The sequence below is a fragment of the Podarcis muralis genome, chromosome 2, assembly GCF_964188315.1.
Source record: "Podarcis muralis chromosome 2, rPodMur119.hap1.1, whole genome shotgun sequence".
In the NCBI taxonomy this organism is placed as follows: Eukaryota; Metazoa; Chordata; class Lepidosauria; order Squamata; family Lacertidae; genus Podarcis; species Podarcis muralis.
The window spans coordinates 82,033,685-82,160,617 of NC_135656.1; the positions used below are offsets into that span (position 1 = coordinate 82,033,685).

A 126,933-nucleotide genomic window follows, 5' to 3' on the forward strand; every position below is an offset into this window, starting at 1 on the left:
GAAGAGAAACAAGAAGGAAGCATTTTTGCCACAAAAGGCAAACGTTAAGATGCTGCATATACAGAAGATCAGTCGAACCAAAGGGACAAGCGCAGCAGCAATAGCGCTTCCTCGCCGCACGAGATGCTGGCATCCGCTTCCCTCCTACAACGCGGGGGCGGTATAGACGGCTTTCATCAGGGGCGGAAAAAGAGAACTTCGCCGAAGTAAGCGCCCCCCAGCCAGCCTACCCTGCAGGAGGGATGATGCTCCTCTCTCCTCTGCTGCAGAGCGCGCAAAGTCGGCGAGCCATTTTCCCGCGCGCCCTTCCAGAGAACCATCTTCTCCGAGAGCTGGCGCGGATGATGCCCACACTTGGCCTACATACACCCGCCCCCCCGCCAAAAAAAACCACCACACCCGTATCCAACCTGTTCTAAAGCAGCCATCTCAAAACAAAACGGGTTGGGGGTTTTTTTTGGGGGGGGGTGTTTGTTTTCCAAACGCCTCTCTCTCTCTCTCCCCACCCCACCCCCCAGCTTCGGAAAGGGAGAATAAGGTTCTCTCATCCGTACCAACCACCTTAAGCGCGGCTGCGAGAGGCTCCTCGCATTCAGCTGTGTCGCGAATGTGGCTACGTGTAGCGAGAAGCGGGAGAAGGGAGGAATTGGGGCTGGAGGGAGGGTTGGGGGGGGAGGGATGCGAGGGAACCACCTTTCTTTTCTTTGCTCTTCCTGGGGATCTGAAAGTTTTTCTTAAGGGGCATGTTGTCTTCGGGGGCTCTGGGGAGCCCATCGCTATACTGAGGCTGCTGCTCGGAGGCCTCGGGGCCGCTGCCCTTGCGGTGGTCCCCGCGCGGGGATCCCCTGCCCTCGCCGGCGGCCCCGAACGGCGGCTCCTCGTCGCTCCTGCTCCTCTCAGGGCGGCCGCCATTTTGTGTGGAGTTCTCCGCGTCGGCGGCTGCAGCTCGGTTCTCCCCGCCGGAGAGGCCGCTGCTGTTCTCCGCCCGCTGAGGCTGCTCTGGCACTCGCTCGCCGCGGCCGCTCATGGCCGCGGCCTCCGCCATGAAGCCGCCCGCACCGCTACACCGCGCTGGCGATCTTTGTCCCGCCAATGAGCCGCCCCTTCCTCAAAGCCATGCACGACTCCGCCGCCCCCTCCCATACAAAGCACAGACACTCCTCCTTCCTCTCTCCCTCCCCTTCGTTCTAACATGGCGGTGGGGCGTCAGGAAAGAGGAGGAGCTTGTTCCCCTTCACTTGCAGCCAACCGGTGCACAGCGCCGCCGCTTATAAATGCGCGAAGGCCCGCCCTTGGGCTTGCTGCGAAAATGGCCGAAGGGCCTCGAGGAGTGTGTTGAGAGGGAGCGCTCAGGCCTCTTTCGAGACGCCCTTGCGTCAGCGTTAAATTCTGTACGGGGCCCAAGCAAAAACATGTAATCAGTTTCTTCCCTTTCCTTCCTCTTACCAGCCGGAATATGGTGGCCCGGCCTTCCTTGGTGAGGAAGAACGGCGCCTTTTCCGGGTCTCCACGCTTTTAAAAGCAAGACTACACGCGCACAAAGTTGCCTTCCTCGCTACCCTGCCATAGTTGTCAACTTTTCCCTTTTCTTGCGAGGAATCCTATTCGGAATAAGGGAATTTCCCTTTAAAAAAAGGGAAACGTTGACAGCTATGTACCCTGCACAGGAGGGACCTGAAGGACACCCGCCGTCTTGCCCACTATGAAGCAGCTTTCAATGAAGTTTTGCTTTTCTGTGCTTATTATTAAGAACTGTAACAGGAAATGTTGGTGGCATTTAGGTTTTTCCTTCCACACAGCCCTTTTGCTGCAGAAGGGAAAAGGAAACACAAGGGATGTGTTCTTGCTTCCTGTTCAGCTCCCTAGCCTAGGGTAAAACATGTTTTCTCTTCAAGCAAATTGCTACAAACCTAAAGCTTATCAAAATGCTCAGGAAGATCTGCATTGCATACAAAATATCTCAAAGTAGTTATCCTCACACTTTTAGAATATGCCTCCCTTTTTATTTTTTTCCCCCAAGTAAAACTCAGTATTTCTTGAAATAATTATGGTAGGAGAATGGAATCAAAACATCCTAAAAACATAGCTTAAAATTTATATTTTTACAAATCAAGATGCACTGTTGAAAATATTTTAAAGAATTTTTTTTAATGTTTTGAGCTCTAATATCTGTCCCAGCGGGCTTTTAGATACTACATCTCTTACTTAGCAAAACATTCATTCAGAGTGCATTTTTTGTTCATTTCCAATTACTGGATTTCTAGTTCACAAAATGCCTAAAGGTAATTATAATTCCACTGCTCCTTCAGCACCTCTCCTGGCCCCAAACCAACCGTTAGGCTGGATGGTTGAAGGCAGGAGTCTTGTCCTTAGTTGACTTGTAATGAAATCCCTTGCACTTTTTACCCTAGTGAAGCTTTGTGTAACTTTATCCAAATCAGCTCAAGATTTCAAAGGGATTAGATTGTGCCTGCACCTTTGGACAATCAAAACATAGTTGAACTGGTTATCATGCAAGACCTAAATCAAGAAGAAACAGCAATAGTATGGGTCTCTGTGGGATCTCATTCCCTAACTCTTCAGAGAGGAAAATATCTTTCTATGAACTTGCAGTTTGATGGCCACACAACTACCTTCCCCTTGCATTGCTTATCTGCCTTGGATAAAGGAATTAGTGCAGCTACTGTAGCCAAAAGTTGTTTCCAATAGATTTAATTGTATATCATTCAGTTACTAAAAGTACAAAAGCCCTGCCAGGAAAAAAAAAAAAAAAAGACTGCTCTTCTGACACTAGCATGACATGTCATGGGAGAAAGGAAAACATGTACTGTACACAGAAAATTATAAGAGCAACAGGGTAGAGTGACATGAACCTGCTTTGGAATGTTTTGTTTTATTTGCTAGCAGAATAAAGGTAAAGGTAAAGGTACCCCTGCCCATACGGGCCAGTCTTGCCAGACTCTAGAGTTGTGCGCTCATCTCACTCTATAGGCCGGGAGCCAGCGCTGTACGCAGACACTTCCAGGTCACGTGGCCAGTGTGACAAGCTGCATCTGGCGAGCCAGCGCAGCACATGGAACGCCATTTACCTTCCCGCTGGTAAGCGGTCCCTATTTATCTACTTCCACCCGGGGGTGCTTTCGAACTGCTAGGTTGGCAGGCGCTGGGACCAAACGACGGGAGCGCACCCCGCCGCGGGGATTCGAACCGCCGACCATGCGATCGGCAAGTCCTAGGCACTGAGGTTTTACCCACAGCGCCACCCGCGTCCCCGCTAGCAGAATACCCTACTATAAAAATGCACAAATTATACTGCAGACTCCTAACTGAGAAGATATACAGCAAAAGTATGTTTGACCCAGCATAATTGATGGGATATGGTGGAAAGTTCAACCGTCCTCTGCATTTGTACTCATGAGAAGCTCATCTTCAGAGATACCTGACAGCTTTCAGATAGCATTCACATGTTACTATGCTGGTACTGTTTCGCAGAACCAGTTCAGAGATGAAAGGAAGGAGGTTGGCTTGATTGATTGATTGATTGATTGATTGATTGATTGATTTAATTTATATACCACCCTATACCCAGAGGTCTCAGAGTGGTTCACAGGCTTGGCAAGGAAGAGTAGCCTGCTGCCTCCAATTCCTATCAGCCCTTTACAGCATAGTCAGTGGTCAGGATGATAGGAGTTAGAATTCAGCAACTGAAAGGCCACAGGTTAGCAAGCCTTCTTGTAACAGGAAAAGGCCAACATTCAGACCTACCTGAATACCACTGCAGCTCATATAGAAAATCAGCTCCCAACTTCCAGATCTGTGGTATGCTGTTGACATTGCCAAATAGTTTTGCACATGTTCTGCAGTGCTGTACTAATTGTTATCATTTTCTTGGGCCATTTCCACAATCTTATGTGAAGCAGAAACGGTTCTGTGATGGGTTTGAATGTTGTACCTTCCCAGCACCTAAAGATGACTAAACTCTATACTAGCAGACCTAAGAATTGAGAATTTCCTATCTCTCCTTTTCTCTCTGTTATTTGCTAAAACTCCACATATGATATTGGCAGTGTTGCTTATCAATCCGTGTATAAACTCTCACCAACCCCTCAGTAGAAAAAAATAATTGTTTCACGTACATCTTGTATTCTAATGTGAAGGAATGAACAGCTGAGAATACATGAAAGGAGTTTGGCTAGGCAGAGCAGTATCGTTGAATTTAACTTAGGGTTATATATTAATAATGGCTGATTAAGAATATATTTTTGTTGTAGACAGCTAAAGAACAGAATAATTAATCAGAAATTAATTAAATCAGGCATTGAAGGATGGCAATGCCTGATCACATATTATAATGAGAAGGTTGGGGTGGTCTAGTCAAAAGAGCAGGGGGTTAGTCTGATTGTTGTAATTTTTATGGGAAAGTTGTTGGTTGTTTAAATATCATGTATGTCATCTTTGAAATGTATAAGAAACATTGCTTTGGAAGTGGTTCTTTGCAGCCTCCTCCTTATTTTTTTCTTTATTTGTCAATTATTTTTATTGCTTTTCCATAATGTTTAACAAATTGTCACCAAATTAATGCAAATTCAATACAAATGTAAAAGCTGACTTCCCACCCACCCCAGATGTCCCTTCTATTTTCCTCCCTCCCTTGTTGCTCCCAATGAAATAACTTTTCCAACTATCATTTCAAAATACAGTCGTCCCTTCTCCCTACACATCACCTGTTCAACTACCAATTTCTGCTATGGCTTTTATACATTGTTATAACCTGTCCTCAAAATAGTTGAGTAGAGTAAATCCTCTTTTATCTATAATAGTCATTCATCAAATTTCAAACATTTCCTTCTGATACGTCTTGAGTAATACTTTGCCTAAGAAAAACAGATCTTGCTTCCTCCCAGACAACATACACACATTCCTCCCTAACATTGCCTTGAGCATTGCTGTCTGACATCTGGCCTCTGTAATCAACAACTCAGCCACACTGGTGCATGCAGAGGGTGAAAATGAAACCCCTAGAATTTATTGTAAAAATATATAATATACCCCCAAAAAACACTACCAATCTCCCACCCTTCACATTTTGCCAAATTTAACCCTCAACATTACATACAACCATCTTATTAATAAAAAAACACAATCCATATCTATTCTTTTCTGTATGAAAGTCTCAGAAGCCTTCAAGATTGTGTGCACTGTGGTCCATCCCGTCCCTTTCACTGTTCTTATTTCCAGCTTCAGGGGGGTAGGCTGATGTAATCTCAACAAAATCCATATCTCCTCTCCTTCCTCCCCCCTACACTAATAAATCTTCCTGCAGTCCATCCTGCCAATCCTCAGTTCCATTACATCCAGCTCCACAGACTATTCTCTTCCGAGTGCTTAACATACAGTCAATCCAGTTCTTACCAATCTTTTCTTCTTTACTATTTTTATTTCACAATATGAAGTTCCAAGGGGTGGTCAAAATCCCTCAAAAGTCCCTCAAGCTTGTTACTCTCCATCTTCCTTCAGGCAAAGTCCTTAGTTATAAAATAAATCCATTGTGAAGAGGTATCTTTAAAGTTCGCTGTTCCTGAAAACTTTGCATTCCATTGCTTAGGGGAGGGTAGATAACACAGATTCCGGGGGGAAACATGACTTAAAATATTGCTTCCCCTCCACTCCTTCCACCATTCAAGCAAAGCAGAAATTAGCACCTTTCATTCTTTCCAAACCTTTCCACACATATGATTTTCTCCTTCAGCATAAATCAGGATCTTTTCAGGGGGTGCCTTTCCACTTGTGAATTATGTCCGAATTCAAAGGTATTCCACAGCTTACCACAGGCTGTCCTTGGACGCAGCCATTGAGCCCAGCGCCCCACTCACAAACCAAAAAAAGGCATTAATAGATGATCACGGGTTGTGCCCTTTCGATACTGCTGAAATGTATGGGGAGACATGCCCCTTACCCCCCCCCCCCATTAATCTCCATCTGGAACCCCTCAGGCGCTGAAGCATCCGAGAGGATGACTTGCCAGGTTTGCTGCAAAACAGGAAGTTTTATTTTTGAGGCTGTTCCTCTGTGTATTTGTATTTCAATAAAGGCCTACCTTTCTACTTGGATACTGCATCCTTTTCTTTTTGGGTTTCTGGGAGGGATACCTCCAGTCTTTTAAATTTCTCTAGCAAAAACATAGCATGCTCAGTCTCTCTCCTTGTAGCCACTGTTCTGATCCTACCCATATGGATGTGAAGAGAACCACCTGTCTTGTCAAAGGCATGGGAGTTCTTTTTCTGGGATTCACAAACAGTAGAAGACACACAAGTGGTTGAGAAGTCTTAGGATTTATTAGACAGCAGGCAGATTATACATAAGAATATACCATACCAAGCTAGCAACACCTCTGTACAGCTGCTGGGAGCTCCAAAAATACAGAAGCGGGGTGGACCCCTCTGTAGCCACCAAGTGACAAGGCCTGCAAATCTGTGCCCTTGTGTCTGAACCCTGGGGGCTTTTATAGGCTTAATTGCCTGTTGCACAATGTGAAATTTTACTATATTGCCTATATCTGGGGTGGACCATGTGATTGGGGCTAGAGCTGCCAACAATAAGCCTCCATGGTCATTAATCATAGGATCCTTCTCATGTAGTTGTTGTCTCTTGCAGGTGTTTAGGCTGGGTTCCTCCCAAGATGGTATAGCCATACACTATCTCTTGTAGATACATAGGTGGGCAAGTGAACAAGGTACACGATTTTGCAAAATTAAGCTCTTCAACAAAAAACATAAGCTAACTGCTGCCCAAAAGAGCAGTGAAGGCCTTATATGGGTGGCATGGAGGACCAATTGTGACAGGCCACTAGGCCTCCTCGATATACAGTGGTACCTCAAGTTACATATGCTTCAGGTTACATACGCTTCAGGTTACACACTCCGCTAACCCAGAAATAGTGCTTCAGGTTAAGAACTTTGCTTCAGGATGAGAACAGAAATCGTGCTCCGGCAGCGCAACAGCAGCAGGAGGCCCCATTAGCTAAAGTGGTGCTTCAGGTTAAGAACGGTTTCAGGTTAAGAACGGACCTCTGGAACGAATTAAGTACTTAACCCGAGGTACCACTGTACAATATGTCTTCCAGTGTGTTTCCCACACACCACCAAAACTCCAAAACATGGTTAGAAAACAACCCAGAGTTTGGGCTGCTGTGACATTAACTCAGGCTCTTGTTTTGTTTCCATCAAATCATGTGTAGTAAACCCAAAACCAACTTTTGCTTCGGCTTGTAGGCTGTAGAGAAACAAACCAGAAGCCTGACTTATTGTTTCACAATAATCCAGACTCTGACTTTTTTCTTCTCCCACCTGACATATGAGTGGGGAAGCAGCGAAGCAAATGCCCACATTAAACCATAGTTTATTTTAAACTGTGGTTTAATGTTGTGTCCAGGAAAAGGCCAGGTGTGGATTCCCTCCTGCATTACTGTTTGCAAGAATTGAACTGAAGATGGCAATGGTTCTAAATTAAAATGACATTTAATCTTGTGGATGTGGTAGCATGGCAACAATTTTAAATCAACAGGGCAGGGAAGAAACTGATCAAACATTTCTAAAACAAACTCATCGGTACATGTATTGACCCAAATCTGCACACCATTAGTTGCTCAGAATGCATCCAAAATGAAGAACCATAATATTTAAATTATAGTAATGTGAGTACATTAAATGGGAAATAGAACAATATTAGAGATACACCTCCAACCCATTTGTTGCTTGCTGATTACTTGTATATACTCCCATGTGCTTTAGTCTGCATTTTCTGTAAGTAGGAAGATGATATTACAGCAGAGAAATCATTTGGCTTTGCAGCTTTGAGAGACAAGCTAATAATTATTATTACTTACTAGTTAGAAATCTGAGGGGAGCCAATAATGCTTAAGTAGGATAATCAGAGTTTATAGCACTAATCGACATAAAAAGCCATCTCTAGGCATATTAATTACAGAAAGTGTGGTTCAATTATCTAGGACTGTGGCAATTTATGTTTTGGCTAATTAAGCTTTCTCCATGAGAATTCGACTCCAGCTTTCTTGGGAAGGTAGTCTAGAAATTACCTCTGAGGACTAAAGTAGATATAATGCCAGCAGTTCCATGTGCTGGATCTGTCCCAGTCACTTAGAAAGCAGGGGGTGTTAAGCAAAGGGTACCCACAGATGAGGAGTGCAGAACCAGCTTACTGCCATGCAGCTTCTCTCCCAGCTAAACCTTTTTCTGTTTCTGGAAATTGAGGATAAGATGTTCTGCGTTCCTCATCTGCATACCCCTTTTTTGCTGTCACATAATTGGCATTACTTTCTGTGGTGTAATAATCATCAAGATCAAGTGCTTCATAAATAAATGGTTTTATTTTTGCCTGGAAGCTTGCAAGTTGCCAGACATTGGCAAACTACATAAGGGTGCTACTGCTGCTGCTGCTGCTGCTGATTATTATTATTATTATTATTATTATTATTATTATTATTATTATTATTATTCCCTGTACATTTGACTGGGTTGCCCCAGTTATTATTATACCCTGTACATCATATATGCCTGGGATATATGATGTAGGGCTCATCTCGTTAGTACTGTAAGGTCTTGTGGCAAGACAGTATAAAATGTAGCCACAGTACCTTTCAGAAGGAATCTTACCACCTTACATTTCTGGAGTCCAGCCATCAACTGACACTAATGGACCAGCTTAAAATAATTGTAAAGTTTATTTTACAAAAGAAAAGCAGCATATGCAAATATGTTGGTTCTTACACATAATTACAGTCATACCTCATGTTACGTTTGCTTCAGGTTGAGCGTTTTCAGGTTGCGTCCCGTGATGACCCGGAAGTACCAGAAAGGGTTACTTCCAGGTTTTGCCACTTGCGCATGCGCAGATGCGCAAAATGACATCACGCGCACACGCAGAAGTGGCAAATCGCGACCCACACAGATGTGGGTTGCATTCTGCTCATGTTGCGAACGGGCCTCCAGAACGGATCGCATTCGCAACCAAAGGTACCACTGTATATCTTAGCTTGCTAAAAAGGGTCAACCCCAACAGTACCTCAAAGTGTCCAGATAGTCTGGGTCCAGCTCTAACACCATCTTCAGTTCTTCCTTCTCCCCTCAAAGTGGCTTGCTGGTCCATTTAGAACCACAGCTTATTATCTACAGTACTTTGACCCTGCCTGTCTCCAGTAGGGGGAAGTCATCCCTAACAAGAATGTCATCCACCCCACTGGGCAAATACTTCTTCACACTGCACATAGTTAAACTACGGATATTCACAATCACAAGATACAGTGATGGTCACCAACTTGGGTGGCTTAAAAAAGTGATTAGCATTTTTCCCATGGATTACTCTGTACATGGTTATTAGTCACAAATTGTATGTCTTCTAACTGCTTACCTTCCCAAATGAGACAAAGTATGCATCTGCATACCAGTTGATAGGGATCACGTGTTAGAGAGTGTGGTTTCACATGTCCTGCTTGTGGTCTACTTTCATAGGCATCTGGCTGGCCACTGTGAGAACAGAATGTTGGACACGATAGGCTTTTCAATGTATTCTAATAACATTTTCTTCATAGTTACATTTTACTTTTTCCTAGTTACATATTTCACTGTAAAATGGATACTTAAAATATCTGGGTGGGTGTGTTAGAAAATCAATGTAAAATGGCTCTTTAGATTTTAATCATTGTGTATAGCTCAATTTGAACAGTAGTAGAATAAGCTACTAGATTACATTAATATGTAACCCTGAAATTTTTGATCCCCTCCAGATTGATAGCAAAGTTTTGTACTTGTTTTGTGCCATTAAAAATTCAGGGTAACATGTTAACGAAACTTAGTTGTAGTACAGTGGTACATTGGGTTACAAACACCTCGGGTTACAAACACTTTGGGTTACAGACTCTGTTAACCCGGAAGTAGTACCTCGGGTTAAGAACTTTGCCCCAGGATGAGAACAGAAATTGTGTGCTGGCGGCGCAGCAGCAGGAGGCCCCATTAGCTAAAGTGGTACCTCAAGTTAAGAATGGTTTCAGGTTAAGAACGGACCTCTGGGATGAATTAAGTTTGTAACCCGAGGCACCACTGTACCGGAGATCACTTACATTTTACCCAGCAGATGGCAGCAACAGTCTAACAACATCACTGTGTGCTACTTTTAACAAAAAAACCCACATCATCTAAATTGTGATCTGTGGCTCAAATCTTGCCAGCTACTGAGGCTTATGCCAACAGACTTTCCTAGCACCATTCTTATACCCCATACTTTAACAGCTATTCTCCATGCCATGGAAGAAAGTGCTTGTGAAAGGTTCTCTCAGTTTGCAAGTGAGTTTACTATTGTGTACAGGTGGCTACTGCTTAAGGAAAAAATGTTTTAACAGGCCCATGCCCCTCCAGCTCATGAAACTAGTGCCATGGTTCTTTGGGTCCTGGCATGTGTGATTTAAGGCCCCAGTTTATGATGTCTTCATAGACTTTTGCTCTTCACCTTCTGCTTCAGGTATAGGCTGTGTTTCAAAGTGCCCTTTAAGGTATTTAATTACTGTTTTTATACCCTATTTTTTATAATTGCTACACCCTGGAGCTGAAAATAAGGAAGCAGGCAAGGAGATGGCTTGAGCACAAGTGGAGGAAAAACTCACAGTGAATGCAATCGGACATTGCTGTGTGCTGATGTTCAAGCCTATGCAATGGCGATGGAGGCCATTGTGTCCTGAGTTTGCTGTAAAGCAGACTTGTCCCAGGTAGCCAGTGGCTTATTACATGCTGGTCCTAGAGAGGGAATAGACCCATACAGTGGTACCTCGGGTTACATACGCTTCAGGTTACATACACTTCAGGTTACAGACTCGGCTAACCCAGAAATAGTGCCTCAGGTTAAGAACTTTGCTTCAGGATGAGAACAGAAATCGTGCTGTGGCAGCGCGGCAGCGGCAGGAGGCCCCATTAGCTAAAGTGGTGCTTCAGGTTAATAACAGTTTCAGGTTAAGAATGGACCTCCGGAACGAATTAAGTACTTAACCCGAGGTACCATTGTAAAGGGCCCCTGTGACACATTTGCAAGGCATGTATCTACCAAGATTTAGACTCTACCCTTGAAGCAGGAGATTTCTGATTTGATCCCACGTTTCCTTAAAATGTCCCAATTGTCATTGGAGAAATGTTGGAGGGTATGGAGTTATCCAACCCCCAAGCTGTCTGAAGGCAATCCTGTATAGGGAAGTTGTTTTAAATGCTTATTGTTTTATTATGCTTTTGTATATGTTGTAAACTGCTTAGGCTGCTGGGGCAACCCAATAAGATGTGTATAAATATGGGTATAAATGGTATAGATGGGTATAAATAGTCAGATTATCATTATAGAATGAGACGTCCCTATTTTCATTGGAGAAATGTTGGAGAGTACGATGAGGTCCACATTATATGGAGTAGATGGAATAAAGGGGCTTCACCAAGACCACAAACAATATAAGTTAAGGGTGTGGTCTCAGCCCCAAGCTGTTAAATTAGCTGGTTGATTCCACATTCCCTAATGCAACCAAACACTCATTGTAGGGTAAGGTGAGTTAAGTTAAATTCCTTCACAGATTCCACTCAAATAAATTCCAGTTCAACTGAATTATTCCCCAAATACTTTCCCCCCACACAATGTTCTTATCCCTCGAAAAAGCACTTTAAACAGTTCTGATACCCTCTTTTATAAGTTGGTGGAGCCTAGTATTTTAACAGATTTCTCTTTGTAGGCTTTGAACAGCATGTATATGATACTGTAATAAAAGCACTTTTAAAAATGTATGCTATTCATGGCATCACCAATGTGGTGGCCATGGGCACCACAGCAATCTCAGGTACATCCTTGGCACCCACTAAGTTACCCTGCTTCACCCATTTTAATTTTTCAGGTTTTTGTTGTTATTTGCCTGTGGTTTTCTTTGTGGGTTTGTCTAGTTTTTAGCCTTTTTTGGGGGGGTACATGGGTTTTTTGGGGGGAGGGGTTCTTGGAATCACCAATTTTTCTGCAGTGGTCCCCATGGCACTTTCTTAGATTTTTCAAACTGCACCGAGATCCAAAACGGTTGGGGAACCAGGCTGTGCTGCTACACTGAAAACTAAAAGGAAAGTGTTATAAATTAACCCAGAGGAGCACATTTAGGGTGTTTGTCATAAGTCTTAAAATCCGTATTTCTGGTCTATCTAATTAAAGAGCAAGACCTTGCCGTGAACTAAAGCTGAAGAATACCGCACAAAATATTTCTAATAGGAATACAAGATGCATTGCTTTCTACTGGTAACTTTTCACATTACATCTGATACAGATAACTTATATTTTTAAAAAAAATATATATAGTTGGAAAAAGTCTATTCAATTTATTTGCATCTTAGTAACTTGTTATATTAGTTTTGATTACTAAAAGTATCCTCAGTTTAGCTATAAATGAATGTAAATATTACTGTAAACAGATGTCAGAAATCACAGAAAGTTTGTAAAGTGAGGTTATCTGGCTTTGCATATTAAGCAACAATATATTTAAAAAATAGACAGTTCAGTGTAATTTATTTGAAATGCTTTGAGAACAGTGTAAGGCTATTATGCAAAAAAAAAAAAAAAGATTTAATCAATACATCAATTATTTTTAAGAAATGAAGACATTACACAGTATCTCCAACATTTTGGCAAGTATTTGTCATTTCAGTAGTTCACATCCTAATATACTTTCTACTTCCTTCTATTTTGAAAAATACTTCCACTTACTCTGGATTGGCTAATACTCAACTTCCAAAATGAAGCAATTAAAATAAATTACAAGCCTGAAATAGAAAACAACCATATTTAAAACCTATACATACAGAAATATGTTCTATAGAGTAAAATTGACCATAATTTTGTTTGAAAAAATATAGGTAACCTGCTTTCTTATCAATTATATCAGCATGATTCTTCTAACACAGCAGAACATATTTACAAATTAAAATTGACATCTTATTTACTCTTACAGTTTTTCTGTAAACATGTAAAATGTATGAAGTATGTATTTTGGCAATATCAATGCTTCTGCAGTGCTGACGTTAGACTCTACACTGTGCAGAAAATGGAAATAGTGGTATCAGATAACATTTCAGTGCACTAGGTTGCAAATTTCAGGACCCTTCTTTAGAAAGGGTCAAATTCAGCATTACAGTACTGTTTAACCTTACATTTGAAATTAGAGTTTGATTCATAAATACAAATTTTATTGACATTTTACCTACTTTAAGGGTGCCAAGCTAGTCAAATGTAATTTTCAGACCAATAGGTCGAAAGAGTGGGTCAAACACTTTTTGAGGTGTGAGTTTCTAGAGATGCAGCAATAGTGAATGCTGTGTGCATATGTCTTTAGAAACAAATATGCAGTGTGTGTGTGTGTGTGTGTGTGTGTGTGTGTGTGTGTTTGTAGCTGACTCCTGAATAAGCAAAATTCCTTTGGTGGGTTGCATTAGAAAAATGATTGCAAACCATAGTTATAAAATTTAGAGTCACCCCTTACTTTAATCATAATTAAGCCAGAACACACCCAAATAACATGGAGGTTAATTCTCTGAACAGAGCCAATAAGAAATCAACATTTTTATTAGCATGTGGTGTAGTCCCAGTCCTAACTTTCTGTAAGCCTGTTACAGAAGTCTGGGGAGCCCACCTGGGCTTTGTTCTCAATTGTGGCCTTGAGGATGACACTGAACAGGTTCCCCATACAGGTCTTTTAATAGAAGTGTCTGTATCTGTGAATCACACATAAGAGAGCAGGCAGCGGACACTGGGATGACAGAAGAAAGGCTTATTTTTGTAGACATCACAAAATGGCTATCCTGAGGGCAGTATAACATTAGATACAGCTAAAATGTTAATATTTTAGAAGCACCATTTTGCATACAAACTGTCTGGCTGTGCACACAGAAAGGGCTACATAAAACAAAACACAGCAATTTAAACGAAGTATTTTGATGTTTCAGCTTCTTTACTCTTTTAATGCTTTATTCTAAATGGGACAGTAGGTAAACTACCATCCAATTATCAGAAAACACCATAATATAAACTGGAATTTTCATAACAAAAAATTCCTTCCAGTAGCACCTTAAAGACCAACTAAGTTAGTTCTTGGTATGAGCTTTCGTGTGCATGCACACGAAAGCTCATACCAAGAACTAACTTAGTTGGTCTTTAAGGTGCTACTGGAAGGAATTTTTTGTTTTGACTATGGCAGACCAACACGGCTACCTATCTGTAACTGGAATTTTCATCTGAAGATTCAGTACTGGCCCCTACTTACTTTCAAATGACCTTTTAGCTTGCATCTGTGAACTGAGAAACTACATATTCTGCACTGGCCATAACTGTTAAATTAAGATGATGAAAGTCACCAATCAATGAGACTCTTAGTTTTAGTCTTTCAAGCTTTTTTGAAACCTACACACATCATTCACAATTTCTGGATGTGATAGCTTTAAAATGCTTTGTTCATGTCCTTGTGTGTGGTTGCCTTGTGAGAGGTCAAAATAGGGCACTTTATAAAACAGAGATTCTTGGTATGTAATATGCATAAAAACAGTAGCTTAGAGGTCATATCTACCAGCAAGACATTGGAAATAATTGGTCAAGTAACCTCTCTCAGCCACAGAGACGTTTACAGAATTATCACAGGATTATAGTTGCCATATCAAATTACGCACACCAGCAGTTACAGTACTATGGTTTAAAGGTACAAATATAATAGAGACTGAGTTGACATTGTGACAAAAATATTAAAAAGTGCTTCTTGTTCCATATGTGGAATGCAAATACTGTACAGGTAAGACACAGAAGACCACTATGCGGTTGTTGTCAGACATTGCTTTCTATCTCTTTGTCAGTCTGCCAAGGGCATGTCTGCTCCATGTGGTCACAGTCAATGCTGATTTCACTGATGTCCATACTACAGTCAGACCCACTGTCTGATTGGTCCATTTGCTCAAGCTTAGATTCCTGCCGGGGTATTCTGTTCCTACTTGATGATGTACTTGATGATGTTAGTAAGGGGTCTTCGGAATCAAGTGTCCGGACTTCACTTGATGCACAAGAGACTGATTCTTTGGCTTGACGGATACAGTTGAGCCACTGCTGTTTGTTGAAGGTGTCATTTGCTTGCAGTGAGTGAGACTGGCTTTGAGATCCCTTTCTGAAGCTGACTCTAAAGAAGTTTTTAACTGAAATAAATGAGCCACATTAGTATATTCAATGCTTCTTGGAAGAGGACAGTGTGTGTGTGTGTGTGTGTGTGTGTGTGTGTGGTTTTTTTTTAATAGACATACTTCCACATTAATGATGTACCAGAAGAGTGCACAACTTGGATCCCACTAGGAGAAATGCAGCCCACCATCCATGTACAAAGTCTCCCACATGATTCCTACCACACAGTTTAGAAATTCCATGGAAGCAGAAGCAAAAGGAAATACAGTCATACCTTGTGTTACATTAGGTTCATGTTGCATCTTTTAGGCTTGCGAATGCGGCAAACCCCGAAGTGTATACTTCCGGGTTTCACCGCGTGTGTGTGCGCAGAAGCGTTCTGCGTGCTTTGCACATGCGCAGAAGCACTCTATCACGCCACGCGCATGCACAGAAGCGGCGATCTAGTTACAGACTTTTCAGGGTGTGAACGGCACCCCAGAAGGGATCGAGTCTGTAACTAGAGGTACCACTGTAGTGTTTTAAGCCATGGGTGGACCACTATACAAGGTTTATACAAGGTTTATGAGCTGGGCAGTCCCGCTTAAGAGAAAACATGCTTTGTGCTTTCTTCAGCTTGTTTTAACTACAGAATCGACCTCTTTCCCCACCATTTTATTTTATTCTAACAAAAGTCACACACAAAAATTCAGCAATGCTTAAAGACCTCCAAAGGAGGAGACTCCACCACACTCCTTGGCAGCAAATTCCACTGTCGAACAGTGGAATTTGCTGCCAAGGAGTGTGGTGGAGTCTCCTTCTTTGGAGGTCTTTAAGCAGAGGCTTGACAACCATATGTCAGGAGTGCTCTGATGGTGTTTCCTGCTTGGCAGGGGGTTGGACTCGATGGCCCTTGTGGTATATTCCAACTCTATGATTCTATGATTCTATCTGTGGCAATCAGTAGCAGCCAGTCAGATGATGTAATGATAATAAGTACAAGCAACCACTGAATGACAAAGAGGGGAATGACATTTGTGAGAAGCATGCCACTGGTCTTCATGGTATTTTGTCAGTATCTGGGAATATGCACAGTGCTGTCCTCGTTAATTCAGTGCTGCTGGACAAGGTCATGGGGGGCTGTCCTTTCTTCCAATAGTGATGGCAGCCATTTACTCTTGATAAACTCTTTCACCAACTCTCACTGGCGGCGGATTTAGGGAAGTGCAACTGGTTTGTCCAAACTGGGCACTGAGCAGAGAGGGTGCCACAGAGGACACTTCAGCAATGACGAGCAACAAAAGGCAAGAGGTGGCAGTGGTGGGAGGCACCAAATTCTGGTGTTGCACAGGGAGCCGCTAAAATTTTAAAGCTCAACGTCTGTCACCACTGGTGAGAACAGATTGGAGCAGTAGGTTCTTAGCATTGTCATTTAAAACCAACTCCTGCAAGAGTATCCAATAGAAAACATGAAGGTATCTTTTGTCTTTCCTGTCATGTTTTGCTTTTGTAAGCTGACATACTACTTTTTGAAAATCTTGTTTCTTCTTTTTTTTAAAGTGAAAAATTAGTTTGCCTTTTTTATATGAATGAGACATGCTGGCTTATACTTCCAGAAAAGATATTGGAAGGGTATTGTGGTGCATGACTAAATTTCAATATTTTATAAAAGAGATATAATATAATGGATTCTTACTTCTCTCATTGTTGCTAAATGCACCACGTATGGATCCACCCAATCGCACCTCTCCATCTTGCAAGTCTTCTAGCACAAGATCCTTCACAGGGATGGGTTGCCGATACAATTGGTAACAGAGTTGTTCATTCTGTGTAACAGCTCGAGTAATTACCAGTACTTCTTGGAAGAGAAACACATGCAATTTCTGACAAAAAAAAAAAAATTAATTGTGAGTTGTCACTCATACATTTTTTGCTTATCACTTCTCAAGGGTTATTAAAAAAAACAAACTAGCATCTAGTTAAATAATACTACCAAAGATGGGTGGAAATTGTCCAAGGGCATGGTCTGAAGGCACATGATGCAACCACCCTGCTGAAGGTAAGGAAGTTTGAGTCTAGGCCACTGACTGTATGGGAATCCCACCAGGGAATTGGATATATGCTGTCTTAAGTTCCAGGATGGAAGAAAGTACTAGTATGTTTAAATCTTGCCTAACAACAACAACAGTGTGCAAGGATGGCGTCTTATAAGCACTCTGAGAAGTGTGTTCCACAGTAAAGGCACAAATATGACAGTGGTGTTAAAATTAGATAAAGATCAGTTTCTCTCTTACCCACAATGAGGAAGAGCTATTCTATTTTCCACCCTTATTCTAACCCCTGTTAAGCCTGCTTTTTTTTTTTAACCCTAAATTAAAAGCAGTTAGCATCTCTTTCTCACTTCTGAGACTTGATAATATTTCCCCATGACAGCCATCCAAAAGCAAACCATTGCAACCTTACATTTAAAAAGAAGCAGTTCACTGATTATAAAAGAGAACAGTACTTAAGAAAGAGGTAAAACAATATTTTGTGTTTCCTAAAAAATTAATTCCTTACCGCTCCCCGGTTGTTCTTTAGTTCACCATGACAGCACACGACACGTGAATCATCTATCAAGGAGTCCTTTTGGCCTTCATCGAGATAGATTAGCCTCTCTTTGTAATACTGGCATTCAGATTCACCCGTCTTTTTGTTGATTTCTGCCACTATTCCTTGGACAATATTAATCTGGGGAGGGGGGGAATGGTTACAAATAAGTCATAAATTGCCAAGCCAATTTTGAAAGCATTTCTTAATAGGTTTATAGTTGGAAAAACAACATGGGTGGATGGACTTCTGTAATGAGCAAAAAGAGGCCATGTGAGTGTTTGGTACTTCAATATGGCTTTTCCATTTTAAGCATCAATCTGGCTCCAATGCATGTACAGGAATTCTATAAGCAAGAACATCTTCATTATGTCCTGTGAGCAGGCGTATGCTACATATATGTGAGAGGAAATCTGTCGTGCAAACAGAACTCCTTTATTCAATTAATCTAAATAAAGAGTGTAAATCCCCATCGTTCCTTTCTGCTTACATATAAACAGCAGGGCTTTGTATTTTGTATTCCTAGATAACTGCTACTTTTTTGCATGTTACAGAGCCCAAGCAGTTTAACAGTTTATACTCTCTCAAGTTTAAACAGCAGTTTAGGATGCAGTATATAATAGGAATGCGTTCTAAAAAATAAAATCTGAGGGCCAATGATGTGAAGTTTCTTCCCACAATTTCCTTGAATTAGAAAAAATATTAAACCTATTTTCCCCAAGCTTCTTGTTTAACTGAAGCTTTTTAAAAAAAACACCTGAAAGAAAAACAGTTTTACAGGCTTTCTGAAAGATGCCCAAATTCAGGCTTCACCACATTTTCAAGGAGAAGGAGCTCCAAAATTGTGTAGGAATAATGAGAACAGCTCTCTTGTGCCCTTGCTATTTGAACATGACAGATGAGTGGTACTGTTAAAACAATAATTTTTGGTCAATTTTTGAAAGTTTAGGGGGGAAAGCTGTATTATGTTCTTAAGAGGCAACTAAAAGCCACAACATACGTAAGGCCTTGGATATCACCAATGATTACATGCAACAATATATTAAGCCTTGCATCAGGGAAGTGGCTACAGGGAGAAAGCAAATGACCCAGGATGCCCAAAGATGCAACCAGTACTTCCAGTAGCAGTTTGCATGAGTGTAATGGCACATGTTGCAACTGGCACACTCACACAAATCACATCTTGCAAGGAATGGCAGAATCCATATACACACCAGGTCAGTGGATACTTCCTCTACAAAGTGCATTCCAAGGGCCACATGAGCTACTCAGTGTAAAGCAATTTTAAAATACCAGAAGCCTAAAAAGTCACAAAAATCTAACAAGAGAAGGGAAATATACACACATCTTTCTGAGAGAAGATATGCGAATCTACTTCTAATGATTTGTCCTTTAGATAAGGCATTAATTAGTTTAAACACATACAGCTTCTTCGATGTGCTGTTGGTCTGGATGATCGTTTGGCGTGTGTCGCAGAATCTCTCTAAGCAGTAGTGGGTACTTCACTAGACGGCTTCTTGGGATATCAAGGAAATTCCAGAGGTCCAGTTTACGGCTGAAAGGTGACTCTAGACAACGCTGTAAGAAGTCTTGAACCCGATGATCCTGCTTCTTCTGGTCCAGCAAAGTTTTGGCAGCTACCTGGTTGCTACAGTAGCTATCATAGGAATTTAGACAAGGCAACTAAAGGAAAAATAAATATATGGAATTATTATCATCATCATCACCACCCCACCCATCTGATTGAAAATACAATTGATGATAATTGCTACTACTGGACGATACTGGTTAGAAGCCTGAATTTGTCACTTATTACCATCTAGCAGTGTAATGTCACTGGGAATATTTCTTAGAAACTTACAATCCAATAAGCAGGTGTTTAGAATGAGTGTAACATCTGTTGAGCCAGTAAAACACAAAAATTCCATGTGGCATACTGGTATTACCTGCTAGGATGCTACACTTTGCCTAGGAACACCATATTGCCAGATGTACTCACTTATTTATTTATGCTCCACTCTTTGAGACAAAGCAGCTTACAATATTTTAAAATGCAAATCTGTTCCACGGAACCTTTAAAAACACATAGGCAACACCAAGAGATGATAGCAGTCTCTGCAGGAATTGTATCCCATCACTGTGAAGTCGCTGCCCAGAAGGCCCTATTATGCATTCTTACTAGTCTGGGGGAGAGCTATGATGCAGGCTCTCCAGTTGGTAGTAGCAATGGGTGGTTTCTACTATTGTATCAATACAGCTAACTCTTACGAAACAGATCACACCCTCTAATATTTGGATGAAGGGCGCTATATAAATTCAATAAATAATAAAAAACATATGGAAACTTTTACTGTTTGCCAATATGGGAATCTAGCTGTGGCATTCACAAAGTGAGTTGAAACTTGTCCAGTAGTAGCTGGCATGGTGGTTCACAACTGCTGTCCTAGCACTAGCATTGTACAGTTTATCTGGATAGGGGTCTGTCAGGACAACATAGAGGCCAGGTCAGGACTGCGCAGATGCGCTGGGGGAGCCAATCTGGTTCTTGTGCTGGTGCATCTGCAAAGCTCCAACTTCAACACTGTCCTGCCTCAGCCATATACAGGTAAGCAGTAGTGGTGCTGGTATCAGGAGGGCAGCTGCATGGCTCTGCCCCACCACACTGGCCACTACTGATCTTGACTCCTACGTAACACAGAGTTAGTCCTCATACCCTTACCCTTCCTGCAGTGTTACTGCTTGGTACTAGTTCTCAGATCAAACATGGCTTAGATTAATTAACTGATGCAATTCACTTAAAAATATTGCAACAAGATTGTTTGTTAATCCCAATATCGCTGCCCATTCTTTGCACATTTTACTATTGCTAGTTTTCACTTTTATAACCTTAAAAATGAGGAAGCATATAAAAAGAAAACAAAATTAACCATTTGTGAAAGTTTTCCATACCCAGCCCACAAGGATGTGACCAACACAGTCTGTAGATCCATCAGGCTTCCTAATTTCTTTTAGCCGTCTAAGAAGATCTGATGTAAATACATGAAAAACATGAAAAACTTAATTGGGGTGGGGTGGGGTCAACTTGCAAAAGAATACTGAGGACTCTTCTATAGTAAAGTTCAACCTTGTCAAGTACTGTTTGAGAGCCTTTCATTGCCTTTGACCATCTGCCTGTTTATCACTATTTGCTAATAAAACTCCTGTCAAATGATGCAACACCCCTATTTTCACAAAGCAGTGAGCTATCCCATGAGAAAACGGCTATACACAAACTTGGGCGATACACCCTGCTAGTGTTCCTCTTTCAGTGCCAAACTATATAAGGCACGGGAGAACTGTGATTAGTTTTCCCCACGTTTCTATTTTTAACAAAGAGGAACCGAGAACTCTGGTTTTGACGGAAGCAGTAGTGCTACAGAAAAGAAGAGGGTGTAACCATTCCTCACCACAACTGCTTTCCCAACCAAAATCCCACCCAAAGAAGCTGCTAGTAGGCTCACCTAGGGGGAAATACAGCTGGTATCATGCTGGTATTTATCCCCCATCCAGGGGGAGGAAAAATTAGGTCAGGACTTAAATTTTCACACAGACATGAATGCGCCAACCCTCTTCCCCAGCACAGGTGCTCCAAATCTGAATCAGAACCCTTCCTTGTAATTTCTTTCAACTAAAAACAGTAATTTCAGGAGACTCAATGAATAGTTATATCTAATCTGTCTAGAAACATATGAATACCATCTGCTATCTACACACGCACACAATCATGATTATACAAATCTTATTAAGAAGTTGAAATGCACAAATATTTACAATATGCCTCTCGAAAACCTATATTGGGTTGAAAAGTCCCTGTCCCCCCCCCCAGCATTTAGACATCTACTTCCATCGATTTTTTTGTGACTTAAGTTCTGTTGGGAACATTCAACTCTCGTAATGAAACTTTAACCGTGTAAATATAATTTCTGATAGCACCCAAACCGATTCCCAGATGTGTGTCAGTACTGACAATGGAAGTTGGAAGCTGTGGAGTCAACAGACAGGAATGACAACTAATGACACTAATGTTTCTGTAGTGAAGGTAAAATAAAAAGTGCCCATTCCAATGTACATTTTTCCTCCACAGATAAATTTTGTAGAGGTTTTTATCCAGTCTGCAGCCCAGTATAATTCAACTGTTCCTCAAACAATGCTCCTCAAACTTATTTGGCACTTAGCAACTGCATATAGAATAGAAAGAATTATACCTTCATGCAAAGGAATTAAAGAGTCCAGTGTCCCAAATATTTGGTTTAATTCTTGCTCTGACATTATGGAAAGTTTAAGCATTGGGTCATGGTAAGCCTGCACAAAGATAGAAAAATCATTAAATAAATACATATTTGTAATTCCATTATTGGTGATAGCATTTAAACTCTGGCTCTTGTGCCTTAAAGTTTTTATATATTTGAATTGATCTGTACACACAGATCACAGAAACTGTCTGTGAACAAATTCAATAGAGGCACACAATAATTAAGGGTATAGAATACCTTCTTTGCTAACTTCAGGTCTTCTATCAAGTCTTCTTCTCCTTGTGAAAGTTCAAAAATTGCCTATAACAGAAGATATAACCTTGATAAATTTGCAGTTTCAAAATTTCTCAAGTAACATTTTAAAACTATGGATAAATGGTAAGTCCAGATTGCCACAGTGCCAAATGGGGTTGGGGGTAAACACAATTCAGTTAGCATTTAAACCCAAATCATTCAAATTTGCACTTTGGGGGGGGGGGGCACAACATAGCCACCCACTGAAATTTGTGCACATCTTAATTTTACAATACAGTTATCTAACCAGGCAATGTTTACAAAATATTATGCATATTAACATTCAAAAATGCACTATATTTGGAGAAAGTGATTGCAAAATTCTGTGATTAATCAAAACTGCATGCAAAATTTCATTTATTAGGAAAAATCCACCCTAAATTGCTGAAGAATTTTTATGAGTTTTTAAAAAGAAATTTGCAAATGGCTGAAATGCAGAGAACTGAATTAAAATAATTACAGAGAAATGAAATTGTCAGATTCTTCCATTCCTAACTGTCAAAGCAAGAGAAGATAAAAAATGAGACCAAGCTTTAAGTCTATTAAAGTAATGTCCTTTATTTAATATCCTTCCCTTTGTGATGAAACTCATCCCTAAAATAATGGTGGAGAGCCTACTGGTGAAAGGTGGCATACAAAACTCAAACTCATAAAATACAGTGGTATCTCGGGTTACAGATGCTTCAGGTTACAGATGCTTCAGGTTACAGGCTCTGCTAACCCAGAAATAATACCTCGGGTTAAGAACTTTGCTTCAGGATGAGAACAGAAATTGCGTGGCCGGGAAGCCCCATTAGCTAAAGTGGTACCTCAGGTTAAGAACAGTTTCAGGTTAAGAACGAATTAAGTTCTTAACCCGAGGTACCACTGTAAATGGCGGTCCCAGGCAGTCTCCCATCAGACACATACCAGACTGGCTTAGCTTCGGCAGACTGCTAAGTCATGTGCCTTCAGACTATGCCCTGGGGCCTTTTAATAAAGGGTACTTGTATGATTCAGCATCCTATGCTAAGCTAGAACGGAATGCCATGCGATGCTGTGCATGGCATTTCCTCCATTTCTAAAATATTTTATTATGAATTCTTTTTTTCCAGTGAAGATGTGAAGACAGTTAGCCCTGTTTCCCTCAGCTTGAAAGAGCCAGTTATTAGCTTCTGCCTTCTCTCGCTTCAGGAATGCAAGAATGCACTGTGTTGTCTTCGAAGGCTGTGATGGCTGCTTTTAAAGCCTGGAGTGATTGCAAGGAGTGATGTTGCATTTCAGTGTTTTCATGTGTGCAAAGGAGATGGGTGGTGGCTAGTTCTTCCAAGGAGGGAAAAATGGGACTAAAAAAAAGTTTATACACAAACATGTGTATCTTCACTTGCATTCCTTAATGCCATTTCAGGCAAGTCCAAAGAGAATATAAGTAAGCAAACCTCTTGCCGCTTGATTTCTTTGGATGTCAGCATCTGATTGACACAAACATCAAAGGTCTCACTCCAAAGTTTACTGTCTCTTCGCTTGGTGCTAGCAGGGGGTACATTTCTAGTCCAGGGTCTTGAAGCAAGCAGATCTGGCCGACTGTCACTGCGAAAACTGATGGAACGCTGTGAAAAATAAAAATAAAATAGTTATTGCTTTGCTAGGGTTGATAGTAAGGTTAATTGTCATCTTGTTGAGGACAAAGTAAAACTGCTGTTTATTCACACAATACTCTTTAATATTTTGGAATAAGAACTGACGCAGTTGCATCAAAAAGGAGGAGTTTGGAGTTGTCTCCTATACTAGTTCTGCTCAAAATAGATCCATTAAAAGTAATGGATTCAAGTTAGTAATGTCTATTGATTTCAATGGGTCTATTCTATGTAGAAGTAGCATTGGAGACAACCTTGTATAACAGAAATTGTTATCGAGCAGAAATCAAACACTTGCTTTTACTGAAAGTGAAAATTATTAATAAAGTGCTTTTCATTACTTCCATATAGATGAGCAATATGCAAAAATAAATGCTTTACAAACAATACAAGAAATAAGACATGTTGTACTTAATTAATTAAAAAATCGGTTTTACCTGAAGCGTCTGACTGAATCGTTTCAAAGGAGTTGCTCGAACAGGAGGAATTAAACTTGCTAGTGATGTCACTCTAGAAAGAGGCCTGACCCGCTTATTACTGGGCTCCTGTAAATTTTAGACAAAATACTTACGTTTAGAATCATAAAACCAACACATTGATTTCATAATACAAGTATAGAAGTTCCAATGTATCCCAGTCCCCAACAGGGGACCCTATTCAGGACTCCAACTGGCTTGTAGTGTTATTTGGTTCTCCCAGAAGGTTTCAGGTGGGGATAAAGCAAAACCACCATCCTGAATACTTTCCACAGTGTGCCCTATAGTGCTAATGGGTGCAAGTCCAAGTTTGGCTGTCAGCTTTTGGCCCCCATAGCCCCCAGGATGACTTAGAAAGGATAACACACAAATACAAAATTCAAGTACCAAAAAAACATACCTTACAAAAACTTAAGACAAACAACCTTAACATTTCAAAAATTATTAAAAGCCAAATGCATTTACGTTCCTGCCCAAACAACAAAGAGCAGTCCCCAAAAAGATGTCAGAGAGAGCAAGATTAAACCTGAGTATGTTGTTGTTATTATCATTTCCCCTTTTCCATTTAAAACATGTAAAGTGCTCCTGGTAGGAAGGTAATCAGACATGAAATTAAACAAAAATGCTAAAGACAGCAGCAAGCAACAGATCAAAACAGAAAGGGGCCCAGAGGATCACCATTGGGAGGGAATTCTAATATTTTGATGTCTCTGCCAAAAAATGTCCCATCTCTCATGCTCACCTATCTGATCTGATGTAAAGACAAAACTTATCAGGGTCTCCGCAGCCTATCTCAAAGGTTGTGCAGGTTCATGGTGGATTAGGTGATTTCTGAAGATTGCTATAAACTGTGGAGAGAGGTAAAAAACCGTCTGTTGTCCTTTACTGTCTCCTGAGCTCTCCCCATATAGCACAGGGAAGGGGCTAACTGCATGCTGCACCTCTCTACCAGCCTTAACAGACACCTCCTGGGGTTCAATCTGTCAGGGGCTTGTGCTGACTAATACTTCCCCTATGACATTCCACCCCCAACATCCTCAGCATTTCATGGGTCAACTGCCCTTGACAATTTCTGGAAGATGCTAAGCAAAAAATCTCATTAGGCCATTTGGGGATAAAAAAAAAGGCCCCCACAACTCTTTTCTCATACCCCAAGTATGCAGAAATCACTACCTTAGTAGGGTATTAGTAAGACTCGGCATGAGTACAACCAATTCTCATGTTTACTATTAAGATTATTTTGCTCAATGCACACAGCTGGCAAACATATGAAACATCAACAATACAAGAAGAAAATGTTTTGGAGAGAGAAAGGATGCACAACAGACATATGTAACTTCACACACCTTAGGGTTTAATCCTGTGCATGTTTACTCTGAAGTAAGTCCCATTGTGTTCAATTAGGCTTATTCTCAGGTAAGTGTGCATGCAATTGCACTGTTAAAACATTCATGCACATACATTTAATCACTTCCCTGTCTCATCTTGCAATGCAAAAGGTTCAGCAGCTATGCTTGTTATCATGACCTTGCCACTGAAAGGCAGAGATACAGTTTCAAAACAGAAGTCTTTAGCCTCAAATATTTCTTCCAGCTGAGAGTCAAATCATTATGCATTTCTGTGTTACCAGATCTCCAGCAAGCAAGAATTAGAGAGTTTAAGATTACAGTATTTGCGAAGGTCATTTGTACATTTGATTGTATGTATATCTCTCAAATTTATTACCCGATTATAAAACATCCACTATGTATTTAAAGAACTGAGTTTTTAACAAAACTCAATAAGCATCTATCATCAAAGAGCAATTCAAGAACCAAGATATACAATTAACAACTCACTATTTAACCCCTTTTGTGTCAAGAACCTCTGAAGGATTAATACTCTTGTTTCTGCACACACACACACACACACAAATGTAAACAAAGGTATAAGAAGCAGGAAAAGCTATAGCAGTAAATATTTTTCAAAAGTTTACGATTACCCTTGCTTTCCTAATCTCCATCCGACATTGAAGAGATCGTGGGCAGCACATGTAGACGGCAAGACTTGACAGAAAAACCCAAATCTTCCAGGTGACGTGAAACACATCAAAAATCACATTTCGGGAACATCCTAAGTCCATTCACCTCTCTTTTTCAGCCATGATCATGAAGTTTGCTTAAGCATCATATAATTCTAGTTTACTAGAAAAAACACTGGTGTAATAAACCGGCTCTGACTACAATCTTCCACATGCTAGCCATTCATATTAGCAATCATTTCTGGGGGTAGGGGTGGGGGGAAGGAAATCAGAGCATTAGCAACTTCATTAATAGTGATTAGAAATATCACTTCCATCAGCACAGCTACGGAGAGGAGAACTGGAAGCCAGCCACATATTTATTTCTCCACAAATAAAGCTGAAATCCAACAATATTCCTTAAAGCATGGAAGAAATATATTTTAAAACCCCACACAAATAACTGATTCATCCACTTGGCAGTCCTGGTTGCAAACAAAAAATGCAGTCTGCCCTCAGATCTTCAGCAGAGGTGCATTCTGTATCCTTCGCCTTCATCAGCAGTCCCTTGGCTCAGCTTTTTTGTTAAGTACATTTATTTTTATGCCACTGCAGCACCACTGGAATACTGAACACACTAGAAAAGACATTCAGCATTCACTATGATTCTCCTCTCAATGGCGCCTCAGCCATCAGCTGTTTCTTATTTAGCATGCCAGTGATGCTGTGCCAGAACAGAGAGACGCTTCACATCAATCACACTGCACTGCAGTCCCGGTGGGATAGAGCTACGCCACAGTGCACACAGTTAAAAACACCCTACCTGGTTATATATTCCCTTTAGTTTCAATGACTACAGAATATAGCAATATTTTTAAAAAGCTTATACAGCTTGTTTCCACAATTAGATGTAGAAGTTGCTTGAGAGTTGCTGTCCTTAGACTACAATTGCTGGCAAAGTGAATGAGGAGTTCCAGGATGCTTTAGTCACACACCCTTATTTCTCCCCATAAACAGTAAACTTCACTAAATGAACAACCTGCTCTTGTCCTTGAATAAAAGACGGAAACACGTGATATTGCAGGACAAGCTGACTTTCAGTGCTCCCCTAACTTTCGATTTGCCATGCACACACTGTGCCTTTGAGATGTTCACCCAGACGCTTGGGAGCTCCTTAGCCATAAGATAGCTTTCATGCAGCTGGGGAAAAGATAAAAAAGACCCAATTATCTGAGCAGAGCAGGATCCCTTTGGCTTTTCTCACAGGATTGGCATTCCTGATGCTGGCACACTGCCAATTTAGGGACTGGGCTCTGGGAGTGTGGCTGAGTCAATCAACGTTTCTCCCAGCTGTATAGGGGCAATCACTCATAAATCAGAATCTCCCACACAGTTAGGAAAACGTCTAAAGAGCATTCAAATCAATAAGCTTAGAGTCAAGGTAGGATATTATTAGGATAGAAAAACCATGTAAACTGACTTTACTGGCTGTGACATCTGCACAGGAAGAAGGAGAAATGCATGTTCAGTCCCCCTTCTCTAGCAGCTATGGAACCAGATACCTTTGAAAGGAAGATTTTTATTTCTCTAATGCAAGTGCTACAAAACTGAAAACTCTGCTGCTGCCTGGTTTTTGGAGGAGGCACACAGAGGCAACTGAGCAGCCTGCCATCTAGATAATATTGCACTGAATGAGAGATAGGGTCAGTATTTAGTTCGTTGTTTATTAAAATAGCTTCATATCAGTTAGAGTCCTTGAGCTGTTCTTAATTAGTCTCTAGCCAAGGTGTGAACACCTTTGCTTAAGGTAAAGAAATACCTGTTGTGTCAACGCTCCCTGATGTGTACACAAACAGAAACCAAATTGATACTAATGAAGCCATTAGTGGTGATGTGAACAGCTGGGGGGAAAGTGCTATGAAATGCTAGGTGGGGACCATTTCACTGCACTCTAAGGTGATATTGTGAACATACAGGGTAGGCTCCCTATGCAGTTTAGAACCTTGGAGTCTACATAGCAAATATCCCTCCAACTTGAGAGCAATCTGGCTATGACATCTGTCACCTGATTGATCACCAGGGTTGAGGTCATGTGCTTTAATATTTTTAGATCTTTTATTGTAATTTTATTGATACGTGATAAATTATGTATTACAATTTTGATATAAGCCACATTGGGAACGTTTTGGCCCTGGAAAGTGGCACATAAAACTTTGAAATAAACAAATACATTCCAACTGACCTCTATTTTTTGCTCTAAACAAGGAAACTACCACTATCAGCTTTGGAGCAAGCCGGAATTTTAAATTAAAATTAAACTGATACATGATTAACTTAACCCAGCGAGAGCCTGCAAACCACAGGTCAGGGAACCTTTATCCTTTTTATAGTCTGCTGAACAATAAAATGATTTTCTTGCATTCTCTACATCACAGAATTCACAAGCTGGGTAATTTGTGACTGAAATTAACAAATTCTAGTCTTGAAGAAACCTTTCATTAGAAAACTCTGTAATCACAAAGGCTACTTCTGTATTAAGGTTTTTTGATGGCCATCCAGACTGACTCCCAGATTGGTTCCAGATACAAAAAGGGTGCCGCTAGTGAGCCCTGGAGTTGCTCATACATTGCAGGGCAAATGGTGAGTGCTGTCAGCTTTAACAATGCAACTGAGCTTTTTGGGTCGGCTGGTGTGCTTATCCCACCCTTGGAAGATGGTCCAAACTATCAGAGGCCGGCTCCCCACCCCCACCCTGGACCATCAAAACACCTGTTAAGGTCCTTTACTCACTGTTGTGTACTATGGCCTGGAACCACTATGCTATACCAACTCTCCAGAAATGGACTGCATAAAGTAACTGGAAATATAGCAAATAAAGACAGTTGCAGAAGAAGCAACAACAGCTAGCCCATGTATTTCATCACACTCCAAGAACCAAAAGTGTATTAACAATAAATAAAAGTTTGGTTGCGTTTTTTTGAAGAGAAGGTTGCAAGATTATTTACAGGGCAATGTAGCACTAATTAGGGCTAGAATGATATGTTCTGGAAAACAAATTAGTCTGCACTTAACACTGTAACAGAATACTCTACAAGGTGAAAGAGTATACTGTATAGTCTTAGTTTCAAATACAATCTGCCGGCTTCACAGATAAAACAAAACAGAACCATTTTGTTTCAGACACCTTATTCCTGGCACAGTTTCTATGCTCATTTACTTTCAAAGTTTCTAGTTTGGTCAACACTGTATTGGTATGTCAACATTTGTGATGGCAGAAAGCCTAAAAAAATATTATTTGTGTTAGTCTGCTACTGATTAAATTGGCACTAGATAAAATGGTTATAATAAAATAACCTCAAGTACTGAGCTTTAGTAGAAAACCACATTAGGAAAAAGCCCCATTCAACCTCCATTCCACAGGAAGTTATCAATATTTAGAACTAGACAGAGATTTGCTATTTCTTTTAATTATGCAGGTTGGGAGGGGGTACTTTTTGGAAATGTAACATGCGGGTGCAGTCTTAAAGAAACTTCATTGGGAGTAAATCTGAATTCACTGGAAGGTACTTCTAAATAAATACGCATAGAAGCTGGTTACAAATAAAATATTTTGAACTCAGAAACGTCTCTGCCCCGAGTTGAAAATAATCTATTGGACAATGTCAAGCTAGCAAGGGTCAGTATATAGTTTAGACACACCCCAGGAAAACTAAGCCACTTATTTTGAAGGATGCACTCCTGAAGGCTCTTTGAGTTACAAAAGCATCTTTGGTATATCTGCTTGTAGAAGTACCTTTTCTGTGGGATTAACAGGGTTATCTCCGTTTTTAAAAAAAATCATAAGTGGCCATTCTAGTATTGGCTGAATAACTGTAGTCTAGGGAAATAAACACTCCTGGATAGTGCCTTTTATTTCATTGGTGCACTCTGTATACTGGCATGGTGATGAGCACCTTTGCTATGCAGCTCAATATAATTAGTATTCAGTATAGAGAATTGGGTGCTGTTCAAACTCCTGGAATAACCTGGGAATGACCTCAGATAATGAGCAAGAAGATGTGGCTAAAACACCTTTAGATTCCTGGGTGGATGGAGCAGCCAAGTAATTTCGTTGTCCCCGAGAGGGGGCAATGACAATAAAGATATTATTATTATTATTATTATTATTATTATTATTATTATTATTATTCCTGCCAGCATTGCTAATTCAAGCTCTTACTCAGTACACGTGGTTAATCTAAAATGCCAACCAGAGCTTTATGCTGCACAGCACAGCAGAAATATCACAGAAATGTCAGCATCATTAGGCTGAACAGCATTATTTTATTTATTTATAAGATTTCTTACTTGCCCTGCACCATAAGGGTCCAGGACAGGTTACAACAATATAACAATATATTAAAGTCAGTTAAAACAATTTACATCAGGAGAGTAGGTTGGGTCCTAAAATTCAATTTAAAAATACAATAGTAAAATGAAAAAGTATTTTGCAACCATAGTACGAATGAATTTTGACAAATATATTAATGTCTTCATTGAAATAATTTGGAGGGTAACATGCTTCAATTTTAGTTCTATTGTATATTATTTACTTAAAACACTTTTATACCACCCTTCATACTATTCACTGCACATTCCATTGAACAGTACAGCTGATAGGGCTATACAGTTATTTTCAAGTAAGAATAATCATTGTCTTTTGGGATCAGAGCCTGACTGTGGGCAGAGCAGAGGCAGTGATAGAGCTACTGAATCCAAACCTAGCCCATTTCCCAGAAAGGTGCCCACAATTCACTCCTCTAAAGTGCCAATGGCAACAGGGGAGAGGGATTCTTGACTCCCACTTTTGAAATGCTCTTTACCACTATAGGAGCTGTGGGAGAGAAAATAGATCACTGTCACCCACATGTGTGGGGTAAATAACAATAACAACAAAATGGCTGGATACCTGGATTCAAAATGCGGACTTTCTAGCAGAAGAAAACCCTCCGTAGCAGAATTTAAACTCAAAAAGTCAAGCAACAGTGTAGTGTTAGGAATATAGGTTGTTAGACCCTTTTATCCTGCTTAGTTGCATACAGAACTCACCTTTTTCTACCACTCTTGCAATGAACAAGCCATACACTGTTAAGTAAATTTTAAAATGTTTTACATACAACATGTTCCAAAGGACAGATTCGTGCATTTATTCAAGCAGCAGCAAGGAAAACACAGGCAGAATACTCTTGGGTAAAAAATACAGAAAGATAGCTTCAAACACGTGCTCTAAACTTGGAGCTTTCTTAGGCATTTCTTCCTTGGTCAGTTACATGACACAGAAAAAGGGAACAGGAAGAGAAGGCTTCATTTCTTCCCTCATGGAAAAGACAGGGTGTGACCTAGCCAAGTCTAGGAACAGAACTCTCTTGTCTTAACCCCTCCATGCACTAACTAGCACTCATGCATAGTTATGTTTCACTGCAATTTCCCACAGGAACAACAAACATTGCTTTTATCATTCTGAAATCAAGACAGATCTTGATTCATTTCAGTTGATGTTAGGTTGATTTTTATCATTTAAAAAAAGTGTGTGTGTGTGTGTGTGTGAGAGAGAGAGAGAGAGAGAGAGAGAGAGAGAGAGATTAACTGTTCCTGCTTGCAACACTGTTATAATGTTGTTTTTATATTCTTGTAAGTTTCTCTGAATATTATTTGTAATAGAAAAGCGACCTAGAAGCATTTAAAATTAGGTTTTAAATAAATAAATGCAATATTTTGCATTCTCTCTCACACATACTCTTCTGTTTTTAAGGGCTGCAGGAACATGTAGTTTAAACAAAACAATTCAGTTGTTTTAAAACTGTTATGGGTGGGATGGTAGGTGGAATGCATCACACATTCCAAGCACTGTCCAGCTGGTACCTACGATAATCACACCAAAACACACAAACTGCAACAAAATCCATTCTGGTTTACAGACATTATGCCCTTTACAAGCTACATTGTAATTTGCTCACAAAGTGCTTAAAGGGAAAAGGATACAGATTAGGGTAAACAGGGATAAATCTAGCCCTCTGTGAGGCAGGTAAACAGGATACATAAGAGTTTCCTCGCCAGAAATTCATTTCATGTACTGCAACTAAACAGTTTCCGAGGGGCAAAAAAGAAGTGTGTGTATACTGAAGGAAATGAGTTTTATGGTACTGATCCCCAGTTATTAAAAGGCTGTTCAAAAACACCCCCATCACCTATATGATTTTAGGAAAATCCCTTCCTGCATCTCAAATCGCCTCAGAATATCTGCTATTGAGTCTTGATAGAACAGGCTGAAGAGTAGATAAATAAGCACAGAGGAGACAAGGAAAGAAACAGGAGGAGCTATAAATATTTCTTTTCTTTTCCTTTTCCTTCCTTTTCAAGAGATGCATGTTTGAAATATTAATTTTCAATGAGCAATGCTGATGAATAAACCTTTTCACAACATTGTTTATTGCTTCATGTGTGTGTAGCTTTGACTTAAAAATGAAACTATTCAGCTGCCGCACATGAAATGACTTTCTGGGAAGGAAACTCTTTCTCATGTATCCTGTTTACCTGCTTCTCAGAGGGCTAGGTTTATCCATGTTTACCCAAACCTGCATCCTTTTCTCTTCAAAGTACTTCATGAGCAAATGACAATGCAACATAAAAAGGGCCCAGTGTATGTAAACCAGCGGCTCCTATATGAAGTCACCACATCAAGCAGCATGCTAAAAATACTTTCAGAGAATCTCAGAGATACAGACTCCTCAGGAAGGAGAGCGTTCATCACTTCCAGATCCTTCACAGCAAGCTTGTCAAAGCACTCTGCACCTACAACTCTTTTAGACTCACTTTCTTCTGTCCAGAAACCCTCCCGGCCCAGCTTCCATATGCTCTATTGGAGTATTGTTGTCTCAGTCTGCTTCACACTTGGAATCATTTAGCAAGCAGGAACACAGTGAGACGTACCAAAATTGTGAGATGTGTGCATGGGATCAGTGACAACAGGCCCCTTGGCCAGGGGCCAGAATGTATCTCTCAACTCTGCAGTGGTAGTGATGCTATGCAACTAGAGGTTGTCCATAACAGCTAGCCAGGAAAGTAAAGGCAGCTCTCTCCAAAGTCCCTGCAGTCTCTGGTAGCCAGCTCTGAGAGGTCAGAGTGAAGAAACCTCTCACTGAGATCACTTCACTGGAAACAAGAGACACTTGGCTGGGTTCAGCTCAGTACAGTGGTACCTCGGGTTAAGAACTTAATTCGTTCCGGAGGTCTGTTCTTAACCTGAAACTGTTCTTAACCTGAAGCACCACTTTAGCTAATGGGGTCTCCTGCTGCTGTCGTGCCGCCAGAGCACGATTTCTGTTCTCATCCTGAAGCAAAGTTCTTAACCAGAGGTACTATTTCTGTGTTAGCGGAGTCTGTAACCTGAAGCATCTGTAACCTGAGGTACCACTGTAATTGAGCTAGCAGGAGTCATTGCAATGAGTCCCACTAGCTCGACAGGGCTTCCCCCACTTCTTTGCCTTGAGCTTCTCAGTAGGCTTTGGATGGTTGGAAGAACCCCCAAGAAGAGCACATGGAAGGGAGTAGTGGGGAGAATGTTCCATCAGGCAAACAGAACTGCTTATGCTGATGCAACAATCTCCTTAAAGTGCTGCTTTGAATTCCACTCGGTGATAGTCACCAACGTGGCTGGTTTTAAAAGAAGATTACACAAATTCATGGAGGATAAGGGTATTATGCTGTTATTTATGTATTTCATTTCATTATACACCGCTTGATTTAAAAAAAAACAAAAAAACTCAAAGTGGTTTACAAAAAGATAAAAAATAGAAATCGTGAAAAATTACTCTAACATACTCTAACATACAAAGGTTACCTCAACTTTCTAAGCATGTGGGTAGGCGTCTCTAAACAAGAATGTTTTTAGCAGGCACCAAAAAGAGTGCAGTGAAGGTGCCTGCTTGATCTCAACAGACAGGAAGTTCCAAAGTGTAGCTGCTGCCACACTAAATGATTGAGTTCTTACAAATGCAAAACAGGCATTATGTGGCACCTGTAGTAGTGCCAATTCTGCCAGTTGAAGTGGTCAAGTGGGCATGTGTGGGGTAAGGCAATCTCATAAGTAAACTGGTCCCAAGTTGTTAACCCTGATATCTATGTGCTACCTTCCCTGTCAGAGGCAATGCCTCTGAATACCAGTTGCTGAAAACTGAAGGGAGGGAGGGTACTGTTGCAATCAGGCCATTGCTGTCTGTTTTCCATAGTCATCTGGTTGGCCACTGTGAAAACAGGATGCTGCACTAGATGGGCTACTGGCCAGATGCAGCAGGTTCTTCTTACACGTGCAACTTAGTAATTCTCAAACAGTATTTGAAAACTATTAGTCAGCTTGTATGTATCTTAGAGTTTTCTCTCCCTCATGTTTATTGTGGTATCTAGTCTCATATTACAATTTAGACAACTTCACACAACTACCACTAAAATGTAAAACAGCAGCTCCCCTTAAGAGCATAAGAGCTGGAGCAGGCCAAGAGTCCATCTGTTCTAGCATCCTGTTCTTGCAGTGGTCAACCTGGTGCATATGGGAAGCCTACAAGCAGGTCCTGAGTGCAACGGCACTCTTTCCTCCTTTTGATTCCCAGCAACTGGTATTCAGATGCCTATCACCTCTAACAGTGCAGGTAGAATGTAGCCACTGTGGCTAGCAGCCATTCATAGCCTTACCCTCCATGAATTTGTCTAATTCACTTCTAAACCCACTGAAGTTGCTAGCCATCACTACTTCTTGCTGGAGCAAATTTCCTCATTTACGTATGTGCTGTGCAGAAAAACACTAAATTCAGCCTCCAATATTAATTCCAGAGGCTAAAAACGCAGGTCTTTCACAACCAGTTGCTGTATGGTGTAGTATTTAGAGGATAGGGGAGCCACATTGTACCTAATCCCCATTCACCCATGAAGCTCAGTGGGTGGCCTTGTGTCAGTCACCTTATTTCAGTTCACAGGATGGTTGTGAGGATGAAATGGGGAGGATAGAGAACCATGTATGTCCCCTTAAGCTTCTTGTAGGGAAAGCCTGACAGAAACATTATAATAAATAAACAAAAACTACTTTGTTTACTTACATATGCATATCAATCCTTACTTAAAAACTGGGTACTGTCAAGAAGAGAAATATGTGAATTTGTTACTACTTGGCCTCGTTACTACTTGAATTTGTAGTACTTGGCCTCACTTGACTCCAATGATTACCACTCCCTTAGGGCGCAACACAGAATTATGGCTTACTAACATTATGAAACTAGATTATAATGCATCAAGTGGCTCTGTTTTTTAGTCTTTATCCTATTACATCATACAGTTCAAAGTTCTTAGTTTTTGCTGGATTAGCCAAAGCTAGAAATTGCTTTGTACCATTTATTAGCTGGCAGCTTTTTACCACTACTTTGTCTGGTTTCTGTCTAGCAAAATCAGCAATAATTTTGTAGTACCTACTGCATAGATACTATTGGCACTACACAAAGAAACAGCCTTTCCCAGAACAGATAAAGATACTAACTAAATTAATAGCACTATAAATGAAAAAGTTGCACGTCTGATTTCATCATTTGAAGGTTGGTTTCATGATTTCCAACAAATTACATGTGGTGTTTCCAGGGGAAAAAAGCAATGGATTTGCCAGTTTCTGAACACAAATATTGCCCCACATAATTTCTGGGCACATGGAAGAAAATAATAAACAACGAAATTGCCAACTGAAAATACTCATGTTAAAAAATGACAGATCTGTTCCATGCAGATAGAAAGTCTAAAGAAGAAATGCATCTCTACAATATAACAAATGTCAGGCTCAAATGTCCTGCTGTCTGCACAACCAGTACAGGTTGCAGTCAGAGATAAAGGCTAACCCAGGTTGTGCAGCACCACAGCAGACTGGAGGCGGTACTGAAGCTCTCAGTCCTAAGAGTCAGGTGACCTAAGCAGCCTATAAGGTCTTATCTGGCCTTTACATAACTGCCAGCTCTGGCCGGCCTCCTCAGACAATGTAACTTGTCACTGCATGCTGGTTGAACTGCTAATGGGCTGAATTCCTGCGTAGAGCCCTGTTAGTTCTGGTTCGGAGGAACTAACTACCTGCCTGTCTGCAAGCCCTGACACTAGTAATTGCTCCCCCAACAGAACTTCCATTCTAGACCTCAGTTAATATAATAAAATATTATGTGGAGAATTATGCTAGTCGTCTTTTTATTTTCTCTCTCCTCCATTTTTAAATGCATCACACATTCCACAGACCAGGCTATGTCGAGAAGAGCCTCTCCCACTTTCCCCAGTAAGCCCCATCTACACATCATGTAACACCACATAGGTGGAAACCTAGGAAGAAGGACTGTGGGTTGTATACAATGAAATCAATGGGCTCATGGAATGACTTCCATTCATGCAACAAACCCCACCGTCTCCTCCACCTGCATGCACTCTCGAATCTGCTCTAAATCCCGCCCCCCAACTCTCTGGAGCAGATTTGGAAATAGTGGGTGAGAGGAAGAGAGGAAAGGGAAGTTCCACTGTCTGAGTAGAACTTGTTCTGCAAGCACAATTACTTCATTGGACACAACCCTGCATATGCTTGGCTTTGCCACACCAACTTTCACCAAAAGCTCCACCAGGTTCAGTTTGTTATCTACAGCATCCATTCCACCTGCTATGACACTGCTGGGCCTCTCCACCTGCTCTGCTGAAAGATGAGCTCCAACAGGCTTCACCCACCCTCAGCTGTCATCTACAGAAGCCATTTCAAGAAACAGAAGAGGGAGAGGCATGGGGCTTCTCTACCCACTTTGCTATAATACCAGCAAATTTTGACATTGCCTCACCTTGAGATCTTTCAACTTCAGCTGGTTGTTAGAAGAATTCTGCAACTAAGAAACAGTGCTGAAATTTGCTCCCCCCTCCTATTTTTATTTTGTGTTGCGTCTTTGAGATTGTAAGCGTGAGGGCAGGTGTTCTCTTATTACTGACATTTATAAACAAACTACAGCTTTCACACCACTCAATATATACACAAATACTTTGTAATAAAGTAAGTTCTTTAAAAAATAATAATCCTGGTATTTACAAATATACACTCCATAGTACAAATTTGTATGAAGAAAGTAACATTGATTCTTCCTTTTGTAAAATAATTTGATAACAAGATTCAAGAGAGGAATGAGCATATTAACTCCCAGTTTCATTTTGTGTTTAAATACAAATAGAATAATACCAAGCCTTTTACTTTACCAGTATTTGTTCAGTTAAGAAACTTGGTGCATATTACTAGCTGACAATGATCCCAGCCAGTTTCAGCTGCCTAAAGCTCACAAAGCAGCAAAGGGTTTTCAAGCTCAAGGATTGCTGATACTCAAAGCTGCTTTGTTTAACCATCTAATATCACAAAATCATAGGTGAATGCACCCTCTGAGCATAAGATGAACTATACTGGTCTTAATGTCCCTATTAGCAACTTATTAGACAATATACGCATACCCTCCTGCTTCTCAAGAGTTCTGTTTTTAAAATAGCATTTTACTCCATGTTTTTCTATTTGCTTCTCTGCTGTGAAAAGATTTTCTGCTGTTGTGGAGAACTACTCAACTCGTCTTTTATCACTTCTATAGATTAGCAGAGCACTTTCTTCTTCATCATGAATGTTTGTGTTTATTTAACACTTAAACACATAGAGCTGCAGACCTAATCTGCTAAAATAAATTTATTATCATAATCTGAATGAAAGACTCTGATTATTACTATTTCATAATTTATGTTCTGGGAGGGGGGAATCAACTCTTACAGCTGATTTAAGCAACCCATATAAAACCTTTTGTATACATCTCCAAGAAAGTAAATTGTGGAAACTTATTATGTCATACAACTGCATACCTAAGACAGTTCAACAACACCTATTAAGATGAACTTCAAGTGCAAAGGATTGTGTGAAAGAAACAAGGGTGGCAAAATTCTATTATGTTTACTAAACATTACATTTTTTCAAAAGGATCTGCTATTTTTGTGATTTCTGGGCAGACAATGCAACTCTCTTGGTAGTTAAATCTCCCTGATAACAATAGGCATATTTCTGAGTAAATATAGCTTAGACTAGGCAGCTAGTAAATTTTATATAGTTAACAGAAATAGCTAATGCTAAAATACCCCATCACCACAAAAAGCATAGTCATGATGACCTAAATAGTCTCTGAAATAAAAATTCATCAATTCATTAACTAGTTAGAATAGATAGGTGATAGATGATATATATAGATATAAATAGATAGATTCATAGAAACTCTATTAAAAGGAGTCCAATTTTCTTTGTAAAAACAGAAAAGACCTCACATGGGTTCTAAATATTTTGTGTATGTTGTAAAGCATTCAATTAAAACAGTAACAGCCTCTGCCTGTTGGCCACTTGTTCCTGATTCTATTTGTGAACTTGTGAAAATGACAGTGTTTCAAATAGTCTTACTTAACAAATAAGCATTGAGAACCTAAAAGACTGTACCTGTGAATGCCAATGATTTATTTGAGCATGAAATCTGTTTTCCTATGAAATGCACAATCAACCTTAAAAGAAAACACTAATATATGCATTTCAGTGCATATCTCTCAATTACTTATTCCCGAAATGAATCTTATTTTTATCAAAGCACAGTGTTTTTTTCCCTATTTAAATATGTTTAGGGGTACTCTCATTTTGACTCAAGGAAATCACTATTTTATAGTTCAAATCCGGAAAAATAAATACAGTAAATGGACAAAAGTACAAAGATTCACAAAATGTTTAAGGGTATGTGTACCCCTGCGTACCCCCTAGAAAAAAGCACTGTCAAAGCATATTCTGATATCAAATTTATGCTGCTGTAGAGTATAAGCAAAGTTGTGCAGATCCTCTCTGTGCAAAATGTGAGAGATCAGTACCGAGGATTCCAAGTTGTTATTCTGCCCCAGGTAAAACAGATTCTTTCAACCAGAAGAAAAACTGCAGTAAAGGCTCTCAAATATCTACCGATCATACCTCTGTTTCTCTTGTTGAGATGCTTGCTGTCTGTACTTCCAGTCCACAGTTTGCTCTTTTGACTGTGAGATAAAATGGATAATCCTTTGCCACCATTGTGGCTGAAGGAGCAGCAGTTTCGGATGTCACAGCTGATTCTGTTGGTCTACCAGCTATGACAGCAAAACCAAGTCTTCCCTCTGCAGCCTCTCTGGCACGCAGCTGCTGGGGAAATCAAAGGGTCTCCTGCTGCTGCGCTAGGCTTCTGATAGCATTATCTAAGGCAGCTCTTGTGCTCCACTGAAACAGGAAGCAGAAAAGCTCTTGAGTATGTCAAGCAAGTGTAACTGAATATTGCTCATTACTGAGACCCGCCCACTGACAACAGGATGGGAGGAGAGTGGGCAAGATCAGTACAGACCAGAGGAACACAGCAAATTATTGAAAACTCATTCAGAAACCAATGGGGAAACATCTGACTAAAGCTCGGGGTACTATTTTCAAAAGGGTGGAAGCAGGAAACAGTGTTCACAGTTCTTGCCTTTCCTAAAAGTGCTATTTGATTGCTGGCTACTTGTCAGCAAAATTGGAAGATTCATTTGACATGGCCACATGAAAGAAAACCACACTTTTTAGCATTTTGCTTACCTAGCTATATGAATCCGTCCCACATCCTGCATCACTACTGTGGCCTCCTTGCAAATTTTATGCTGGGGAGTTAATATTCCTTTTAAAGAAACATTCAGATATGGGTTTCCCCCACCTGAAATATGTAGTATAATTCTATAAAGGCTGCACCAATTGCCTTTTGAGCACGCAGTTCATCTTTTGTATGTTACGAGTGTAAGATGTGGGTGATATTTATGAGTGTGTAGAGATATTAAACTTCATTACTTTTATGCCCATTAAGAAACATCATTGTCTGAACTGTACTTATCAAATTGGTGCTTTTCTAGAAAAAGCAAGTAAATGCTAACCTTTACTAAGTGCTTTGCTTTGAACTGTTATTATTAGTTTGCCTTTTCCCATCTGGCAGAACAAAGGTTTGTTTTGAGAGACTAATGTTAGCCTCAGTTATTAGGCAGAGAGCTGCCCCTTTTTCTTTTTCATCTCCTCCTAAGGGTGTAAGAAACAGGTTTTCCAAAATAGGGAAAAGCAGAATAAGTGTTGTGATGCCCTCTTAATGAAAGAGAAATAAGAGAACTTGACAACAGTAAGTGTCTGCGGTACAGAAAAAAGGAAACCGTGACTAAGAAGAAACAGAAAAAGGAAGGTTAATATTTAAAAATCACTTCCAGGGGAAAACAAATGCAACCTTCCATATATTACTTAATTAGAAAAACTGTCAGTGGTGCAAACATTTTAAAATCAGAACCAAATAACTGTTACAAAACTAAATCTTTATGTTGTTTTTGCAGGCTCAAAAATAGTAGCTCCCCTTGAAACATTGTTTATTTTATTTATAAAGACATTATAAGTAACTATTCCTTTTAAAAATCCCTATCACACCCTGGAAACAGTGTCAACTGGCTGGCTAAACCAGGTGAGGGTAGCTGATGGGTCTCAAGCCCTCAGGGAGTTAGAGACTTCCCCTGCATGTGACAACAGTCTCCACAGGATTGAGCCGTCAAGATCTTGTCGCTCAATCCTGTGCTGTAGAGTGAAGTGGGGGGCAGATGGGGCACATCAGCCTGGGAAGGTAGTCCATCTAGGAGAAGGAAAACTCTGATCCTAAACATCCATTGACTTGTGTGGCATCTTCGGGAGAATAAAATGCTAAGGAGTAAACCTTACACAAGACTGGAACAGAGTCCCTAAGATGGTTGGATGGCGCCTTGTATGCCTTTTTCCTCCAACTGCTGCAGCCAAGCTGGTGCCAAACGTATTGCTCTGCTTTTCTTTGGATCACAGCAGCGAGGCCGGGGGGGCAGGGTTGTCATCTGGGTGGCCCACAGTGCCCAGGCTTGTGCCCGAGGAAAGTCACTTCAGTGCTGCTAATGCAGCAGTTTGATTTTAACCCCTGAGGTCCCATGAGAAACATAGCCACAGGCTATGTTGCCCTAAGCAAACTTCCTAAAAATTCAGTCCCACTAAACTAGATTTGCTTCCAAGATTTGCTGTTTAGGATCAGGCAGCACATGTTCAGGCACACAGCTCTTTCACTGGACAAATGTTCTGGGAAGCCAAAATCCATTGAGCTCAACTGCCTGCACCAAATGAATTAAACACACTACAGACCACAGAAAGGTCAGAGAGTGCTTATTTATCAGGTTTTGTAGTTCAAACCATAATCATGTCACCACATCAAGAGAGCGCCAAAATAACTTCTGACTTCTGAGAAACCCCCTTACAGGAAAAAAACCCATGATGATTTCCCATCTCACTGCAAATATTCAAGTATTCCAAGCCATTACAAATTTCAAAAGAACTGAAGAGATTATAGAGATAGATACACCAAGTTTAGGAATGAACCCATGCACCCCATTCAACATTACTGAAAGTGCAATTATTTTTTTCCAAAGAACAGCACAGGCAGCCCGGGTCACAATCTGTTCACTTATGCAAAGTGGGTTGTATAAAGTCCTGCACATTCTAACTAAAATGACCCCTCAGGGCCAGGCCAAAGGAGACCATTATAAGACTCCAGTGACCCACAAGTTTCACTCCACCTTTTAGGGAGTGACACACGAGGGTATATGATAAAGGCAGTGAATTATAAGTTATTTGTCAAATACATTTCATGCAACAACAAAAAATGGCAATGGACTAAACAACCTCATAACAAAATCTGAACAATTCAATAAAGGCAGGTTGCTGGGCTCCAGCAATGCTGGGCACAAGTCACGTTCCTAAACCTACTCATCTTGCAAAAATATGCCAAGGTAGGTATCTTTTTATTAATATAACAGAGTTAATAAAGCAATTCTGAAGGGAAAATAAGAAACCCCCTGTCTATAGATACCAGACAGACACCTTCACTTTACTCTTTTTCAGTGCTTGCTTAATACATTTTTGTTTAGATAAGCTTATCCAGATACGTAGATGGTGTATTTCACTTTCTTTCACTGTTAATTTTGATTACGGTACTTCTAAATGTTTTCAGAGATTTTTATTGATAATTTTAGTATTTCCTGCAAATTCCTCAGAGGTATTTCTACCATCAAGTGGTGTATACATTTTGTTAATCAATTAATAAAGTAATACTCTGATCTGAATACAAGTTCTACATTCAGAATTCATTTTAGAGTAATACTTCTCCCTATCCAGAAAAATCTTTAACGGTACAGGATGAACAGAGTGATTTGGCAAAAAAAAAAAAACACCACCATTTCAGTAAGACCAGGATTTTCAGGGAATCACAGAGTATGTAGTACCCATTAAACAAACACAGGATATCCTATACTTAAAGCACCTCAAACATCTGCCCAGTGCCCCCTTTGCTCCCACATAGTTTTTGTAAATCTGCAAGGAAGGGAAATCTACACTTTCTCTGGACAGCTTATACCACCCCTAAACTGCTTTTCTAGGTTTAAAAAAATCCTAACATAAAATCCTGGGCCTACCACCTTATAGCTCAAAACTCTTTCTTTCTTTCCTATACAGTTGTACCTCGGGTTACATACGCTTCAGGTTACATATACTTCAGGTTACAGACTCCGCTAACCCAGAAATAGTACCTCGGGTTTAAAACTTTGCTTCAGGATGAGAACAGAAATTGTCTTCCGGCGGCACGGCAGCAGCGGGAGACCCCATTAGCTAAAGTGGTGCTTCAGGTTAAGAGAAGTTTCAGGTTAAGAATGGACCTCTGGAACGAATTAAGTACTTAACCCGAGGTACCACTGTACTGAGCAGGCAGAGTATTCACCACTGTCTATTTTCTAACAGACATCTTTTTAGAAGACAGCATTAAGCATATCCCTTCTTAATTGGCTGAACTCTATAGACCAAACATTACCTGTTGCTCATATTTAAAACTTTCTTAACGATTTCTGATTTGTTGGCAGAACCCAAATGCCCTGAGCTGGGCCCAGTTGGATTTATTGCCCCGCCCCCCATATTGCTTTAAAATATTACTGTTCTCTGTGGCATGCAGGTGATTTCCTCCTTCAACCCCCAGTTCTGTTCTCATTTTACTCCTCCTCCCTTTAATCCTAACAGCCAGGGTCTTCTAGCATGTCTGACTGTACAGCAATATAGACGGAATAGTATTTATTTATTTATTTATTTATTTATTTATTTATTTATTTATTTCATCAATATCCTCCAAGGAGATCAACACTGTATACATGGTTCTCCCACTTCTCATTTTACCTTCACAGCAGCCTTGTGGGATAGGTTAGACTGAGAGACAGTGACTGGCCCAAGGACAACCAGTGACCTTCATGGCTAAGTGGAAATTTGAATCCTGGTCTCCTGGCTCAGTTGTTCCCTTATTGAGCATAGATCCTCCCCCCGCCTTCCATAGTTTCCATAACCCCATAGTTGCTATGGTAATTCAGGGAGATGCAAACATGAGTAGCAGGAGGGGGAAAGGAAATGTACCCTATTGACATATTACGCTACATTCTGTAAAGAATGCATAGGTTTATAGTTCATTGCCCTTTGTAATTGAAATTCATATGCTATATATTTTCATTTGAAGATGCATTGTGAAATAACTTCCTTCAGAAGACTTACTTCTGTGTTTAGCATAAAGACAATACAGAACTGCTGGACCACACAGTCTTGGATATTGTTTTAGGGTTGCCATACGTTGCAAAAACTGTTTGGTTTTGCAATTTTGCCTAAAAAGCTCCCTAACTTTTTTGTACCAACAAAAATTAGCATAAGGCTACCTAATTGCAGTTATTTCAGGTTTGGCCTCCTTCATCTCACTGCTATAATGATTGATAACCCACTGAGAACATACGGTAATAGGCAACTTGAGGCTTCCCCTCCCACTTAACACTACAGCAATACAAACTACACTAAATGATGGTCCTTCTACATGGTGGTCCTTCACTAAGGAACTCAAAAGGTGTGGTGGGACAAGACCAAATAGTCCCTTCAGAAGTAACCTTTTTAGTAAATACCGGTAATTATCTACACAATATACTTTTTATTTGGAAATAGTTTTTTGCAAACTTTAATTCCAAAGTAAATTCTCAACCCAGTATTAAAATTTCCCCGAAGAGCACTTTCAAAAAAGAACTTTTTGAAAATTAACTGTACCCAAACCAACTCAGCTGTTCATCAGCTGAGTTGTTCTTCCAGATCATGTTCTTCCAGATCATGACAATCAATTTTGGAACAATATGTAACAAAAACACTTTCTAATGAGTCAGATTCATGTTGTTTCTGATCAAAAACTGATTTGCAAGAGAATCCTAAAGCCGGGGTCTATCAAGCAAAGCAATTTCTCAGCACTGGTAATTAGTATTTTGAGAAGAAAACAGAGGCACTACTGCTAAGCTACTACCTCTTCCTAAAACGCACAGCTATTCCCTGTGTTTATACTAAAAACTATGTATAAATATACAGATTGAGTATCTGTGGACAAGCAAACACCCAGCCAGTGTGAGCTGGCATCATTTTCCAAAAGCAAGTGTATAACACACCCACAGCTGCATCTTGCCAGCTAGATGCAAAAACCTCACTTCTTTCACTCTCATTGGCATCACAAGCCTCCCACAAGCAGGTGGGGTGTCCAGTAGCTAGTAGTCACCAACTAGTAGCCACCAGCCATCAAAAGCAGTCAAGCTGAATGGAAATCTAGAGCAATAGTCACCTCCTGACTTTGCTTGGCCATAATGTTACTTATGGGTTGAATAAGATCCAGCTGCTCAGCTCTACCCCAGAGGACCTGCTGCCTAGCTGCTGCATGCAAGGGAAGATCTCTTCCACCATCAGCTGAGCAAGTTCCAGCTGTTCAGCCCTACTCCCATGGATTTGGTGGGAGCTGCTGCTTTGTATGGTACCAGGAAAGGACAAGAATAATCCTGGTTCCATAGGGACACCATGCAATTTATCTTCCTCTACTAGATTAGGAAGTGATTTTATTTTAAGAATCTTTCATAAGCTGCTTTAACAGCCTCACAAAATTATAAAGTGGGATGTAAGTATTTGAAATGCATACATACATATAAGATACTTGTCATATATAATTTAAAATCAAAATGAATTAGCAAATGCAGACAGTTAAAGATCTCAACTACAAGCTAGAAAAAGGAAATGAAAGGAGGACACCAACCTCCATATTGAGATATCCTATTGTGGTTCCATACATAGTATACTGAGAAATTCTTCCAACTTTGTTTTGGGGCACTCATTTTCATTGTGGATCAATAGATTTCCAAAAGGTTTTTTTTTATTATTATTGCCAAAATTGACCCTGTTAGCATAAAGCCCAGGTTAACATGTCATTCGAAACCTTGGCTTAGGGCCCTTACTGGGAAACCCAGCCAGATGGGGGAAGGTATAAATAAATTATTATTATTATTATTATTATTATTATTATTATTATTATTATTAACTGAGGGTGCATTTTGCAACAAGTTATTGACACAGTAATAGTGAATTAGTGGTGGATTTATTCTGCTTTACTTTGTTCTGTGACCCCATAATATTCTGCTGAAATCATTCCCCCAAGTCCACAGAACCCTGAATACAACAGCAGGTTGCACTCCATCTCCTGCCCCAACTGATCAAAGCACAAGGCACTGAAATAACAAACTGTAATTGCAATAGACTATCACAATGCATATTTTGTTCTGGAAAGTGATTACAATAGGAACCAAGTGGCATACATTATGAAAATATACTGCTGTTTAATTGTGTAGGTGCTATGGACCTCATGGTATCTGAATCTGCAAATCATTCATCTGTTTTTCTGATGGTACTGAAACAAAGAATACATGTAATTCATGTACCTAATGGTGAATCACATTTACATACCTAATGGCTCGAGATTTAGCTATGTTTAATAATCTGCAAATTTTGTCAGGAAGATTGGAAATAGTTGTTTCTATAAAGCGTGGTCTACACAGTAAAATTACCATGCTCAAATTAGGAGCCAGATTCCCATGCCAACTCTAAGGGTCCCTCTAGAAAGCCGACTACAGCTGCCCAACGGCCTATGCTGTAAAAAGAGCCATGGGATTGATCTTTTACTACATCTTTTCCCCTCCTCTCTGATGGCATGGTTGGCACCCCAGATGAGGTAGGCTCCAGGACAAGTAGAGCAATAAGTCTTTCCTTCAGAACTCAAGCAAGAGCCAATCAGGAAGAACTTCATGCACAGAGGAATTGCCCTTAGAGGTAGGACAGCTGGTCCATCATGGTGCCTTGAGGCAGAAGGGTCTGCTGTAGCTCTGGTGACGCACCTAGTAGGAGCCAATACAGCTGTCAGGTTGTCGGGTTACAAACACCTCGGGTTACAGACTCCACTAACCTGGAAGTAGTACCTCGGGTTAAGAACTTTACCTCAGGATGAGAACAGAAATTGTGAACCACTGTGTGGTAGCGGCAGGAGGCCCCATTAGCTAAAGTGGTACCTCAGGTTAAGAATGGTTTCAGGTTAAGAACGGACCTCCGAAATGAATTAAGTTCGTAACCAGAGGTACCACTGTACTTACCTTGTGGATATAACAGGAACTATTTGTCTGTAATCTGGCAGCTTTAATTCACTCTGGAGAGGCAGATTTAATCTGCCTCTGTCAAAGGGTGGAGGGGGAAATCTCTAGTTTACGCCTAAGAATAAATGGGGAACACAGAGCTTCATTTTATTCAGAACAGAATGGAATCTGAATTACAAATTGAAGCAGACAGAAAAGAGTGACTTTGAAACTATCAGAATTTTAAAAACACACACACACAGAGATACAGATACAAATAAATAAATAAATATATGATGCATGACGTTTATGACTATTGCATTTTATTCCATTCCTCCAGGTTCAACAGATCATCCAATTCATCTTGCATAACTTCTTGGGTCTCTTCTTTATCAATATTGCCTCTTAACTTGATGTTATCTATATTCCCCACACCCTGCCAATACTCTTCTACTCCACACTATTTTAAGAGCAATTTCTGAAAAGCTCCACTGGTTACCTCTCTCCAGAGTAGCCTTCGTTGTAGTTTACCCTCTTACTCTTATTTTCAGTCATTACAAAATGGGAACAAACAGCTAATCTGTCACAACTTTTTACTAAAAGGAATGGAAATTTTTCTAATAAAAGCAGATGGAGAGTGCCCTATTTCAAAAGTACTGCCTGAAGCAAGATCAAGTCCAGTCTGCTATGCAGTGAAAGGGAAAGCCCCTTTTCAAAAACATCCAAGGAAAGAGAAGTTCAAAAGGAGCAGAAAGAATTTTAAAAGCATGTTTCCTTGTTTAGAAATTCATTTCTAAATAGTAGAAGCTAGGTACCCCCATCTCACTGGTGCTCACACTTTCTATATTCTATATATAAAACCAGGTGCTAACAACAGAAGTCACAGTAAAGAGGTGGTAGGAACTTATTTGCTGGCTACTTTATGGCAATTACTCATCTCTTCCTTTTGTTTTCCTCTTCCTCTTCCTAGCCAAAGGAAGCATCAATCCCCTGCATCATGTTTTAATTACATTAAACTTCATTACCTCATTCCACTACGTAACTGGTAAGAATGTAAGAATAGCCCTGCAGGATCAAGCCAATGGCCCATCCAGTTCAACATCCTGTTCTTACAGTAACCAACCAGATGCCATACAATCATTTTGGTTCTTCCTTTCCAAACCTTTTCTAACTCTACAGTAGCATTTCTGAGATTCAGCAACCAAATCTGAATGCAGTATTCAAACTACAGCTTCAATAAAAGATTTGTATAATGGCATGATGATACTTGGCAGTTCTATTTTCAATCCCTTTCCCTTTTTCACAGCTTCTGCACATTCCACACTTTATTATTTATTTCTAACATTCATATTGGTTTTCTGTCCATATTTGAAAGTTCAAAGCAGAAAGTTATTGCATGCATAAATTAAGAGGGGGATGCAGCATGTGACCATCTAGACATGTAATGCTACTTGCATCAGGGGAGGAGCAAGCAAGAGTAACTAGGCTACATGCATTAGCACATTGTTTGTGTACCCTATGACTTTTAACAATAATTTTATAGTTGGTTGATTTTTTTATTTGTTTTGCTTTTAGAGCTTGTGGGCTGGATTTAACTACCCCATTCCATTAGCTGAAGCTGGCATGAGGACTCCTGTCAGTGCAATGGGCTCCCCCCCCTTCTCCCTATGTACCTCCTCCAGATATACTCTGGAGGGTCAGGAGAACCACCAGAACACTGCCGGGGGTGGGGGTGGAGAGGCGGGAGACAGACAATGGTGTCTTATTCTGTTTTTATCTTCTACCTCATTTCAATGGCTTTATGCTGTGAAGCAGTCTATAAATATGTTAAATAAAAATAATATTGTGATTTTTGCGTTCTCATCTTCCTTCCCAAGTTGTTTTCTCCTCATTTATTCTTTTATTGTATCCTTAGTTTTAACCCTTATTCCTCTCTCTCCTATGTTCCTCAAGTATGGTCCACACTCATTCCATACCACTTGTCCCTTTACAACACTGTACAAAATTTGGCCCTCCCTTGCTCTCCCTTTGGCCAAAAATCCAGTTTGTTCCCTGATAAACTCTTGCCTTGACTACTGCACCCTTCTCTCACACACATATTATCCATCATTTTGCTACCAAGGTCATATACCTCTCTCTTTGCTCCGAGCATGTAAAAGCCCTCCTTAATTCCTCACACCAAGTCCTTGTCAGCTCCTAGATACAAGTCCATTTCCTTGTCCTTCCATTTAGAGCTTTCCAAGCACTTCAGTTCCCTTTCCTCTCTTTTACATTTAAGTTTATTATATCCAAATACAATGCTGCCCATGACTTTTATGCCACCAAGTTCATCTATCCAAAGAGCTGTTCCCTGAAATGATGCCCATCTAAGAATTAGAGGCACTGAAGCCCTACCTAGGAAAGGTGGCAGTGCTATCCACAATCTCCACTTTCTATTCTGTGGTTGGTTTCTGAAAAAAGCTTCTGTTCTTTGGGCTGAATAAATGGATCTTGGAAAGGGATTCTTGCTGCAACTACAGTACTAACTAAATTAACATTAATTTTTTTTTTGTCATATCAGCAAAACCATGCTAAAAAAGAAAAGACAGTACTACATGTTAAATCACAGATACGCCCTGACAATTATGTCAATTTTAGTTCAGTTCTCTGATGACAGTAGAGTTTGGCAGAAGAAAGCAAATGCAAAACTGCATCAATAAAGCTTTCCCTCCTTGATAAATATGCAAGAATTATTGTTGGTTTTGTCCAGTAGTTAACATACAATGGGGAGAAATAAAGAGGACTTTGTATAGCCTTGATCTCTTTTCATATTTTCATGTGGATAATATGGTTCATGTTAAGTACTGAATTATCTGGCAGGCCTGACTTTGAAAAAGGAGAAACAAAAGAAAATAAATAAATAAATAAATAAATAAATAAATAAATAAAATTCCTTCCAGTAGCACCTTAGAGACCAACTAAGTTAGTTATTGGTATGAGCTTTCATGTGCATGCACCCTTCTTTTATTTTGCTTTGACTACGGCAGACCAACATGGCTACCTACCTGTAACTTTGAAGAAGGAGGTTATGTATTGAATGTCAACCCTGAGGTTATATACAAAATTGATTAAAGCACTCTGTTTTTCCATATAAAAATATATTCCCTGCTTTTTAAATATACTAGATATTAGCTTCATCGAATGTTTACAAATGTCACATGCTTACATCGTATCTCTAACCTTGCTGTTCCTTGAGTCAAACATTCCGCTCCTTAAAAGGCCAGGGATACATCTTTGTGCTCTTGTTTTTTAAAAACAAACCTCTCAGGAAGAATACATTGGTTTAACACAGACACAAGCAAAACAGTTCCTTCCTCCTCAAGCAGTTAAAACTGGCCTCAATTACAAAGTAGGAAATAATGAGAAGTTCCTGAAGGATAAGGAAAATGTGGCCTTTAGATTTAATTCAAAGGTGTTGCTTCTTCCTTTTGAATATAATCGTGTATATTTTATCTCCCCAAACTGGAAATTTAGGAATAGAAGAACTAATATCAGCATACACTATTCTTTCATTTCTTTTCATATTTATTTAAATTGAAAATATCTACAGTCAATAAAGCCTTATCATAAATACAATAAAGCCTTACACAGTTTTTTCAGGCAAGATCCATTGGCTGAAAAATACACAATTTTATTTAGCCCAGCATTGTTGAGTATAGTAAAGTAATCAGTTGAAATGAGATGCAGTGGTAGAGGCTAAGCTGCTGTGCCATCACAATCATGAAGGAATCTAAAATTGTTCCTCCTGACCATTTGCAATCCCCATGTCTCCCTAAGGATACCAAGACACCATGATAACAGACACTCAAGTATCTGCTATCTGCAGCTTTGCTATCTGTACCTGATACATAGCCAGGATTCCTGTCTGTGCATTCTGTCCCAACACCTTGTGCAATAGTTGCTTGGAAAGATAGGAAATTTGGGGAGAAAATGAGTGACATAGAAAGGAAAAGGATAAAGCACTCCTATCCCTGTGACACACACACTTGTCTGTCCACTATCTGTTTCAGTCCAAGCAACTGATTTAAAACAACACAATGGAAATTTATGCATAACTCTGTAAAAGACGTGGCTTGGCTTTAAGTCTCCACTTGACACAAAGGGTTGCAATACCCCACCGCCGGCGCCATGAAGCTGGTGAATAACCCACTGGGCTACTGCCACCTGGAATTTTGGGCTCATGGGGGATGTGGGCCTGAATGATCAAGGAAACCAAATAGTATTGCTAACAGCCATCACAATCTCAACCCCAGCCCTCCACACCCACAGGACATGGGGCCTGGTAATCATTACATCAGACTTGTCTGGATCAGATTCAATCAGTTTGCCTGTGTCCATGGCTGTAGCATCAGTCATCCGGGCCGATAAGGTCTTGCCCTTCAGGCAGGTCTAGGCTCTTTTAGTCTCATATTTATTTTCAATAGCTTGCCTAAAGCCATCTGATTCATGTGTCCATTCCAAGCAGCCTCAGCTGGGATCACTCGCTCTACAGAGTCAACATTTCAGCTAGTAATTCAACTGGAATGTCAGGGTCATGAATCCAGTCAGACCTACGTACCCAGTGACTCATCGGAGAAGCCTCAACCTCTGCTGCTTTCCCCCTTGATCTGCTTTAAACAGTCTGCACAAGTTGCCTTCTGTTATAAAGTACTTGGCATGTACCTGCCATATTTTAAAGAGTTATTACCTCCCTCATGCCAGACATCTCTGCCTTGTGCACCACATCATAGCTCTGTCAGCTCAGCAAATGTTTTGTTGAAAAAGACCATATTAGAATATCTTTGGGAAGGCAAGCCAGAAATGAAGCCACTTGTGTTCAGGATGCTGGTTTGATTTAATAACATTCTTCCATGCAAAGGTCTGTACAGAAATGTCTTGTTTCTTAATTATGCACTAACAGTCAAACACAGTCACACACACTGTGTGGATGGAGACTGAAAATGGAGAATGTGCACATCCCTAAAATGAGGGAGGCAAGAAAGCAGCCAGCAATGTCAATATCCACTGATCTAAGCAAAATAGGCCTCTTAAAGTAGAACACAGACCCAACAGCAGCTTGGGAGCTGGACCCCAAAACTATGGAAGAAATCTGCATGGCACCAAAGTTGCACACTGGTGCCAAGTTAGTGCTAACTACCTTCCTCCCAAAAGAGCCAACCTTTATTAGGGAATGCAATATAAATTTAATATAAATGAAACAATAAATATTTCAATGACAGACTGCTACCAGGCAGTCCCCCCTCTTCAATCCTAGCCTGGGGCATGTAACTGCTCAGCAAGGCTCCCCAGTTGACTCCAAAATAGGGGAAGTGGTTGAACTGCCAGCATTTGGACCACACAAGGTCAACCAAGTGCCAGCCAAAGCAATACAGTCAGAGAACCCACTTTAGACTAAGGAGCCATTCTTCCAAGTTCTCCACTGTGGGGCAAACATCAGCACTACCAGTGATTCCTATACTCATCATTTTAACCACATTCAGTAGCTGAATCCATCCAGGTCACTTGTGTCAGGCAAGCATGGCAATGACTCCATATTGTGCTAGTTTGGACACTGACCTTTCACAGAGGTCCCCCACCTCAGGACAAGTATAGCTAACAGGATGACCTCCAGATGTTGCTGAATTCCAACTCTGCCAAGCACAGAGGCAATTGGAGATGCAATCTGGAGGCACCACATTGGCTACCCCTGCCCAAGAGTTTCTACAGTGGGCTAACACCCAGTCCATAACTAGCTCAGCTCCCCCCACCCAATGCCTCACTGGGCATGCAGGCACATATCTAGGGGTTGGCTAGGTTGGTCCCTGCCATGGAGGGGGCTCAAAAATCATGCCTCTCTCCACTCTAGCTTGGAGTGGCTAGGAGACTGCCTGCTGGGGATACAGCTCCTTGCTAAGGGTGCAAGGGGTGGGGGTGGCACCAATACAACTTATTGCCTAGGGCACAAGGAAACCTAGGTACGCCTCTGTGGGCATGTGCCGTCTAAGGAAATGAACCAAAGAACTAGAGAGTAGAGGAGAAGCAAAAGGAAACTGCTGAGATGGAGCTACATTCCAGCCTAGCCAGCTCCATCAGATGCAGATGCCCCTGCTCTATGATGCAAAGGCAGGCATTGGTGCCCTGACAGAAAGGGGGCAGGAGTCTGCAAAGATGTGAACAGACGAGGTATATTGGGCTTCCATGAGAGTATAGGCCCATTATTTTTGAAGTGGACTCCTAAAAGGTTAAATGTACCATGCAATCAAAAAGGCATGTATTTGTTACATAAATAGATCAATGCAGTCTGACTACTAGAATCCTTAAATGAACGATTGATTCACAGAGCATGAGAGTAGGAGGAGGAACAAACAACCATTTTTGTACAGGTTTTTGTAGAACCCGATAATTCCTTTCCCTTGAACTCTTGGCAGTATATTTATTATAGATGGGTATCAATGGCTCTGACATAGTAAAAGTTTATCTGTCATTTAAAGGGTTAAGTTAAACCACCACATGCTTGAGAGGTTTTGACTGAACTTGATGCTGGACCTTCACTAAATGCTAAGGTGTATCTGTTTCCCTTATTTTTACCAAGGATTTTGCTCCCAGTTGAGCTTTTCAAGAGTCGCTTTACAAATGGATTTTGTATGCATTAGGATACCAGAAATCACTACATTTAAAGATTAAGAAATCACTTTGGCACTGGAATCAATTAATACAGCACATTAATTCTCACTGATGAGTGATCTGGAGTGCTGATTGATGAAGCTATCTAGTTTTATTTACAAATTCCTGTGATAAAATAAAGTGAAGCATGTGTACACACAATATGTTTATATTAGATGCATATTTGATCAGTTCTACTTCTATACATGAGTAAATCATACTAGTTATATATTATTTAGGGTATACAAAAAACATATTCAATGCACATTGTCTCATGGGTATTAATAGAGTACAATATTATATGTATCAACCTATATAATTATGTTTCTATCATGCCGTAAAGTACAATGGAACCTCGGGTTGCAAACGTGATCCGTGTGGGAGGCATGTTCGCAACCCACAGCATTTGCAATCCGCAGTATGCGCACGCACGGGTCACAATTCAGCACTTTTGCACATGCGCAAAGCGCCGAAACCTGGAAGTAACACATTCCGGTACTTCAGGGTTCGGCACGGTGTGCAACCCAAAAACGCGTAACCTGAAGCGTCTGTAACCTGAGGTACACTGTATAAGAATAAACGTGCTGCATGTCAGAGAGAAGACTAATTCATACTTAAGACTGCAGGGCTAGAAAGAACCTAAGTGCAATTTTTTAAAACCTGGAATGGTTACCCTGCAATTGAATGTGTGGTCATTTGTTGCAGAATCTTTCTTTTGTTGTGTAAAGTGGCTCCTCCTTAGAATGGATGTTTCATGACGGGCAGGAAAGATGACAATCAAACTGCCTTTAATCCTACATATGCCAGTTTAAATACTGCACCTCTAATAAACCATCTTAAATAACCCACCTATCTACAGGCGAGGTGTGGTGAGTGGCAGCTGGAGAGGTTTTCAAATGGTGCTCCCTCGTCTCTGAAATGCCCCACCAAGAAGGGTTGTCTGGCATCTACATGCATGTTGTTATGTATTGAAGTTCTCACCCTGGCCACCAGGAGTATCGTGTATACAGTTTTCACTCAGGTCCACGTCAGTTACTTTAGGTGGGAAACCCTGGGTTGTTGTTGCTACAATGTTGACAGCCAGCTGCCTATAAAATCAGGCCAGCTGAGCTGTTTGCTGTTCAGTTCTGTTCCAGCTTACAAATAAAGAGCTGCTTTGGAGACGAGCTGCGTTGTCTACTATGTCTACCCACTGGCGATGAGGATGGGATCAATGGACATCAGAGCACAGCCATACGTGGCCACCCTCTGAACTGAGCTGAATCACGGAGCTGAAACACCGAGCAAAATCACAGAGCAGATCCAATTCAGAGCTGACTATTCTGGCTAGAGCACTGTGTTCCATCCATCGCCCTCCACATCAGCATCAGAACCATGGCTTCACTAGTGCCTCTACCACCGTTTGCCCCAGCCTCTGAATCATGGGACTCCTTCCTTGCTCAGTTTGACTGCTACCTCCAAGCAAATGAGCTGCGTCGTCTGCTATGTCTACCCACTATTTAACACATGTCATTAAGGAGCAAGGTCATGGCCAGCCCAGCCATAAGGAGCTGTGAGGAAGTTGCCTCAGGGCAGCAGGCTCCAAACAGCTGAGAGGGGCAGCAGATCCCCTGTGCTTGTCAGCCACCACCTCCTCCTCCACTGTGTGCCCACCTGCTGCTGCTTGCCATGCACCTGTCACTGCCAGGTAGGCAGCAGAGGAGGAGGAAGTGGCAGCAGGGGACACAGCATTTTTTGTTTTGCCTCTAGCGGCCAAATGTTCTGGGCCAGCCCCATGCAAGGTGAAGATGCTTTCATTTCTCTAGGCTTTTGAAGAATTTATAGAATTCTTAGTTTTCTTTTGTACTTTTAAAAGCAGCTGAGATAACAGTTGCTGTTTCATGTGATGGTGTCTGCCTCTTGTGGTTTAGTTTCAGTAGTTCTTATATTTTATTGATGTTGCGTTTCACACTGTTAGCTGCTCTAGCAAATTCTAGAGGCTGAATATGTGTGATCTATAAATATTGTATTTGTGTTTGTTACTTAAATTTGGAGAGGGAACCTAATACAGAGATGAAGACTGGAAGATCTTGGCATCGAACCACAAATCTGTCTAGGAGACACCTTCTAAGACTGGTATGAAAAATCTGCTCAGAAATAAACACACTGCATTAATACATTGCCAAGCAGGCGGCAGATCATACAAACTAAAATAGCAACACAGTTCAGCACACAGCTGGAGAAGAGATGTGCAGGAGGGAAATACACTGCTCCGTGGTCATACAAAGGTAACAAATGAGACCCATTTACAGGAAAAGGAAGTTGCCTCTATTATAACCACTTGTTTTTTAAAGGAATTGTTGTTTTTAATTCAACCTGCTTCACACTCAGGATAAACCCTGCAAAGTATATTTAATAAGCAGTAACCATAACAGTCTTCCCTAATCTGATTCCTTCCAGATTGAACTACAATTCCCAGTAGCCATCGGCTGCAAGAACATATTGATTTAGACTATATAAATTACTGGATTCTGTCAGAGAAATCTTAGTCCTCAAAGTAGTCAGGAAGCATGCATAAATTAGGATACATCTTGTCAGGAGCTGCTGGGGTTCATTTGATGCTGCCTCCTGGTTGGTCCTTCAGATTGGACTACTGGTGTTGGCCCACAGCTCCTGGCTTACCTGAGAATACTGTCTCTGGCCCAGTGCAGCATAAACTTCTGCATGAGTGCTAAGAAACCTCATTCTGTGAGTTGTATCCAACTAAGTTATGTACAGAATGGACCCATTGAAATAAATGGATTTATGTAATCCATTCATTGATTTCAATGGATCTACTTTGCAAACGATTTACTTGGATAAAATAATATAGTTTTAAAAACACTTTGGGTAGTGGGTAAGGACTGGGATGGCAACATGCACCACAGCAACCTTTGAAAAAGTTCTTTAAAATGTACATATCTAAGGGCAACATCTTATAGTATGCTTTGCATTCCAGTACAAAAACACAAACACAAAATGCATATTTTAAAATAATAAGATTAACAACCCCAAAATAATTAATTTAAAGTTAAAATGGAAGAGAATATTTAAGGAAGGGAATTATAAACCTAATAAGCAAGCAAATTACAGCTTGCATATTACTGACTTCTTTCTATATACTCTTCTCTCATCACTTGCAACAATTTTATAAAAGCAAATCACCAAATGTGATGATGCACATGCTCTGTCCTACGTTATTGTCTATAGCATTATCATGCAGGAAGCGGCTCTAATTTCTTAGCATTCAACTCTAAAATAAGCCACATATCGTATTTTCTTCAAACAAAAGCAGAAAAGTAGCAAAAAAAGGGAAGACCAGTCATCTTAAATTTCTGACTTAACCCTTAAATAGCAAGTAGGGCAGAAGAAAAGTTATATCTGGTACAATTGTTTCATGGCAGTAAACAATAAAAGGAAAATCAGATCTTTCATTACCAGTTAATCAGGGTGTTACATAATGCCCCTGCAGCCACATGTGTAATCAACAAGGTTAAAAAGCTGAGATCCTGTTACATAGGGCCATCTGAAGAAGGAATTAAACTTTTTACAAAGTCAGTCATCTTTATTATGGTGCATATGTCCGTGCTCACTTTCTTAAAACCTGCCGTGAACATTGCTTCCTTAATGTAAATGTATGGTCCACGTTAAAACATACACAAAAGGAACACATGCTTAACTCTGAACTACTCCTTACCAGCATTTAAGCATATATTGGTGAAAGGAGAAGATAAGAATGTAAGGTAAGGTAATTAATCAAGTTCATGGAAAGACTGAAGGTTGGATCCAGACTTCCCTTGAGAGGAGTTCCACTCACAGGAGGTTTTTTTTTTTGCTTTTATTTTAAAATACCAATTCCTCCTCCTCTTGCAGTCCTCTGAAAAACTGTTCTAGAAAGATAGGTAGACTCTTTGGAACAGTGTGGGAAGTGACACCGTGCAAAGGAGAAACTGGCAAAAATCACTTTCTCACACTCTTTCCTCCAGTGGAAGCCTCTGAATCTAACCCACAGAGTAGCATATTCGTAACTCAAACAGGCTGGTAAGGTCTGCCAAATTTTCATTCTCTCCCACATAAGATGCCAGCTTTTAAAAATCAACATAATCTTCTAAATCAGGTAGTCAATAATTTAGTAACTTCTTTTTGATGTCATGTTGGAAGCATGTTCATTTCTTAATCATCAGATAATTTAACACTGCAACTTTCATTTTCTGCACAGATTCAAGAAAGCACATTAATAAAATGAACTGTGTGCCCAAGAAGTGCAAAACAGTCAGTTTAATTTAGTGAAGGTTCCTGATAACCAATGTTTGTCTAGCAAGACCATTAAAAATAAGGGGGGGGGGGGGACAAGGATGTTAATCGGTGGGAGTTTGACTAGGGAACTGGAAAATCATCCTGTTTCAATTACCCTTACAACTATAGAACTAATACATCAAATTATAGCAGCGTTTACAAATACTGGTTTGATAATTAGTTGTTACTAGTTGTTCTGTAGTGTTCATATTGTTGTGCACACCCAAATTTCCAAGCAGTGAGAGGTTTTGGGGTGCCAAAGCATACATTTGGTTTCCCTAGAATAATGGCAGAATGGAGACTGTGATGTCTTTAACAGCCTAAGAAGAGCCGGCTGGATTAGGCCAATGGCCAATCTAGTCCAACATCTTTTTCTCACAGTGGCTGAACAGTTGCCTGAGGAAAACCCACAAGAAGATTGCCAGAAACTGGTACAGTGCTACCTTGGGTTAGACGCTTCAGGTTACAGACTTCACTAACCCAGAAATAGTACCTTGAGTTAAGAACTTTGCTTCAGGATGAGAACAGAAATCACATGGCGGTGGCGCAGCAGCAGTGGGAGGCCCCATTAGCTAAAGTGGTACCTCAGGTTAAGAACAATTTCAGGTTAAAAACGGACCCCCAGAACGAATTAAGTTCTTAACCCGAGGTACCACTGTATTCTGAAGCATTGCTGCCCCCAACTGTGGAGGCAGAGCATATAGTCATTGATAGCCCTCTCAGTCATGAATTTGTCTAATATTCTTTTAAAGCCATCTAATAATAATAATAATAATTTATTATTTATACCCTGCCCATCTGGCTGGGTTTCCCCAGCCACTCTGGGCGGCTTCCAACAAAACACTAAAATGCAATAACCTATTAAACATTAAAAGCTTCCTTAAACAGGGCTGCCTTCAGATGTCTTCTAAAAGTTTGGTAGTTATTTTTCTCTTTGACATCAGGTGGGAGGGCATTCCACAAGGCAGGCGCCACTACCAAGAAGGCCCTCTGCCTGGTTCCCTGTAACTTGGCTTCTCGCAGCGAGGGAACCGCCAGAAGGCCCTCGGTGCTGGACCTCAGTGTCCAGGCAGAACGATGGAGGTGGAGACACTCCTTCAGGTATACTGGACCGAGGCCATTTAGGGCTTTCAGTTGGTGGCCATCACTGTCTCCTGTGGGAGCGAGTTCCATAGTTTAACTAGTGTTGTGTGAAGTAAACATGTTTGGGACTGAGCTACCAGCCTTACAGTAGGTACAGCCTACAGACCAAATGTTCTGTATAAAATAATTTGTGGTGCTATATCTGGTCATGAATAACCAGTGGCGTAGCGTGGGTTGTCAGCACCCGGGGCAAGGCAAGTAATTTGTGCCCCCTAACCGGTGGATTTGCGCCCCCTAACCCGTGGATTTGCGCCCCCTAACCCTAACCCCCAGATGTTGCGCCCGGTGCGGCCGGCCCCCCCTGCACCCCCCACGCTACGCCACTGTGAATAACACACTATTGTACAACAAATTCAGTAAGCTAAGCACCTATGAGGCACGTAGGCAAGAAAAATAACAGGAAGTATTAAAACAGAAGCCCATCAAAGCAGATCTAATAGAATAAATTCTGCTATGTCTATTGCCACAGGTAATACTGTTTACAGAGCTCAGTTCTGATGACTAAGGATTAACAGATCTAATTTAGACAATGGGAAGCTACACAGCTAAGCAGAGGTTATAGGCTGGGAGAAGAAAAACAGGCAGAAGGGGAGAATAGCTGTTGAATTATTTACTGGTATTCTTGCTCTTTGGTTGAAAGATTATTTTCTGCTTGTTTTGTGACAAGCAATCACTTGCAGCATTAACTGGATATTAGAAACTGATGCCTGCCAACCTGAGCTTCCTTTCCAGGCACAAAATGATTCCTTTAGTTGTTCATGCTTTGCGTTTGTTTAACACATTTTCTGCACATAACATACTGGTATTTATCTATCTGGAGGAGCATCTCCACCACCCATTACTCTGCCTGGACACTGAGGTCCAGTGCCAAGGGCCTTCTGGTCGTTCCCTCACTGCAAGGTTACAGGGAACCAGGCAGAGGGCCTTCTCAGTAGTGGTGCCTGCCCTGTGGAATGCCCTCCCATCAGATGTCAAACAGATAAACAACTATTTGACTTTTAGAAGACATCTGAAGACAGCCTTGTTCAGGGAAGTTTTTAATGTTTGATGTTTTATTGTGTTTTTAATATTCTGTTGGAAGCCCCCAAAGTGGCTGGGGAGGCCTGGCTAGATGACCGGGGTATAAGTAAGAAATTTATTATTGTTATTGTTATTATCTACTTCTAAAGCACTTTCAGACCCAAGTCCGGTCCACTGGCTTACAGCTCAAACAGGCAAAGACTGACAGGGACAGGACACAACAGAAAGGGAAATAAACAGGAAAGCAAAAATAATTATCAGGTAAAAGCTAGGGCAAGAAAGTATATCTCAATTTGTTGAGTTGATAGAAATCATAATTCTACTATCCATAGATGAAGCCTGTGATAGCTATATGGCAGTGCAGAAGAGTGTTTCCAGGGGTGGCACCCCAGCTTTTGAACTCTCTCCTCTCTGAGATGTGGCAGGAGCTCATTCTTTTAATGAGTTGAAGACCTGGTTATTCATCAGGTCTTTGGTGGACTTTAGGATCTACTGGATTATCTTCCGCAGCCTTCATCATGCTCCCAACTGGTGGAATGTCCTCTTTCTCCCCTTTTCCATTCCTCCAAAGCATCACAGAGGAAGGAATCAATAGTACATTTTCTATCCACAATGAACAGACCAGCAATGCAATAGCTGTCCTGAACACTTTCTGGAAAGACAGGGTACAGATGAGCAGAATATTCTTTTTCTTTTCTTTTTTAACAAAACTGTTCATAGAAGGGCTACAACCCAATTAAGACATTGCAATAGATCACATAAACTTTAAGTGATCCATTGATTAAATCTGCATATGGGTGAAAACAATACTTTGGAAACAAAAAGTGCACTTCCTTTGTTTTTAATGATGTACACGTCATAGCAGATATCGCTTAAGAAGAGGCACTCCTGTGTCAGAGAAAAGGGGGAATAAATATGGCATTTAGTTTTTATCAGCCACTTTTGCAGGCACTTGCATGTTAATAATGTGCTGCCCAATTAATCATGAACACTTAAAGTTTAAAAAATTGATTCATCTAACTGAACAACCAAACATTAAAGCCTTCGTTTCTAGTCAAAAGGCTACTGGGGGGAAAGACTGGAGAACAACTAAGACTTGTTTCTGAGTAACTATGCATAGGATCAGACCCTTGAACTGGGTTCCCTGCTTTGATCCTGCTTACAGCTGATGGCAGAACAGCAACTTCTCAGCAGTGTTAAAAGATCCTATTCTGCAAGTCACTATTTCCTCTCTAAAATCATTCCTTGCTCAAGCTTAAAGTGACAGAGCTACATACTTACATGTGATCCTGATACAGCAGGCAAACTAGATAAGTGATGAACACTATTGTCACATACATGTTCTGCGTAGAAAGGGCTTACCAACTTTCATGGTGGTTGTAGATTCAGATCCTCCATACTTCAACGGGGCCAGCTGCTATTATTCTAAGCAGGTTTATGTATCTTATTGATCTAATCCTCCACATTCAATATTATAATTTATATGCCAAATGGGTACTATTGCTTATTGGTACCATTTCTTCTTTTCTGTCACCATTAAAATTTCTCAAAATTTCCTCTTCTGTAGTCAATTGTTTTGTTACAGAAAAATCTCTAAGTGATCATTCAAAGTAAAATGTGTAGCTAAACACCATTCAGTAACCCAAGAGGCAACATCCCTGCTATGAAACTAATGATACATTGGCCTTACCCTGACCCCTCTCCCTTGGACTAAGAACATTGGGAACTATCTTAATATTATTACTGTGCTACACTTCCTACCTACAAGTGAGAGCTGCAGTCCATTAACACACAGGACATCATCTGTAATAGTCTGTGTCAGCAGGAGTTCAATAGCATCTGGTGTATTAGTAAACTATAAAGACTGAGAAAACATGAAATAGCGTAGACCGCATCATGCGGACAGTGTGGTTTTTAGCTTTCATCCTTTCATCAGGGATAAAATCTATATAGTACATCATTTCCTAAACTATCCAGATCAGCTGAGGAAGTTCCTGGAAGGATGTCTTTAGACACGGCGCAGGCAATTACCAAGATGTTTTGATCAACTTAGTAGAAATGCTTTGCAGATTGTACCACTCAAAACACAGTGGCTTTGATCCAGGCCTGTTTGGGACATGTCAGTAGATGTGTCCATCAAATTCAGCAAGTACCAAAATGCAGATCTGCACCAGTTACATATACCTTCCTTACTGCATAAAGACAACTGAGCCTCAACACAATTATGATAGACCCTTAGTTGTACTCTTATAACAGAGCAAAAATACAGCCACTGCTCTGCAAATTAAGAGACTAAACAGACTGCCTGTGTGGAAGAGCTGCACTTCTGATTTGTTGAAATTTATTACCTGCCCTTTGCCATCAGGTCCTAGGGCAGGTTGCAGCAATTTGAAATTCAGAATTAAAAACAGTTAAAACTGTAATAACACTGGGGCCTAATCTGAACAGTAGAGTGCTTGGTATCTGGTGAGTGAGGCCTGTGTGTTCTGCTCCAGAATCAGCCCCTCCCTTCAGTGTATGCTCAGTTAAGAATGTCAGTTAAAAGGGACCAGCTGCTGCTTCTTGCCTCAGACTCCCTTCATGATGTTGCTGTATTGTATTTATCTTCTCTCAGACATTATGTTCTTTTCTTACAGTTTTCTCAGTTTATTATTAAAGCTTGTTTACATTTACGTGAGCCACTTATTTTTCTCAAAGAAAAAGAAACTCTGCTGAAGAACGGTGGAATATCCTAAACTTGGGTGAGTGAGGGGATATTCCCAGTTTGCCAGAAGGATAGATTTTGTTAATCACCTCCCACCTCCACAACAAAAACAGATTACAGCTACAAGACTATGGAGGGCCCTGAAAATATGAGGTGGGACTATCAAGAGGGCCCCCTCAGCCAATTTTAACACAGGTGAGGGTTTGGAGAGAAGGGGTTATCTGGAGCCAACATTATTTAGAGCTTGACAACTTTAAAATAAAATAACTGACAACTTTAAAATAATCCAAACCTCAACTCCAGCACATATCACATTTTAGCTTCTCCCTGTTTACTCTCTCAATGAAACAGTCACTCTACAATGATTTCCAGCAACATGACACCACTAGTTTGCATGAAATGGTAAGCCAAAATATGGCTTACTGGCAATATGCAACCTGTGGGGCCCCAGAAAGGAGTTTACAGCCATAGCACAGTGCGGGGAAGAGCAAAGCCAAAGTTTAGTTCATCAGGTTTTCTGAACCCAGAATCATGGTTAAGCTCTCTCTTTATTAATCTCAGCTTATGCACAAGCCTGGGTTCAGATGTCACACATGCATGGGGTACCTCTGCCTCACAAGCCTAATTATGCACATTGTGGGTCTCAATTTGGGCCATGGCTTTTGCCAAACCACAACCACCTGCCCCATGCAGGTGAAGATACAAGTGCCAATACATAGTTGGAAGCCTGAAAGTGTGCTCCTGGCTGTAGCAAGGAAGGGTTGCTGTACTGCCAGTCAGCTAACAGGTGATGGCTGCAAGGTTGCTGGAATCAGCTACTGAGTTCAACATGGAGTTTGAAATTTGTGCTGATCAGCTAAACTGGGCTTGGATTTTCCAAACAGTGGCCAGATCCAATTCCCCACTCCTATGCTAAACTGAAGCATGGCATAGCTTAACATGACAGCCAAAGAAGATACAAAAAAGCAGCTTCAGCTCCTCTCTGGGAGCCTGCACCTTCATATGGTCCTGGTTAAGTCATAGTTTGGGCTTACAATGTCATGTGAACCATATCTGAAGTAGACCACTGGATGAAGGATGTCACAAAATCACATACTATGAAAAATGGTTCAGAGATCAAACATCAGATTTTTAATCTCTTAACCTGCTTTTCTGTGCCATCATATATTAAAGAGTTAAATTTCTGTAAACTTTAGACAATATTATTTTTTGCAAAACTAGTTGCCATCAAAATAGCTTTTGAGATGTTTACCTTTCTCCCATTTTAGTCACCAAATCTGCCATTACAGTCCCAAAAGCTAACACACAATTACATTACTATCTCTCTGTATAATTTAAATTCAAAATTAAAAGCATATCAGTTGTCTTATAAAAGAAAAACTGCAGTTAATAACATTGAGGCAGATTGTCCATAGAATAATTACAAACAGATTAGATATGTTGACTTTATTATCAAATCTGATTCTACATACATATTGGCCTACTCTGACAAAAAACAGAGTGACACATGCATAATTCATGAATAGAATATATATATTAACCAAGGTTTAAGTACTCTCTACTACTAAGGTGTAACAGTATTAAATTTAAATCAAACTAAAAAAGGCTGCAACAATATTTTTAATTATTTCAAGTCCATAATTGGTGAAGAAGCTAATCCCTTCTGATCTTTCTAATATAAGATTGCCATAACTTGACACTCAAGTTTTTATTACGCTTAATTAGTTCAGAATTTTTAGCAATATTGACTTTCACACACACGTACCAAGTTCAAATTCAGTTGTTAAAGCTATCAAAATCCATGGAGAATACAAACTCTGACCCATACCATGTGTGAAATGCATGAGAACTAGAATGATTACATATTCAGAATTCATAATAAGAAAACTAATAAAACTTCTAATTAAACTAACATCACCTTACCAGATCATAATAAAACCTTAAAGGCATTGACGGCACAGAGTCTGCTACAACATAATAGTCATTTATGTTCCAATCCTAAATCTTGTGGCGCCATAAATATATGCGTAGTGTAGAGTTTGTCAGCAGACAAAGACATTACACAGTCACTGAAAACAGATACCATCTTGTAAATGTTAAGAGCCTGTGCATCAGAAAATCACTGGTCATCAGGACAGATCAAAACATCTGCCTGCCTAACCTGCCTAACAGAACAAGCGTTCCTGGACATATGCTGTATAATCACTGTGGATTTTACAATGCCTTTAAGTAATGTGTACAATAAATGCATCTAATACGGCTGAATGGTCCAATTTTCAGAAGAGAAGATACAACAGAAATGAATAGATTTTGTTTTAATTTTGAAAGCTAAACTGAGCAGTCACTTTTTGGAGGCTTCCTTTCATTTGCACAGCAAAAGGGTAGCATCACAAAGCAGAAGAATCAAAAATTAAGTAAGTGCAGAGGGAAAACACCAATAATATCGGCTACTGCAGAGAAACAAAGGGAGAGAGCTATATGGTTTTCATATCTGGCATCTGATGGGCCACTATGAAAATAAAGGGGACTAAATGGATAATTGTTCTGATGCTTCAGGTTTTTCTTATGTTGGTATAGGAGTGGTTATAATAGATGATGATGATAATGATAATAATAATAATAATAATAATAATAATCATCATCATCATCATCATCATTATTATTATTATTATTATTTTATTTATACTCTGCCCATCTGACTAGGTTTCCTCAGCCACCCTTGCAGTTACTTCCAGGTTAATGTCAGACAGATAGAATCTGATACTTTCATTGTGCTGTGATGTTGGACTCCCCAAAAGAGGGGATAGCACGTGTTTGTGTAACTGGTTGTAGAAAGGACAGTAGAAAAGAATTATTGGAGGCGAATTTTCCCTGGCGGCAGATGACAGAACCACGAGACTGATGTAAAATACTCAAACAAGTTTTATTACAACTATACAAACACAAAGCATGTGGGTGTTCTCTTTCTGCAGGCAGTTGCAAACTGGAACTTCTTCTCTTTATACACATAACCAGCTGTGCTTAATTAGCCTGGAAAACCACACCCAGAACTCATAGAAAATGTCCTTAAAGTTATCTGCACCCTTTTCCTGTTTCGTGATGAATGATACCTAACAAGAATATGTTCTACAGTGTCCACCACATTCAAAGAATATCTGCAGTGTCTATCATTTCTGGGGATGTTTAAATATCTGCCCTTGACAAAAGCTGAGAGGGAAATGTTCAAAAGGTCTTGTGTGCATACCTAGTTCTGCACACATTGTCTCATACTTGATTGAACTTGGGAGCCCCATGATACGTCTCAAGAAACCTGAGTGCATCTTATCTAAATCACTATTATATGCTAATATCCATATTGGGATCCCAAAAAGTAGCTGCGACGACACTTTAGCTTGAAAAATCTGAATAGCATCTGGTATAAAATGGTTACCTTTCTGAAAATAAAAGCAGGCTACTGCTGAGGAGGTACACTTTGCCTGTTTTATAGCACCTGAGTTTTATTCTTGTTTTATTCTGAGTTTTATACTTGTTTTAACGAGACAGCATCATATCTTCCAAGGTGATTTCTGATACATTCAAGTAAGAAGCCATCAATTCAAGTGCATATCTCAAGGTCTCAAATAAAACTTGCCAAATGAGCTAAAGACTGCAATTCCGATCAATTGTATTAAAAAAAAAAAGAAGACATTCTGCACAAAACCATTGATGTCTTTATGCCAAGTATCACTATTGTCCTGAACCAGCAGAAACATAAGAAAAGCTTCAGCACATCCTGTGAAAGATGGACAGGAAACTATCCCTTCATGACAGACTATTATGAAAAAGGTAGACAGTTTGGCACAGCTAAGATGTATTGTATGGTACAATACTATTTTTATACATGGACATGAAGTGTGGACAGATATATTTACTAACTGGAAATGGGTGCAATATGGTGCTATTCACTGTATGAATAAAGCTATAAAGATGTTAATAATGCCATATTTTAAAAGCAAAATCTTTCTTTACCAGACTAATGTATTCAATATTCCAGTTTATCTTCCCTTTGATAGAATGGCTGCAATGTAAACCAAGGATCTTAATGTTTGAGGCTCTAGCCTACTAGATGTCAAACCACACACACAACTTTATGAAGAATGAAATGAAAGCTAAACTATTCAGACAAATGTTATGTAAGCAATTCTAGCAATGATATATAAAAACTAAAGTAAGGAAGGTAGATGCTAATAACTAATCTGTATCTGTCTACCCTTTATTTAGTCTTGAATAAAATGCAAAATGGTTCATTAATTGTTATATATGGATTTTCATACCCCGTCAACAAAATGTCTCAGAATGTTTAGTTTGTTTATTTATTTATTTATTTAGCTAGATAGTTGTACCAGCCTATGCCTCAGATCTATAACCTAAGTAGGCTGCAATCCTAAACATGTCTACTCAGAAGTAAGCCCAACTGAGGTCAATGGGACTTACTTCTTAATAAGTGACGTTAGGATTACAAAATTAAGAAAATTTAGTTCCACTGAAGAACATGGAACCAAATAATTTTTGCTTAACAGGATAGTGGTCTGAACCAAAACATCACATTTTGCACAGTTATAATAGTTGTCTTCTGGTCCCACCAGTGCTGTGTAGGCAGGCTTTATGCTCATACATGTCCTCCCCCACTTCCCTCACATGTGCTGGTTCTTTCCCAATTTAGCTGCACAGAAACAACCAGTAATATTACCACTGGCCTAACATGTTTTAAGGTCTATGTAGCCATTATAATACAAAACAATTCAAACACATTTCAGTTAACTGTTTAATTATTGGAAACAGTTGCTATGAACTACACATCCACTTGCCATCTAGGAATTATGTTCTGAGTGGTACAGCTCTGTAGAGAGCTGACAGGGAAGTGCTATTATCAGCATCAAACACATGCTAACAACAAAAAGCTAAAATTGTTTAAGCAAGTGACAATTGACAACCCTTTCCACACACACGTGCACATACAAGTTTTTCTAGCATATGTGCCAAACATGAAGAGGTAGGTATGGAGGAGAAAATGCGACAAGCATTAATGATCAATTTCTCAGTTCTTTAATTAGCCCATCATTAATCTCACTATGGCGGACACAGCAGTGTTACTGGAAACAGGGCAGCTGAGTTTCTCTTATTAAAATGGCATTATGTTTATGAAAGGATTAAACTGAAGTGTCCTCATCTCCCGGTCATGTATTCAGTGACATCTGGGAAGTGTGCATTACAGAAAGAGAACACACATTTATTATGCTGCAAAGTGTGGCTTATAAATTTGTATACGTATTATATAAAAGATGGGTATACACTTACTAATGAATGTGTTTAATGATAAGATTAAAAACAGTTAAATTAAATCTTAAGTATTCAAAAGGCTGTTTCAAAGGAACCATACTAAGGTCTCTGAATGGATCACACATGATGGTTGCACTAATACAGAAGTTTGTTTTTTAATTACAGAATAAATTACGTACATACATATACAAAGACTAAATATAGAAACATTATGATCCTTTATAGCAGCCTTCCCCAGTTTGGTGCCCTCCATATGTTCTGGACTACAGCACTAACGAGCATGGTCTGATCTGGGCTTTTCTTAAATTTGATATTGTTCTGGCTTGGCACTCTGAGCAGTAGCTGTAATTTCTCAAAATGCCACCAGACCTACCATCACTTGGGAAATCTGAAAGGCATAATCACCCAGCATTGCTCTGAGCGCTGCCACTGCAGTCAGGTGAGCTGACCAAGGACCACGGACAAAAGGAGTAGACCCATCCAAAGGACACTTTGCTTAGGGTCTCCATTAACCTAGAGTTGGCTTCAATTAAAACAGGCACACACAGAAAGAAGAAGATTAAAAGGCCACAAAGGTTTACAGATTCTGCCGGAACAGAAAACCTGCATCTTGCTGCTGGAAAGTACATGGAACATGTTCAATTTTCAACCAAAGCAGGTAGGCATCAGAGGAAGGCAGGCACATTTTTTTTAGAGCAGTAATACTGCTTTGGAAGCACCCTTATTGCATTAAGTGTAATGATAAGAGTTAGAAGGCATCTTGGTGGTGATCTAGTCCACCTCCTGCTCACGTCAAAATGCATTCCTGATAGGTGATTTGTCAAGTACTGGTAAATGTTTCCAATGAAAGAGAGGCTACCCCTCACCCAAAGCCATCATGTTCCACTGCTGAACAGATTTTACATTCAGAATATTTATCCTAATATTCAGCTGAAATCTGCTTCACTGTAATTTCCACCCACAGGTTCAGGTCCTGCCCTCTCGAGAAATAAGGAACAAGTTTGCTCCATCTTCTGTCCGACAGCCCTTCAGGTATTTGAAGATTGCTACCATGTCTTCCTTTACTCTTCTCCAGACTAAACATGCCCAACTTTTCAAGTATTCATTGTAAGACTTGGTTTCCAAATCCCTCACTATCCCAGTCTGCCTCTTCTGAGTTTGGATGCTATGCCCAGCGATATTTAAAAGACACCTGAAAGTAAATACTGCTGAGGTCCTCATCCTGTCTGGGTAGAAGAAGGGAAGGCAGAGTGTGCACATCCAAGGCTCATGCAGGTTTATTCCAGCTCATATACATCATTCTTAACCATGGTTTAAGTTTATTGTTTATACATTTGAGAACATTGTTAATCTGCCCTTCATCAACACACAATCCTTGAGTAGAGTAATAGTGAAATAAATTTAAAACATTAAGAGCAATTTCAATGAAATCAAATCATGAGGCATATGAAAACCAACACACACACCAGCAACCAATTAACAGCAATTGAAACAAAATCAAATAAAAAGACACTTTCTATTCAACAAATACATGTGCAAACAATTGTATTTTCAGCTGGCAATGCAGCTCAGCAGTTTAACATGAACATGTGAACATGACCACTGAATGTATTATGTCCAAATCAGTCCATATTATTAAAAATGCCACTTTTAATACAAATCTTCATTAGGGATTCAAGAAAGGTATTAGGATGGAATTAGTTTCCAAGTGCATTTTACAACACCCGTATAACTCATAATCAAGTAAAGTCACAGCAATCAAGTCAAGCGCAGGAATATATTTCTGAATGGCTTAATGTTTTGGGGTTGCACGCAGAAATTTAAGATGTAATATTAATTTATCAGCAGGAGTTCATGCAACAATGTTCTATTCCACTTGCACTATCTTCCTGGACATAGAACTTGTTTCCTTGAATTACACATGCTTCAAAAATAGAAAGTTTTAAGTTTGTCAGCAATATTTCAACAGGCAGAGCAGAAGGTATTTTTATGACAGGAACAAACTTAATGGTCCAAACCCCAAATGACCAATGTTATTCCCACTCTAGCAAACCACACTGGGCACTTTACATTTCAGAAAACAATTACTCACACTTGAGTCAAAGCTGCAGACACTGATTACATCTTCGCTCTGGGCGCTCTGCTTGCGTTTCTTCTATTAAAAAGAAAAGAAAAAGAAGGGCTCATATCTTAGCAAAAGACCAGCAAACAAAATACTTCTTACATGTTTATTTTTCAACCTATAACATTATAATACAACTAAAACATTTTTCAAGTGTTTACATGGCCACAGTATCATAGTTGGACTGCATACTACCACCAGCAGTCTAGACACCTGAAGTTTCAGGGTGACTATGTAACAACCTTTGCTTTTTCAACAGACGCTGAATGAATGCATAGTGGCGGCCCCCTGGCACCTTACTCTTTTTGAGTAAATGCCAACCAGCCAGCAGAGCATTTGGCTACTGATATTTGAAGCACGGTTAAAGCCATGGTTTTCCCAGTAGTGAAAGCCATGGTTTTCCCAGTAGTGATGTATGGAAGTGAGAGCTGGACCATAAAGAAGGCTGATCGCCGAAGAATTGATGCTTTTGAATTATGGTGCTGGAGAAGACTCTTGAGAGTCCCATGGACTGCAAGAAGATCAAACGCATCCATTCTTAAGGAAATCAGCCCTGAGTGCTCACTGGAAGGACAGATCGTGAAGCTGAGGATCCAGTACTTTGGCCACCTCATGAGAAGAGAAGACTCCCTGGAGAAGACACTGATGCTGGGAAAGATGGAGGGCACAAGGAGAAGGGGGCGACAGAGGACGAGATGGTTGGATAGTGTTTTCGAGGTTACCAGCATGAGTTTGACCAAACTGCGGGAGGTAGTGGAGGACAGAGGTGCCTGGCGTGCTCTGGTCCATGGGGTCACAAAGAGTCGGACACGACTAAACGACTAAACAACAACAACAACAATCTGAAGCACGGCTGTCGGGAATGGGTAGGAAATCAACTCACACAAGGTCACCAACACAACAATCCCAAAGATACCTACACATAAATGGGGAAGGCCAACTTTGTACTGTGCGCAGATAGCTAATACAGGGCTTCTCCAGCATAACCTGAAACTCCAGCACCAGAAACAAACATTCTACATCAAAAACATTTAGACCTGAATACTTTTTAAAGGCTATACAGAAGTGTTAAAAAAAAACAAAAACCCAAAAACAACTGAAATCCTCACTGATAAGCACAGCTTCTTTGAGGTTTGTTTCTTTCAAAGAGACAACTCCAGGCACAGGTACATTTGTATACAACTTATCAAGCTGTCACAACTGGCAACTTAAATATTTCCTGGTAGAAAAGATATGCAGAAGATAGTCTACAGTGTAGACTAGAAAGCTCTCTCTTCATGAAAATGTTAACTGTTGCCTGTCCTTAAAAGATACCATTTCACGTATAAGACTGGAAAAGGTGAAAGCACAGGGGACATTCTAGAAAAGTTGAGTTTGGGCTTAGAAATAATAATAAAGTATGTATGCAAAGCAAATGGCAAACCTGCAATGACATCACAGGATGGGGGTCAGGGTATGCTTCCCATCCTGCTGTGTTTGAAGATAGGTGGAAGCTATTCACCAAGTCACTCTTCTCACTTTTTTAATTACATTGCCCTGCATCTCTTGCATGCATACACTCCCACATATGCATCCTCCAACCTCAATAACACAAAGTCAAAAGCGCCTCTTATATTTGTACATTTCCATGTAATTCTTTTCCACGCATCTCTGGAGAACCTGGAAAGAGCTACCAAAAGCGTAGCCCAGAGAAAAAAGGTTGAGAACCACTGCTCTAACTAAACAAATTAAAAAGTAAATTCAACCTGTAATTATTGATTGAACAAATTAACCTTTTAATATACCAAACATTAAAATTTAATGGCATACCAATTTACACATAATGCATTCTCACACTGGGCATACCTTTTTGCTAAAAGATTAGACAAAAACATGCCCCTGCCCTGATTGACTTTGTGGGCAAGGCCTGCTCAAAACGGAGGCCCCAGCATGGTTGGAGGTGGGTGGCACTAGGTGACCATCCGCTCCTGTAGTTGGGTTGGGAGATGGCTGCCTCCCAGGACCAGCCGCAGAGTGTGGGAAGTGCCACCCTCCTGGAGCCCCAGGTGAGCAGATATTCTCGCACTGGGCATCTTATACAACTATACCTTTTCACTAAAAGATTAGGCCCATTTAATGCAAATCACATTTTAATTGGTCGTTTCAAAATGGCAAAAAACAAACAGGTCACTTGCAGAATGAAAACACTCACATATATTTTATGTGTGGCATCTTACCCATTCACAAACAATACCACTGTTAGCCACTAAAATATGTTAATATGAATTTTAGAATATTAATTCCATTTTTTTCTTTACTTCATTTGTCATTAAAAGGAGAATTATAACTTTGCCCTACCAAGTGAAATATTGGTAGAAAAGATGTTTTCCAAATGGAAAATCACAGCCTACTTATTAGATTGCTGTGGCAGGTAAGTAAACCCATGAGATTAGTCTATTTTTGAAAGAACCACTAATCCTAGGCTATTGTATCAAGTAATCAAATTTCCCATTTGGCATCTGTGATTTTTATTTCAAAGCAGAAACCTGAGTAAGACATTAATAATAAAAGGCAGGACATTTTTAAATCTTGCACCAAGGTTCAGCCTGCTTACAATTCTACAAAGAAAACTGGCATCAAGTCGTGTAACAGGAGAACACTTCAACTGCTGTAGCTTATTTCAGAAAACTCTTTTTAAAAGGCTTCATTTTGCTACCTATTGCAAGGAAAGACACATTAATAGTTCTTTAAGTAACCTTGCAAATGATAAGAAGGTAAATCTATTCCTGACAGTTTTATATCCAATTTACATTGGATCTCAAACAGCAGAATGAGAACCACAGGTGTGAGGTCTGTTGAACTTGTGTTCTACAAGTACCAAACTTTATATCAAATACACCAATTTAGCTAACTATATAACTGTGGATAATTATAACCTGTGAAAACAGAGAGTTAAAAAAGAATGAACAGAAGGAGGGATTGGAGCAGATTGCTCTGGCCTGTCAATTCAGTGGATGTGTTTTGATGTATTACAAGTGGTATATTCAGTTCCACTGTGAAACTGAGGATGACTTCATGTCAGCTTTTCTGTTCGAGGTGGACTTTGGCATCTACATCCAAACATTATGTTACTTTCAACAAATGTGGCATTGTAGCTGAATGTATGCTTAATTTCAGTGTATAATTTTATGCAGCACATTGTGCCAGGAAGCTGGTGCCAAACTATTGTCTTGTCTTTATGCTTTAGGAGGCCCCAGTTGCTTTTTGTTCATGTTGGCAAGCTTGCCATGGCAGCAGGGAACAAAGTCTCCTCTTAGCTTTGTTGCTGCCATAGAACAGAGGAAGGGCCTAAAAATATCACAAGACTAAGAACTGGGATATTCTGCTGTTGTTGTTTTGCGCTTTGTTGAATAGAGACACACAGATGTGCACAAATATTCTATTGCACATCTGTGCAGAAGGATACATCCAAATAACTAGCTTGCTTTCAGGCAGTGCTTATTATTTCAGTGCTAGTTTACATATATACATCAGCTCTCATACCGAATACTTATTTTATGGCCCTTTGACCCCACCTTTTACCATTTGTTGGTTTTTTCCTATCCATTTGTACATACAGCCGCTCTTGCAAGAGGCAAGGTTTTCTTAACAGGAGTGATGGTTCTTGGAAACTTTACTTCTTTAACACAGTTCTTGCTCTGTCTCACAAACTGTGCTTACAGCAAACAGAATTCTATTTCTACAGACTATAGAGAAAAGGAAGGAGTAGAAACCCCACTTGCTTTCACTTTTCGTAATATTCAGTGGGAGATACATAAAAAGATATCCCCTTAGACCTTTCCCTGTATCACTGCCAAACCATTCCCCTTAAAGAACAATACTATACAGTTTCAACACCTGCCAACTGAGGATAACACTCCATGCATCTGATAAAGTGGGCTCTGGTCCCTGAAATCTCATGCCAAAACATATTTGGTAAGTCTTATGGCATATTCAAGAGTCTTTTATGACAAGAGATGTATAGGTGAGTGAACTTGCATGATTGGAGGACAGGTAATATCATTTACCCTGTGATTAGCTTGGTGAAAGAGTGGAAGGGAAGAGTCCTCTGCTTTGAGCCTATTTACCATTCTATAATTCAATCTACATCACCGGAAACTCAACTGTCTTTATGACAGAGGTTTGCATTTCCTCTCTGAGTGTTATGCATAAATCCTCTTTCATCAGTAGCTTTAAACCAGTGATAATGATAACCTAGACTTCCTTTTCCAATGTCTCATTTTAATTCCTGTAACTAAAGCCTCACTCTTTAATATACCGTAATTAGATATCTCTTTCTCATCTCCTGTTAAGATAACTGGTAAGAAGAGTAACTCTTATGCATCAAGACATTACTACCTTTGTTGATCTTTGATTTGATAAGAAAATTGAGTGGCTCTGTAATGAGCAGTATTTATCAGACAGGAATTATGCAAAAACTTACAAAAACATGTGATTTATTCACACACACTGAAATAATAAACGCTTCATATAAAGTTATTTTGATATAATGTTTGATCTAAATATAATATAATATAATAGCTGGTCACTATAAGCTGTTGATCCCATTCCCACAGTGGCAGTATAGCCTTCCCTCTGCTATGAACCTCCTGGAATACAAGGGTATCATGTGGTTGGAATATAGAGCACCCTCATTAATGCCTGCTTGAACCATTATTTTTCATTTAAAAACTTTCTGTACCAACAGATAAACTGGCACTAAGCCCATAGCCTGTTGGAGTTTGGTAACTATATTGCAGTAGTGTTCAGAAAGAAATAGTATGGTAAGATTGCTGGTTGAAGGGATAAAAGAAACTTAAGGTGTATTACTCATAGCAAACAGAGCCAGTCTAAGTATAGGTTTTACATTTGGCCAAGTTGGAGCCAAGAAGTCAACACTAGGACATGCTAGCTCATACTAATACTGAACTTGGAGAAGTAAAGGAAGTAAAGTCAGAGATCTATGGCAGGTGTTGAGGAAAAGATGTTTAGGGTTCCATCTGCCAGCCTCCTTAGGTGTGACCTAGCTTAGAGTCTGTCAGATATAACCCCTGGATTACATAAACACAGTTTTCTAGTGTTCACTACAGAAAGGCAGGAAAAATCAATACTTCTGCAATACTAACAGCATGCAAATAGCAAAGATTATTCAGTTTTGGAATGACAAGAATAAGCACTTGTTTTAAGATGCATTGAATGTTTTCTAAAAAGGAAATATATACATTTTGACAATAAATAAATCACTTATTCATCATGAAAAGGACTCATGTAAATATAGCCATTTGTTGTTATGGATCAATGTTTTAGAAATTGCTTTAATCTTCAGTTTAGTACTAAATCTTAACAAATTAACTAACAAGTTTCACTTTACTAACTACTGACATAGTTCACTTTCATGTAACATTTAAACTATTCTGGGAGAGATTTGAGGAAATTTTCTGACTATTTTTGTAATTGAATACTCTATGACAGCAAGTAATCTAAGACTTTCTTTCTCTTGTTGTCAGCAAGACATTTATAGCAGTAAAGCCACAGAATTAGTAAACACTGTTTCTTTTAAAGACAGAAAATCTAATACTAAGCAACCATTAGCAGCATTTTAATTTCTTGAATGGCTTTATCTATGATTTCTATGATCTCTAAGAAGAGACATACTATATTTTCATACTATTCTGAAATCTAAGCTTCAGAATCTATGACTAATGTCTTTATGACAAAAACTTAACCATTGTACAATATGAGTGCTGCAATAAACTTTCCATGATAAGTTATCAGGAAACTTGCCTCTAAAAAGAAGTTTACTCAGAAACATCAGGAATTTGGAAAAAAAGTAGCTAGCCAGTTTAGCTCTTAGGAACGCAAGTAAAAACATGTGAAAATTTCATTTAGGTCTTTAGATTTAACTTTTAACTAGCTTTTCAGCCCATGGAAGCCAAAGTGGCTTCCAAACAGAACATAAATAAGACAACAATTTATAAAAACTGCAGTCAGAATAATTATGTTTAAAAATTTAACTCATATAATTAAGGGCAGCAACAGCTCACTATGATCAATCAACTCCATAAGCACAAAAAGGAAGCTACTTAGTAACCACCTCAAAAATCGATGGCCTGTCAGTCTCATTAGGAAGGGTTAAGAACTTAACAGAGGGTGTTAAGCATGTTATTACTCAAATAGATGTTTCACATGTATTGTACTTGCATAAAATGAGAGACAAAAAAAATACTTGTCACATTATGGACTAGCAACACTGTCAGGGACTACACAATATGACCTCATTGTTGTTACCTTAGAATTTTTATTATCATCTAGTTAATGAATGCCACCTAGAAGCACACTGTGACTGTGGGAAGGGCTGCAGTAACTGAAGCACCACAGGAGTAAAAATTGTCCTGCGTGTTAACTACTTTGGATCCTACTTTTAACAAGTCTGGCTCTATTTTTATGAAATATATATATATACTTTTTTAATTAAAAAAAGGCACCACACAAAACATTCAACAAAAGACACCACACACACACACACACACACACCCTTGAACTTACCTGATGATGCACAAAAAAGCAGCACCAGCCCATGAGGTACTGTACGCATACACCACATCTACACTTCACAGGTGCACAATTCACAGTGTAACCTTCAAGCCATCTGTACCTCGCACCAAGTCCCCACATTTCCCCTTCAGTTTCTTTCAGCAGCAACTCCACCCTGCATAGCCAAACTACATGACAGGAAGTGGTGATGAGCCACTTGTTAGAAGTGAAAGATTGAGAGATGCACAGCTATCTATATTTTGCAAGTTTTTCATTTGCTGTATTTGCTTAACATATCTGACTATACCAAGTGACTTCAGAAAAGCAGTAGCTAATGAAATTCTGGCAAGAAACTGCCTGCATCTTTTTTCTTTCTCACAGAAAACATAGGCAATTGCTGCCCCTGCCTCTAATGTAACACACTCCTAAAAAGAGACTCAACAGGAGTCATTCTAAACTGACTCATAACACTCTACCCAAATGTTCCATTTCTGGAGACAACATAAGTAAAAGCTAGTCTCAGTGGAATCTTCATGACAGCTCTTTTAAATTGTTCATGTTCTCATTAAAATCATTTTCTTTAACCTTTTTGTGTTTTGAATATCCACAACTGCCAGTATCAATTAAATAGGCAACTCAGCTCTTTAATAGTCAAGTTTTCCTGGAAACATTTAGTTTCTTTATGCGATTTCCTGGTAGTGAGTGATTTCCTGCATACATTTAATCCTGGTTTCAAACTCTTTTTACGAGCTGATTAAATGTAAACAGAGAAAAGGGTAAAAGATAATATTTTGTATCCTTCACCAACTACCATTAAACATTTAAATATTAGCATATTTGAATCTTTGCTAGCTGAGTAACCAGCAATGTATTCCTAGTGTTCTCAAATGTTTAGATGCAGGTGTTTTTCCTCAGAATAGTAGCGTGGGTGGGTGGGAGGTTACATGCATCTTCCACACCTGCTCTGATTTATTTAATTATCAGCCCCCTAGCTGATGCTATTTGCATTGCAAAAATCCTACATGTTAAACGCAAAGATTAAATTAAGTCTGGCCCTAAGCAGCACGCTTGCAAAATGCAATATTAATAACACATTTGTCAGAGCAAGCAGTACCACAGATGAATTCTGACATACAGTGGTACCTCAGGTTACAGACGCTTCAGGTTACAGACTCTGCTAACCCAGAAATAGTACCTCAGGTTAAGAACTTTGCTTCAGGATGAGAACAGAAACCGCGCCACCGCGCGGCAGCAGCAGGAGGCCCCATTAGCTAAAGTGGTATCTCAGGTTAAGAACAGTTTCAGGTTAAAAACGCACCCCCAGAACGAATTAAGTTCTTACCCGAGGTACCACTGTACTCCACAGCTCATGCCTCTTTTGGTACAGCCTTTCAACAATTATTCTCCCCCAGTTATCTAATCCTTTCTTCTTATTTTTTGAAAAACTCATGATGCACAACAATCATTTGTCATAAAGTGACTAGGCGATGCTCTAGAGAAGTGCTTGCTTTAATAAAAGTGGCAAGTTTGCCTAAAGTAAAGCTCACAGAGAAAGAGCGTGGCCTAAACTGAACCAACTCTGTAATCTAATGCCCACTTATATTTGAGTAGGCCCCACTGAATTCAGTAGAACTTACTTCTGAGCAGACAAATATAGGATTGTGTTCTAAATTAAACAGAACTATCTGCTGTATAGAAAAGACATATTTCACATTTTATTTTTCTGCTTTTCAATGTTAACACACACACACCCAGCTCAGAGCCCTATCTAATACTCTGATGCCCTCCACCATGCAGAACATCACTATGGACACATCGGTGTGGCAAAAGTAATATCTGAGTTGGTTACTCTGCTGAGGGGTGCCATTTCCTGGTTACAATTTGTTCAAGAAAAGCAGGCAAAAAATAGGCTGGTATACTCATGTGAACTTCTGCTAGGAAGCAGCATGAGTCCATGTGGCCATGCTTGGTCAGGCATTTCTTCCTTCACATTGGTCTTCTATAAAGACAGAGTGGAAGGCTTAGAGCCTTATATATACTGCCATAGGGTTTTCCAAGCATCACACAGGTACATGCAGCATCAGGAAACATGTCCACATAACAACAACACCCTTCCCTTCAAACCATCTTTATTCTCGAATATGTCGGAATGGTTTTGGATTGTGTCCCAGATTTCAGAATTAGCAGCTGCTAACATAGTGACTGCATTCACATTCATGCTGAAACCACATGAAGAGCCACAGTGAATTTCAGTCTCACATATTTTGTGTACTTTAATTGTACTTTAATTGTGGATATTTATATTTTTGTGGGTTTGTGAAACTTGGTTTTTATATTTCTGTAAATCACTTAGAAACCTATTTTTGGCATTAAGTGTATATAAATTAGTAAATAATAATAATCCTCAATATGCCACCCTGAGCTCCTTGGAAGAAGGGTGGAACATAAATGTGTTAAATAAAGTGAATAGCTGGATAGAATAACTGAGAAGTGCTGTGGCGTTGTAAGAAACAACATACACTTGCAAGATCAGGAGCTGCAACATGGTGCATTAGAATGTGCATCACATAGAAAAATTCCAGGACTCCACTCCTCTGCATTGTTCAGTTGTCTACAGGATAAACCTGAAGTGCTTGTTTAAAAAGACCCCAAATTGCTCTGATAGGTTTTGAGCACATGTCCTTCAATCACAGATTGATCTGAACACCCAGTGTGCTACAAACTGTAAACAAAAAGGGTGGGGGCAGTAGCAGGGAGGAGGCATAAAACATACAGCCCATTTCTCAGTGAGTAGAACTGAAAAGAGGTCAAGTTCATCTGTTGCTCACAAAGAACTGGCAACAGGACGACACAGAAACACCCCGTCCCAGACTATAATTAACAATGGGAAATCTGTAATGTAACAGCATGGGCACTTCATTTCAGAGGGTGGGTAACAACGCAATTTATCTTTTGTATCACATGCTGCTTGTAAATTTTAGTATCTTTTGTTTGCAGGACAGCAGGGAAGTGACAGGTTTATAGCAATGCTGAGCATTTTTACTTTTTACAACAAGCCACACCTATGAGCAGTCTAGTTGAAATGTTTTAAAGGTATCCAATGAATATTAATGGGATATTTTAGAGGCATTGCTTAACTTTGTTTTAATCTGTCTTATCTTCAGAAGACTCTGCTGGTAGCTTACACTTGAGAACAGTAAGTTAAAACCCATCACCAAGGTAATGTACTGTATCAAGCATCCAAGTTGTTTATCCCTCACTATTAAGACCTGTACAGTATAGTAATAGACGCTATACAGTAATAGAATATACTATACAGTATGCAATAACAGAAAAGTTTCCATGTCTTACAGTAAATGCAGGTTTGTTTGTTTTTCATTTTTAAGTAAAAATAAAATACTTCATACTTACACAGTGTTCAAATGTTCCTACATTTTCTCAGTAAGTCCTACCACACAGCCCTTTAAAAGTCATATGTATTATCCTCATATTGCAAATGAGAGATTGAGGAAATAACATGGTGTTTTGCCTCAGTTACTTAGTACATAAGTGGCTGACAGGATATTTGAAAAGAGGATTGTTAGCCAACAACTTACTGCCATACCCCAAAATGGGTGGGAGATTAATTGATCATTAACTCTAGAACAATCTAACGGATGGCTACACCCGGGATACACAATTTTTAGCCTTCTATTTGAAAAGGTTTTTAAAATAGTTTGATAAGCAATTGAAATACCATTAATCATTAAAACTTTAAGTATAGAACTCATCTCATGTAAAAGGCAGATAGAAATTGTGCTCTTTTAAAATTTTAAATTTAAAAACATATATACAATTGAAAATTGCACTCAAACCTAGCTAGTTTTTAATGTGTAGCCCAGGAATGGGGAATCTGTGGCCCTCCAGAAGTTGTAAAATTCCAACTTCTAGCAGTCCAAGCCAGGAAGGACCAAAGTCAGGAATGATATGAGTGTTGCGAGTCCAACAGTATCTGTTTGCTGACAATTCTGTAAAGTCTGCAGCATCTGAATTTTTTTTTAATTAGCACCTAAGCTTGAAGTTCATAGGGAGTCACTGAAAAGCAATCTTGTTTTTGCATGCTATGAAAGCTATCCTAAATAGCATATTTGTACTTGTCAGTACTTTCTACTACTGCTTTCGCCTTTGTTAAAAGAGAGAGAGCTATAACTGTACATTACCAGTATACCTCTGAACAACAACTGCTGGGGAATGAGGGTGGGAGATGGATACTGCAGTTGGCCACAAAGGGATAAGAATGATGGACTAGATTGGCCTTTGATCTGATCCATGAGTAGTCTCTTTATCTTCTTAATAGTGTGGTGTACAGAAACATTAGTCTTGCTCCTTTGTTTAGTACATCCAATCAGATGGCCTTCATCCACACAGGGCTCAACATCTCTTCATAGAAAAAGTCTGCTATTCCTGAACTAAATAACACTTTGTAGACAGAACCTACAACACACACATGAAATGCTATAACCTACAATATCCACATTTATACTCTGGAGTTACTGGCCATAGCAGGATCACATTGTAACATAGAACAGTGATGGCAAGTCTGTATATTCCTGTTAACAGTAGAAAGAACTTCCAGCAGCTAAGAGCTTTCAACAGTGGAATAGATGGCCTTGGAAGGTGAAGGGCTCTTTTCCTTGGAGGTATTTAAATAAAGGTTGCATGGCCATCTGTTAAGGATTCTTTAGCTGTAATTCCTGCATTGCAGAGGGTTGGACTAAATTAACCTTGGGGAAAGTGGAAGTAGTGCTAGTGGAATCCCCACCGGTGGCAGCCCAAGGAAAGCCCCCAAACAGGGCACTGGAGGACAGGGAAGAAGCTGAGTTGTCCCAGGATCCTGAGCTGACCCCACTACCAGCCTGGAGCTGCGATAGCACTTTATCCCCTCCAGCTTCTTACTTGAGCCATATGAGGGGCAGGGCTGTGGATACAGAAGCAACCCTGCTGCTCCATCATGCCTCACTGCTTCCCAGACAGGCTTTGGAATATCCTGTCAGATATTAAAAGCAGGCTGAATAAAGAAAGCTTTTAAAGCCACACTGCAGTGCTTAAGGTGGGGTTAGTATGATAATTTTGCATTGATTCTTTGACCAGGGGTGTACGAAGTGGGGGGCGGAGGGGGAGAGCCGCCCCAGGTGCCACTTGGGGAGGTGACAAGATGGCCCCTGTGCATGCACAGTCCGTATGGGATGCACAGTTCGAATGGACGTTGAACGTGCGCCACCGGGCGGTTTGCCCCGCCCCTCGGCATCCCGCCCCGAGTGCCGGAGAGGGTTCCTCCACCACTGTCTGTGACATCTACTTGAGTCCTGCATTTGGACTATTTGATAAAGAGGTTTCTGACAGAATTGTGTCAAAGGGTTCACAATAACTTGGCAGTTGCAAATGGTTTATATTAATTACAACATTTTTGTTTAAATAAAAATGTACCCTTGATTAATCAAGAAGCAGAATTTAATTCATTTAGCTATTGAATTATGCTTAAGAGTGGGTTTCTGTTTAATTTTTATATGCTGATATTACTATTCTATACTATTTTAATGATTGTTGAATGTTACTTTATTTGATGTAGATTGCTTATTTTAAAGCTATGTTTTATTATCACATTTTTGTATTGCATTAGATTGTTATAAGGTGTACATTCTTTGTTTCTTCAACTTGTAAACCGCCTTGAGTATTGTAAGGTAGAAAGACGGTACAGTATACAAATTAAAAGTGATGATGCTTTGTGAAACACCGTGAAACACCGTTGATGTCACTGTGTAAATCCATCAACCAGTCTCTGGAATTAGGCAATTTCAGGTTTTGAAGGCTAAACAACAACAACAACCACCAAACAAACAAACAAACAAACAAGGAAGCGAGAAATATTGCAAGAAAACATAAGCTTTCCCTAAAATAAGCAGCAAAGTCTCTCTGAAAACTTCATTTAACATAATCAATGTAATAATTGGGGGGGGGGGGAGTTGCTTAGCTGTCACTTTTTTATTATGGGCAACACTGAATTTAACCGAGATTAACAATGTACTGCATTGTGTATAGTACACACACAGATAGATTAACCGGTGTTTTTGAATTTTGTCTGGAATTGGCTACAACCAACTGTTAAACAAACACCACACAATGAGTTTCTGATAGCATCTCTTCCTTCTTGCCAAAATAAACTCTCTTGTTCCAGCAGAAATCAATCTTTTGATTGTAGTTAACAATAGTTCCAGTGGTCTGTTCATATAAACAAAACCAGTAATGAGTAAAAACATTTAGGATCCTTCCACAGAATGCATGCAGCTCACATGAAGGACAAAATTACTAACAGCAAAAGACTGTTAAGTGTCACCCATGTGCTACAAACAACCTCACAAAAACTCTGCAAATGTGATTTAGGTTGATATGCAAGCTGAAGAGCTTTAGGATTTGGCAGACCTCACCTCACCAGCATGCACTGAGCTGCACATCTGCTACTAAAAATACGCCAGTATAAAATCATTACTATGCCAATGGAACATGTGATAGGAATTTTGAGGTCTTAGATATATGTTAAATGTTCATAAGTGTAACAACCAAGCACGTACATAGATCAGCACAGGAAGACTGACCTGAAACCATTTTTTATTCCCAAACTGAAATGTTTTCTCTGCAAAGTCAAAGGAAAATGGAAAAGCCTCCCCATTGTCTTTTCCTTCACAAATCCTGTCTTAAGGGCACATATAAAATATGAATAGGGTGTGAGCCTATGGCCTGGCTCAGGAACTATTTATCATTACAAAAGACTGGCCAGGCTCCCCAGGCAATCGAATCAAGTACCATTAAACGGGTAACCTGGCAGACAGGAGGTAAACAAGTCTCTCAGATTTCTGCTTTTAGACCGCCTTTTCTGTGATGTAGGTATGATGTATGGAGGGGTAGTCTTGAGCTCCAGGGCAGGGAATTTAAAATGTCCATATAAGGCCTTGTGCACCATTGTTCTGGGTTCCTCCTCCTTTCCTGTGTGTGAGGGGAGCACCCTGTTGCAACAGATCAATAAAGATCAGGCTTACTAGCTGCTTTGCTTCTCAATATTCTCTGGTTGGCCTCTGTTATTTTCTCCTACCAATAGGGAACCTACGTAAGGACTCTATATGGGCTCTTGGATACCCCATAAGGGGAAAAGGGCAGATTTTGTTTACAACAGACACTACGCAACCACAGAGAGGCCAAAATGAAGCAGCACCAAGAGGCAGATCAGGGGAGGGAAGTGTACTTATGCCATATCCTATGGCTCCCTCAGACCTGGCTCACTGCTGTTATGCCAAACAAAAATATAAATAAATCATGACCCATCTCCTATTGTTAGGATCCATCTTAGCCTTGAAGTTATAGCTTATTAATGGAGGATATATATAGGTGCATTAGGGCTTATTCAAATATTAATTTTTCCAGATAAAACAGTTTCTGCAGGAGACATATGTGGCTGTTTAGGTTGAGCAAAGTATTTTACGAACCATACTCACAGGTAATGGGGAAGGACCCCTGGACAGTTAAGCCCAGTCAAATTCAACTATGGGGTGGAGCGCTCATCTCCGCTTTCAGGCTAAGGAAACTGGTGTTTGTCCGCAGACAGCTTTTCAAGTCATGCAACCAGCATGACTAAACCATGGAATATTCCTCGAGATTTACTTTTCAACACCAAAGGAAGGAAAATAAGAACAAGACCAGGAGAAGACAAAGTAAAGTGCATGTATAAACATGAAGAAGACTCGCAGAAGGGACTTGGAAAAGAGTTAAGAGCCTCGGACAGAAGATCACCAGGTTGATGGACTATATGGAATTGACGGAAATGACTGGCAGAATCCGAGACCAGGGAGAAGAGACGGTGGAAGAATATTGGAAAAAATTTAAAATCTATATATGGAGGTCGATGAAACAAGGGAATGAAAGAGAGGATATTGAGATGGTATGATGTGTGTTTTTTGAACTGTTTTTGCTTTTGCTTTGTTTAATGTGTTAATGTTGTGTTGTGTGTTGTTTATATATTGTATTGTATGTTTTTTTTTCTTCTTTCTTTTTTGTAAGGCTTAAAAATAATAAATATTATTTTTTAAAAATAAATAAAAAATAAAGCATGGAAACATCTTTTACTTTCCTACTTGCACTGCGAACTGCTAGGTTGGACAAAGGAGCTAGGACAAAGCAACAGGAGCTCACCCCGTTGCGCTGACCTTATAGTCAGCAAGCCCAAGAGGCTTGGTGGTTTAGACACAGCACCACCAGCCAGTCATCCACACAATGATAAATGTAGGATTTTTGTGTGTAAATATTGTCTTAGAGTGGGGACTTCAACAACATTTAGGAAGTAAGCTATCTAAAAATAAAATTGTTTAACAAATCAATGGGAATCCAAAGTTGGCCTTCAGCTCATGCAGATTTTTTTGTCAATAACCTGGTAAAATTATTACTGCTTCAACAGAGGTGGCCACATCTGCAACTTAAATAAATGCTTCTGCAAAACAGCCCAAAACACTAGAAAGGAAATGAAAGAGGAAGAAGAAGAATTTGGATTTGATATCCCGCTTTATCACTACCCGAAGGAGTCTCAAAGCAGCTAACATTCTTCTTTCCCTTCCTCCCCCACAACAAACACTCTGTGAGGTGAGTGGGGCTGAGAGACTTCAAAGAAGTGTGACTAGCCCAAGGTCACCCAGCAGCTGCATGTGGAGGAGTGGGGAAGCGAACCCGGTTCCCCAGATTACAAGACTACCACTCTTAACCACTATACCACACTGGCTCTCAGTGTGAAGGATCTAAAATAAAACCCAGCTGCAATAACATACATCCAGTCTTCAGCGAACTGCAAAAATACAAATCAATTAAAATGTTGCAAGTTTTGATTTATTTATTTTTTTAAAAAGCTTATTTAAATGTCATTAACGCTTATAATTAAAGATCCAGCCACATTAGCTGGTCTACAAGAACCTACTGTACTTGAGTACTGTAGTTGCTATTGTTTCCCCCCTATTATTATGTTATTTATTTTATGTTTTCATTTTGTATTTATATATTATAAACCTCAATGTGACCTTCAGATGAAGGGCCATACATAAATTAAATAAGTAATAGTTACTATTTGAATCCACCTGATATTATCATCTACCTCACATTTAACCAATTGGCTAAGCAAAACATCTTGGGTCACTTTATCACAGGGTTCAGTGAAATAAAGAAATAAATTTTCTGCAACATTCACACAATCCGCTACTATACTATTAATCTGATACAAAAATAGAAGCAAAGCATCTTTGGAGGGGGACCCCAGAAAGTGGGGAACCCAGAAAAACAACTCCAGGCTGAAGAGGTTAAACTGACCGGATCATCCTACATTGTCACTAGCCGACACTAATATCAATACATTCAAGACAGGAAATATCTATTGCAAAAATAAACTCCGCAATATTTTTAAAAATCTCTTAACAGTAGTACCTTTTCAAGCCAATCTTCCTAAATCTAGGGAATAAAGGTAGAATAGATGTTCAAAGGTGAAGCAATCTTCAAATATCTCTCTTTGTGACAGATTAAATAACTGAAAACGAGTATCAATTCATCTAATGCTTCACATATGGCGAAAATCCAATGATGGCGTACTCAAGGTGTTTTGAAATCCGTAAAGTGAATAAATGGCTAAATGTTTGAATCCAACATAGCATGAACTTTCTGCCAGTGCAAGTATTTCTGCCACCCCCTGGGGTCACTGTCCTAGGGATAACTCCTGTAACAAAGGGCACTGGTCACTTGCCCCTCTATCATGGCTGAGCGGGCCAGGGACGTAGCTCTCAAATTACTCAAATCTGCAGGATAAAGTTTAGGATTTCTACCAGGACGATGGAAGAACCCTGTGACAGTTTACAGCTGAAATGACTCATCTTCCTTTGCCCCAGGGAACATCTAGCACCCTTCACACCCCAGCAGTTGTCAAACTCCTCTCACTTGCATTTAAACTGTAGGCTTGTTTTTACACCCACTCTATCCTCCATCCAGATGGGCAAAAGGTTTTACGAGAGATCAATGACATACCAACCAGGCAAAAGTACTTGGGTTGCAAAGAGTTCTGAGGGTCAGAAAAAGAAGACCACATCTAACCCCTGGGCTTCGGGCTACAACACACCATAAAAAGACTCATTGTTTTGTCACTAAAGTGCAATGAGCAAACTCCTTGTGTTGTCACCAGTAAAAACTACCGTAACCTCTTTTACTTTCTTTAAACAAGTAAGAACTTGACTCATTTAATAGTCCAGTTTATTTTAGTTGTCCTCACTTTACCCATACCTACGGGATCTATAATCAATTCTCTGCAGCTGGATGAAAGATTTATGAATTTCCATAAAACAGAAAGAGAATAATGCGTACAAAAAACTAAAAGGAATGTTGGTGCCAAATGTGGTAGCACTGTTGACAGAAAGTTGGCTCTCAGGTTATTACACAGATCTCACTACACCAAGTCAAAATCCAAGCAGGTGATCTGCATTACTGATGAATGGTTTTTTGTTTTGTTCCAAACTTTTCCTAAGGAGTCAGGAACATTTCAAACCATAGTAGAAGAATGATGGGTTTTATGGTGTTTGTGCACAAACAGAATGGACTTCCACCCTCACAAGAGAATTTCCTCTTCCTCTCTTCACCCCTGCAGCCAAACGTGCTCCGAAAATCTGTTCTGAAGAATTAGGAAAATTTCCAGAGCAGATTGAGGGGGCCGCATGGAGGAGGAGAGGAAGGGAAGGGGAAATCCCACTGTGTAAACAGAAGTCTACTTGCACAATGTTGGATTTTGCCCAATCTAGGGAACTGGAAATTATAACACAACCACTCTGCAGTATATCACTGCAGAAATAATATTTCTTTTGTAGCATATCCATACAGAGAGTTTAGATGATCATATCTTTTGCTTCAAAGGTATGAACAACCCTTTTGCCTGCACACACACCCTCTGTTCACATAAGAGAGTAAACAAGCTGAGCAACCATGGTTAGCCAGGTTATTAAACCAACTTTAAACCATGGTTTAATATCTTGGCTTGTTCCAAACCATAGCTTCATAGCTTGACTGCTAGCTTAGACAAGGAGACTTATGAAGGGCCTGTGGGTAAAAGGCGTGTTTATATCTCTCCTTCATAAGGTAAGGCAACTGAAAATCAGGTTTATTACAAACATTTTTTTCTTAAAGACAATCAGAATCTTTAGCATGCAAAAAAATATGGCTTTGTAGAAACATTTTAAAAGGTTGACAATTTCATTCTGTAGAAAAAGCATATTCTGGTACCTTCAGAATTGCATACAGCATTACACAATAAACAGCAAACACCTGGCATGAATGTATTGAATGCTAAAGTAGTCCTTTACTAACATTTTATCTTTGGGCAACATATCTCAATGGGGCATATAAATTGTCAATTATATTTTGTTTTGTTAGATGTGTTTAGGTGTCATTCAACACCTGTGGAATAAAAAAAAAAGCATAGATGAATATTTCTTTATTTTATTTAACAAGGTTTATGTGGTGATTAATCATCAAAACTTCTAAGCAGTTTACATACAATATTATAAAATATATGTTAAAAATATAGATAAAATCAAATGATAAAAACAAGTTGACATAATAATTTTAAAATATGAGTAAAATCAGCAACTATAAAAATATACAGAATAAAATTACATATTAAAATACCTATCAAAATTAGATGTCTGGGTGCTCATACCAAAACAAAAATGGTTTTAGCAGACACAGAAAACAATACAGCAAAGGTGCCTGTCAAATGTCAATGGGCAGAGTTCCAGAGTATGTCCTACCACACTGAAGGATCATTTCCTTGCAAGTGTGGAAAAAACATTATGTAGCACTTGTAAAAATGCCAGTTCCTCAGATCAAAGGGGTCAAGTGGACATATTTTGGGTGAAGCAATGCTTCCAAATAAAGTGGTCCCAAACTGTTGAGGGCTTTATATACTAATAGTAAAACCTTGAATTTGGTCTGGCAACAAACTGTCAACTGTTGCAGATATTTTAACACCCCTGTCAGCTGTGATCCAGTAGCACTCTGCACTCTTGGCAGTTTCCAGATCCAGCACAAGGTCCACCCCACCCCAGATCTAGCACAGATCCACCCCACATAGAGTGTGTTGCAGCAATCCAATCTTGAAATCACCAGTGCCTAAACTGCTGTGGGCAAATTATCCTAGTCTGAAGTTGACAGAAGACACTCCTAGCCACTGAGGCTAGCTGGGCTTCCAGCAATGAAGCTGGATATAGAAGCATCCCCAGACTGTGTTCCTACTCCTTCAGAGTTCCTACCCAGGACAGGCAATTGGCCAATTTCATGGATATGGGAACCACTGACGGTACCTCTGTCTTGCCAGAATTCAGTTGAAGCTTACTTGCCACCATCCATACACTGGTCCAGGGCATAGCACAACCTCTCCCAACTCAGATGTTATGGACGTTGCCTAAAGAACACGCCCAACAGCTTCATATAGATATCAAATAATGTCTGGCATAAAATAGGACCTCTCCCAATGCTGCTCTCTGGATTCTGCCACATAGGCAGGACAGGAACCGATGTAGCATAGTTTCCCCAGTTCTCATCCCACGGAACCAGTCAATGAGATACCATGGCCAATGGTATTGAAAGCTGCAAAGAGACAGAGAAGCAGGAGCAAAGTTGCATCCTATTGTCCTGCTCTCAATAAAGCTCAAAGTGACCAAGACAAGCTAGGACCAATGGCCAAGGCTGAACCCAGATTGGAATGGGTCTAGATAACCAAGAATGCCTACAGAAGATGATAAATTCCTTTATTCTCTGAGAATTTTATTACATTAAAACAATTCAGCCAGCGTAAATATAACCTCTTATGAAGGTGCCGTACAGTACACAATAATTTATTGGCTCCCTGACAAAAGTACAAGTTAAGCAATTGTTTCTGAAGTTGTATCTTCAGGGGCCTTTAAAGGTCTGACTCTGCATAATATTAATTACTTCATCATACCTCAGTTTGCATTATAAATTACATTCTGGTGGGTGGAAATAAGAGTGTAAGAAAGGAAAATACAAAAACAAATCAATCATCTAAAACAAAATCCCTTACCCCTCTGAAATTCCAGCCTTTGGTGGAAGTAAACAAGGAAAAGTTGTTCTGCTGCTGCTGTTTAGGCCTGCAAGATGAAACAAAAGAAAGCATTTGTTTCCTGCATTTTTAGGTGTCAACAGTCCCTTATCAAAATGGGCTGGAGAACAATACTTCAGTGCTTTCTCCAGGCACGATTTGCAATGGAACACTAAACCTTGGTTTAGCATTATAAGAATGAGTATATCAAAAGCTTCCACTTCCGTTTTAGAGTTGCTGCAACATCCTGTGTCATCCAAATCAGGTCAAAGTGTGGTTAAGATTAACCTCAATTAGTTGAAACAAGCCAAGTTCAGATGGGTGGGGTAGAAATAATAAAATAAAATAAAATAAAATAAAATAAAATAATAATTATTATTAACTATGTTTTGAAGTTGGATTATTTTAACTAACCATATTTATGATTGATCACATTTGTCCAGAATCAGACAACACAGTAATCTGTAGGTAATCTAAAGCAGAAAGGGATTTGCTTGCTTGCTTGTCACCCATTTGACTGGGTTGCCCCAGCCTCTCTGGGCGGCTCCCAACAAAAATAGTAAAAACACGATAAAACATCAAACATTAAAAACTTCCCTGAACTGCCTTCAAGGGCTGCCTTCAAATGTCTTTTAGAAATCACATAGCTGTTTATCTGTTTGACATCTGATAGGAGGGCGTTCCACAGGGAGGGCACGACTACCAAAAAGGTCCTCTGCATGGTTCCCTGTAACCTCAACTCTCACAATGAAGGAATCACCAGAAGGCCCTCAGAGCTAGATCTCAGTGTCTGGGCTGGATGGAGGTGGAAACGTTCCAAACTCTTTCTCGCAGCCACATTGAAGACGGAAGGGTATGTGTGCAAGTCAGAGGCTCTCCAAAGCTCACTGAACAATGGTTTAGAAACAGAACCAGTCCTCTCTTACATGAACTATTTTCGTCTCCTATTACCTTCTTTTAACTAACTGTACTTCTGAGATATTTCCTTTTATTTACGGTAAAATGGTTTAATATGAATGGATAGGCTACCAATGGCTGCTAGCCATGATGGCTATGTTCTATCTCCACTGTATACCTCTGAATACCAGTGGTTGAAAATTGCAAGAACTCTACTTCGAAGAAATTCAATACAGCCGTACCTTGGTTTTCGAACAGCTTAGTTCTCGAACATTTTGGCTCCTGAATGCTGCAAACCCAGAAGTGACTGCTCCGGTTTGTGAACTATTTTTGGAAGCCGAATGTCCAACAGAGCTGCCACAGCTTCCGATTGGCTGCAGGAGCTTCCTTCAGCCAATAACAGAAGCGACACTTTGGTTTCCAAACATTTCCGTTCGACTTTCAAGGTATGACTGTACTTGGAAGAGAGAATGGAAAGGAAACAGGCCATCTGGACCCTGCACATGTGAAACTGAGCTGTGCATTCTTCCAAACATCTGAGTCAAAAGCTTGGAGCCTTGCAGTGGAACATGTAATTGTTTATAGGTTATCTTCACGAACTAATTAAGCCTGAAAAAATTATGCAAGCTACGTTTTCTAGGCTGTATGGAAATAGCCAGAGATATCTTTCTAGAGATCAGTCTTACTACTCTGATTTCTATTTTTGCCAGTTTTAACACGCTGTATTTCCTTTGATGTTTCAGTCAGAGCAAACCACTTCACAGATCATGAGGATAGTTGTCTTTTGCTGTTACTGTGTTTGCATTGTCTAAATAAACCACCTTCACAGGAAATGGAAACAATCTTAACACCACGTTCACAGACCACAATTACTAATTAACAAAGTGTTGAAGCCTGTGAAATCAACCTGTGTCCCACTGGGCTGGAGGGGCGGGGGCGGGGAATGATTAGCTTGTTGTTGTTTAGTCGTGTCCGACTCTTCGTGACCCCAGGGACCAGAGCACGCCAGGCACTCCTGTCTTCCACTGCCTCCCGCAGTTTGGTCAGACTCATGTTTGTAACTTCAAGAACACTGTCCAACCATCTCGCCCTCTGTCGTCCCCTTCTCCTTGTGCCCTCCATTATTAGCTTATTGTGGTCTATTACATGTGGAGGAAAAAGAAATACTTATACTTGGGGGGGGGGGGGCTTGTTTTCCTACCACAACCAATTCTCTTGTTATCAGCATGAATCAAGAGGACGCAACTCCAATTAACTTCTAGAATTACCAGCATCTAGCACTCCTTTTCCTTAGACAACTCCCAAGAGCCGACCACACACTTTTGCAATGTAAACTTGACCTAGAACAACCTGTCAAACTTTCTTTCAATTTGGCACATTCTGTAAAGAAATAATCAAATTTATTGTTTTAGGAAACAGATAAAAAGGGATCTGAACAAATACATACTTTGACCACACTTCTAGTTTATTTATTGCCATAATTCTAGCACTCATGTTAGTGTATATTGTGCAATTACGGGCACATGCAGACTTGGTAACATAGTCAAGTGCTCATCTGGTGGTAGTATCCCAAAAAGGCACGATTTGTTGGCTAGTTTAGGAACACACTAGAGTCATCTCATAGTTTCCAAATGACTATGAGTCAAACTGATCTTGTAGTTTGCAACACCTTGCACTTGGGTATGTGGAGGAGGGCAGAATTACACATCATTTATATCTACCATCTAAAAGCAATTTAAGTGCTTCCATTCAAGAGAGATAGAACAATCATATTTCCAAGAATGTCAATTTCATAGAATTATGTGTATTTTATTTTGTTTTGAAACAAAAAACATGATATTGAGGTTTTGCAGGGGAGGGGGAATAAAGTCCAACTGAATTATTTTAATCAGTGGATGGGTACACAGGTGGGGGTGGGCATGGAAACCATAATCAGTACACTCTGTGTTCTTGAGTCACCCTGGATTTGATGCGACTCATAGTCATTAGTAGCGTGCACACACACACAAAAGATAAACACAGTATCTAATGGGATACTAAGATGATCAAATCCATCCGGCAGGCAATCAGGCCCTGGTGGCGCAGGAAGGGGTGTGTGGTGGGTGCGGACTGCCCCGGGTGTCATCACTGAGGGAGGTGACCACGGGCCTGGCCTGCAGTGCGCCCAAGCCACATGTCTCTCCTGGGGAGTGACGCAGTGGCTTGGGCACGTGCAGGCTCCGCACTGCCCAAAACGGCAAGGTGGGGCTTGCGGACTCCGTGGAGGTTCCATGCAACGTGCTCTGCCCCGGCTTGCCCCACCCCTGAGTGCAGGGCATTTGTGCAACACTGGACACCCGAGCAGCTAGCTATGCTGCTGTCAGGCCCAGCGACTTCCTGACCTTGATCATCCTTCAAAGGCATACACTCATATTCTGATTATCCAATCCATAAAAGGTAGCTCTGTTTTACCAAGGTTAACCACCAATACCAGGAATGAATCTCCCCTCTGACTTAAACTCAGCCTCCTTCTGAAACTGACATTGATTCAGGGCTCAGCCTTGCACCAACTGGGAAGTTTGCCAAAGCATTAATTTACTGGTACTAGGAGCTGTCCACCTCACTTTGGGAATCTTTGTCCAAGAAGTTTGGGGACATTAAATTCTAGTCAGGACAGACAACACCTGTGAAAGTTTTGATATCAGCTTTTGATATCAGTTTCGATATCAGCAGGCAAAAAAACAACAGCAGGCAAAAGGGATGGGTAGAATCAGTCTGCATTCACTCTGACGTTCAGAGACCTGTGCTGAACAAGAAGAAACAACTAGTTCATTTCTGCACTCATTTTTCCAATCCGATCATTCAACAATTACCAAAAATGGACCTCTTAGCTGAGCCTACTTTAAGCTCCAACTGTGTGGTGCCTATCCTGCATTATGAGGGCCACCTGTACTGCCTTTTACCTTCATGCCAGTGCTAAGCAGGGAAAATAGCTCTAATTTTTACTATCACAGAGTTAATCCAAATAGTCTAGCCATTTCAAATACTTAGGCGGTACGGCTTACCTAGAGCCTGGTATTTTTGCTTTGTATTCTTTTCTTAATACTGGATTTAAAAACTAAGGTTTAGGCTTAGATTTCACTCAAGAGCTTTCCGGCAAAATATTCTGCATATACATTTAATTTTCATTTCCTGGTAAAACGGGCACTTTGAATACTTGCTGCATTATCTCTGCAGGGTCACTTTATTAACCTAATGAAAGATCTAACAAAACGAAAATGTTTTCAAGCTATTGGTTGTCACAGTTGGGTTCCTGTAGGAATATTTCTTGCATCAGTGTTGTCATGGCAATTTCTACAGAGAAAGCTACTGAATACACCCGAGTAATACCTGATGAAATTCCCTGGGAAGCTTCTTCATTCAGAATGTCAGCTAAGAGAAGAACACACACAAGCCTCATCAAAATCTACACTGAATGATTTTTAAAATATAATTGTTATTTTCTGAAACATGTTATTTTCATACCCTATAGTCAATAGTCAAGAATGATGGGAGATGTAGTTCAGCAACATCTGGAGGCCCACAGGTTCCTGACCCCTGCTCTAGAGCAGTGTTTCCCAACCTTGTGCCTCCAGCTGTTTTTGAACTACAACTCCCATCATCCCTGACTAGCAAGACCAGTGGCAAGGGATGATGGGAATTGTAGTCCAAAAACAGCTGGAGGCACAAGGTTGGGAAACACTGCTCTAGAGTGTACTTGATTGGGGGGGCGGGGGCGGAAGGATATTTATTAATGCTCCTCCATGCAAACAAAGAAAAAATAAAAAGAAACCACATTAAAAAAAACTAGCAAGTCGGAAAGACAGCTCTATTAAGCCCTTTCTCCCAGGTATGGTAGTTTTCTATACAGAGGGATTTTTTTTTTATTTTAATTGTTTTGTCAGGAGGAGCATTCAGTCCCACAAACTCCACACCAGCTCTGTAAAATGATACAGCCCAGATAATCATATTTAGAGTATGTACACATTAGCGGTTTGAAATGCAGCAGGGTGTTTCAAGTCACATTTGTACTTGTCATACACACTAGACATAGGATGGGGGTATCTTCACCTGATGCACATTACCTGATGGGTTTCCCTGCACCTGCAAACGCTGCACTACTCCTGCTCAAGGAAGATGTCACATGTGCATGTGCAATGGCTATCTCAACTTTACATACCTCAGCTTAACCACGACTTGAATTTTCCAATCGGATGGCAGCTGATTTGAGGCGTCTTTCTCAAGAAGCTACAGGATAAGTATGGATTGTGATTATCGTCAAACACCTGTGGTGGGAGCGCAGTGGAGCTGAAGTAAACAGTAATGCGTACATACTTCCTCAATGACAACCAAACAAAATGTGACATGGGGGATCTGGACGACTTCTTTCTGAGCACAAAAGCAGTTACAGACAGGCCCAAACTGGATTGGGGCCACAGTGCTGGGGTGCAGGAAAGCCTTCCCTCTGCACTAATGGAATATGTATCTATATATCTACGTCTACGGTATATCAATAGCTATCTATCTACCAATCTACCTATCTATATAAATATATCACACACACACCCTTCCCACCACAGCTAAAAGCTGCTGAGGGCAGGAAGGAAACTATGCAGCAGGTGAAGTCAACCTCCACTCAGCAGTGTAGCCTCAAACCAATTTACCACCCCCACAGTTGCTTTAGAGCAAAGAAAAATGTCTAGTGTTCTAGTTTTCCTAGAATGAAAAGTGTTCAGACTAAAACACAGAGTTGATACAATCACTCCAAAACCGATTAAAGCATAATGACTTACTTGTATTTCTACAGTGTAGCAGTAGCTCACAAGTCTGCAAAACCCAACATTAGATAATTCCTTGTAACATGTGGAAACTATTTACATCAGACGTAACCATTTACTACTATTTATGCCAGAGCATGTTTGAAATTACATGGTGGTTTATTTTGTATTTTTCATCCATGTTTTCACTATCCCCATCATGCACGTGCACATACAAACACACACACCCCATACTATGTCTTTCCTCCTATGTTTTTCCTGTGACTTGTCCCGTTTTTAGCTATACATTTAAATACATCCCCATTTTGGTTTGCTCACCCTTCCTAACACTGAACAGCTAGCCATGTAGTATTCTCTTTAAAATATACACAGTCAGGAGCAAGCAGGAGATCAGAGATCTTTATTTTTGTTTTTTAATAACTTGCTTTCTTCCATCTTAAAATGGAAAAAGGATCGTGCTTTTGAAAACAAACATTCAGTTTAGAGGACAATTTGTTTTGCAGACATTAAAGCAAGTTCGCCTTCTCTCAAAAATGTAATCCAGAACGTGAACATGAAAGAACAATGTTTTCACTTGCGCTTGGTTGTTAAAATCTGAGTCATGCAGTAGAAGGAAAGTAAACAAAGAATATGAATTTGACAGTGGATGATGAGGGGAGGAACAGAATCCAGCATAATTTACACAGTTCATTCTGTAGAGTTTGCTATAATGGGAATCCTAGCACAGTACTATTATCAATAACTAGCAGTGACAGGAACACAAACTAGCATGCATATCATGAATCAGTTTTAATTCTGCTTATCTTGGAAACACAGAGTACCCAGGAATTTCTGTTTTATTGCAAATGTATGCATGTAGTGAACTTTCCAGAATTCTTCAACCAATCTTTTAAGAAAACTTGCCATTTTACATAGTGTGATTCTATGCTATCAGCTCAGCCCTGAGCTGGTCGAGTTGCATTTTGTGCAGTGACATTCATTCATAAACAAAATAACTCTTCGATAAACAAATGAAATACAGGCGTTGCTCAATTACACTGGGATTACATTTGCGGACTCCATGCACATACGTGAAAAGTGGGGAGGAGGGTGCTGTTGAGAGAGACTGGGAAGCATCTCTTTCTTGGCAGATCCCGTTCATCTCACCTGAGCCCAGAACTGGAAAGAAGACAACGTCCCTACTAGAGAGGAGTGGCAAACCAAGCTGATGGACTATGCCAAGATGGCAAAACTGACTGAAAAACTTTATAAAAGAATGGGAAACATTAGCAGGATTTTGATTTCACTTGTAGTGTAACAATTACCATGGATAATATGGATTCGGAGGGATCTCTGTACATGGATATATATTTGGATTCTTTTCTATAACTTTGTATTTGTAAAACCAAATAAAAAAGATTTTTTTAAAAAAAGGAAGTTGCTGGATACAACTTAATTTTACTTAGTTTCTCCCCCACCCCCACCCCAATAATATTGCTGCCTGATTGCGGGGTGGGAAGGAAGAGGGTAATGATGATCAGAAGGCAGAGGGACTCTTAAGTCCTGCCCCAGGAACAAAACTGACATGAACGAATGAACAAAGGGCAGGCAGGCAGGCAGGCAGAGGCATGGAGCACTGCCCCCACCCCCTATGCAACGGCTTTGCTGGCCAGGAAGAAGGAAGCCAAGGAGGGTGAATGAGTGAGGGGTGGCGCCCCGCCCCGCCCCCTACTCTTCAGCTCTCTACCACTCTTTTTGTGCCTTTTCTCTACCATTTCCTGGTTCAAATTATATATTTATTTCATGGCAATGCACACTAACACTGTTGCGAGCAAATGCAATGCGTGTAAGTGGAGGATGCCTGTATAGTGCACTGAAGCTATAATCCTTAAACACAGGAGGTTAAGCTTGATTGGAATCCAAGAGTTTCACTTACAAGTAAATGTGTTCAGAATCAGGATGCAAGATACAAGAATAATATTCACTGCAGAGTATCAGTGTCAAGCAAAAACTGAATATTTATTCACTGGACGAAGATCATCATACTTTTGACTTCACAGAATGCTATAACAGACCACCCAAATGGACATTTATTTGATATAAAATGTCTATTGCTGTCACTATCACATCATATGAAAATTAGCACTTAATACCCATAAGCCACCAAAGAAATTACTACATCCATGCTAAAGTTTAAATGACTCCTCTAAATATTTATTCAGGGGAAGAATAAAGGAAATATGCTGCTGAAGCTGAGAAGCCATCTTTCAATGTTTATTAGAAAACAGGTAAATATAGTCAGGCCTCTTAGATACTACTAAGCAAAGGAAGCATGAACTCTGGGTATACATACAAAATCACTTAGTTGCCCCTTAACCCATAAATACATAAAAGTATACACCTTAAAAATAGGGTAAAAGTAAAGGGGCCCCTGACCATTAGGTCCAGTCGTGGCTGACTCTGGGGTTGCGGTGCTCATCTCGCTTTACTGGCCGAGGGAGCCGGTGTACAGCTTCCGGGTCATGTGGCCAGCATGACTAAGCCGCTTCTGGAGAACCAGAGCAGCGCACGGAAACGCCGTTTACCTTCCTGCCAGAGCGGTACCTATTTATCTACTTGCACTTTGACGTGCTTTCGAACTGCTAGGTTGTGGCAGGAGAAGGGACCAAGCAACGGGAGCTAACCCAGTGAACTAATAGCAAACATCTTGGACAAATTCATATAAATGTTTAATTAAGCAAATATACAAATATACTGTTTATCAATGAAGCTGTGTTTTCTGAGATACAGTTTTAATTTAAGATGAAAATAAAGCCCATACAAAACATTAATCCACCTTTATGGCAATTGTTGAAATGATAGGAGAAAAACAAATAGCTATTCTTGGTGAAGTCTGCCCCCTGCTGTTCAGTGTTGTTAAATCCCCATTATAGAAATAATAGTTAAAGAATGTAGAACAGCACCACTTTACACAGGAATCAGATAAGAATGGTCTCCCTTGAAGAAATGTTTCACATCTGAACACACTGTGCAAGAACAGCTTAATCAAAAAAATCTGTTTGTTTAGAATAGGGACAAATGTAAGGTTCTACACTTGGGAAGAACCAGATGCACAAATAGAAGATGGGGAGCACCCGGATTGCCAGTAGTACATGTGAAAAGGATCTAGGGATCTTAGTAAATGACAAGCTTAACATGAGTCAACAGTGTGGTGCAGCAACAAAAAAAGTTAATGCTATTCTAGGCTACATCAACATAAGTACAGTGGTGCCTCGCAAGACGAAAAGAATCTGTTCCGCGATTCTCTTCGTCTAGCGGTTTTTTCGTCTTGCGAAGCAACCCCATTAGCGGCTAAGCAGATTAGCGCTATTAGCGATTTAGCGGCTTAGCGGCTAAGCTGTTAAAAGGCTATTAGCGGCTTAGCGGCTTAGAAAAAGGGGGGGGAAGCGGGGGGGAAATGGCGAGACTCGCAAGACATTTTCGTCTTGCGAAGCAAGCCCATAGGGAAATTCGTCTTGCGAAGCGCCTCCGAAACGGAAAACCCTTTCGTCTAGCGGGTTTTTCGTCTTGCGAGGCATTCGTCTTGCGGGGCACCACTGTACAGTGTCCAAATAAGTAACAGTACCACTCTATTCTGCCTTGGTCAGACCACACCTGTGTCCAGTTTTGGGAAGCAAAATTTAAGAAGGATATTGACAAGCTGGAATGTGTGCAGAAGAGGGCAACCAAGATGATCAAGTGTCTGGAAACCAAGCCTTATGAGGAATGGTTGAGGGAATTGGGTATGTCTAGCCTGGTAAAGAGGAGACTTCGGAAATATGATAGACATCTTCAAATATCTAAAAGGCTGTCAAATGGAGGATGGAACAACCTTGTTTTGCTCCAGAGGCAAGGACCCAAACTAACTGATTAAACTTACAAGATAGATTTCAACTAAACATCACTAAGAACTTTAATGATAAAAGCTGTTCGACCATGGAACAGACAGGAGGTGGTGGACTTTCCTTCCTTGGAGATTTTTTTTAAGCAGAGATTGGATGACTATCTGTCATGTATGATTTAGTTGAGATTCCTGCACTGCAGGGGGTTGGACTAGATGACCCCTCAAAGTCCTTTTCAACTCTACAATTCTGTGTTTCTATGAAATCTAGTGTCTATAAATATTAAGCACAACTGGTGGAGAGGAAAATCCTGCAAAGTGTTTCAAAACAATTTTTGAATGAATCTTCTAGACATAACATAAATTAAATATATGATCCCATTCAAACTCTCTATGTGGATCACAATTCAGCATCTCTGCAACATACAAGGAAGTTTTCTTTGAGAAGCAAAACACTCTTTCTAGCCAAAGAAGCTTTTCTGAGTACGCAAAGCATCTTTCTTTTCACAGAACAGAAAATCACAGATATGTGTGTTTTGGAACAATCCAGACTAATTCTCTATCTCAGAATACTTTTTTTGAGGGGGGGTGGTTTGAGAAGACTTTGATCCTAGTTACTATTCTCTGCACCTGAATATCTACAACCATACAAGACAATGTCAATTTAGTCAGTCACATCCATTGCTTCCCCACATTTCCCCAAAAACATTTTTTGATGTTAGAGTCAAGCTCATTGTTAAAACTATACAAACAAATGCATTGAACAATGAACTTTGTCAATGTAATACAAGTTATATTTCGCCACCTGGTTGCAAGACCACCTATAAATATTCCTTGATGTATACTTAAATAACCACTGTCATTATCTAATGGCCGTGGGCCAATTTGATGTTAAAGGCAGAAGGGAAAGCACAGATAAGGAGGTGGAAACTGTTACCAACCACTCCATCCACACTTTTCTGAAGCTCTGCTCCATAGCTATACTGGAGGTAGAAAGGAATAGCACAGGGAGGGCTGGCAACAGCCCTTGTGCTGTGGTTCCATGGGTGAATGGGACAGGTGGGTTGAACAGCCCACCTATCAATCATGTGATCTCATAATGATGCAGTGTGGTTGACAGATGGGTTGTCCCACTCACCTGTCAAAGCTGGCCCATGTGGTTTGCTACCCCTGACATAGTGTCTGTGTCTGCCCTGTCCCACTATCAACCTGCTGTTAGCTAGCTGGCCTATATTTAAATCATGGGTGGCCAATCTGTGACCCTCCCACCCCAGACTAGAACTCCCATCATCCCTGAATAGTAGCCAGACTGGCCAGGGCTGATGGGAATTGGAGCCCAACAACATCTGGAGGGCCACAGGTTAGCTGTAACATCACCCATCCTCATTTTGCAGTCCTATCCTTAGATGAGGGTTGGATGATCTAAGTTCCAACCTTACTATTTTATGAAACATGACTGAGGCCACATCTCAAGATGCCTCCTAGGCAGAGTCAGCTGAGAAATTATTTGATAAACAATCCAACAAGGGGAGACAAAGTAGAAAAGAATGAGTTAAGCTGCGCCAGATATCTTTTTAAATGTAATGGCTATACTATTACTTCTGCCAAGAATTTCCCAAAAGTTGTTCTGTGGAATATTGTTTCTCTTGTACTTCTGCAAATATTTGGCAATTCCTGATGGAAATGGCAACTCCCTTACTTGGTTTCAGAGTTTTTGTGCAATACTTTAAAATCCACATAGCTAAAAACTGTGCCACAACAAAAAGAGGAAGTAGAGAGAGCCAGAACAGAAAGCAAACTGAATTCTCAATCACGGTTTCACTGCAGTGAAGCTTTGGAACTTTGAAACTTTGGAACTGATCTTTTGAAGTGTCAAACACATGTAAATTTATATACTGTGTGCAGCACTTTGCTCAAATTAGGGAACATAAAGTACATGTTAAGCAGCTTCCCCATACAAGGCTACGGCTTTATACTATACAGTACTGTTTCCCATTCTGTAATGCACAGTGCAAATACTACATTGTGGGAAATAATAAAAATAATATTGCCAGCATCATATGAATCTATGGAGTGGTTGCATTTAGCATACTGTTCTGCCAGCCCAAGATCTCAAGGTCTCAAGATGATATTTTAGGAAACCTGGCCCTAACAAGTACCCTCCATGTTCAGAAGTCACTGAATAGCCACTGCTAAGAAGCAAAAGGAAAGGGATGTTGCCTTCACACCACATATGTAGGCTTCCCATAGTCAACTGGCTAACCACTGTAGAATGCACATGCTGTTTTAGATACACTTATGTTCTGACCAGGGGTGTTAACTTGAATAAAATATTGTGGGGCCCAGGTAAGCCCCGCCCTGCATACCTGATCACATGACAAGGGCACACACAGCATTTGAATGGGAACGCCCATCAACTTTGGGAGGCAGCCCCCTCAAATATATTATTGTGTGGGCTGAAACCCCCACAGCCCCTAGGAGTTAGTGCCTATGGTTCTGATGCACAAAAGCATTTTTGAGGCAAAAATGTGCAGTAGACCAAGCAGTCCCTTTGGGCTGCTCAAAATGTCCTGTAAATTCTTCTTTAAATGCTAGTTCTGCAAGGGATTAATCAAAAACTACAACTTATTTCCATGCACCTGGATCGTGGTAACTGCATCAAACATCAGAGGTAATGAGCTAATGTCAAATGAACTGCTTTCTGTGAATCTTTATCCCCATGATGTTTTTATCGTGTTAGTCTGTTCTGAGTATTTTTCCACTTAAGCCTGAGGTTCATGTGAATTTTTATTTGCTTCTGGAACCTCTTTTCCTTTTGTCATAAGGCCTATTTTTCTGAGAGCATATATGAGAGACTGAGATCACCTTCTGGACTGCCATCATGTTAAACATTAAAAAACAATGTTTTGCAGTCATTTCTGGGCGTGCAGTACCAGAACTGTTACGCTATGTGACTCATGTTCCCCAAGTGAATCCTCAACTTAACAGGCTCTTTGCCCATTTTCTTGCAACAACAGCTTCCAAGAGCTTTAAAATCCCATGCAATTGTTTCTGTTATAATAACTTAAATCTACTGCTGTTAGGGACACAACATGTACAGCAAGGTATTAAATGTGAACTTATTCCACAGTGTTCCAGAACAGAACATTTTAAATTTGGTGAACATTACTGCTTTGCTATACAGTACTTAATGTAACATCCATAAGACATGAAAAGAATACTCTCTCATTACATCTTCATTATAAGCTTCAGAAATCACACACACAAATGAACATCAATTGAGGAGAGTTAAATATGAAATCAATCAGCACAACACACTATCACTTGACAATATGATAGTGGCAGAGAAAGAAAAATCCTACCATTAATGTTTTGGTGGCCATCCGAACAAACCTTAAGTTGATTTGAGCATGAAAGTGTTAAACAGGAGTTTAAATGTCTGTAGTCCTCCAGTGATTGCTGGACTGCAACTCCCATCTTCACTGACCATTGTTCATGCTGGTAGGAGAAATCTAAGTGGGGGTCCCCAAAGATCTGTACTGAGACCTGTGTTTTTTAACTTCTACTTGTGGTTATTTATTAATTTATAAATCAACTCTTACATACTGTACCTCTCAACATAATTTACAAACAAGCCATAAAAACTGCTTAAAATACTTTTTAAAAAGAACAAAAAATTACTTGTTATGTGTTTATTTAATGTGTTTGAGAAATGGATCTTAGAAGTGTACTGGATAATGCATAGTGGAGAAAACTATGGCGTAGTTTCTCTTTTAGATCCATCTCCACAAATATCAAAGAAAACTCCTGGTTCATGACTCCAGTCTGTCTTGCACATGAAAACAGAGTCAGTTCCACTTGGAATACTATCATCTTGTAAATGGGACAAAACTAAACAGACTGGAATTCTGTCTTTGCTCACTAGAAATATAAAAGGGATAATACAGTAAGAAATGATACAAATTCAAGGCCAATGGGTGGTTTTTTACATTAAAAATAGCTTTTCGTCTCTAAACCAGTTCTGTAATCAGCTATTACATACAGAAGGTAAGAATTTAATCTCCCTCCTTCCAGATTCTAGGTCCACAATGTGCTCTCAAAACATAAAAAGTAACAGAATGAAGGGTCCCAGTTTTCCTGAAAAGTAGCAGTGGGCAAATACAGTAGATTGTACTGCCTAGCACTGCTTCAAATGAGGGAGAGGGGAATTAAAAAGGTACAGCTTTAGTCACCCTTCTTCCCTATAACGATTTGACCCTTGCTTGTTGAAACTCGCTACAGCTGCACTCCTAATCCTACCTTGCCCTAATACATGATAAACAGAAAATCAGTGATGACATGAATAACATACCTAGCAGTCACTGAAAGCTTGAATATCACTCAAGTCATTCCAATTTGTACAGACTTCTGAAGTTTGTCCAAGAACACTTATTTTCCAATACTGAAGAGGGGCTCTACATGTGTTCTATGCTCCATTGAGATTGGGATCCCTCCACTTATGCGGGGGTTACGTTCCAGGCCCTCACGCACATAAGTGAAATCACATAAAGCAGGAGGCATCCACCAAAAAACCTCTAAATACCTATTTTCCCCTCCCTCCCTCTCTCTAATCCAAATCAAAATATCGAGAGTTTAAACTCTGGGACCAGCTGGAGGATATGCAGGAAAGAGGCTGCTGCTGCTGTGCTACCCTGTGCACCAGGTGTTAGGCAGGGAGGCTGCGCAGCCTAAGCAAAGCCCCACTGCACCTCCAATCTCTTTGGGACTTCCTCTGCCCTCACTGACATCCTCTTTGGGCTCTGGGGAGAGGCCCCCCACAAGCCATGAGGACTATCCAGCTCTCCCCCACCATTTCCTGGTATGATTCTATCTATTTATCCATTTATTTATTTCCCTACACAGTCACAAATGAGTAGAATGCCTGTATAACATGCTCAGAAGGCTCACTTCAGGGAGCGACTGGTCTTGTATAAAGTTGCTACACAGACAAAAGTCCTCTTGGAATACAGCTTAAAGAGGAATAAGTGATTGCATGCACCAGGCTTATATTATGCTAACAGAAAACTAGTAAGGGGCGTGGGGACTTTTATCCCAGTCCAGTCTCTGCTATAGTAGATTCCTATATGCAGGGTGGGAACCCCCTCCCATTGCGTATCTGCAATGTGACATACAAACACATCAGCAGCACATCTGAAATGGCCTGAATCCATTGTACCCCTCCAAGACCCTCTCATGTTATTCTTTGTAGAAACTAGCCTCGGGTTACTAAACTGAAGACACAAATGTAAACATTGTATTCTTTCCATTCAAAATGAAGGCTGCATATCATGTTCTTCCTTTGTCCTCCTTATTTCAAAACTACAGTACAGGTATCTGTTTGCCTCATGTATATTCTTTCTCTCATGAGAAATGCAACAATCCAAGAAAAAAGGTTGCCTTACCATGTTGTGTTTTCTTCCGTCTCTATTTGGGCACATTGGCTTATCACTGTAGGGCTGCTTATAAGAATGGCAGGTCTACTAGTGTTCATTGCCCTTAAAGAAAATACAAGCCTGGATTGAGCAATTGAAGAAAACAATTTACACATGTACACTTCCACATATCTATGAAATTTTTACTATTGTCTCCTTGGTGCAAGTAAGATTGCTTTCGCTATCAGTAGTAGTTAAAAGGTAGGCAATGGATTGCCACAAATATGGTAGAACTAAGAGCACCCCTGTTCAGACACACTTTCTTTCTTCTCCATTTGCTAGCTGCCTGGCAAGCATCAGAGTCAACTACAGTGGGGGGGGGGGGTCCTGAAGCTGGTGGACACTTACTTCTACATACTTCATTTTCAAGCCACTTCAAAGAAACACACACACAGCATTGCAATGAGATTACTGTCAATGCTACTGTGATACTGTTCTATCCTCCCCAATATTCTTAATTAGCTTCTGAACTCTGGCAGCAGCTCGGCAGCAACAAGGAGCAAAGAACAATGCAAAAGATGCAAAACAACAAATCTGATATCCATTAATGTTTGTTGCAATTGTAAGCCCCCAACAGGGGAATTTGATTTTTCTACTATGCAAAAAGTTGGAGTAAGGTATATTTCTCGTGAATGTTTGAGGTGAAGATAAAGGAAATGAGAAACAAGCAGAGTTTTAGTTGCATGATAAATAAGTCAACTGAATGTTAGGCCTTGTTTTGTCAACTATCCCTTCCTCAAAACAGCTAACACAATTTGCCTTTTGTTTTTATCTCCGAGTGTGTGCCAAGACAGTTGGTGTCAGTAGGATTATGCCCACAGGCCATGCAAAGCAGAAGTGCTTGAAAAGCAGCATTCAGAGCTAGCTCATTACTATAACATAATATTCAATTTCTAACATTAAGTTTTAGCACTGTAAATGTGCCAGCAATATTCACCCTCATTACTAGGTCTTTCAAATAAAATTGCAAGTAGATTTAGAAGCTACCATAAAATATTACCAACCACAATTACTGCCAAACTACAATGAATGAGGGCTCCAATACAAAGGTGGCTTGTTGGTTATGAATAAAGTCTGAACTCAGCCCAGGCAATTTCCACAGCCCACCAAGAGACACACAAGTTACAATGAAAACTAGAAGTTGCTTTCAAAAGAGTCACAATCAAAGGCAGAATTTGCCAGTAAGTTGCAGCAGCAAAGAAAGGTTGCCACTTCTTTATTGACTCTGCTCCTTTGCTTTTCCTGGAATAATACTTTCTTAAGTGCTTTCAGAATAAAACAAAATAGCATAACAAATGAAAATAGAGACAGGCCCATCCCCTGACCTACAATCAAATGCATATAATAATAATAATAGTAAAGGCAAAGGGACATGGAAGAACCTTATCTAACAAGTTATATTTAAAAACAAAAACATACCTTTAAACCCTACAGGAAAATCAAAACTGAGGATTATGTTCTAGTATCAGGAGATGATGCACTCCAAAGATAAGGAATACCACAAAGAAAAAATAATAAGTAAAGCACACTATAAGGCAAAAAGAGACAGGGAATATAAAGTGACCAGATAAATAAGAAGAATGATTATAATAAAGATAAATAAGACAGCAAAATTGATGTCTACATGGAAACTAAGCCCAATTCAGGAAAAAAGAGGAGACACCTGGATAAAAATTAGACCTGATAAAAACCAATGTGAGCAGCAAAATTTAAGAAAGAAAAGCAGCTGAAGATAAGAAATGATAAGCCTATATAAAAGGGCACTGCAATAATGAAGTGCAGACAGTAGGTGATAATCAACCAGTCTGTCTTTTATTTTCAACTGATACCCCCAAAGCTCAAAGATATGCAAGAGTGAGAAGTGAAAAGGAAAAGAAAAGGATGAAAATATACATCAGAATTAAACTTCCAAACAAATGGGGATTTCTTTACACAACTCCCCCACAAAAATAAAAGGTTAAAAGAGACAGAAGTGGAACTATGATGTCATAAGAAATTTCAGTTTTGTATAAATTTCATTTTTAAAAAGACATCCATGAGAACACAACCACAAGGCAAGCAAGTATATTAGCAAAAGGCAGTGATGTCAAGAATGGAAAGATACACTTGTGTGTTATCAGAAAAAAATGAAGCCAAAACATTGTAGAAAGCAATATAAATTAATAAGGACTGCTATAAATTGAATACAAAAATAAACAACACCCTAGGATGCCCACAACAGAAATAGTGAAAGAAGAAGAGAAACAAGACACGGAGCAGAAAACCTGCAGAGGGGTTGACAATGTCGTGGCAACCCTAAACACTACAGGCCAGTGTCTTGTGCTAGTGAATTAAACACTATGCATCTAGAAAAGATTATGAGGAAAGCCATTAACTGTATTTTCCACAAAATGTTAAGACACGGCTATTTTTCATGCAAGTATTCCATTGATACTAACAGATTCCATCATTAGCACTGAACCAGCTGTTTCCTGACCTGCTTGGCCCTTATGCACACATTCCCTTTTGTTAAAACGTCTGTTCTTCCAAAGCCACTACCCATGTAAGTAGCCCAGAAGGTTCTACAGAAGGTTCATAAACAGAAAGGAGAGTTTTCCTCTCTGTGTTTGGGGACCCTCCTTTATCAGGGCCTCTGATCACACAGAGGGTTCTGCGTCCATTAAAGTGAACATGAGTAAAAGACCCCTGCAGGCATTACTCATGCCATGTAGGGAGGATCAGGGGCTAAGCATACAGGGAAATACATGCAAGAAGATAGGGCAGGAGTGTTGGTGAGAGCAGATATGGGGGACATGCTGGAAGCGACGTGGTGGGGTGTGGAGGGAGATGGAATTGAAGTCCAATTATGCAAGGGGAAACCCAATGCACAATCCATCAGCAATTGATGTAACTAAGTATGTTTGTATTTTACTCACTTTGTACATGAAACTTACTCTAGTTCCAAATAAAGCACATAAATAGCTCATTGCTTGACTAGTTCTTTTGTTTATATTATTCTGGAAAACAGAAGGGGAAAATACAACCACAGAATCAAATGATGGGCTACACCCAAGTAATATATGGCATCTGCTTTGAAGCCACTTGCAAAAATAATTTCATGAACATGTCCCAGCAGGTATAGATTAGTCAGCACACCAACATCATCTGCAGTAACACCACCAAATACATCCTCAGACTCTAGCTTTCCTCCTTATGTATGTATGCAAACATACATCTGAACACACAAGCATGTGATAAATGGGAAGGTCCTGGCTGTTGGGTGACTTATGTGTAATTACACCTAACAAGCTAAGAATCTGCAAGAAGTGTTCTTGATTGTCAATCGTACTTTAAGAATACAGCACTGAAAATTGATATTTTAAATGGAAACTTTTGCTATTGCGGACAGGGGGATATACAGTACACGTTTTTGTGGGGAGGAAGGGGATTCCATTTCATTCCCCCTCCTTCCTGAAGTACCTATGTGGTCTCATCTTTAATATAACACAATTGTAGGGAATATTATTAAAAACTTCAATAGCTGGAACTAAAATTTTACAGTGCAATCCCATACATGTCTACTCAGAAAAAAATGTCATTGGGTTCAATGGTGCTTATTCAATGGTAAGCAGATATAGAACTGCATCCTAAGGATTTCTGCCCAATTATTTTCCACATAAAGAAAGGTAATGCACAGTATCCCTCATACTTAAAACAAAATCCATCATACCAGCTGGATGCAGTAGTACCTAAACAAAAAAGGAAAGACGTACCAAGTATGGATATTCCATTGCTTTAAACCCTTAAAAGTCAATAAATGATACTTAGGTCCCCAATTCTACACCATTGTATGTTAGCTAAATACTTTTAGATTTGCAGGACTGATATTTTAGGTCTGCTTCTTGCAACATCAATACTACTAGGAATAAATAGCCCAAAAAACAACATCAACCATCCTCAAGAAGTTTTCCCAAAGATAACAACTTAATAATCAAGTGTTCTGACCAACTTAGTGGTCTTTTCCCAACACCAATATATTTAAACAAGCACTTTACAGAAGCCTAGACATTCAAACTACATGTTACATGCTCAGATCCTGTTAAAAATGATGTACAAAATAATAAAATGCAAGGCAGAGAATAGTGGTTGCATGTGCCAAAGTTTGATTAAGATATCTTCCTGATCTCAAAACGTTTAGGACTTTCAAGTCCAAACCAGTACATTGAGTTCTGCCTAAACAGTGGGTGGGAGCATAGATGAGATGTGCTTTCTGCTATGTAGCCAACTACAGTTGACAACCTAGTTACTCCATTCTAGATCAACTTAAGTTTCTGAATACACTTCAAAGGCTGAATACACCATGTAGAGTACATTACAATAATACAGCCCAGAAGCTATCAGGCCATGTATCAAAATGATCAAAAATACAAGATTTGTTTTAGGTTTAGCATGATGTGTGAGCCAGGCCTCTGCCCTGAAAGACAAATGTAATAATGTTTAAAACCCCTCATGTGAGTGACAGATACATAAACTATACTAATTGGGAGCTGTTTCAAAACTCCAACCACAAAAAAGTCACATTTCTCTCAGGAAAATTGCCCTTCTTTTCTAAGTAATTATCTCCCTATTGGCCCTAATCCAACATGGAGAGTGTTGAAATCTCCAAAACTATATACTCCCAAAGAGTCAAAGGACTATCTGTGATGATATGATATAGATAAATGCTTGCAGAATAGGGTAATGAGACTGTAGTAGAAACTTACTGGGTATTCATAGCTCACAACAAGCCACCACACTTGAATCTGTCATGCACAATTGTACAAATGCATTCAAAAGAAGAATAAAATTGCTATCAGCTATCAGTTTAGATAGTCAAGACATCAATCCTCTTGCCAAGACAGCACCTAAACCTAGGACTTTTGGAAGTGACCAGATGGTGCCAGAGTACTATTAAATCCTCTACTTTTATATAAAATCTGGTGGTGTATTATAGCACCTTAAAAACTAACAGATTGACAGAGCAATCCAGACTATAAGAAGCCAGTTACCCATGAGTAAATTATATTAGTGCAATTTATCCCTATTTAGCAGCTGGGATACTTTGTGAATAATGGCAGGATATCAATTTAATAAATAATTATTTTAAAACGATCTAAGCCTGGCAGAGGGAAAACAAGCGTTTAAAACAGAGCTTGACTTACACCACCTTTTCTGCCAGTGTAAATTCTGCTGGGATGCTAGGTTATGTGGCCAAGCTGAATTGAGTTTGGAATAGGGGTAAGTGTTCCTATACCCTGTAGCAACCCTGCCAAGGCCCCAGAACACCACTTCTTCGGGACCTATCCTGGCCTTGGCTCAGTCAGCTTCAGGTGAGCCAGGATGGTGGAGTTGAGGTGTCCAGCTGAGCTGAGGTGTCCAGCTGATGAGCGACAACCAGAGATCCACCTATTCCAAACTCCACTCATCCCGGCAGATCTTGGTTAGGATTTCTCCCTTACTGTGGCATAAGCTTTTCTGGACTAGAATCCACTTCAATCATTTACACAAAGTGCTAACCATAGAAGTGCTGCCAAAAGGACAGGAAATGCAATAGGCATCACCTGTGTGACATTTTTGTGCAAACCTGAAGAAGTATATAAGACTGTGTTCACCATTATTATTATTATTATTATTATTATTATTATTATTATTATTATTATTTATTGTATTTATGAATACCCTTCTTTGACCAGAGCCCAGGGCAATACACAAACAAAGGATTAGCAATATGATTACAGCATTACAAATACAAAATCAAAATATTCATAAGGTAACAGTAATTAAAAACACAGTGATTACCATGTAAGATGGGAAAAGCCTGGGTAAACAGAAACATATTTAGTTGATGTTTTTAGAATCCCTACAGCAAAGGGAAAAGATGGAACTCCAGAGTGAGACGGTTCAAGAACTGAGGCCCCACTACAGAGGTCTTCTGCAAGTCCCCTCATCACAACAAATCCTCATAAGGATTACAAGCAATGCCCCGTCTGCCAATCTTAAGGTTAAGTCAGCTGGTATTCACAACAACAGTAACTGGTGATGCCTGTCAACTGAGGGGAACACTTTAGGCATCTGAGGCTGGCTCTGTTCCATGAAACCTTATGCTACCATAAACCTGCTATTCTTGAAGGTGTCATAAAACCTTTTAGGTTTTTTGTTTTGTTTTTTACCTGGCATGCATTTCTTCTAGGCATACTGGTTTCTAAGCTATGATAAAAGAAGCAGCTAGACACTTCAGGTCACCATTATGAAGCTCCTACTATGTTCTCCCAAGTGAGTCCTGCAACAAATTGTTCCAATATATCCTCCTCACCTCAACAGAAACACCCATGTTCAGGGTGCCAGGCAGCCAGGGAACCACTTCCTACACCAGGATATTGTAAGATTTAAAGGGCTCCTGAAGGAGCATGTTCAGTCCTCACTGGGCTATTTTCTTCCCCTCTTTAGGTTTTCTTAAAAACATGTTTTGCATTTCTGCATTTCTCAGCATGTACTTGAGAATGTTAGTACTTTGTTTCTCTGGGCCTAACTACACATTAAATTAAATGTGGAGTGCGCAGAATCATCAGTGTTTCTCAGCAAGATTAATACTAAGCACTGGGGTGATTTTCAATGGCACCAATAGCAGCTTTTTTCTAAGGTAAATATTGAAGGGGAGGTTATTTTCCTAGTGATTATGGCTGTTGAGGGCTTAAACTTTGCAGTCCTGATTAAAACAGGGGAGATCCGGATATAGTAGAAGTTCAACTATTTTAGTGTATGTGCTGTCCCAGAGTCTCACTGCACTCAAGATTTAGATCCTTCCTTTAATATTTGCATATATTAGCAACAACAGATAGGAATATTGAAACATATTATTTCAGTATTCAAGACATGGCAGTTCAGTTCAGAAGTCTTGAACCAAGACATGTCACTACAGATCCACTTTATTAGATAATAAGATGCTCATCAACAAAATATTGCAAGTATATGTCTGCCACACCTACCATAAGTCACTACATCTTGTGTCATCTTAAAAAGATGACAGAGCTGTATCATTTAAGTATCGATGTAAACTTTCAGTCTGCTTTCAAGTGAAAGTGCATGCCAATACAAACTAACTTACAGGAACAGTCCGCTTGATTTCACCATCTGAAGGTCCAATTTCTATTCTTCCGATATAAGACAAGGTACCATAAATCAATTGAGTCTTTAGGAAGTGTGAAATGTACTTTACTGTCACTTTTCAAATATTTCTAAGGCAGGTTAAGAAAAATGCTTAATTAAGTAAGTTCTTTTGAAAGTCAGATAGCAAGCCAATTTGGATCTTATTTTTTAAGAGAATTTCACAGAATCATAGAATTGTTGCGCTGAAATTTTATACCATTTAATTTTAAAAACCACTAACATAAAAGATATATTACTGCTTCTAATGCAGGGATGGGGAACCTCTGGCCCTTCAGATGCTGTTAGACTTCAGTTCCCATCAGTCCTAGCCAGTATGGCCAAAGGTCAGGGATGATGGGAGTTGCAGTCCAACAGATTCCCCATCTCTGCTCTAACGGCTACTTCACACTATGCATTCCGCAGCTGTGATGTTGCATGACCAAGTACATGCAAATCTGAAGCCTTGTTACTTGTTCTGGGAACCACAACGGTTGACATGAAGCTCTATACCTATACCGCAACGTAGCCTATCAACATGTCAACATGTCTCTCGGTCTGTCATATTCATGCTGTCATAATGATCATGGAACTGGATCACATGAAGATATTCTTCATGTCAACCAGCCCCTATTTTCCCCCATTCCTGTACTAAGCATTCAGCTGCGCCATTACTGAAGTTCTTTTTTTTTTTTTAATCTGACATGCTTAGCCAGTGCAAAATAGTAAAATAGCAAGAGGTGGTGGACTCTCCTTGGAGATTTTCAAGCAGAGGCTGGATGGCCATCTCTCATGTGTGACAGTTGAGATTCCTGCGTTGCAGAGGGTTGGACTAGATGACCCTCAGGGGTCCCTTCCAACTCTACAGTTCTATAACTCATCGAGGAGGAGACGAGATGATAAACTAGGCAAACCTGCAGCAGCGCCTGTTAAAAATAAACTCATCTGATTTACCGAGAGCCTTCGTGGACAACAGCCTACTTTTATCAGAAAAGGGGGAAAAGGACGCTTCTTATCATCCTACAGCTGGTGACTAATGGGGATAACTCGTCAGGAATTTGCCGGCACTTGGAGCAATTCCTGATGGAGGTAACCCCCCCCCCCCCGCCCCGCAACCTGCAAGCAGGAAGATGCCCAGTTCTGTCACTTAGCCAAACCATTTGGCGATCGCCAAATACTATATAGCCTCCCTCTCTTCAGCCCATAACGAGAGTTTTCTGCATTCACAATCAAAAAGCTAGAGGGGTTGGGGGGTTGGGGGGGGAGGATCTCCCCTTGCCAGTGTGAATCTTTTAAACCTTCCGTCCTCCGCACATGATTGGGGGTTTCCGAGAACACGACGTCGCCTGGGGGGGGGGGCGCCGCTTCTGGAAACGCTCTGGGCGGGTTGCTGCTTTTGTTTTGGTCTTTCCAGTGCCAGAGAAGTTCCCTCAGCTCAAGCTGAGCAAAAACAACAAAAAACCCTGATCCTTTTTTTTCCCCCACTTGACAGGCGGCGTCCCCGCCCCGCCCTCGAAGCCCAAAGCTCTGCTCTCTCTCTCGGTTCCAATAAACTTCTGCGAAGGAACCGTCTCCCCGACCCCGCACAGCCTGTTGCTTCTGGCAGGCGCCGCCGCATGTCCCTTACCTGGCGCTTGGCAGCTCCTCTTCGTCAGCCCCCTGCATGGGAAGCTCCGGAGGAGGGGAGGCGGGAGCTGCCGGCAGACCGACCTGGCAACTGAGGCGCGGGGCCGCGCGAGGGGCGGAAAGAAAGGAGAAGCGGGTCTGTCAGTCGGTCCGTCAGGCCCCGGCCCGGTGGGCGGGAGCTGCTAATGGGAAAGCGAGGAGGCGGCAGGAGCGGCTTCCAGCCCCCTGTCAGGCAGCCGCGCGGAGCCGGGGGTGAGGGGGGGTCCTGACAGGGCGGCCGCAAAAATAGAGAGAGAAGGGGGGAAATGAAAATAAATCTGCTAACTTCACCCGCCGCCGCGGCTCCCTCAGTTCACACACGAGGCCCCGCCCCCTTGGCTCGGCTCCTGGCGCGCAGCACCCGCCTCAGTTTTGAAACAGCCGCGACGGCGGCCCCGAGCAGAAACGCTCGCTTCTTCGCCTCACGCCTCTTAAGCGCGCTAACCGCGAGTCGGGGCCCCGAGCCAGCGCGGGCGCTCGAGGTTAGAGCGTTCAGACGTGACGGGGAGCGCTTGCCCCCGGCCGCTGTTGTCGGGGCCTCTATTCCGCTCTCTTTTGGCCTCAGCATAGCGTCGGTTCGGTCAACCGAAAAGGCTTTTCCCTCTCGGGAAGAGTTCCTCGTGGGGGTAACGGTAATATCCCTCCGTGTCGGAGTTGGGTTTCTGGAAAAGGGGGGCGGTTCCCGCGAACACGGAAGTCGCGCCTTGAGCTTCCCGGAGCCCTTCTGCCTCGTCTCAAAATCGGGCGGGTGGGGGTCGCCGTCTTATTTATTAGTGCCAGGGGGAAATATGCCCTGAAGCTGAGGTCTTTTGGTGTGTCTAACCTCTGCTTTTCTTAAAAGTTCCGTGGTTTTGAATAAGGCTGGAGCAGAGGTTATGGAAGCAAGTGAGGGCAATGCTCACGAAAGCAGGGGTTTCTCCAAGCTGTATTTCAGAAGGTGTTAAAAGCGGGTCAGTATGAAAAGTACGCTCCTTTCCTCCCACAGAGATGCACTGTTAAGGGCAAAACTACACGACTGGAGAAAGTGCGATGTGCCAACCTACCTTTGAAAGGGAGATCTGATTCAAACATGCCCAAACTTGAAAGACAGAAGCAGCAGGAAGTTTAAAAGGCTCAGCCCTGTTGACACTACACACTTGCTACGAATTATTCTACTATATTTACATAGCTAAATGCAGTGGCGTAGCGTGGGTTGTCAGCACCCGGGGCAAGGCAAGTAATTTGCGCCCCCTAACCCGTGAGAGAGAGTGAGTGAGCCAGGGAGGGGCAGAGAGCTGTGAGTGCGAGCGCCCCCCCCCCAGATGTTGCACCCGGTGCAGCCGGCCCCCTCTGCATTACCCACGCTACGCCACTGGCTAAATGGTTAATAGTTTTGCCTCGTTGCATATTTCATGCCTTTCTTTGTACTTTCAAGTGGTGGCTGCATGTGCTGCGTTAAGGCATGCCAACAAATAAATTGACTTGCATGCACTTATCTGCATAATGAAAAGCTTTTCAAAGTGTGTCAGCCATGAGCTCTCTCCCTCACCACTGCTCCACCCATTGGCTAAACTGCAGCGATGTCATGGAAGGTTTGTGAACATTTCAATTGTTCAGGATGAAGTTGTTAGCATTAGAATGCTGACAGTGCAGCTTCTGTAAGGAAATAAAGCTTCAGGAAATAAGAAGGTTAGGCAAGCAAATTTTGAAAGCTGGGAATTATAAACCAGGAAACAAGAGCAAGTAGGTTAAATAGAATTGGCTGAATTTTCCACATTGAACCATCTGGTCAACTTTTTTTCTGCTGGTTGCTGGAACAAGCAGCCTCGTCCCATAATTCTTTCCTTAAAGATTCACTGAATGCAGTAAGACTTCCAGGTAAACTTTTATTTAACTGATGCAAAAGCAACGCCTAGGGTGGCTTACAATGTTTAAAGTTACAATTTCATAAAAACAACAGTTTGAAACAACCAAGGATTCTGGCTCAGCAGTTAAAACCAAGCATAGAAAGTAATAATAATAATAAATAATTTATTTATACCCCACCCATCTGGGTGGGTTTCCCCAGCCACTCTGGGGGACTCCCAACAGAATATTAAACAGAATAAAACATCAAACATTAAAAACTTTCCTAAAAAGCGAATTCTCTGCCACACACAACAAAGCCTGCTGGAATTCAAAGGTTTTTAGTAAACAATGAGATACAGAGCAGGAGAGAGCTAACCTTGGGACAATATGTTCCATAATCTAGGCATGGCAACTGAGAAAGCCCTCACAATATGATTGGGCTATAAATCTGCCTTACATTTTTTAAAAAAAACCTAATCAAAAGCTAATATGTAGTATGTTTACCCCATTTTTAGTTGAAAGCAAAGACATCAACAATTACTGTCCCTGAAAGGTTTATATAAAACACTTAGCATTTGTATAGGTCTTAAGGTAATTTAAATATATTCATATTTCTCCATAATCCTTAAAGCAAGGCATGGTCTGGATATGTGTGATGGTGCAACCTTGCTAAAGCTAGTAAGTGTAAGTCTGATCAGATGGGGAATTGCCTGGGAGTCTTAGGGATAATGCCTTTGAAGACTGTGGAAGACAGGTAGGATAAACATGTAATTTGACAGAGCTAGTCTGCTTTAAGGTAGGTTAATGCCATCACCCTCATATTGCAGAGATAACAGTGGCTTGAGTTAGACCACAATAAGAATCGCCAAACTAATACTTTGCTCAGACTCTTGCTAAATTCAGTGAGAGTTATTACTGCAGCCTTAGCTGTCACACTATACTGACTTAGTCTTTATTTCCAAAATGTTCTATCCTTAAAGCTACATATTTATTTATTCAGCAGTTTTATCTTGCTCCTTAACAATAAATTCTCTGGGCAGGGTACAAATTAGAAATATAACCTAAAATGAAAACACCAGCTAAAATATCATTATCCTCAGAATAAAGCAGCATAAAACCAGTAGTGCCCAGGGTCTAAAAAGTACTCAGAAAGGTTTTTAAAGTCTGGGTTTAGAAGTTAAAAAGTAAATGGCTGAAATCCCTCAATAACTGCTTTGGTGATTGCCCATAATCACAAGTTAAGCAGTAAGGAGGAGATCTAGGAAAAGATCAAGAGCTATATCTTTGGAAGTTCTGCTGAATGGACAATCCTAAAAGAATCCCTGGAGGACTGAAGAGAGTTTTAAGGTTAACTAGGAAGATAGAGGTCTGTGGTAGTTATGATTGTTGCTCCTATTTAAAATATATGTTTATAAGCCACCATTACGTACCATGCAGAGAATTAGGATAGAAATAATAATTTATTAAGTAAACATTTCTTCACACAGCCACAAGTGCAATGCAACATTCAGAAATGTATTATGAATACAATAGACAGTTCATTCTTTATGGTTTCAGTTCAATACTTGCTTCATCTCCATCCCTAATTACTGTGCAGTATACAAGCGTTACCCTAAATATACACTGTGGCTTCCTTTTAAACCAACTCCTCCTGCAACACCTTGGCATGTTTGCAAAGACTATAATAACAAGCAGCCAGCTTCCTTCTTTCATGACTAATGTGGTTTTACTGGAACATTCACAGGTTCTCAACAGTGCAATCCTAAATATATTGTTACAAAAGTTGGGTGCCTGTCCCTTTCTCTGCCAAGCGGTGGCAAGAGCCCATGGGGTCCCAGGCACACACACAGGGTCTGTGTCCCTTTGGAGAATAGAAGGCATGGCAGAGACTGTCATGCTTTAAGAAATATGGTTTCTTCACCTATTTACACCTTCAGTCTGCATGAAGGGAGTCCAGATCTTACGGCTTATACATTTCCAGAAGCGACAGTGCAGGCAACCTTCAGTCTGCCTCCCTCAAAGATGGATCCTAGCTCCTCTCCTTTCTTCCTCTCATAAACCCCTTGCCTTCCCCCAGACCAGTTACCCTGGCAACCTCCCAAATCCCCAGTCTCTGTTCACACCTGGGGGAAGAAGTTAATGGCCCTCTATTGTTTCTCTGGCTCAGCCTGGTTGGTTTGCTGGCACAAGCCAACCCAGGAATTCCCTGTCTAGCACAACTCTGCAGTTTATGTTTTAATCCATATCCCAATTAATCAAAATCCTAGCATTATTCATTCCTAGGGTTTAGGGGGACACCCCCCCCCATCTATAACAATATTAACTTTGAAGTAAATCCCATTGCTCTGTAGGAGAATATCTGCTTTGCATACAGGTTCAACCCTGCCCCTGTAGACAGACATATCTCAAGTCACTTGGCTGCTAAAAGCATTGTCAGCTTGCTCTGAACAGGGTAGCAGTTTTCTAAGTCAAAAGATGGGAGGCAAATATCCTGAGCAACATGGTGGGAAGACCACTCCCCTTCCCAGGGGGGTGGAGTTGTAGGCGGGCATCCGTGACCGTTCTGTGCATCATTGAGACTCTAAGCTGCGTCACGCCCTCTGGCTGACCAATCAGGTGATCCAGGGGGCATGACCACTGCGGGCAGTTAGGCATTGGGTAAGCCTAGTTCATGAAAGGGGAGGTTATTGCCTCCAACTGCCTCTCCTCGTTAAGGGTATCCCAATAAAGGGATCTGGGGGTGTGGATCCTGTGTGAAGCCTGGGTGTGGGCCAGGGCCATGCCACAACCCCATCGGGGACCCTGGGGGATGCTCTTAATTTATTTATATCATATGGCTCCCCCTATTGGTGGTTGACCCTTAAGAGACTTCCTGCAGTTGACCCATAAGAGACTTCCTGCGGGCATGCAGGAGTCAGGATATAATTTGTTTCACCGAATGTCTAATCCAAACCGCTCACATCTGTAACCAATAAAGCTGTGGACTTATTTGTCCCATTAGGTAAAGGGACCCCTGACCATTAGGTCCAGTCACGAACGACTCTGTGGTTGCGGCGCTCATCTAGCTTTACTGGCCGAGGGAGCCAGCGTACAGCTTCCGGGTCATGTAGCCAGCACAACTAAGCCGCTTCTGGTGAACCAGAGCAGCGCACGGAAATGCCGTTTACCTTCCTGCTGGAGCGGTAACTATTTATCTACTTACACTTTGACGTGCTTTTGAACTGCTAGGTGGGCAGGAGTTGGGACCGAGCAACGGGAGCTCACCCCGTTGCGGGGATTTGAACCGCCAATGGCAAGCCCTAGGCTCTGTGGTTTAACCCACAGCGCCACCCGCATCCCATATAGCCCATTAACTCAAAATATTTGTGTCCGTGTGTTTATTATCTAAGTGGAATGGTGGGCCCCTCGGCATCGCCAGGCAGGTTACTTAATCAGAAAGCAATGCAAGGCAGAGGATACCCAAGGTCTGTCCAGTTTTAGTTCTAATTTTAATTCATTAACAAATATCCATCCCAATACTTTTCTCTTGCCCTGTCTTCCATCCTAACTCCAACATACTTCCATTTTGCACTGTAGTTATTCAAAGTATAGGACTATAAAACATGTGGGAGGGAGAGACCTGGCTCACCCCAATACACAGAGTTTTCAGCCCAGGGTGGAAGGAGGCCAGGACACTGGAGCAGACCCGAGACTGGATTTAAAACACACACCCTGTTAGTCACAGACACCAAAAAGCAGCTCCATTTGGTTGTTCAGAAGGCTTGGTGAAAATGAAAGTGTGCATGAAAATAAAAATGAAAGAAACCTGAAGAGCAGCTCAAAGACCACATTCAGTATTGCTTTCCAACACCAAAGAGAAGCTGGCTTGCAACATCTACCGTATTTTTCGTCCTATAGGACGCACTTTTCCCCCTCCAAAAATGAAGGGGAAATGTGTGTGCATCCTATGGGGCGAATGCAGGCTTTCGCTGAAGCCTGGAGAGCGAGAGGGGTCGGTGCGCACCGACGCACTGGCTTCTTGCTCTCCAGGCCTCAGGAAGCTATCCGCAAGCCTTGGGAGCCCGCGGGAGTTCCCGCCGCCCCAGCCCCACGCCTGGGGGGAAAAAAAAAACCAACTAGGTGCGCCTTATGGGCCAGTGCGCCCTATGGGTCAAAAAATATGGTATATGAAAACAAAGAAATAAACAGCCAGCCACCATTCCAGCCCCTAAGTCGATAGACCAAACCTCATTGTTAATCATAAGAGTAAAGCAAACCCCTAATAGTTTAGTTCATTCATGTTTTGACTGACGTGCCATCATAATAGTTGTCTCAAACTTTTCAGGATGCAGTAGACTTTACATTAACTTCATTCTGATTCACTGTTGGATAGTAAAAAAAACCTGGGATTTTGGACATCTGGAAAATGGAGCTTTTGGCACAAAGAAAGGTATGTGAAGCAGCTTGTTATTCACATTGCCCAGGAGACAGCCTAAACTCTTTCTAACAGGTACTTTGCATGCCTCTCTCCTTTCTCCCTGACATCTAATTATTTGCTTTACAAAAAGGTACATCCTTAAAAACGATCTATGGTGAATCAAATAAATAAGAGTTTTATCCAGGTTAAAGTCATACTGCAGCAAGTCATTCTGTACACCAGGGGCAACCAATGTGTTGTTTGACTGCAACTCCCATGATCCTTTATGAGTGATCATGCTGGCTGGGAATGAAGGGAGCTGTAGTTCAATAATATCTGGAGGTCACCATGTTAGCTATGCCCGATGTAGACCGTTAGCAAACCAGTTGAATCAGGATGGAAGGGAGAGATCAATCGCATACAATACCACATTTTCATGAGTGAGTTGACAGATTTTGTTGTGTAGCCTATTAGATACTTTCAAATATAATAAAATAAGAGAAGCCTGATCTCACAGTGGCCAACCAGATACCTATGGGAAGCCCAGAAGGAGGAGATGAGCACAAGTGGAAAGTCCAGCAACTGGTATTCAAAAGCATTACTGCTTCCAGTCGCAGAGGCAGAACAAGGCCATTGTGGCTAGTAGCCACTGATAAGCTTTAGCTCCACGATGGGCTTTTCCTCCATTAGTTTGTCCAGAAGCCCAAGTCATCCTCCTGGTCTTTGTGTGCAGCCTCCCAGCCAGCACACATGCAGTTCTCCCCACTTCCTGCTGCTTCATCCCAGAACCCTTGCCAAATGCAACCCCCACTGCCGTTTACATCAACACTCCCCTGGCAATCTCCGTTTCAAATGCCTCCTGCAAAAGGAGTTCATGGCTGAAGTAAGATCTGGTCTGACCTTTCTTACAGTTCCCCCATTAGTTGTTACTTGTCACCCCCTCCTTGTAGTTGATTTTTCTCAGCCGAGGTGCAGGCAAACCATCAGACAGGATTCTCCACTTGAACAACTTGCTGTTTGTTTTGCCTCTCTGTTCAGCAGCAACCAGGTTGCCGAGACCAGATCTGCCACTGGTTGTTGAGTTTTGGCTTGGTGTATGGGCTTTGCATGTCAAAACCCAGCACCTTTAATTGTGCATAAAACACACACGTCTGCAGTGTGCCAGTAAGCAGACATATTACAAGTCATAAATAGTCTACTAAGTGAAGTTTTGCCAAGGTCCCAGGGTATACAGTCTGAAAGCTCATGAAGTCACTACCTTGCTGAAGCTAAGCAGATCTGGTTCTGGTCAGTTCCTGGAAGGATGACTGCCTGCAAACCACATGTATACCACCTTGGATTCTCCAAGTGGGAGAAAGGTTGGACAGAAATGTAAGAAAATAAATAAATTATGAAAAATGACTTATCACCTTGCTTGCTGCAGTATGTTTTGTCACCCACTTGGAACAAAGCTTGAATTGGGCTTGCCTTAGTAATTATTAGCATAAATACAGAGAGCATTTATTAAGCTCTTCAACATTTTCTCCCGTTTTACTTGCACAAGTTTCATTTCCACAAGTGCCAAGGAAATAATGTTTATAAACAGAATGTATTTTATTTATGTCATATCAAGGAGATACAACAGTATGCAACTTAAACACTGTTGTAATGCTAAGAAAAGGATCAAATAATTAAAAAAAATACACATGCATATAAAATCTAATATAAAAATGCAAGAAACACAGGATGAACTTTATGACATTTTATTCTGGTGTTAATCTCTAAAATATAGCAACATAAAAACTAAATTCATCCAAATATCAGCTACCGTCAAGAGCTTATATTCATGTACATAAACATGAAAACTGCTACATTTACTGAAGTGTTGACACATGTAGATACATCTTGCAGTTTTCAATTTACACACAAAATAAGAATTATAAACATAACAATTATTGTAACTCTGCATTTGTGTAATCTAAAAACAAAACCCAGAACACATAAGGGATTATGTTACCATTTGACAAACTTCAGTCTGTAGCAACAACACAACAAAAAATAGTAACCTATCCCCTAAAATGCACATTAACATTTTTGGCATACAAGAGTTTTTGTTGCAAACCTTACTGGGTTGGAGTGGGATAACAGAATTATGTAAGATTCTCTATTATATATTTAAGTCCTGAATACACAAGTAGCACAATCCAAACAAAAGTTAAACACATTTAAGTTCCCACTGATTTCAGTGTAAACATTAAAGCACATGTTTAACATGCTCCTCTTGAACTTAAAAGTCCCAGACTCATACCCAATGGTCACATCTGCACAACCTGGAATACGCATGAGCTAGCCTTGGACTTGTGTACTTCTAACTCCTATGTTCTTGTCTCAGAGAGCCATGAGAAGTTTGGAAGTGCTCTTTATGCTTTTAGTTAGCTATAGTTTGTTATATTGTCTGGACCAACAAACTGTAGTTAACATTAACTCTGCTATACAGTCGTATCTCGGAAGTTGAACAGAATCCGTTTCGGAAGTCTGTTTGACTACCAAAACGTTCGGAAACCAAAGCGTGGCTTCTGATTGGCTGCAGGAAGCTCCCAAAAGAACGTTCAGCTTCCAAAAGAATGTTTGAAAACCGGAACACTCACTTCCGGGTTTCAATCATTCAGGAGCCAAAACATTCAACTCCCAAGGCATTTGGGAGCTGCGGTACGACTGTACTTAAAAGCCAACTCCAAACTGCTGCTTCTGAAAGCCTTTTTAAAAATAACCATAGATCAATGTTAACTGTAGTCTGTTGGTCCTGAGAACATGACAAACTAAAAGCAGGAGTCAAAGCTTCAAAACTCCCCCTTCCAACAATGGAAAAGGGTGTGTATGTGCAAGCCTGAAGCTCACATGGGTTCATTCTAGTTCACACACACTGTGATAAGTCATGGTTTAGTGTGTGGGGTGGACCAGCTCTTTTGTTTTCTGTGCCGAGTAGTCAACTTTTGGCATAATCCACCACGAGTTCCTCTAGTGCAAGTCTCATTGGAATTAGAATTTACAAAGGGCCACAAGTTTTAATGAACCTTGCACAAGATTAATTCCAAGTAAATTTGTTCTTTGTCAAAAGTTCACCAGTCAAATTTCCTTGGGTACAATTTCAGTTTTGAGATGAATAATTACGAGTAAAAGGGCAAAACTCAACTAAAGGCATGGATAAATATTTTGTAGGAGAACTTCATCTCTTGGGGAAATAATCTTGGGCTTTTCATGGACTGTCTTTTGCTTGCTGGGATTGTGGTGGTTTTTTTTTAAAAAAAAAAAAACAAATTAGTAAGTGAGAAGTTAGCCAGAGTGGAACGACTTGCTTAGAAGAATCAACAAGCAAAAGTACATCCCACTAAAGTCAGAGAAACTTCTTCCCATGGGAAAGCCAAAGCATATGGAGAAAGAGGATGGGAAGAAAATAAATCCTTGAACTGATTTGCTTTGCCCCTGAGTTTGCTCTTTGCTACCTGTGGGTAACTGCCCTGACAGCCACCATCCAAAACAGAATAGAGAATGCACCATTTTGCACTGAAGTTATGTCTAGTATGCACATACATTACATTAAAGGCAATTAGCCTTTGTCTCAAATGTGTTTGCTCCAGTCTTGCAAACCTTTTCTTTTTTTCAGTCCTACTGCTGTTTTCAATCAGCAGAGAAAATAAGTTAGGGTTGTCATACGTCCAGAATTTCCCAGACATATCCAGAATACTGGAGCCGGAAGTAGTGTCCAGGCAGAAATCTCAAAACTGTCTGGGAAAATCCGGACGTATGGCAAGCCATGTCCGCATTGTCGTTTTTGGCAATTTCCCTAGAAAATAGTCCAAAAACTCCATTTTCTTTCACTGTTTGAAATATAGCAAACCTAAAATAAGTTGCTATTTAGTTTTTGTTTACTTCCATGGCAAAAGGCAGGCAACTTCCGATCATATAGCATGAGGGAGTGGGATGGTTTACCGTATTTTTTGCTCTATCAGACTCACTTTTTCCCTCCTAAAAATTAAGGGGAAATGTGTGTGCGTCTTATGGAGTGAATGCAGGCTGCGCAGCTACCTCAGAAGCCAGAACAGCAAGAGGGATTGCTGCTTTCACTGCGCAGCGATCCCTCTTGCTGTTCTGGCTTCTGAGATTCAGATTTTTTTTTTTCTTGTTTTCCTCCTCCAAAAACTAGGTGCGTCTTGTGGTCTGGTGCGTCTTATAGAGCGAAAAATACGGTACCTACTGATGAGACCCATTTCTATTCAAAACAACTGTCTAACAGGAGGGCTACTTTTCTAGCCACTGATGCTAGATGCAAATGCACAAAAGCAGTTGTTGGGAGAGATTTTATTTTGGAAAAGAGAAGCTTGGAGAAAAGAGTCATTAAATCCCCACATGCTTCCCTCCACAAACACTGATCTCAAGGCTCCATAGGAGAGAGAAAAGAGCTGGGTGGGGGTTACAATGGAAAAGTAGTTGGCTGCAAGAGAGTTAAGCACCCACCCCCTAAAAGTACTATAAAAAAAATAAAGTATACTATCATGCCTTGACATAAGAACTTGTAGGAAGAGTTCGCTGGTTATCTATAGTACCACTGTTGCAATTTCTTTCCCACCATATAGATGCTCTACCTATTTTTATGGCTGTTCTTTGTCCCTAGGTAAGAAGTTATCTACTTTGGGTTATGGGGAAATAATTGGTGGTTGATCAATCACCTGTGTCAGAATAAAAGAACTGTATGAAAGAGGAATGGCAAGCTGGCTGCGATATCACCCCTTTCACACTGCTGGTTCTGGAAAAAATGATTTAGAACAAACAAAACAGCAGAAGAGAACTATGAAGTCTGGAGAAAGATCAAAGCAGTTATAGGCAATGTTTAGGCATTTACTTCTTGCTCTTTCAGGCTTACAAGCACATAAAAAAATTTTACCACCTGAAAATACACAAGCCAACCACATCAAATTGAAAATATTTATCCTTCAAGTGTCTGAAAACTTGACATCTGTAAGGGAAAACTGCCAAATCTGTGACTGAATTGAAAATCTGAAGAATTCAAATAATTAATTTAGGGCAAGTGTTAGTAACTTGTTAATGAACTACAATTCCTTTCATCCCTGACAATTGGCCATCCTAGCTGGGGCTGTTGTAGTCTAACAACATGGGGGGGGGGAGGAGTTCTCTACTTAACTAGATATGGCATTTTCTGAACCCTTTCCCCAATTCACACTCCCCTCTCTCCAAGTGGAGTTTGCTTCTGATCTTGGAGCCAACTGGGGGGGAAACTGGTGGGGGAGTATTTTGAGAGGAACAGCATGTGCAGAGGCAACACTAATTGTTGAGAAGAAAGCACCCTCTTTGTATCTGTTCGCAGGCACCCAATGTTCTAGCTGCTGCATCATCTAGTTGGACCTTCCATTCAAAATTTTTATTATGTGTTTTGCTATCCTAGTTTGCCAAGTTTGCCACTTGTCTTTAAATTTTTAAAAATCACTGAACACATTTCACTTTGAAATTAAGGGAAAGCTGCCAGACAGAAGTGCCTTGATTGCTGTGGAACGAAAAGTACGGTATTATGGGGCAACTGCTGTATGAACTTTCAAGTAATCAGGATACACAGGCTAGCTTTCCAGCTGGTCAGCACACAAATAGAAAGGAGCAGGCAATAGAATATCAACCATGGCAGGCAGTGCAAAGTTTTTTTAAAAAAAAAATAGCATAGTTACCTTGGGCAGAAATACCATTATTTACGGCAGTGATTCTTCAGCAAAATATCCTCTCATGTTTAAACCATTCAATAAAGTTTTCATTTCAGAATAACATCAACAGAGTTTCTTACTAAATTTGATGTAGTTATTGCAATTAAACAGTAACCCACCTTAGACTAAAACAGTTTTAGGGCAATTGTGATCAATACATTTAATACAATTTGCAAAAGCTGTCTCTCAATGGACTTTGCTTAATGATTCCAAAGGCTCTGAATATTAAATTCGCATGTACATCCAGATTTTTTCCATACATTTGACTGTTATGCACTTGTATTTTGTGTTGTTGTTGTGCTGCTGCTGCTGCTGCTGCTGCACATACAACTTGTTTTTAAAAATGTATATGCTTAATACATTTGCGTCTTTTAAAAATACCAAACAAATGGGGAAAATAATGTATATATGCATGAACAATTATATATGTAACAAATCCATGGCACCAGTGTAAAATGGAGGTCATCACTTCATTATTATCTTATCATTAAGATTTTCTGAGATTTTTAGTATGATATTAAGGACACTTTGTCAGTCATATAAAGCAAAGGTTCGGCCTTATAACAATTGTTTATAGTTTCCCCCTTCCTCAAAGCCTAATGGTTTTACTGGACTATACATAGCATTTTAGTGTTTACAGGTTCAACTAAGAACATTTGCAGAGATTCAATTTTCCCTAAACAACAAATAATTAATCCTAAAATGAAAGTCTGAAGAGAACTAGTAAACATAATTGAGTTTAAATGTAAACTATTCTCAAACTGAAATGGCAAAATAAAGATTAACATAAATATGTCCACAGGTTAACATAAGACACAAAAAATGTGACATGTTTTAATTTTCTACCAAAACACAATGGGGCAGATAAACATGAACGAAAAAAATGAGAGATTTCTCTTTTTTTTTATAATAAAGTCTATCCTTTATAGAACTAGTCTTTGGCATTTTAACACTGAATTCTGCCCTTCCATCCCCCAATTCCTGCTGCAGACT

At 40.3% G+C, this 126,933-nt stretch overlaps 2 protein-coding genes across 17 annotated transcripts in view; both read right to left on the bottom strand.

Moving 5' to 3' along the window:
• The window catches only part of TASOR (transcription activation suppressor), a 74,118-nt gene extending 72,944 nt beyond the window's left edge, over positions 1-1,174 (bottom strand). For 6 of the 8 annotated variants that reach the window (XR_003705327.2, XR_003705326.2, XR_013391979.1 and 3 more), the window contains exon 1: positions 694-1,174. Coding sequence is in view for 5 of the 8 variants with exons in the window: in XM_028719089.2 (XP_028574922.2) it covers positions 694-1,045 (352 nt within the window). In the remaining 3 variants the exon portion in view is untranslated. The remainder of the gene's footprint in view (positions 1-693) is intronic. The other 2 variants (XM_028719086.2, XM_028719085.2) reach the window with 1 other exon arrangement.
• An 11,397-nt stretch (positions 1,175-12,571) lies between these two features.
• On the bottom strand, positions 12,572-114,632 carry ARHGEF3 (Rho guanine nucleotide exchange factor 3). 9 transcript variants are annotated; one of them, XM_028719095.2, is made up of 13 exons: positions 113,933-114,632; positions 105,115-105,207; positions 90,104-90,170; positions 70,378-70,440; positions 24,442-24,549; positions 23,807-23,977; positions 22,332-22,394; positions 22,047-22,143; positions 20,752-20,828; positions 19,228-19,485; positions 17,773-17,943; positions 16,910-17,096; positions 12,572-15,251 (listed from the first exon to the last, which is right to left on the bottom strand). In XM_028719095.2, the coding sequence occupies exons 1-13, from the start codon at positions 113,968-113,970 to the stop codon at positions 14,890-14,892; spliced, it is 1,755 nt and encodes a 584-aa protein (XP_028574928.2). In that variant the 5' UTR covers positions 113,971-114,632; the 3' UTR covers positions 12,572-14,889. The 9 variants fall into 9 exon arrangements, with proteins under 9 accessions (XP_028574928.2, XP_028574930.2, XP_077781064.1 ...); XM_028719097.2 differs by lacking the exon at positions 105,115-105,207 and having other exon boundaries at positions 113,933-114,631; XM_077924938.1 differs by lacking the exon at positions 90,104-90,170 and having other exon boundaries at positions 113,933-114,631.
• Between the last annotated feature and the right edge of the window lie 12,301 nt (positions 114,633-126,933).

Coding starts and splice junctions, on each gene's coding strand:
- ARHGEF3 (XM_077924936.1), bottom strand. CDS start 105,260: ATGTGTAAATTGTTTTCTTCAATTGCTCAATCCAGGCTTGTATTTTCT. Junction 22,395..23,806: donor AAGAAATCAAGCGGCAAGAG/GTTTGCTTACTT, acceptor CTTCTGTTATAG/GCAATTTTTGAACTTTCACA. Junction 17,097..17,772: donor TAAAGAACAACCGGGGAGCG/GTAAGGAATTAA, acceptor TTTTTTTGTCAG/AAATTGCATGTGTTTCTCTT.